This window comes from Mustela nivalis (assembly GCF_964662115.1).
Source record: "Mustela nivalis genome assembly, chromosome: X".
Lineage (NCBI taxonomy): Eukaryota > Metazoa > Chordata > Mammalia > Carnivora > Mustelidae > Mustela > Mustela nivalis.
Window position 1 is genome coordinate 32,552,835 of NC_139040.1, and position 144,179 is coordinate 32,697,013.

A 144,179-nucleotide genomic window follows, 5' to 3' on the forward strand; every position below is an offset into this window, starting at 1 on the left:
AGTGGATAAATAATACATTAAAAAGAACTAAGAGTATTGGGGCTCCTAGGTGGCTCAGTCAGTTAAGCATCTGACTCTTGGTTTCGGCTCAGGTCATGATCTCAGGGTCCTGGGATGGAGCCCCAGGTCGGGCTCCGCACTTGGTGGGGAATCTGCCTGAGTTACTCTCCCTCAGCCCCTCTCCCAGCTCACACACACACTCTCTCTCTCTAAAATAAATAAATAAATCTTTTTTTAAAAAAAAGAACTAATAGGAAAGCAAGACAAATAAAGGGGAGGGTACAGGGAGAAGAATAATAGATATGGCAAATACAGTAAAAAAAAAAAATGTGAGAACATTACAGAGATTCTCCAGTGGTACTTCTGATAGAATACTTTTATTCTAAGGGATTTGAAAAGAATATTTATTCAGTGCTTGGTACATGCCAAGCATTTTATCTTATTCATTTATATTACAGTCTTGAGGTCTGCCATTATTATCTCCATTTTACAGATGAAGAAACAGAGGAATGGAAAAGTCACTTACCTGAGCCCTACAACTTGTCTCCCTGACTTTTTTTTAAAGAGATTTTATTTTTTTAAAGACATCTCTACGCCCAGTGTGGGACTCAAACACACAACGCGGAGATCAAACTCACAACCCGGACATCAAGAGTCACATGATCTACAGACAGAGCCAGCCCGGGGTCTCCTTGATTTCAAAGCCAGTCCCCCTTGCACCTTATCAAACCATCTCCCAGCTGATGGAGAGACTTCATATAAAAGTATTCTTGGGACGCCTGGGTGGCTCAGTTGGTTAGGCGGCTGCCTTTGGCTCAGGTCATGATCCCAGCGTCCTGGGATCGAGTCCCTGCATCAGGCTCCCTGCTCAGTGGGGAGCCTGCTTCTCCCTCTGCCTCTGCCTGCCACTCTGTCTGCCTGTGCTCACTCTCTCTGACAAATAATAAATAAAATCTTTTAAAAAAAGTATTCTTTTAAGAAAGTTATTTTTCAAATCCATATTGATTAAAACATTTCTAAATTATAATTTACAATTACAAACTAGAACAGTATGCTTGCAGGTGTGTCCAGAAGCTAAGTATGTTGACTAAAATCCACGCAAAAATTTGAAAGATGAATGGGAACTCTAAATACGAGTGAAAAATGTTCATCTGAATTAATGCATTTCTTTGAGCATCAAAACCCACTAGTATTTTACTTCTGTTTTTGTACATTCTGCTTTTCCCACATCCATTTCATCTGCGTGGAACCTTTAATTTAATTTTATTTTCTATGTGGCCTTCTCCTCAGATATTAACATAGCATTGGCTGCTGCTCTGGGGTAGGCTAGGTAGTACACAGCACAGAGAACCTCACGCTCTCTTCTCCCAACTCAGCACATCACTTGTGACCCCCAGCTTGTTTTTCCTAACTGTTGAAGTTTACTAATACGGTCCAAGAGTCAGCCTTTGGATTACATTGACTACTACATTATGCCATGTGAATAATATTTTAAAATAAAAAATGAGTGATACCAAAAATATGAATAGAAAAGTTCACCATCATTTTAAAGCACTTTATTTTTTAAAGATTTTATTTATTTGAGAGAGAGAGAGCGAGAGAGAGAGAGAGAGCATGAAATCAGTGGAGTGGCAGAGGGAGAAGCAGACTCCCTGCTGAACAGGGAGCCTGACATGGGGCTCAATCCCAGGACTTCGGCATCGCGACCTGAAGGGAAGGCAGACACTTAACCAAATGAGCCACCCAGGGGCCCCTAATGCACTCCAGATGAATGCTGATTTCAGAAATCTATACAAAAGTAACATTGTTCTACGTGTAGCAAGTCTACCTTCTATGGATTTTGGCCAAACTTTTGCCCTCCTCCTTACAGAAGGGAAATTGGGTCTTGAAGATGTAGGAGACAAATCATTCTTTTATTTTTGTAGGGCAAATGATTCTAAGCTCTACAGATGAGATGGAATTTTATGTCCCTGGTCAGATTGCTGCAAATCAGGTCACCCTGATCCGCATCTCAACCATAGGAATCAGAGCATAAATGTGTTTTGTCTGAGTCAAGTACAACAGAAGAAGAAAAGATGATAAAGAAAAAAAAGAAGGGCTTCCAAATTTATCACTTCAGCCCTATGTGACATATCCACATAGTTTGACTTCACACAAGGGTCCGTGAAAGCAAATTGCCTGGCATTTGTTGCCTGAATTTCCTGATAAAAACTGGGGCAAGATGTACAGCTTCATGATTGCTTCTGTTACAGACAATGCAGAAGAAAGCACTAGAGCATTTAAGCCAAGCAATAAACTACTCACTAATATGTTAAAAAGGTCAAAGCAACTTCTTCAAAGCAATGTACTAGAAAAATAAGGACCTCAATGTTCCTAACTTACTTTAGGAACGACAAAACAAACCCCAATGTTATCTACAACTTATCAGTAATAAATATTAACATGTTCACTTAGTGTTCCAAAACATGGAAAGAGAAGAATCATTTTATCTCCCTATCATTCTTTGGATAAACACTAAAGGGTCTGTTGTGTTTTTATCACATAAGCATACTCGGTATTCCAAATAACCAAGAAAGTACTGTAGAAAAAGGGCCCATACACAGAATGCCTTCAGGATGGGGGTATAAATCCTTCTCTGACTTCCTTAAACATAAGGAATATAAAGGCCTTATGTAAATGAGAAAAGTTTAAAAACTGGATTTTTTTTTTTTTTTTAAGAGAGGACCAGGGAGAGGGAAAGGGACAAAGAGAGCGAGCGAGAATCTCAAGCAGGCCCCACACTGAGCGGGGCTCGATCTCACCATCCTGAGATCATGACCTGAGGTGAAGTCAGGAGTGTGAAGCTTAACTGACTGAGCCACCCAGGCCCCCCTAAAACTGGAATCTTTACATCTTAGTTCAGGCTTCCATAACAAAATACCATAGACTTGGTTTAAGCCACAGGAATTTATTTCTCACGGTTCTCTAAGTACACCATCAAGGTACTGACAAGATAGGTTTTGTTCTGAGGTCATATCTTAGTCTGCAGATGGTTACTGTCTAGCCTTGTCCTCACAGGTCGTCTTTGTGTTAGAGTGGGGTGGGGGAAGGGAGAGCACACTCTCAGGTGTCACCTCTAGTAAGGTACTAATCCCCTCAGACCAGGCCCCTACCCTTATGACCTCATTGAACCCTAATTACCTCCCCATGGCCCCATCTCTACATACCATTAGAGTGGGGATCAAGGCTTCAATATATATAAATTTTGAGGGGACACAAACATTCAGTCTGTAACACTTTGCAGACATATATGACTGACTTTTAAAAAACATTTGTAGTTTTTATTTATTTACTTATGTATTTTTAAGTAATCTCCACACTCAACATGGGCCTCGAGCTCACAACCTCGAGATCCAAGTCACATGTTCCACCAACTGAGCTAGCCGGGTGTCCCAGCATTTGCAGTTTTTACTGCAAAAACTGACATTTTTAATTGTGGGAAAAACATATAGCCTGAAATTTATTATCTAATCATTTTAAGCATACAGCTAATGGATTTAAGTACATTCATATTGTTGAGCCATCATAACTGGCTTTTAAAACCAGTGCCCATGAAGCTATTTATTTTCCCCCGGGTAGTAGGTGCGTAAATCAAATGCAGTCAAGGGGATGTGACAGAGCCTTTGTTATGTCTTCATTGTTTGCTCAGCTAAGCTTCCTATTACCTTAGTGTATTAGTTAGAATTCTCCCAAGAAACAGAACCAATAGGAGATAACTATCTACCTATATCTAACTATCTATCTATCTATCAATCTATCTATCCTCTGTCTATAGAGAGAGATTGGTTCACATGATTATGGAGGCTGGGAAGTCCCATGATCTGCCCTGTGCCCACCAAATACCCAAGAAAGCCACTGGCATAGGTCAGCCCAAGTCTGAAAGCTTGAGAACCAGTGGAGCTAATGGTTTAATTCCTAATCTGAAGGTAGAAGTGTATCTGAGCTCATGTAATCAGGTACACAAGAGGCAAACTCTCCTTTCCTCTGCCATTTGTTCTATTCAGGCCTTTAACAGATTGAATGATTAGGGAGGGCAATCAACTTTACTCAGGCTTCCAATTCAAATACTAATCTCATCTGGAAATACTCTCACAGACACACCCAGGAACAACGCTGAACCAGATAGATGGGCACCCCACGACCCTATCGGGTTGACATATCAAATTAACCATCACATTGGTGATTAGAGATATAGCAAGTAAAGACATTCGCCCACTGGTAGTTGATAGCTGGCATCATATCTGATTGGTCAGTGTCTATGCTGTACAAGTTGTTAAATATTTTGAGTATTGCTACTGATTATACATATTCTGTATTAAGTAAAATGGTTTTTTGTTTTTTTTTTTTTAAGATTTATTTATTTATTTATTTGGCAGACAGAGATCACAAGTAGGTAGAGAGGCAGGCAGTGTGTGTGGCGGGGGAAGCAGGCTTCCTGCTGAGCAGAGATCCCGATGCAGGGCTCAATCCCAGGACCCTGGGATCATGGCCTGAGTCAAAGGCCACTGAGCCACCCAGGCGCCCCAAGTAAAATGTTTTTTTTTCCACTAAAGTAGAAAAGTAAATAAAAGTTTATAGAAGTAGAGAAGTTTAAAAATAATTAGCTAGAATGGATAAATGAATTCAGTAAGGTCACAGGATATAAAATCAATATACAGAAATCCATTGCATTCCTATACACTAATAATGAAGCAGCAGAGAAAAAAATTAAGAAACCAATCCCATTTATAGTTGTATCAAATTCAATAGCTAAGAATAAATTTAATCAAGGAGGCAAAGATCTGTACTCTGAAAACTATAAAACTGTCACGAAAGAAATTGAAGACGACACGAACCAATGGAAAGTTATTCCATGCTCATGGACTGAAAGAACAAATATTATTTAAATGTCCATACACTCAAATCACTCTAAAGATTTAATGCAATCCCTATCAAACACCAACAGAATTTTTCACAGAACTAGAGCAAATTATCCTAAAATTTGCATGAAACCGAAAAGACCCCAGTCTAAGCAATCTTGAAAAAGAACAAAATGGGTAGTGTCATCCCAGATTTCAAGATATACTACAAAGTTGTAGTAATCAAAACAGGTATGCTACTGGCACAAAAATAGACACATAGATCAATAGAACAGAATAGAAAGCCCAGAACTAAGCCCCCTTTTTATGGCCAATTAAAGGAGGCAAGAATACATGTGATGGGAAAAAGACAGTCTCTTCAACAAATGGTGTTGGGAAACCTGGACGGCTACATACAAAAGAATGAAACCGCACCATTTTCTTACATCATACACAAAAATGAAATCAAAATGGATTAAAGACTTAAATGTGAGGCCTGAAATCATAAAAATCCTAGAAGAGAGCACAGGCAGTAATTTCTCTGACATCGGCCATAACAACATTTTTCTAAATACGTCTCCTGAGGCAAGGGAAACGAAAGCAAAAATAAACATTAGGACTGCATTAAGATAAAAAGTTCCTCCACTGCAAAGGAAACAACAAAACTAAAAGACAGCCTACTGAATGGGAGAAGATATTTGCAAGTGACATGTAAACGGTTAGTTTCCAAAATGTATAAAGAACTTAATACAACTCAACACCGAACACGCAAATAACCCATTTAAAAATGCACAGAAAACATTAACAGACATCTCTGCAACAAAGACATCCAGATGGCCAGCAGACACATGAAAGATCTCAACATCCCTCCTCATCCCTCCTCAACAGGGAAATGCAGGTCAAAGTCCCAGTGAGGTTGCAGGGGCTGTGGTGGCCACAGGTGGGTAGCTGACATGCAGCTCCTTGTCCACGCCCAGGAGCTACATACTCTCAAGGTGACTGGCCAGGAGATGGTCACCCAGATCAAGGCTCCTGTAGCCTCACCCGAGGGCATCGCTCCAGAAGCTCAAGTTGTGCTCTTGGCAGGCACACCCTTAGTAGCCAGCCACATGCTTGGAGGTGAAGTCCATGGTTCCCTGTCCCACGCCGGGAGAGTAAGAGGGCAGACTCCCAAGGCGGCCAAACAGGACAAACAGAAGGAGACAAACCAAGCCAGGTGGTGGATGTGTACAACCGGCGCCTTGTCAATGTTGTTGCCCACCTTTGGCGAGAAGAAGGGCCCCAGTGCCAATTCTAAAATCCATTGTAGTCCTGGCTTTCCCCCAGTAAGGCCACTTAGTCCAGTCAAAACACATACACACACACACACACACACACACACAAATGACACAATGAGATATCATCTCACACCTGTTAGAATGTTTATGGTGAAAATAAACAACACAAGAAACAAGAAGTGTTGACGAGGAGATGGAGAAAAAAGAACCATTGTGCCCTTTTGATAGGAATGCAAACTGGTGCAACCATTGTGGGAAACAGCATGCAGGTTCCTCAAAAAAATGAAGAATAGAATTACCATATGATCCAATAATTCTACTACTGGGTATTCACCCAATGAATACGAAAACACTAACTCACAAATATATATATGTTCCCCTATGTTGATTGCAGCATTATTTACAATAGTCAAGACATGGAAGCAGCCTGAGTGTCCATTGATAGGTGAATGGATAAGGAAGATGTGAAATATATATCTATTGCACGTGCAATAGAATATTACTGAGCCATTAGAAAGAATGAAATCTTGCCATTTGTAACAAGGTGGATGCAGTTAGAGAGCATAATGATAAGTGAAGTGAATCAGTCAGAGAAAGACGAATACCGTATGATTTCCCTTACAAGTAGAATTTTTGAAACAATGAATGATCAGAGGGGAAAAAAAGAGACAAACCAAAAAAACAGACTTAACTACAGAGAACAAATTGGTGGTGACCAGAGGGGAGGTGGGTAGGGGAATGGATGAAACAGGTGAAAGGGATTGAGTATACTTACCATAATTAGCACTGAGACATGTATGGAATTGTTGAATCACTGTATTGTATACCTAAAACTAATATAACATTGTATGTTCACTATACTAGATTTAAAGTTTTTTAAAAATAAATAAAAACAATTATCTATGGTTCTCATTAACCCTTCAATATTATTTTCTGACTTTGATGTAAGGCCAGCTTAAAAAGAACTATCTAAACTTCAATATTGAATGTTAGAGTTAGAGCCCCCTGTAATTTGAGGAAAGCTTAAATAGTTTTTCTATGGAGAGGAAATTTACATAAAATTAACCATTTGAGAGTAAACAATTAAGTGGTTTACAATACTGTATACCCACTGGCACTATGTAGTTCCAAAATGTTTCATCAGCGCAAATGGAAACCCCATTCCCATTAAATAGTTGCTCCCAAATTCCCATCCCCTACCCCCGGCAACTGCTAATCTGGTTTCTGTTTGCTTGGATTTGCCTATTCTAGACATTTCACAAAAGCGGAAGCCAGCAACCTGTGACCTTTTGTGTCTGGCTGTTTCCCTGAACAATGTTATCAAGTTCATCCATGTTGTAGCATGTATCTCTCCGTATTTTATTCCTTTTGTGCGGCCGAATCAGATTTCGCAGCAAGTGTACACCATACTTCGCTGATTCATTCATCTATTGATGAGTTTTGGGGGCTGTTTCTACCTTTCCAGCTGTTGAGTTAGACTTGTAACAGTTCAGTCAAGCGGCAAAACCCCTGTCTATCTCCCTCCCTTCCACGCAATGAGCTTAGCTACCCTCGAGAAAGGACTGTGACTGCTTTAAGCATCTTGTGGCACTTGGCTGTCTTTCCCAGAACCGTCTTTTTTTATCTGCAAGCCAAGGACAAATCCGTCTCACCCCCCCCAAGCCTCTGCAACAGAAAAATTAATCCATCCCCACAGCATAAACCACTCCTTTCCTTCCTCTGCCTCCCTGCTGACCAGCCCTTCCCTGAATAGGGAGCTTTTCAACCTCTGCTTTTGCTTTCCCAAAATTTTCCATCTGTAATTTGCCGTCCGTGCATTTGGTCCTGTGCAAGCGATCTGACACATGCAAGAGTATTTTTTTTTCTGATCTAAACCCTCCCTTAAAAATAGTTTGATATTATATAACTCAGCTACTCCTTAGCATCACTTGAATAACACATTTAAACAGAACTCATATGAACCACGTTTCAGCTTTTCCCTCCTCCTGCCAACCTCCCCGCTCCATCACGGTTGACCAGCCTTACGTCTGGCTTTAGGACGTAAGCTTAAAGTAAGCTTAAGTCTGGCTTTACTCAAAGAGTATATTTTAGTTAAGTAAACAAATTCCTACAGATGTTATGTTTCTAACATAGCAGGATGCGTGAATCCAGGTAAGCTGCTCATTTCTTCTTTTGAAGTGCCATGAAGATTGAGTATATGGTGAGAAGTACAGGTCAGGAGGGTCAGACTTCTGCAGTGGCCCTCAAATCACACTGTGGCAACAGATATCTTCTCTGGACATCAGCATAAGAGCAATATCCTTCATACTTCTACTCAAGACAACCTTATTTTTGGACATTCCTCAGCCCTGTATTGCACTAAAGAAATAATTATAGGGGCGCCTGGGTGGCTCAGTGGGTTAAGCCTCTGCCTTTAGCTCAGGTCATGATCCCAGGGTCCTGGGTCGAGCACCGCATGGGACTCCTTGCTCAGTGGGGAGCCTGCTTCTCCCTCTGCCTGCGGTTCCCTCTCTCTGACAAATACACAAATAAAATCTTTAAAAAAAAAAAAGAAAAGAAATAATTGTCATTAGGATTCTAAAATCGGAGGGAACAGTGTGGATCTCTCCTTACATAGTGCTGGTTTACCCAATAGACGGTCTAAGCACATGCTTGCAAACCTGGGGCACCAACTTTTTGGGGGGTGGTGGGAGAATTTGGTCCTCCTTATTTTATATAAGGCATCAAGATAGTCATTGTGGGAAAAATAGAATATGTCTTTGAGTCCTGTATACTTCGTTGATGGTATATTGTTATTTTATTTTTAAAGTTATCATAGAGTAAAACTGATACTTTGGTGTGCTACATGTTTTAGCAATGAAATTTCTGACCAGATCTTTGGACTCATTTACTTACTTTTTTTTCCTCTTTGATGTGAGGTTGTACTTGAGGGAATGAATAGACTTATAGTTTACTGTATGTAGTTTACTATGATAGATATATGAAAAGAAAAACCTATAATACAAGGGAGGGAGCAATAGGACCAAATGTATTAAGGCAGGAAAACACAGGGAATGGTCAGTAAAGGGGAGTAGTCCAATTTTTAAAAAAGTATTTTATTTACTTATTTGACAGAGGAGAGAGAGCACAAGCAGGGGAGCAGCAGGCAGAGAGAGAAGCAGGCTCCCCACTGAGCAGAGAGCTCAACGTGGGGCTCGATTCCAGGTACCTGGGATCACGACCTGAGCTTAACCACAGACGCTTAACCGACTGAGTCACCCAGGTGCCCCGGGAGTGGTCCAGTTCCATCAAAGTAGAGCATGGGATGCCCAAAGAGAGTAACATAAGATACTTCAGGAAGCATTTGTTCACTTGGGTACACAGCAGAGCTAATAATGGTGTCACTGTCAATACTTCGCTGAGCTGGTGAGTTTTATTGATAGAGATAAAAGTCTTTGCTCCACAGGCCCACGGAGCAGCTGGAACCTGCCAGCTTTCTCTCCAAGGTGCTCCAGAGGAAGCCTTTGGTCGTTCAGGGCATCACAGCGTTTCCATAAACAAATGAGGCTCTCCTACCGATTAAGGGGCACAAGCTACTTCAGATACAAGCGTGTGCAGTTGAAGAGTACTAGGTGCTGATTTAGTAAGTTGGGGCTTGAGTCTGTTTAAATAGACCGACAATCTCCGTGGGTCTAATTTTCCAAAAGAGTGATCCTGTCTGGTATTTCTGGGATTCTTTGGAACAAGACACATTTCAATAGCTTTATCTCCAGCCTTGCCAAAGTAAGAGTGTTTAGAGATTCTGACACCAGTAACAGACATTCTATCCACCCCATGTCTTTTTTTAAAACGATTTTATTTACTTATTTGACAGAGAGAGACATAGTGAGAGAGGGAACACAAGCAGGGGGAGAGGGAGAGAGGGAAGCAGTCTTCCCACGGAGCAGGGAGCCCGATGCAGGGCTCGATCCCAGGACCCTGGGATCATGACCTGAGCCAAAGGCAGAGGCTTAACAACTTAGGCACCCAGGTATCCTCCAACCCTATGTCTTGCTACTGAAGAGAGACCAAGCTTAAATGACCACATGGAGGGTGAAGTGGAAATGTGGGATCAATTGTGAAATGGCAAAGATTATTTACGGCATTTAATTTTTCAGAAGTGTCAAAAATTTTGATTTTGGAGGCCCCTGGGTGGCTCAGTCGGTTAAGCAACTGACCCTTGAGCTCAGCTCAGGTCTTGATCTTGGGGTGGTGAGTTCAAGTCCCATGCTGGGCTCCATGCTGGGCCTGTAACCTTCTTAAAAAAAAAAAAAACTTTTGATTTTCCTATGTGTAACTGTTTTTGCTATTTTAAGGCTCGCCCAGTTTAGAAACGAAATTTCTACAAAAGTTGATTCATTTGAATATCTGTTTTAATTCATTTATTCAGTCAACAAATATTAGCTGAATACCCAGTATGTGCCAGGCCCTATTCTAAGTCTTGGGTAAGGCATGAGCAAAACCAAGTCTCTGCCCTCATGGAACTTGTGGTCTGGTGAGGCACAGATAATAAATTAGTCAACACATAGGTATCCTATCATCACATGGTGATAATTACTAGAAGGAAAATAAAGGCAGCATGAGGGGATAAAGCGAATTTTATGTCAAATCAGGGGCAGCCTCTCTTAGCTGGTGATGTGTGACGAGAGATATCAATGTAGTAAAAAGGTAAACTTTGCAAAGGTCCAAGTCAAGAACGTTCCAGACCATGAGAGCAGCAAATCTGAAGGTCCTGAGGCAAGAATGCGTTTGGCACGTTCTGACAAGGACAAGAGCATGCCCAGAGCAGGATGTTCAAAGAAGTGAGACATGAACTCTGAGAAGTAGCCAGGATAACAAACATATTGGCCCATGATTCAGATTTTGGATTTGGTTCCGAAAGTGATTGGAACCCATTGAAAAAGGTTCACATGATGTGATTCACAGTCTAAAAAGCCCTCTGCTTGCTCCATCTGTGTATAAGTTAATACACCACCCGATTCCTGATGACCAGTTGACATGGCCTCCTGAAAATCCCAAGTTGTCTTATTTTAGACAAGATGAACTTGGCCTTAAGTGCAGACACTGGGAGAACTCGGTACAATTCCAGTTCTCTGCCTATAGTGTTCTCTTTGTGTCTTCCTTCCTGGGAGACATGGTCCAAGTCCCCTCATCCACAGCTGCCTGAAAGGGCCCTACTCAGCTTTAAGGACACGTACGCCTTGTGCAACTCCGGTGGTTCTTGTCCCTAAGCCTGTCGGGTGGATGGCTATTGTCCCTACATCATTGTTAAAACCTGGTGGCATTTCATTACTTGGGTTCTCCAAAAGAATTACTGACCCAATCAGTGGTGACGTTCCTGATGCTCGGAGACTCGTCCTATTGCCTTGCTCTGATATGTCTGGTGTCAAAATTCCCCCAGTGATTGCGGTAAAAGCCCCTTTTTCTTTTCCTCCAAAAGGATAAGCACATACCTGGATAGGCTTATAACATAACTTAGAACCTAGAGTCCTAAAATTGCCACATTGTTCCAGGAATAGCTTTCATTCTGGTTTTTCTTTCTTTCCCTGTCTCAGAGAAAAACCGAGAAATGAAGTTTCTTACCAACCAAATGGTAGAACCAGATTTAGAATTGAGAAAGAGCTATTTGTGAAAAGTATGAATCTATGTCATTATATGTGGCTTTGTGGCTAAAGATATACTAATTTGCCATTTAAAATTTCCCCTTCCTCAGTGTCGAGACTCTCAACTTTGCTGACATTTATTCAGATCCTATTTTTGCTTATCATTTTTTAAGTAAACTCTACACCCATTGTGGGGCTTGAACTCACAACCCCAAGATCAAAAGTCACGTGTTCTACCGACTGAGCCAGCCAGGTGCCCCTTAGATCCTATTTTTAAAAAGAAGCTTTCCCCTACCGCTTTTAATTGAAAATATATTTTAAACCTGCAACTCCTTGGGAAAAATATGGAGAGGGCTTTACTTTTGTTGCAGGCATTAGATAACTAAATAACCAAGACTAGCATTAGCTTGAACTTTACCTTGGAATGTGTCCACGAGGAGGAAAGAAAGCCAGACTAATCTTGACTTTCTCTCCTCCAGCTTTTTGTGTTAAAGACCCTCCGACACAAGTAAGTGAAAGCTTTTCCATACTTATAGCAGCGATGGTCCATCTCTAACTTCTGCGCACTCAGAATGGAGATTTTGCCCCGATCCCTGACTTGTCTTCCTCCATTTTTTTTCAGTCACTGTTTTACTTCATTTGGATTCCTTATCATTCAAACCACATTATTTGGGAGGATGAACTACGGGTTGAATCCGACTGATTGTCAGTTCTGATTTGGGAGGAAGGTTTATGAGACTCAACAGGGCTCTAGCTCATTGTTCAGTATTCCAAGAAATATCATTGCTGTGATTCTCAAGGTTTTCAAAATCTGACAAAGAATGTTGAACAGCTAATACATTTCAGCCATGTTATTTCAGAGCAGGTCTCTTTAGAGATTGGTGGATGCCCCCCACCACTCCCCAAAGCTGACTTTGGCTATAATAAGGTTTATTTAAGTAAAATAAAGTCAGCTAACTGAAGATTAGCCTCCACATGCCTTTGCTATAATGCAAAGTCTACAGTCACCCCGAAGTCAAAATTTGGCAAACTTTGCAACATACGGTGTCACACCACTGACTTTTATTATTTTGGAAAGGGAATAAGCATGAGCCAGGTGCACAAAGAGAATTCTTTCTCTCTCTCGGCTCAGAAATTTTCTCCCAGGCAATCTACAGATGGAGTTAATATGGTCATCTTAAAATGAAAATATCCCATGGATAGGTTAAATATATTGCCTTTGATTTTAGGGAGCAAGCGGGTTGTTAGGGGTTAGAGCTGAGATTAGCACAATTTTTCTGCAACGATCCAGATAGTAAATATTTTAGTCTTTGTGGGCCAGATGGTCTCTGCTACAACTACTTAATTCTGCTTGTTGTGGTATGAAAGCAGTCATAACACATAGCTGAATGGGCATGGCTGTGTTCCAATAAAACTTTATTTACAAAAACAAAGTGGTCTGAGTTTGGCCCCTGTTCCAAAGTTTGTTGACCCCTAGATGATAAGGCTTAATTAGAGTAGAGCATAGGTTCCTTGGCAGAATTATTTCAGCACAGCTAAGGACATCATGAAATTATTGGACAACTAAGAGAATGCCTTGAGGTCAGGTAGCTACTTTATAATTTTGCCATCGATCTACTCAGAGTCACCTCATCTGCTCCTTTTAGGCTGGAGGCTAAAACAGTAGAAACTGTGGATATTTCTTTTCATTGATCTTGTTCTCATAATTCCCTTAAAAATAACAAGACCCGACATTTTTGTACATTAGAATTTCTAGATGTCTTGCTGACAGCACATTTCATAAAGCACCCATTGACCCTAAAAAAGATTTTTATAACAGCAATTTAAAGTCAAATAAATAGAATTCATTTCAATGCATCTCACTCCAGTGTATAATTTTGCACTTGGCTAAACATCACGTTCCATTGTCAAGGCTTTTCGAACTCATGTAAATAGTTTGGCACATGTACTAAGACATGTATTTGTTTATTACTTTATATTATAATAACCATGTATAACTATTCTCTTTTTCCACTGGGGCCTAGGGGGAACTATCCTTCAATGAGCACTTTCACATCTGTTTTCTCATTTAATAAAATTTAATTATATTTGCAGATGAATCATAGGGAAGATAAAGTTACTTGCCCAAGGTCACCCAGCTAGTTAAGAGTGCAGCCAAGCTTCCAAAACAGGTCTGTTTGACTACAGAGGTTATGCCTTTTCCACTACATCACAATTGCCTACAGGAAGCTACTTGTAGTTCTTGGCGGGCTTTATCTTTTTTTTTTTTTTTTAAATCCAAGCTATTTTCAAGTAAATCAAAGGAGAACTGAGTAACACAGTATTTAGTTCTTCTCATATATTTTGGAAGTACATATTTTCAAAAGGAGATATGGTGGATGCTTTTGTTTAAACAACCATGGTTCTATGACTAGAATATTTCCAAATAAGGGTGACTTCCAAAAATTATTTGCTTTCTTGGCAGTCTTCATACATTCTTTGTGAATGCAACTAGATTTCCCATCTTCCCTTGTTTAGGAAAGAATCATATGTTAATAACATTTTTTGAAAGGTGTGGCTTGGTGATATTCTTTTCAGATTTGAAATAGCTGAACTTTCTGGCATCATAAGTTCAAATCGTGGAGAAGCCAGCTCATACGTTCGACATTCCAAAATTGATTTTTGTTTGGGTATAGCTTTGTGTAGCCCTGAATGTGCATATGAGTTAGGGGTAGAAGTTACTGCCCAAATCTTAAGATACAGTTATTTAAGCCTTTTCATCAGATATGGAATAAATTCCCTTCTGTTGGAATTTTCTCTTTTTTTCTCTCTCTCTTGGGCAGAGCAAAAATCACTACAGTGAATCATTGCATGATTAAAAAACAAAAAAGGTGGGGCTGGGAGAATTGACCCATAAAATGGCTATAGCCTATATGGCTCTCAGACCTCAGTCAAAATACTGTTGTGCAAAAATATAACTACTTCCCCTCACATCTGTATTTCAGACATTGAGCATCAAGGGCTCAATGATAGGGGAGTTTGGGGGGAAAAAAACCCCACTAACTTCAATCCTCCTTAGGATCTTCTCAAGGTTGTCAGTATCACACCGTCAACCTCTTAAATGGTGCCAAGGTGTTGGCGGGGTGGGGGGGCGGATCAGGGAGATAGCAGTCATGAGATGAAAGGACGGGCATGTAGTTATTCATCAGAGGTCCATATAGGTTACTGCTAAGATGTCCACTCTCCTGGCCCGCGTGGTTTCTTTGAGTCAGAGGTCTTTGGCTTCCTTCCTACTGTCCTTGGGGCCCAGAAAACTTTGCCATCTTCATATGTAGACCTGTATGGAGAGAACAGCTCACAGCCATTGTTTTCTAGGGTCTGGATGCTTCCTTGCTACAAGTGCTATGAAATGAAGTAAAAGATCCTTGGTTGTCTTGAAGAATCTCTTATGTTTCGACTTCATTCCTCTCCCCTAGCTTGGAAGAATCCATTTTGAGTGTGAAGAAAAACCTTGTCCTTTTCTCGGTTTTAAAGGACTTCTATCCCTGTGGGATTTCTTCCTCTATGAGCTTAGACTTTTTGAATCCCCGAACTTGCAAGCTCCTTCTGTTTTTTGCTAAGGTGCCCTCCCTCTTTCCCTTCAGGCGATGAGAACAGAGCCAGCCATCTGCTTGGATGGAGGGAAGAGGAAGGGGCCAATATACTGACAACAGAGAGTTGAGGTCTCAAAATACCTGTTCACCTTATTCATCACAACCAATAAATCGTTTTTCTGTGAAGTTTTTCCAGGACTTGACACATTTTGGTTTGGGGTACACAAAGAACAGTGATGTGGTGACTTTCATAAAGTCCTTAAAAGCCTCCCACTGTTCTCAGGTGTGGCCACGGTGCTGAACAAAGAGATGCTCTTGTGCGTTTTGACTTCTTTTAAGAAAAAAAATCAAAACAAAACTGTATGGTGACTAACATAATAAAAACAATTTAAAAAATACTTTGAGTATTTGAGTGAGAGAAAGAGAGAGAGAGAGAGCACAAACAGAGGGGGAGGGGCAGAGGAAGAAAGGAAGCAGACTGTCCACTGAGCAGGGAGCCCGATGTGGGGCTCGATCCCAAGACCCTGACATCATGACATGAGCTGAAGGCAGATGCTCATTGACTGAATCACCCAGGCACTCCTTAACTTTTCCTTCTCAGCGTAGAAGAGCTTTCTGGAAGCTGTCTTTGCTTGCCAACCTCAGCAGCTGGGCTGTCCTCCCTCCGGGCTCTCCTCAAGCTCCCCCTTCCTATTGCTCCCTCCTGGCAGGTCCACAGCTCTAGGGAGCAACCAGCTCTCTCTGAGGTCTGCCGTGCGACTAAGGGCCATGTCAACATGAGCTACAGAATCAATCATTTTCAGATGGATTTGGGGTTTTCTAATTATCATTGATACTGATTACAGAACTGCTGATTGGGCCACAACAAAGTAAATAATTTTCAGGCATAAGACCACCAAAACAGCCAGGCATGTTGTACTGAAAGAAATGCAGCTCGGAAACCAAGACTCAGGAAAGTTAAAGGGCTGGTCTAGGTTCAAACAGCAGGTTCATGAATGTGATTAAAAGCCACCCTTGAGAACCCTGTTAAGGGCAGAGTTGTGATCACATTCAAATACATTGCAAAAGACTCTCCCGCTGTTTGATGACTCTAATAAAACTGCAGCAGTGGCTGATTAAACAACACCATATAACAATGGTCCACATGGGTTCTAGACCCTGACCACTGAGTTCCTAAGCTAGTGTCACCACTTAGGAACTATGAAATTGGGCCTTGTTACTTTTCCTCTCTGTGCCTCAGGGTCCTCATTTGTAAGGTGGGAATAATAATAGCACCTGCTTCATGGCTTGTTAGGAAGTTTGAATGAATTAATACATATAAAAACACTGAGGATAACATTTGCCTCATTGTGGGCATTTATATTATTTGTTATTATCAAATTACCATTACTTCCGAATAATATCCCAGTGATGCATCCAGAGAAGATAAATGTGCATGTGAAGATTGAAGGACATCAGAACAAAGTCTGTAATCACCGCGGAACTGGAGTAATCACTTACTCACTTGTTAAACATCCAGGGAAATCACGGGTTCATTAGATGCTGTAATAATTTTAATAACAGTGTGTCTGAAAGCTGTAATGTGACTTGGAGACTTTGTTTTTAATAATATATGATTACAATGTGTTTGAAAATGCTTCTCTATTATAATGTGTTAAGAGAGTAAAATGATGGAAGGTACAAAAATACTAATAACTAGCAACTGAAAATGAAAAATCAAAGCAATAAAAAAATTAAAAAATGAAAATATTAAAATGAAAGCAATAATAAAATACCATGATTCCTCTACCATCAATAACCAAAGACGTTTTTAAGAGTTGTTGAATATGTTTTGAAATGCTATACTAGGGGTGCGTGGGTGACACAATCGTTTGGGCAACTTGATTTTGGCTCAGGTCGTGATCTCATGGGTCATGAGATCGAGCTCCACAATGGGCTCCACGCTTAGCACAGAGTCTGCTTGAATTACTCTTTCCCTTTCCCTCTGTTTCTTCCCCCTGCCCCATGCACTCTCTCTCAAAAATAAATAAATAAAATCTTTTTAAAAAATAAAATAAGTAAATAAATCTTAAATAAAAAGAATGCTATTCTAATACTTGGCTGCAGTTTGGAGAGTTAACTTGAAAAAAAGTATTCCAGGAAACAATATTTCTTAAAATGTTGGAAATTGTCTCTTTGACATCATAATCCCAATTCTAAAGTTTATCTTAAGAAAACAAATATGTAACCAAAATTAATATTTATCTATATAAATTGTTATAAGTTTAAATTAGGAATTAATTAGAGGTAACCTAAAAGCTCAACAATTGAATGGCAATAAATGATGATACACCCATAAAAAAGACATATACAGGTTTAGAAGTCACGCTTTTAAGAATGTTTAATGGCACAGAGGAGAGTGCTCATGGTGTAATGCCAAGTGACTGAAGTAGGAGGAGGAGACCTGCTTATGCAGAATCTCAGAAATTATGTTTAGTTGTATCTAGTAGAACCCTGACTAGAGCAGGTTATTTAAATAGGGTTTTATTTTTTTCTCATCTAAAAAAATGTGGAGATAGAATGTCCAGAGCTTGTGCCTTGTCTCCACAACACCATCAATGTCCTAGGCTCCTTCTGTCTTTACATTTACCATCCTTGGCCTGTGGCTTTTGTCCTTATGCTTGTCACCTCAGGGTCACAAGATGGCTGTTCCATATCGAGCCCCACATGCTTGCTCCAGGTTAGGAGCAACTCTCCCTTACATCTTATTCATTTAGAACTATGACACACGATTACTCCTAACTTCAAAGAACACTGGAAAACACTAGTTTTTAGCTAAGAACATTGCTATATGGGACGGAATTGGATTTCTTCAGTAAGAAAGAGGGAGAGAATGCATATTAGACTACTAATAGGATTTCTTATATCTGGTGCTACTATAGTTTAAAAAAAAAAAAGTATAACACAAACAGCTATCCTTTTATTCTCTTGTCCAGATAAAAGACCACAACACTATATACCAAAATGTTAACAATGTTCATATTTTAGTGGTAGGATTCCATGCATGTGTTCTTAATCTTATTTACAATTTTCTGTACAATTTGACTTGAAATGGCTTGACTTATGGTTTCTCTACTTTACAGTGGTGCAAAAGCATTAAACATTCAGTAGAAACCATATTTGGAGTTTTGACTTTTAATCTTGTCTAGCAATAATGCGGTACAATCCTCTCTTGTGATGTGGGGCAGTGGTAGCTCCCAGTCAGTCGCTGATCTCAAGAGTAAACATCTGATATCCTTACACCCATTCTGTACAACCATCCTGCTTTTCACTTTTGGTACAGTATTCAATGATTTACATGAAATAGTCAACATTATTATATAATAAGCTTTACATTAGATGATTTTGCCTGACAGGCTGATGGAAGTGTTCTGAGCACATACAAGGTAGGTGTGGCTCAGCTACAACGTTGGGTAGGTTAGGTGCATTAAATGTGTTTTCGATACATTACATTACATTAAATGTGTTTTTGATACATTATATTACATTAAATGTGGTTTTGACTTATGATAGTTTCATCTTATGATGGGATTTTTGGAACATAACCCCACTGTAAGTCGCTAAAGACCCGTGTTCTGCAAGTCTTCTATAGTAAACATATCCTACTCTCATAATCAGATAAAAAGCAATTTTTAAACAAAAATTTACATATACTTCATTTCTGCTGTGTTTATAATAGCCAACATTCGACAAACAACTTATATATTAATCAGTTGAGGACTAGCTAAAGAATTATGGTATGTTCATACAATGTGACCTCATAAAAGCTGAAAAATGAAATACATCTAAGTATACTGATGCGGAAAAGGCTCATGACATGAGACTTTAAAAAGTAAATTTCAGAACACTACAATCCCATTTGTTTTTTTAAAATACAGAGAAATCTGGACAAGGCAGAGATACCTTATGAACACTGAAGAGGCTCTCCAAGGCTATTCCCCAGCTATTAAGTTTTCTTGGAGAACAGTATTGCGGGAGGAAAGTATTCTTTATTGTTTTCTAAATGAATACTTTTTGTATTTGAACTCCTTTTTACCAGAAGAACATAATGTTTTATTACTCAGTCTAAATATATGAAAAATAAAAAATATATATTTAAATTAGTCCACTGAAGTGTTGCGTTCTCTAAGGCTCCAAACTTCTGGCTTGGGGACAGGAACTTCTGTTCCTTTTGGGTTGAGTGAAGTATGAGATGTTGCCTTACACAGCTTCAGAACTGAGCTGTTGAATGATTGATTGGATACGTCACATGGCTATCAGTGAGGAAAGGGGTCCGAGAGCCCCCAGAACTGGAAGGGTGTTAGCAGACCAAAAGATGGATTGCATTCTAGAAGGCACCTCCAAGCTTTAAACACTAGTAAGGCAAGGCTTCAGGATGGAACAGTCAGATCCTTTCAGTTGGTGGTCTTGGATTTCACATGAGTATTTGCTTTAGTTCTCGATTGCCAAAATGCTCCTATTGTGGTTCTACGAGCTATTTACAGCCTTCTTATAAGCTCCTTTCCTGGGAGATAAAGATAAAGTTGGTGGCAGGTGACATCTTGGAGCACACCGCACATGGTTCCTGTTCTCTTTCTGCAACCGGAAGGGCCATGATTACCCCTTGGAATTACTTCAGCCTTAATGTACCCAGCATGCAAAGGGCTTATGGCAAGAGACAAATAGGACCATTCTTCCAAAATGAACTTATTTCCACTTGCGTTGTTTAACTATGCTGAAAACGCAGAAGAATGTGAGACAACATTTTATATATAAAAGCTCCTGTTGGGAGTGGTTGTAGAAAAAAGTGTTTCAACTCAAAACACTGAACTTTTAGCACTTCTGTCAAACCCGCCCCCCCCCACCCCGCTGCCTTTCATAAGGCAACAAAGTAAAAACAAGCAGCTTCTGCTCCCAAGACAGCACATTCTCCTTTTGGCAGCTCTGTGTGCACTTTTGATTTATATGGTTTGTTTAATTAAAAGTATGAAGAATTTTCTTTCTCAAATTCTTTCCCACATTCTTTGATTCCCAGTGTCTAGGCTTCAAGGATTTTTCCATCTGCTTCTTCTAATCACCCAGAGAAATAGGCTCGCCTAACTTCTCTCTTTTTCCTGTTGTGGAGCCCACAATGTGAGAGTGAGAAAAGTCTATTACTTGCTTCAGTTTCTGTTTTCTTCTCTGACCACCTTAGAATCAGATACGAAAATTAACGAATATATATGCGAAGTGCTTGAGAAGTCATTAAAGATGCGGGCAACGAAGTGTAAATGGTTCTTTTTTTTTTTAAGATTTTATTTATTTGAAAGAGAGACAGATCACAAGTAGGCAGAGAGGCAGGCAGAGAGAGAGAGGGAAGCAGGCTCCCTGCTGAGCAGAGAGCCTGATGCGGGGCTCGATCCCAGGACGCTGGGATCCCAACCTGAGCCGAAGGCAGAGGCTTTAACCCATGGAGCCACCCAGGCGCCCCAAAGGGTTCTAATATTACATTTGTACCCATTGTTTTGGATCTCATCTTGAGGGTTCTGGGGTTCTAGTTAATACTGAAATAGCTTGCCTTTAAAGATTGATCGATTGATTGATTTTAGAGAGAGCATGCGCATGGGGGAGGGGCAGAAGGAGAGGGAGAGGGAGTCTTAAGCAGACTCTGTGCCAAGTGCAGAGCCCGACATAGGGCTGGATCTCACGACCCTAAGATCACGACCTCATCCGAAACAAAGAGCAAACCAAGACAGACAACGGAATGTGGCACCCAGGCGTCCAAAAATGGCTTGCCTTTACATTCAATAGTAAGAACGAAAAATTCACAGCATGGGGGTGGGGGATACCAGCAATGGTTGGTTTTCTACTGCTATCATCCCACATGGCCACACACTCTGTCCTCAAGGCCATCGTCTAGACCCACAAGGTCCACTTTCTGGAAGTGGGTAGTGACTGGGGACATCATGAGGCATCTGCAGGGGGCAGGGACTTCCTTGACAGACCCACTGCCTCTGTTCCCAGTCCAGGATGTGGATACTGCTCAGTGGTGACCCTCATCTCCCCACCGCCTGAGCAGGAGCTTTTTGAAACTTCCAGGCAGGATGCGTCCTTCCGCAACATTTACATATAAAGTACAGTAACCTCCCCCTTGTCTTCAGGGGAATACATTCCAAGACCCCCAGTGGATACCTGAAACCCAGGATATACCTAACCCTATATAGCCTTTTTTTTTTTTTTCAAACATATTTATCCTGAAGTCATTATCTTTCGTGACTCTCCTTAAGTCATTGTTTTATTCTCACAATTCTCTTAATTTATATTCTCTTAATTTATAAATTAGGCACAGAAGAGATTAAGAACCATGAATGGAACAATTAATATACTGTAGTAAAAGTTATGCAAATGTAGCCTGTCTCTCAAAATATCTTACTGGACTGTACTCACTCTTCTGGGGATGATGCAAGATGATAAAATGCCTACCTGATGCAATGAAGAGGTGGGAAGAATGTAGGTGTGATGATGTAGCGTTAGGCTACTAGTGTGACCTTCTGATGCTACAATGGAAGGAGCATCTGCTTCCAGATTACAGCTGATGGCGGGTGACTGAAGCCATGGAAAATGACACCAGGACTGAGGGGTGACTGCTTGAAGGGCTCCTGTTCCCTGGACCTGATGGACATCTTGATGTCAGGACCTCACTGTGGGCCAAAACTGACCCTGGACACAGGCCATCTAGTCATCTCAGACCTCAGATCCTGGTTGTGTGACCTCAGCTACTCAAGGGGACTCCATGCTAGTCCCTTTCATCTAAAATGGGAAACTTCTTCCTTCAGGAGGGAGGCACGTTTTAAGGCTTGAATGAAATAAAATTTAATTTATAAAGTTAAAAAATGTAATGTATCTTAGTAAAATTAGCCTCATAACCTTTTAAAAAATTGTTTCGTGAAACTTTTCACCCATTGAAAACTAGCAATCTGCATTTCACGCTTCCTGAAAGGACAGCTCTATGAATGCTTTCAGGGGTTGTCAAACAAATAGACTTAAGAGATGAATTTATGGCAGCATTCAGGAAACGGGACAAGCCAAGCCATGAAATTGCATCCTGTGTCATTTGGGATGCCAGGATGCCTGACTTGCTTACAACTGTTCTGGTAAGCTCTCTTCAGTACTAGTTGAATAACCATTGCTCTTCTTGCTCTCTGTTGATTTCTGACATCTTTGAACAATTATCATTTTTAGAGTTTTGGAACAAAGGGGAAAATGCCTTGGCTCCCATATCCATCCCTTTCAGAGCACTGAACATGTGATTGGAGAGTCCTGCTTCTCCTTTTTCTCCTGAGGACATAGGTATTGAAAAGAGAATTGGCTCAAGCTCACTGGTCTTACCCGTCTGATATACGGTTGCTAATATGATATGATTGGCCAGACAGTTGGGGTATAATGTTGTGGCGGTGTGGCCACAGAATTTTAATTTCTTCCACAGGCTCTTTTGCTATTTTATTACTTTCCCCACTTGGGTCCATTTTTTTTTTATTTGTAAGGAAAAAAGTTACAGTCAGATTGTAGCCCTATGGCAGTGCCACATCAGCCATTTTGTGTTCAATTTTCATTTTTGACTGTCATGAAGTCTAAGATTTAAAGCACTGATATGAATCATTCCAAGATGTTCTGCTCCTTAAGACAACATAATAGCCAGACCTTCAGGTTCCCAGTCCTGTTATTAACGTAATTCAACCAGCCAACCAGGCAGGCAGCGATCCAGTCCATTGCTCAGCCACTGAACCCCAACAGAAAGCTCATTTCTTCAGTTATAGCAATCTTGTTTAAAGCTTTATAATTTGCGTAATGCTCTTTTAACAGACTAGTTTTCCAGAGTGCATCTGGAAAGTGTGTCTGGAAAATGGAGATGCTGTGGAAAACAGAGAAATAAACCTAGGGAAAAGGGGGATCATCTTCAGATGTGTTCACCATGTTTCCCTCTCGGTCTGTTTTTAGCATTTGACTACAGTCCGTTCAAGTCTACAGGCCATCATTCCTTCCATTCATCTCAAAGCAATTCATCATCATCTCCAAAGTGTGTTTTGATTTATCCGGCTTATGGAAAGGATACACCCAGGGTTGGAGGTGAAATATCATCAGAGACCAGGGCTACAAAAATGAAACTCTTGGCTTTGTTTATGGATGCTCCCCAAGTTCGATCCAGGCTTCTGCCATATGCCATTCTGTTCCTTTTGTACAAAAACATGCCTTGATTCCCTTGCACAACTGATTCATTCTGCAAAGGCCTCTGAGATTCAAATCAAGTGTCACATCTCCTAGAATGTCTTTCTTGACCTCTACGCCTAGATTATAAATGATATAACAACTCCCATTTTTTAGTACTTCCTGTTAGCCAGAGAATGTCCTGTTTTGGGGGGAGGCTAGGGGGAGGGCAGATGGAGAGGAAGAAAGAATCTTAAGCAGGCTCCACGCCCAGCATGGAGCCTTACACAGGGCTCCATCTCGTAAGCCCGAGATGGCAACCTGAGCCGAAATCAAGAGTCGGATGCTTAACCAACTGAGCCACCCGGGCACCCCCAGAAAATGTACTGCTTTGAAGTCATTATCCTTTGTGACTCTCCTTAAGTCATTGTCTTATTCTCACAACTACATTATGAGACAAATATTAATGAAATCAACCCAAGAGGGAACTGCAGCTTAAAAATATTAAGCAACTTTCCTAAACTACACAGTTCATACATGGTAGAGGCAACCAAGTTCTGTGGTCTGTACTTTAAGCTTCTAAAGTATTGTTTTCCAAAGTGTGGCCCATGAAGCTCTGATGCTATGGGAGTTGATTTGAGATGGTGTAGGACCTTTTATATGAATACTTTTCTATGTATTCATTTTTGTGAAACATACAGAGAATAAGAAAACAGATCAATTCTCAGCATTTTGTCAAAGTTGCTTCATTTTTAAAATTTATTTTTAAAGATTAAAACAAAATTCTTAATCTCTGCACCCAACATGGGGCTTGAACAACTCCAAGATCAAGACTTGCATGCTTTACCGACTGAGCCAGCCAGGCACCCCACTTCATATTTCTATTTAAAGGAATAAAACATTACATATCCAGTTGAAGATCTCTTTGTCGATCTCCTCCAGATCGAATTCCTTTCCAACCCTCCTTAGAGGTAGCCACTGTCCTGAATTGAGTGGACATCATTCCTTTACAAGTTTTTAAACTACGGTCAGGTATGTATTTTTTTCTTAAGATTTTATTTATGTATTTGACAGACAGAGATCACAAGTAGGCAGAGAGGCAGGCAGAGAGAGAGGAAGGGAAGCAGACTCCCTGCCAAGCAGAGAGCCCAATGAGGGGCTCGATCCTAGGACCCTGGGATCATGACCCAAGCCGGAGGCAGAGGCTTTAACCCACTGAGCCACCCAGGCGCCCTGGCCAGGTGTGTTTTTAATATACAAGATGTAGCATTGTTTTGATTGTCTTCAGACTTTATATAAATAGCATACCATATGTGTTATTTTGCAACTTGTTTTGTTCACTCCCCATTTTGTTATTGATACTTATTTGATACACACGGGTTTTGTTCCTGTATTTCAAATGCTGTGGACCATTCCATGATATCAATATGTCAGATTTATTTAGACATTTTTCTCTTGACTCACATATAAATTGTTCCCATTGTTTGATATTACAAATGATACTACACTTAACATTCTTGGGCATGGATGTCTCCTTGTGTACATGTGGCAGATATTCTTTAGGATTAGAAGAAGCAGAATTCCCTGGGCATCTTCAAATTTACAAAACATTACCAAGTGGCTCTCCAGAATTTATCAATTTATACACACACCAGCAGTTTTTAAGAGTTTCCTTTTCTCAAAAATCATTTCTTAGTTTTTGCTAACCTTGTGAGTAGGAAATGTTATTTCATGGGGCTTTTTACTTGCATTTCCTGATTTTAGGTTGAAGGTTGAAGAAAGGCTGAAGGTTGAAGATCTTCTCATAAGCTTATTGTCCATTGGGATTTCTTCGGTTTTAAGTTGCCCATTTTTCCCTTTAAAAATTATTTTAAAAATTATATCCAGTACAGTCCATTCTTTCTGATGTACAGTTTTATGAGTTTTGACAAATGCATGAAATTGCATAATCCCCACCAAGAACAAGATACAGGACAGGATGCCCCTTTGTAGTCAATCTCTCTCTATCCGGGGTCCCTAGAAACTGATTTTCCATACCAAGAGTTTTGTCTTAGTCCAAATGTCCTATCAGTGGAACTACACAGTATGTATAGTTTCAACACTTAGGTTCTTTGGCTGAGCATAATTTGTTTAAGATTCCTCCATGGGATGCATTTCAATAGTTCATTTTTGGTGCCAAGTGACATTCCATTGTATGGATCTATGGCACTGTGTTTATTTACCAGTCAAAGGATTGTCTCTAAATTTCGGCAATTACAAATGAAGCTTCTATGAAAGATTGCATATAGGTTTTTGTGAAGCCTAGCTCTTTATTTCTTGTGGGGAAATACCCAGGAGGAGGATTGCTGGGTGACGTGGTGGGTATATGTTTAACTTTATAGGAAACTGTCAAGCTGTTTTCCAGAGTGGTGGTGTCATTTTGCATTCCCACCAGCAATGTTTGAAAGTTGTAGTGGCTCAACAGTCTTACCGGCACTTGGTATTATCAGAGATTATTTTTTTAGGTTGGTCATTAGTATACAGAAACAACTCATTGTGGTTTTAATTTGTATTTAACTAATTACTAATGTTCAGCATTTTTTCATGGGCATATTTGCCATCCATGCATCTTCTTGGGTGAAGTATCCATTCAGATCTTGTCCAATTGTTGAAAATTGGGTCATGTGTTTCCTTAATACTGATAACATAATAATTGTTAATACAAGTCCTTTATCAGAAATGTGATTTGCAAATATTTTCTCCAAGTCTGTGGCCTTTTCCCCCTCATTATCTTACTAGTCATTCGAAGGACAGAAGTCTTCAATTTTGATGACTTTCAATTTGTCAATATTTTCTTTTATGGATAGTACTTTTGGGGTCACATCTAAGCAAAATTTGCCTAACCCAAGGTTAAGAATATTTTCTCCAGGGGCGCCTGGGTGGCTCAGTGGGCTAAAGCCTCTGCTTTCGGCTCAGGTCATGATCCCAGAGTCCTGGGATCGAGCCCCACATCGGGCTCTCTGCTCCGTGGAGAGCCTGCTTCCTCCTCTCTCTTCCTGCCTGCCTCTCTGCCTACTTGTAATCTCTGTCTGTCAAATAAATAAATAAAACCTTAAAAAAAAAAAAAGAATATTTTCTCCAATCCTTTCTTCTAGAATTTTACTCTTAGGATTTATATTTAGGTCTGGGTTTCATTTGAGCTCATTTTTATATAGGATGAAATATTTTTTTAAAGATTTATTTATTTATTTGAGATAGAGAAACAGCAGAGTGATAGAAAGCATGAGTGGCGTGATGGGGGAGGGACACAGAGATAGAAGCAGGCAGAAGAGGGAGCCCAGGCAGGGCTGGACATAGTCAGCTGCTTAACCAACTGAGCCGCTCAGGTGGTCCTCTCCTATTCAATATTTTTCAAAGATTTTATTTACTTATTTGAGAGAGAAGGAGGGAGAGATAGAGAACATGCATACAAGTTGGGGGAGGAGCTGAGGGAGAGGGGCAAGCAGACTGCGCTGAGTGTAGACCCCATTACAGGGTTCAATGGGGGACCTGATGGAGGACCCAACCTCAAGACCCTGAGGTCATGACCCAAATCAAATTCAAGAATCCGACACTTAACCGACTGAGCCACCCAGATGCTCCATTCTCATATTCAATTCTTTAATGATTATCAGTGTACCTAGGTTTTCTATTTTCTTTTTGAACAATTTTGGTTGGTAATTAATTTCTTTTTATCCTCACAACCTACTCTTTGTCTCTCCACCTGATAAATAACAAATTAATAAACGTGTGTGTTTATGTTTTTTCATTTGTTTGTGTATTGTGAGATATGCAACATTTTTATATGCATGTATTTTAATCTAAGGAAATGGTATCCTATTATATATTGTATTTCATTCTGGTCCCTACTTTTCTACTGAGCAACATATTTCTGAGACCTATTTGAGTTGCCATGAGTGAATCTAGTTCATTGCTTTTAATTGCTGTATCAGAATCCCACAGTTTATATCTACCACATTTTACCTATCTGCTTCTGTAATGAAGAGCCCTATGGTTACATTTATCGTCTTATTTCCATAAACAGTTCTGAAGCAAATGTTTTGTTTCCTCTTCCACCAACAGATTGTTTGTTTTCCTATTACCACATGCCTACATTTGGTATTTTATATCTTTTAAAAATTTTGCCAGTCTAGTAAGTGTCAAGTGAGAGCTCTATTTTAATTTGCACATCTCTGATTATCAGTGATTTTTTTTAATTTTTAATTTTTAATTTTTTATAAAGATATATTTTTATCCCCAGGGGTACAGGTCTGTGAATCACCAGGTTTACACACTTCACAGCACTCACCTAAAGCACATACCCTCCTCAATGTCCATAATCCCACCCCCTTCTCCCAACCTCCCTCCCCCCAGCAACCCTCAGTTTGTTTTGTGAGATTAAGAGTCACTTATGGTTTGTCTCCCTCCCAATTCCATCTTGTTTCATTGATTATCAGTGATTTTAAACATCTTGTCCTATACTTGCTACTTTTTTGATATTTTTCTATAAATTGCCTGTTCGTGTTCTTTATGCATTTTCTTTTCGGTTTGGTGGTGTCGTCTTTGAGATCTGCAGAATGCCTTTTTGCATTCTAGATGTTAATTCTGTGTTTGTTTTTGAAAGTTTCTCCTCCCATAATTCCATTATCTAATAATTTTGCCAATGCTGTTCTTTGTTGAACAGAACTCCTTCATTGTGATGTATCAAACTAAGCAATGTTTTTCTTTAGAGTTTGTGCTTTTCAAGTTTTTAGAAGAAGTTCTTCCCTATTGTGAGGTCACAAACATATTCTCTTATATTTTCTTTTATTAACATCATTGTTTTACTCTTCCTATTTAGATCTTTAACACAATAAGTGTGTATTTGTGGAGTTAGATAGGGTCTCGATTGTATTTTTCTTCAAATAAATTTTTCTTCAAAAGCTGGTTTCCCCAATAATCTTTTTCCTTCATTGATTTGTTTTGCTACTCTATTCCATAGTTCTATTATTACTGAGGCAATCCTTCTCACTTCCTTTATAAAGTTGACTTAGCCATTCATAGGCATTTATTTGTCAATATAAGTGTCAGTTAAAGTTCTTGTTTTCAAACAATCCAGCTGGAATTTCGATTGGTATTGTGTTAAATAGATTAAACTGGGGAGAACTAACATCTTTTTTTTTTTTTTTTTGAGAACTAACATCTTTATAATAAGTTGTCCCATCGAAGAGCATGGACTATTTTTTTCATTTATTTAAATAATATTGTGTTCTTCTATGTCTTTTATGAGAGATTTTCTTCATAAAGGCATTAGTTACTCTCACCCTTATATTTACATATTTTTTGTCATTATGGATAGTCTCACATTTGATTATCTTTTGTAGTTGGTTATTATTTGTGCAGATAAATAATTTTTGTAGGTTGATATTTTATCTGGCAACCATGCTGATTTCTCTTATTAACTGTAATACTTCGGTTTGTTTGTTGAATCTGTTGCCGTTGTTTTTCAGATAATTATATTCTCACCATATAATAAAGGTTTTTTTAAAAAGATTTTATTTATTTATTCGACAGACAGAGATCACAGGTAGGCAGAGAGGCAGGCAGAGAGGGGCGGGGGAGGCAGGCTCCCTGCTGAGCAGAGAGCCCAAAGAGGGCCTCTATCCCAGGATGCTGGGATAATGACCTGAGCTGAAGGCAGAGGCTTTAACCCACTGAGCCCCCAAATAATAACAGTTTTATCTCCTTTCCAATCCTTCCCTTTTTCATTAACTTATTTTTTTTTCTTTATACCACTGATCACAGCTGATAATAAAATGTTAATGGTAGCAATGATAGATTGGAGAATTACGATCTTTTGTCTGATCTTAAAGAGAATGAATCTAACGTTTCTCCATTGGGGCACCTGACTGCTTCAGGTGGAGCTTCAGGGGAGCATGTGATCCTTGATCTCAGGGTTGTGAGTTTGAGACCCATGCTGGGTGCGGACATAACTTAATAAAATCTTTCAGGAAAAAAAATTTAAAAAATAATTCTCCAATAGTTGTAATACTGGCTTTAAAAAACATATAACTTTTAACAGGTCAAAAATTTTTCCTTCTATTTCTGGTTTGCTAAAGATTTTTTTTTCTTTTTTTTTTCTTTCTTCTTTCTTTTCTTTCTTCCTTTCTTTTTAGAGAAAACAGAAAGGGTAATATCTTTTTGTGTACTTATGCTCCAGGAACTATGCTATGTACTTAAATGCATTGCTCCTTTTTATTCTCACAGGCACTTTAGGAAATATATAATATTAATCTCCATTTTACCCATGAGGAAATAGAGCCTCAGAGAGGTTCAATTTTAATACATTATCCAAAGAATGATGGGAAGATAGTACTCAAACCTTGGTTAGGCTGCCTTCAAAGGCAGAATTTTAATGAAATGCCAACATCAATGCATTATTTACGACCTTCTGTATTAAGCCTTAATAATTTGCACTTACCTCTTTAGTCCCGTATTTACTTCTTTCTCTTAACTCTGAGTATGATCAAACTTATTAGCATCCTCTCAGGGATGACCATGTCTTCTGATTTACTTGATCAGCTGTATTTCTACTGCTCCCTGAACTCCCCTTTCAACCTCTGACCTTTCCATCATTGAAGAAACTCTACCTGCACATTAATCGGAGAAGCGGTATTAAATCACCCTATCAGTTAAATTTTTCTCACATGAGGCAGGATCCAACTTTTATGTTAAACACTGAGGAATGTCAACAAGTCAGGATGTTTTTGCTTAAAAATCTCTATTTTAGTATTTTTTAAAGTTTTTATTTTAGAATAATTATACTTTGACAAGAAGTTGTGTTTTTTTTTGTTTTTTGTTTTTTTAAAAAAAAAAAAAAAAGCATGTCCAGGGATGCCTGGGTGGCTCAGTTGGTTAAGCCTCTGCCTTTGGCTCAGGTCATGATCCCAGGGTCCTGGGATCAAGTCCCGCATCGGGCTCCTTGCTCAACGGGGAGCCTGATTCTCTGCCTCTGCCAGCTTCTCTTCCTGCTTGTGCTCTCTTTCTCTCTGATAACTAACTAACTAAATAAATAAATAAAATCTTAAAAAAAAAAAACCTTGTACAAAGAGGTCTTCTCTACACTTTATCCAGTCTCCCCCAATGGTATTATTGTGTAGAACTGTAGTACATATCAAACTAAGAAATTGTGTAAAGGTCACAGAGATTACTCAGATTTCACCAGTTTCCCATGCAGTCATGTGTGTGTATGCGTGCGTGCACGTGTGTGTCTGTGAGCATGTGTGTGTGTAGCTCTATGCAGCTACATGACGTGTAGATCTGCGTGATCACCACCACAGTCAAGATAGAGAATTGTTCCCAGAGCCCCTCATGATACCACCTATAGCCACATCCACCCCCTTCACTCCTCATCACTATTCTGATCACTAATCTGCTCTTCATTTCTAATTTTGTTATCTCAATAACATCATTTAAATGGGATCATACAGTATGTGACCTTTTGAATTGACATTTTTCACTCATAATGATTCCCTAGAGACTCATCCAGGCTGTTGCTTGTAACAATAATTCTTTCCTCCTGCCCTCCCTCCCTCCCTTCCTTTTTTAGAGGGAAAGAGTGGAGAAAGGCGCAGGGAGGGGGAGAGAGAATCTTAAGTAGGCTCCATGTGGGTCTTGATCCCATGACCCTGATATCATGACCTGAGCGAAAATCAAGAGTTAAACCGTTAACCAACTGTGCCACCCAGGCACCCCAATGGTTCATTGTTTTTTATTGTTGAGTTTCATTTCATGGTATGGATGTACCACAGTTGGTTTAATTATTCGCCTACTGAAATGTGTCTGGATGGTTGCAAGTGTTTAGCTATCACAAAGAAAGCTGCTAAAACTATTAGCACATGTTTTTGTGTGAATGTAAATTTTTATTTCTCTGGGAAAAAAGACTGAGTTCAATTTTGGATGTTTTTTGTCTGTGGACAAGGTAGCTGTGTTGCACGACTCCAAGAGGTAATATTTATATAGTTGTCTATAAAAATGGCTACCCTCACTTTGGAGTTGTATAGTACACAGTCGTCACAACCATATACAATAGTTTCATCTCTGGAATCCAGGTAGAAGTGTCCAAAAGACAACTGGATATAAGCTTGATATTTGGGAAGAAGGATGCCTGGGTAGCGTTGGCATAGATTTACATGGTTAGAGGTGGAGAATACAAAGAAATGTACATTGAGAAAGAAACACATGCTGTGAATAGAACCAACACTCAGTTGTAATCAAATGTATGATTCAGTTGGATTCTTTCCATAAACCTATACTCAAGTACTACAAATATCTGTTTTATAGTAGCTAGGCTCTTCTTTATCTCATTCTGTACATAATGCTGCATACAATAGCATCTGTAGTGAATCTTTTATAACTTAATTACAGATTCCTCACTTCCCTAAAAATGAGATAATTCTAAAATTAGCAAAAATTAATGTGTCCACAGGTCAATTTGGTTGAAAAATGCCCCCCCAAAAAATGTATTGCCCAACAAACGCATCCAAAAGCTTTACAAGAAGAGATTAGTTTGTAAAAATGGGCAAAGATTCAGAAGTCTTCATCTTCTTTAGTTAAAATGCGGAACTCCTCCTAAGTTGTGTTTATTCTTATGCACTCATTCTGCATATTACTGTCATGAATCTTTCTGGTTGATGGCTAGTCTCTTTAAAAAAAACATTTAATCTCTCGAAAGGATATCAGATTGAGACTGAATTACGATAAAAAATTGAACCTTACTCTGAAGAGGGACCACCTCTGTTACTTTTGAATAAATCCCACTGATTTTTGTGAACTCTTGCTAGAGGGTACATAATGTGACTAAATAACTTGACAATTTGAACAAAACAGATATGTCTGAACCCATATTTTTTAAGGAGTGTTGACCTTCAACGTCAACGTGTGATTCTCTTGGAATATCTGTTTACCCATCTACTCCTTAATTCATGAAATCTTTAGGTGCTGAGCCAGTGTATAAATCAGGCATTTATAACATAACTTGTTATGTTATAAACATAACTTACTTCTGCTCAAATTGTATTACTCAGTTTAATCACATTTACTTATATTTGTTTTTGTTTTTGTTTGTTTGTTTGTTTTTGGTTTTGGTGTTTTTTTTTTTTTTTTTTTTTTTTTTTTTGAGAGAGAGAGAGCGAGAGAAAGAGATTATGTGTGAGCTGGAGTAGGGGGCAGAGGGAGAGAATCTTAAGCTGATTCCATGCTCAGCGCGGAGCGGGATGCAGAGCTTCATCCCACAACCCTGAGATCACGACCTGAGCCAAAATCAGAAGTCAGATGCTTAAACTACTGCGCCACCCAGGCACCCCCAGTTTAATCACATTTAAATCCATAAAATGATTGCGCTAGTTTTCCCTCAAAGAACTACAATTTACCACCATTGAGAAGACTCAAGCTAATGACCTATAGACTGTGAGGATATTCTTTTTTTCTTTTAAAGATTTTATTTATTTTATTTGACAGACAGAGATCACAAGGAGGCAGAGAGGCAGGCAGAGAGAGAGAGAGAGAGAGAGAGAGAGAGAGAGAGAGAGGAGGAAGCAGGCTCCCTGTTGAGCAGAGAGCTTGACACGGGGCTCGATCTCAGGGTCCTGAACCAAAGGCAGAGGCTTTAACCCACTGAGCCATCCAGGCGCTCCTATTTAAATTTTTTTTTAAGATTTTATTTATTTATTTGACAGACAGAGATCACAAGTAGGCAGAGAGGCAGGCAGAGAGAGAGGGGAAAGCAGACTCCCTGCTGAGCAGAGAGCCTAACGTGAGGCTGGATCCCAGACCCTGGGATCACAATCTGAGCAGAAGGCAGAGGCTTTAACCCACTAAGCCACCCAGGTGCCCCTGTGAGGATATTCTTGAAGACAAGTCCCACAAAGTTTTGAAATGAATATAATAGAGTTGGTCAAGATGGCTTCTTTGAAGGATTGTTATGTGTATAAATCAATTTAGTTACATTATTTGATTGAAATATTGTATGCTTTTTGTGGAAAGAACATGGATTTTGTATCAGGCATACCTGATTTCAGTTTCTGATTTTACCTCTTAAATAGATTTAGGACAATGGGCCATTTGTTTATTTTTCTCTTTTTAGGTTTTTCCCCAATTTTTTATTCTAGTGAAATACTCATGACATAAAATTTACTATTTTAATCATTTATAAGTGTACCATCAGTCATATTACATACATTCATATTGTGCATAACCACACCACCATCCATCTCTAGAAGTCTTTTCATCTTGCAAAACTGAAATCCATATGCATTAAACAACGGCTCCCCAAGACTCCCTCCCCCAAGCTTCTGGTAACCTCCATTCTACTCTCTTTTGCGATGAGTTTGACTCCCCCCCCCCTCCAGATTCCACATATAAGTTAGTCTTTCTGTGTATGGCTTATTTCTCTTAGCATAATGTCCTCCAGATTCATCCATGTTGTCACAAATGGCAGGATTTTCTCCCTTTTAAGGGCTGAATAATATCCCATTTTACACACACGCGCCTTCGCGCAAGCGCACACACACACACACACACACATTTTCTTTATCTGCTTGTCCGTTGGTGGACATTTAGGTTGTTTCTATACCTTGCCTATTGTGAATAATGTTACAGTGGACATGGGAGTAAAGATCATTTCTTTGAGATAGTGGTTTTATTTCTTTTGGATAAAAACTCAGACTGGGAATTACTGGATTATATGGTAGCTCTATCTTTAATTTTTGAGGAATCTTCATACTGTTTTTCATAGTGGCTGCCCCAGTTAATGGCTGCACTAATTTAGAATCCTACCACTGGTATATTTCACTGATTCCCACCATCAGTGTATTTCATTCTATGTTTATTGGGCCACTTGTTTATCATCTCTAAGATTGTTTCATCACCGATAAAATGTATATGATAATAATACCTACATCAGAAATGTTTTGTGAGAATCAAATGAATGAAAAGTATTTATTTATTTATTTTTAAAATATCTTATTTATTTATTTGAGAGAGAGAGAGCAAATGATAGAACACAAGCAGGGGTGGGGAGGGGCAGAGGGAGAGGGAGAAGTAGGTGCCCTGCTGAGCAGGGAGCCCAACACACAGGGCTTGATCCCAGGACCCTGAGATCATGACCTGAGCTGAAGGCAGACGCTTAACTGACTGAGCCACCCAGAAGGCCCCAAAACTATTTAGTATAGTCTAAATATGCACCATATGAACACCAGATTATTATGAAGCACTCCTATCTGAGAGTTAGTCTGCTCATGGAGACTTCACTGATGTCAAGAACAGTTTCCTTTAAGAGAGAAGCCCAGGCAAGGTGAGAGTTATTACATGGTGACTCGGGCCTCATGAATGGTTCTTGGGAATCATGAAGTCTAAGTGTTACCCGCACAACCAGGTAAAATCCAATCCTTCATAATTTGGCAAAGGAAGAAACTTAACCTTATTTTGTATTTAATTCCAAAATATCATCTTGAAGAAATATTTATGTCGCTAGTGAAGACAGATACTATCTAAATCTTGTTCACCGAATTATCATGGGATGGGGTCACTGCTTAGAATTCTGATTACCCCACCAGCTCAGTCAGTTTCTTCTGGCTGATTTATAATGATAAGTACCCCATGAAATGTTTCTCCTGGCAATGGCCTTCCTCATTTACAATGTCTTCTACAATCAAAGAGGAAATACCTCATTGTGTATATGAATTTGATATTAATTTTGTGGTCAGCTCAAGCTTTTCTGTCCATGGTCTTTCTATTTAAACCATCTTCCTCCTGCATGGCAGGTCAGGAGTCAAGTGCGCAGGAGACTTGGGAGACCTTATTTCAGAAGGGTTATTAATCTCTGCAGAATCACCTGTTGGATGGCATTCTTCCACACTTCTTTGTCAAAGGGAGAGACAGAGATAGACAAAGAGGGAGAGAAGTGAAGGGGGGGGGGGAAGAGAGAGAAAGGATTATATGAGGATGGGAAAATGGGAGTAGACATAGGAAAGAACCTGAATCACTATCATTGCCAGAGGTATAAGTGAATGGTTTATAACTTTTGGGGGTCAAGTTCTTTCTCTAAGATTCCATGGAAGCTATAGCTCTTCTCAGCAAAAATTTGGTGGGTACACATCCACGGGAAATGTCACTTCCCATTTCAAAGTGTTCTTATACAACATGAAGTACATCCTTAAGCCCCAGGTCAGTCCTTAATTGATAATAATGACCTCCACATCTTGAATTTCCATCACACTCTCTGCAATTCATGTGACAAGGATTTGAGCATCATTTTGTAAAGACGTCTACACCTTAGAGTTGACTGATTTCCTAGTGTCCGTCATGGGAACTTCTTCTGTCCCCACTTTCTCTGGATGGGGCTCAGTCATTTCCCAAGCTTCACCTGAGCCCTCTATGAAAGGCTAACTTTATTTCCTCTCCATTTAGAAAACTCATGAAAGTTACAAAACCTCTATCCAAAAACACACACATATATGTATATCTTATCAATTTTGCACTTGATGTTAAAGGTACTCATGTGCTATTTATAGTCCATCCATAGACCCAAGATTCTACATCCCTGTCTTGGAGGGAATCTGGTCTTCCTGTCGAAGTGGTTTCAGGCATCTGGCATTTATACTTGGTTCTTAAATTGATTATAATGGCTAATAGAATCAAAGTTTGAGGTTTTTAAATAACTGTATAATCTGGCCTTAGATCTTGCTGATTTTAGCTTCATTTTGGAAATAGTGCTCAAATCCCCTATGCCAAAGACCTTGGTAGCTCACACAGAGCCCTGCAGGGCCCAATCTGGGAATGTGCAAGCCAAGTGTAGGCCTTGGTCTACTGTGGTCAGCTGGGGACAAAGTCAGTGTGTTTTATTACTATACTAAACTATGAAGGAAACTTAGTCTCCTTCCACTAACAATAGTATCTTCTGGGTTAATCAGTCCTTCGGGATAATTCGCAGTGTTTCAGAGTTTCAGCCCTAGCATCACTAACTAGTTCCTTCCTCCTCAAGATATGACAGAGAAGGGGGAGCCATTTGGCATGGGCATCTCTGTGTGGCTCGTCATTGGCCTCCACACGAACATACTCAGTAATGCTCCCACTCCTTCAACACTGGGCACCCTGTAAATCAGAAATCCAGGGCTTGTGAAAAATAGGGTCTATGCTATCAGTCCATTTAAACCCAGAGTTGTTCACCACCTTGATGTCATGACCTCACCTTGACCCCTACCTGCCTCTCAGATCTTCTGGATGTCAGCCACATTCTCCATCTAGCCCCTGAATGAGGCTATCCTCCTCCAGTCTCTGCCATGGGGTCACTTTGCTCCTCAGTCGTGGCCCCATGGCATGTCTGTTGGTTCTCCATTCAGCTAGTTTCCATGTCTTCCACTGGCAACATGTGGAAACTTCTAGATCAGTCTATGCCAAGTAGGAGCTGAGGAAGTCATGGTCGCCTCTCTCTGCCTAGATACACCTGGTATCCATCTCTCTTCTGTTATGATCACCCCTTGTTAGTGAGGGGGAATTCAGGAAGGTGATGCCTCAGAGCTCCATAGACCAAAGTGGGCAAAATTCCACCTTGTTTTCAATCTTCCCCCCAACACTTGGTTGTAAAATGTTTGTCAAACCTTCACAACCCCTCAGGTTTCATCCTTATGATGGTGGGATGGATGGAGGAGGGAGGAAAACTGCTATCTAGCCTCTCATTTTTCTTTCTTTCTCTCTTTCATCTCTCAGAATGGTTCATTTTTTTTTAGAGTTTTTATTTAATTCCCATTAGTTAACATACAGCCTAATATTAATTTCAGGTGTACAATATAGTGATTAGAATATTCTACTTTTTTCCCTGGAAAGTGTACCCTCCACTTGTATCTTGTCCTGAGTTTTCCCAATCTAATAGAGCTCGAGAATGCCAGTCAGCCAGGCCTGCCTCTTAAAAAAAGGAGGTGGGTGGAAGACTGGGTGTGCTACTCTTGATTTCCGCTCAGGTCCTGACCTCAGGCCATGGGATCAAGCCCTGCATCAGTGCGGAGTATGCTTCTTTCTCTCTTTTTGCTCCTTCCCTTGCTTGTGCTCTCTCTGTCTCTTGCTCTAAAATAAATAGGTAAAATCTTTATTAAAAAAAAAAAAAGAAAAACAACACAACCAAAAAACCCAGCTTCATTGAGATGTAATTTACATGCCATGAAATTTATCAATTTTAAATGCAGAGTCCATTGACTTTTTAGTAAATTTATAGAGCTGTATAACTGTCACCATATTTTCAGCTTTGGAACCCTTTTATTATCCCAATACAATTGTTCGTGCTCATTTACAGTTAATCTGCTTTCTCATCCCAAGTCCCAGATAACCAATCTGCTTCCTGTCTCTATGGATATGTCCATTCTGGACATTTCATATCAACTTAATCATACAACATGTGGCATTTGGTGTATGGATGCTTTTATTTAGCATGTTGTTTTGGGGGTTCACCTGTGTTTCATGTATCATGACTTCATTTCTCTTCAAGGCTGAATAATATTCCATTGTATGAATATACCACATTTAATTTATCTGTTGGTAGAAACTGGGCATATTTCCACTTTTGGTTATTGTGAATAGTACTGCTTTGAACATTCATGTACAGGTTTTTGTTTGAATATCTGTTTTCAATTCTTTGGGATCTAAGCCTAGAAATGGAATGGCTGAGTCATATGGTAATTTTATTTAACTTTTTCAGGAACCACCAAACTTTTCCATAGCAGTCATAGCAATTTACATTCCCACTACCAGTGTAGGAAGGTTTCAATTTTTCCACATCTTTACTGACACTTGTTATAGCCATTCCAGTGGGAGTGGCAGGCTTGTTTCTTGCTTCTGTGTGGCTCAGTCAGTTAAGCGACCGACTCTTGATTGCTGTTCAGGTCATGATCTCAGGGTCATGGGATCGAGCCCAGCATCAGGCTCCACGCTCAAGGTGGAGTATGCTTCAGATTCTCTTTCCCTCTCCCTCAGGTTCGCCTCAAAAAATATTTCTTGAAATAATAACTGATTTTATTCAATATGAGTGTAGTCACAGGCAAGGAAATTAGATGACTTGGCCAGAGAAATTAGAATCAAGAGGGTAGGGAAAGGAACTAAACGTGAAGGGAGGAGTGAGGTAAAGTCTCCCACAGAGTTCCTTCCTTCCTGGGTTATCCTACAGACCTGCTGCTAAGATCTACAGAACAGTGGAAATACAAAAAGGAACAATGGCCCACACTAGAGGTCATTTTCCCTTGGCTTACTCTCAAAGGAGATCAGCAGCCCAAAGGATCCAAAAGAGATAAAGACACCAGGGTCAACTTGGCTGTCCACAGCCTCCCATTCATCTCTCAGAGATATGCTGTAAGTTCTGCAGACTCGTCATCCCACACAGAAGGAAATACCCATCAGGTCTGGGGAGGTGTGAACTTTGGGCTTGCTATATTTTATATCCTTTCTGCCCCCATATTCAGCACCCAGAGGCAGCTCATACTGTGAGAGCCGGCGATAATTCCCCTATTCAGGTAGTCCTATAACCCACGACCAATTTCTCTGCTGAAGCCTTGGACTTCAATGGACCAATGCTAGGGCAGTCTCTAAATTGCTGTGCCTGTACTCCAGGGTCTGGCAGTTTTCATTTTGATCCTCACTGGGGTCTCCTTGGATCATGTCCAGCCATGGCCAGTCACACCAGGCACAGCTGCTACGTGATAGCAGATTGGCAAGAGCAACAAAAGACAGGCAACATGGGCTCAAAGCATATAAAGCATATAAAGAATAGCATTAGCAGGCCAACATTGGTGAAACAGCATAAGGCTGTAAACATGGTGGTCGAATAAGAAATCGCCCTGTGCAAGATGAGAAAGTAGAAAAAGAGCGAGTCAGAGTTCTTGACTGTTGTTTCTGGGGGAAGATGATGCCAAAAATGATACTAAAAAGTGGTTTGTGAGAACAAGGACATCAGAAAATTAGAGGACCATCTGGAGTTTGGAGAGTTTTTTTTTTTTAAAGATTTTATTTATTTATTTGAAAGAGAGTACACACACATGTGCATGCACGAGAGAGAGAGAGAGAGAGAGAATGCACGAGCAGGGAGAAAGACAAGCAGATGCCCCCGCTAAGCATAGATCCTGATGTGGGACTCGATCTCAGGACCCTGGGATCATGACCTGAGCTGAAGGCAGACATTTAACTGACTAAGCCACCCAGCGCCCCTGTGTGATAATCTTTCTAACAAACTCTCCTTAGCTGTTTATATCGCAGTCACTTTTTAAGAATTTGGAATAAATATTTTGCTTTCATCAGAATATCCCCTTAAACACATATGGTCAGTTCTTTCTTTTGATTTATCTACCTCATTTTGCAGCATGCAATATTCAAGAACATTCCAATATCTGGCATGAGCATGAATGGCAGACCTTGGAATAACCTTTCCGTGCCTGAGAGATTGGGTCAAAGAGTACAGGCTTGTTTCTTCTTTCTATTCTCCCTGCCTCCTGCTTAGTTGGGGAGGAGGCTCTCACCACATTCACTTGAGCTTTTTATTTTTTTTTTAAGATTTTATCTATTTATTTGACAGACAGAGATCACAGGTAGGCAGAGAGGCAGGCAGAGAGAGGAGGAAACAGGCTCCCCACTGAGCAGAGAGCCCGATGTGGGGCTCGAACCCAGGACCCTGGGATCATGACCTGAGCCAAAGGCAGAGGCCTTAACCCACTGAGCCACCCAGGCGCCCCTCACCTGAGCTTTTAATAATCTCCAAATTTCAGCTCTGATCATGATACTTGCCCCTCACCCTCACTCACTGTGGCTTTATAGTGGAGATATTTGATAAATAAGAGTTGAAAAGAAAGAATGTTTGATATAAAATTAAACAGAAGAATAATCCTCCACTGTCATGTGAATAATTCTAGTTTCCAAATCAATGAAAGAATAAATCATTTGAAGGCATACTTTACCTATTTCGTTGTTTTCAAAAAATACTGGGCCACCCAGGCGCTCCCTGGAGACTTTTTCATTAAGAACTTATAAGACCGGGAACCTGGGTGGCTCAGTTGGTTAAGCGGCTGCCTTTGGCTCAGGTCATGATCCCAGTGTCCTGGGATCGAGTCCCACATTAGGCATCTTGCTCGGCAGGGAGCCTGCTTCTCCCTCTCCCTCTGCCTCTGTCTGCCACTCTGCCTGCCTGTGCGCTCTCTCTCTCTGACAAATAAATAAAAATAAAATCTTAAAAAAAAAGAATTTATAAGACTGATCAAGAAAGTTCTGGTATCAGTTCTCTGTTCACTGCATGGCTCCCTTTTACAGTGTCAGGCCTGTCGGTGGTGACCTTTGGCGTGACCCTCAGAAATTACAGTCAGAAGGCAGACTGCCACAGAGACAAAGTTGGGCATCATCAATACAGAATTATTTGAGACTTTTGAGGTTTAGCGCTTTAATTTTAAGTAGAGGATAATGACTAGAGGCTAGCTTTCAACCCACCAGTCCATGTAGCAACACAGGCTCAGAAAATGTCACACAAGAACCTTTCAGCCAATATTATGGGAGAAAAAAATGCAGAGCAAGTTAATGGCCATAAAGAATTTATAGGGTCCTATTAAACAGAGTGAAGTTATGAGGATCTAGAACAACAACAACAAAAAAATCACAATTTGAGGGATGAAAGAATTGAGCACCTGAATGGGTAACTCACATTCTAGGAAAGTGGTAAATAAAATAGTCAAAGGATAAAAGTGAATACTGGAGAGTACTGACTTCATAAGGAATTTATAAATCGTCCCTATGGGCTTGTAATTGACTTTGCTGATGGGAAATTTATAAATAGAAATGTGTATAATAAAGGAAAAGCTGCCTATTCTTTAGTCATAGTTCTAAGTAGTGAACAAAAAACTGCAGAAATGATTTTAAGCCAATGGTCCCATGAAAATGGGATCCCGGGACGCCTGGGTGGCTCAGTGGGTTAAGCCGCTGCCTTCGGCTCAGGTCATGATCTCGGGGTCCTGGGATCGAGTCCCGCATCGGGCTCTCTGCTCAGCAGGGAGCCTGCTTCCCTCTCTCTCTCTCTGCCTGCCTCTCCATCTACTTGTGATTTCTCTCTGTCAAATAAATAAATAAAATCTTTAAAAAAAAAAAAAAAAGAAAATGGGATCCCAATGGTCCCCAAGTTGGGAGGTGAAGGGGCACCTGGGTGACTGAGTCGGTTAAGCATCCAACTCTTTGATTTGGGCTCAGGTTATGATCCCAGAGTCCTGGGTTCGAGCCCCAGCATCGGCATCAGGCTCCCTGCTCAGTGGGGAGCCTGCTTCTCTTTCTCCCCATGCCCCTGCCCCTGCCCCTGCTTGTGCTCTCTCACTCTCTCTCAAGTAAATAAACAAAATCCTTTTTAAAAAAACATTGTGAGTTGAAGCAGGTTATATTAACATTACCAGTTTCATCCCTAATTTTCTATGAGATATTGGTGCTGAAAGAGACATGAGGAGGCAGTGGGAGAAAGGGGGCTCCTCTAGACACCTAAGCAGGGACGATCCTGTTCCTCAGATTAATTTCATATGCAGAACCGGCTCCAAATCAAACGGTTAGACAGAATGTACTGAAATGCAGAGAAAATTCTTAAGCAGCAATCAAAAAAATAATGAGAGTAATTTTTTGAAATGACATTGGATTCAACCACAACAATATGGTGTGTGGGAAGAACATTGGCCTAGGATTGGTGCCAGTTCTATTCCTCAATCTGCCTCTGTCATGCACAGCAGACAATCAACATGTGACACTCCCTCCTAAGCCTAAATGGCCGTGACAAGATCAAAATATGGAAAAACTTACGTTCCCACAGAATTCAGGGAAGGGAGCTATCCACGTGATAAAGCCATTGCATGATTCCTGTTCCCATATCCTGCTTGTTGCCTCATGAAATCACAGGTGAAGTGACCCTATTCCCACTTTATCAGAAATCTTCTGGGGCGCCTGGGTGGCTCAGTGCCTTCTGCTCAGGTGTCCTGGGATCGAGCCGTGCATCGTGCATCGTGCATCGGGCTGTGTGCTCAGCAGGGAGCCTGCTTCCCTCTCTCTCTGCCTGCCTCTCTGCCTACTTGTGATATGTCTGTCAAATAAATAAATAGAATCTTTTAAAAAAAAGAAATCTTCTACTATTATCCCTTTTTCTCTTCTTTTTTCAATTTCCTGTGATCTTCTGACTCATTCCCATCATCACTTCAAGTCCAGTTTCTCATATCTTTAATAAGCACTGCTGGGACCCTCCATATCACTGTATTGTTCCTTATGGGAAAAAGAAGTTATAGATGTAAGATAAATCAAAGATAGGGGTGCCTGGGTGGCTCAGTGGGTTAAAAGCTCTGCCTTCGGCTCAGGTCATGATCTTAGGGTCCTGGGATTGAGCCCTGCATCAGGCTCTCTGCTCAGCAGGGCGCCTGCTTTCCCCGCTTTCTCTGCCCGCCTCTCTGCCTACTTGTGATCTCTCTCTCTCTGTGTGTCAAATAAATAAATAAAATCTTTTTAAAAAATCTTTAAAAATAAATAATTAAATATAGAATTTACTACAGAGGGGTGCCTGGGTGGCTCAGTGGGTTAGGCCTCTGCCTTCTTTTTTTTTTAAAAAAGATAAATCAAAGAAAGATGAAGTTAAGCAAAAACCTTGTAGTCCAGAGTTTGAATATTAGACTAAGAATTCTTATTATTCCAACGGAAGAACGGAATAAAACAAAGACTTCTTATTGCTTTGTTATAGTTCCAAGCTCCAGTGAACAGAGAATCATGAGTATGGTTTGAAACTAATCAAAGCAGTGTCAAAGGTGTAAGGTGAAACTGCTCAGATTAGCACCATTCTTCATTTCTTCTGTATTTTTCTCATGTTTCTTTTGCTGCCCAAGGTATCTTTCTCTTGCCTGTGATTAAGAATTGTGTGATTCACGGCAAACATCATCCTCAATGGAGAAAACCTGAGAGATTGCCCCGAAGGTCAGGAGCAAGACAAGGATGTCTACTGTCACCACTTTTATTCAACATAGTGCTGGAAGTCCTAGCCTCAGCAATCACACAAAAGGAAATAAAAGGCATCCAAGTGGGTAAGGAAAAAGTAAAACTTTCACTATTTGCAGATGACACGATACTCTATGCAGAAAACCCCAAAGACTCCACCAGCAAAGTACTAGAACTGATAAATGAATTCAGTAAAGTCACAGGACACAAAATCAGTATACATAAGAATTGCATTTCTATACACTAATAATGAAACTGGAGAAAGAGAAATTAAGAAAACAATTCCATTTACAGTTGCATCAAAAATAATAACATACCTAGGAATAAACCTAACTGAAGAGGTGAGAGACCTATACCTCAAAAATTATAAAACACAGGTGAAGGAAATTGAAGATGACACAAAGAAATAAAAAGACTTTCATGCTCATGGACTGGAAGAACAAATATTGTTAAAATGTCTATAATACCTAAAGCAATCTACGTATTTAATGCAATTCCTGTTAAAATACCAATAGCATTTTTCACAGAATTGGAACAAACAATCCTGAAATTTGCATGAAATCACAAAAGACCCTGAATAGCCAAAGCAATTCTGGAAAAGAAGAACAAAACCGCAGGTTGTCATAATTCTGGATTTCAAGTTATATCATAAAGTTGCAGTAATCAACACAGTATGGTCTGGCATAAAAGAGACATACAGATCAATCAAACAGAATAGAAAACCCAGAAATGAACCTATAATTATATGATCAATTAATCTTCAAAAAAGTAGGAAAAAATATGCAATGGGAAAAGGACAGTCTCTTCAACAGATGGTATTAGGAAAACTGGACAGTGACATGTAAAAGAATGAAACTGTACCACTTTTTTCCACTATACACAAAAATAAATTCAAAATGGATTAAAGACCTCAATGTGCAACCTGAAACCATAAAAATCCTAGAAGGCAGTAATTTCTCTGACATCAGCCAAGGCAACATTTTTCTAGATATGTCTCCTGAGGCAAAGGAAACAAAAGCAAAAATGAACTATTGGGACTTTATCAAAATAAAAAAGCATCTTCACAGTGAAGGAAACAATCAACAAAATTAAAAGACACCTCACTGAATGGGAGAAGATATTTGCAAACTACAATTTCCATAACAGGTTAGTAGCTAAAATATGTAAAGAACTGATACAACTCAATACTTAAAAAATAAATAATCCAATTTAAAAATGGGCAGAAGACATGAACAGACATTTTGCCAAAGAAGACATACAGATCGGGTGCCTGGGTGGCTCAGTGGGTTGAATGTCTGCCTTCAGCCCAAGTCAGGATCCCAAGGTACTGGAATCGAGTTCCGCATCAGGCTCCCTGCTCAGCCAGGAGTCTGCTTCTCCCTCTCCCTCAGCAGCTCCCCCCTGTTCATGCTCTCTCTCTCTCTCTCTAATAAATGAGTAAAATCTTAAAAGAAAAGAAAAAGATATATAGATGGCCAACAGACACATGAAAAGACACTCAACAAAACTCATCATCAGGGGAATGAAAATCCAAACTATAATGAGATATCATCTCACACCTGTCAGAATGGCTACAATCAGCAACACAAGAAACAATAAGTGTTGGTAAGGATGTGGAGAAAAAGAAACCCTCTTCTACTGTTGATGGGAATGCAAATTAGTGCAACCACTATGGAAAACATTATGGACTTTCCTCAACAAGTTAAAAATAGAGCTATCCTATGATCTAGCAATCACACTACTAGGAAACACACACTACTATTTACCCAAAGAATACAAAACTTCTAGTTCAAAGGGATAGATGCACCTCCATGTTTATTGCAGCATTATCTACAATAGCTAAGATATGGAAACAGACCAAGTATCCATTGACTGCTAAGTGGATAAAGATGTGGTATATATACATAATAGAATATTATTCAACCATAAGAGGGAATGAAATCTTGCCATTTGCAATGACATGGATGCAGCTAGAGAGTATAACACTAAGCAATATAAGACAGACAGAGAAAGACAAATACCATCTGATTTCATTCATATGTGGAATTTAAGAAACCAAAAACCAGGGGTGCCTGGGTGGCTCAGTGGGTTAAGCCTCTGCCTTCGGCTCAGGTCATGATCTCAGGGTCCTGGGATCAAGTTCTACATCAGGCTCTCTGCTCAGTGGGAAGCCTGCTTCCCCCTCTCTTTCTGCCTGCCTCTCTGCCTACTTGTGATTTCTCTCTCTGTGTCAAATAAATAAATAAAATATTTTTTAAAAACCCAAAGACAATAACAACAACAACAAAAATGACCCAAAGAAAGAGAGAGGAAAGAGAGAGAAATCAAGAAACAGACTCTTAACTGTAGAGAGCAAACTGATGATTACCAGAGGGGAGGGGTGATGGAGGTTGGGTGAAATAGGTGTTGGAGATTAAGGAGGCCACTTGTGATGAGTACAGGGTGATGTATGGAATTGTTGCATCACTATATTGTACGCCTGAAAACTAATATAACACTCTATGTTAACTCTACTGGAATTTACAATTAAATTAAATTAAAAAAATAATCGCATGGGTCATAGTACTGTAAAATAATTAGACCCATTTTCCCATGTGACAAATATATTCACTAAGGCATTTTTGCATTTTGCTCGGGGGTCATATTTGAACAACAAAAATCTAGAATGGTTCCCAAAGTATCAATCTGTTAGTCTGTGCCAAGTAAGAGAGTGGAATAAACATAACCAAAGTAGTCAAAGAAAGTCAATCTGATGGTAGCATATAGGCCTGTCCTGGTTGTGGAGACTAACAGTTATCTGTAAATCTGTACTTCTACTTGGAAATCAAAACTATGGGCTGTGTTTAGATATTTGGTTTTTGGGATTATATCCAAATTAGATCTTTAATAAGAGACACTCTAAATCTTTAGGTCATGCTATCTCCACCCTCAAGTATCACTGAATTTCAGGCAATGCATATTTTTTGTAACTGACCACATTTGAAAATCCTGGCACAGAGCAGATAACTTATTTTCCTGTTGATGAATGCCCAGGTATAATACTTAGGTTGGAAATACACACTCCCAGACTTCATCCCAGAAAATACAAGACCTCAAAATGGGAGTTGTCAAACCAGTTTTTTCCTATTGCCTTTGCCAAGGATGAGCAATACGTTAACAAAAAGTTGAAATGCATCCCCTATGTTATAACATAGAGTTTCATCTTGAAGAAGTAGTTTATATTTTGGCAGCTGGAGAAATTGATCTATGATAGCATAGAATTCAAGACATACAAGAGAGAATTATTAAAAATAGTAAATTACATGACTGAATCACTTTCCATATTCCATAAAATTTTGGAACAGGCTTAATTAATCAATAATGAGCTGAAACCATGAAAAATGAACTCAGAGACTTGACAGGACTGCAAAGACCAAAAGTGAATACTTTTTATTGTGCCTTGATGTAGTTACTGAGAGTTTTACTGAGTATATATAATTTTTACCTCATTGTTGAGCAGCCATTGTGGCAGGAAAAAAGAATTTGGTTATCAATACTTGTGCTTCTTCTTCTTCTTTTTTTTTTTTTAAGGATTTTATATATTTATTGGAGGGAGAGAGAGAGCAAGCAGAGGGGCAGAGAGAGGGACAGGCACACTGTGCGCTGAGCACAGAACCTGATTCAGGGCTCCATCTCATGGCCCTGAGATCATGACATGCGCTGAAACCAAGAGTCAGATGCTCAACCAACTGAGCCACCCAGGCACCCCAGTACTTGGGTTTTTTAAAGGATAGAGTGAGACAAAGAGATTGCTCCATTTGGCTTTCGGTTATAACAAAAGTTATTGAAAGACAGCCTTTGAATGTATATTATTATTATTATATAATTTCTTTTCTTACATGTCTCTCTGCTCATATGATGCTATATGCCTCATTTGAGCTTGGTGAAATTGGTCAGGTTAGCTAGACCTAGAACTGGACCAACCACAAATGTATCATTCAGGCCAGTAGAGAGTTGACCATCAGGGAGATCCCAGGAACCAGGCCATTGGCCACAGGAACTGAAGTCAATACACAACACTCCCACTGATTTAAGTGCTTATGGATGGATGAATGGATAAAGAAAATGTGTGACACACACACAAACACACACACAGATACAACCTGGAATACTATTAGTCATTAAAAAGTAGGAAATCCCACCAACCACAACAAAATGGCTGGACCTTGAGGGCATTATGCTCAATGAAATAACTCAGACAAAGACAGATAATATATGTTCTCACTTACATGTGGAATCTTAAAAAACCTCATAGATACAGAGAGTAGACTGGAGGTCACCAGAGTCAGAGGTTGGAAGGTGGGCAAAATGAGTGAAGGGGGTCAAAAGGCACAAACTTCCAATAATTAAATAAGTCACGGGGTTGTAATATACAGTGTGGTGACTATGGTTAATAATCCTGTATTATGTATTTGGAAGTGGCTAAGAGAGTAGGTCTTAAAAGCTTTCATCGCAAGAAAAAATTTTGCAACTATGTGTGGTGATGGATGTAAACTAGACTCACTGCTGTGATCATTTCACAACATATACAAATAGCGAATCACACTGTACATCTGAGACTAATATAATGTTACATATCAGCTATATATCAACTTTTTAATGTCAAACGTTTAAAAGAAAGCACAACTCTCAGGGTGCCTGGGTGGCTCAGTCATTAAATGTCTCCCTTCGGCTCAGGTCATGATCCCAGGATCCTGGGGTCAAGCCCCACATCTGGTTTCCTGCTCAGTGGGAAGCCTGCTTTTCCCTCTCTCACTCCCCCTGCTGTGTTCCTTCTCTTTCTGTGTGTCTCTCTCTCTGTCAAATAAATAAACAAAATCTTTAAAACAAACAAAGAAATGAACAAACAAATGAATGAACAAAACCACAACTCTCCCATCTCCAGGAGCACTTTGGGTTGGGAGTCATGATGAGACTCTAGTTCTATAGGAACTGGGTGCCAAGCCAAACTCAGACATACAAGAAAGTGTATTTATCGGAACTGGTGTGCAACTCAAGTGGTTTTATCAATTACAACTGTATCAGAGCCCTATTACTAGATCAAAGTGTAGAAATAGAGCAGAACCATCAGACTGATTTTATGAGTGGATCAGAGGTAGAGTTTATTATAGTGTTCCGTCTATGGCCTGATTGTCACAGGAGCCTGGAGCAAGGTTAATCCTATCAGTAGGATACCCGTGGCCCTACTCACAGTATTGGAGACCAAAATTAGTTGAATCACTGCCCACTATGGCCCACTGCCTGTTTTTGCATGATTCACAAGCTAGAAAAGATTTTGACGTTTTTAAGCCGAAACAAATCAAAAGAAGAATAATATTTTCATGACACATGAACATTTATGAAATTCAAATTCCAAAGTCCATAAATAAAGATTTATTGGAGCAGAGCCACACCCATCTGTTTATATACTCTCTGTGGCTGCTTTCATGTTACAAGGACAGAGCTGAGTACTTATGACAGATTCTACATGGCCTGCAAAGCCTCAAATATTTATTATCTGGACCTTTGCAGAAAAAGTTGCCAACCCTGGTTTAGTGTCTGAACTCCACTGATACACAGAAGAAACCTCATAGCTCAATCATTAGGGCCCAATCATATTTAATTCCCTAAGAGGTTGCATTCAATTCTGATGGAAGTAGTGGAGAGAGAGGTTAGCAATCAACAAGAACGATGTGTTTGTGACTACTGAATCATTGTCAAATGCAGTTGGATGAAACAAAGTCCACAAGGTAGCCTTCTACTAGTCTCTGCCTTGCCTTGCCCTGCTCTGACAGAGGCTAGGAGGATTCTACTTTTGCATCTAGTGAGCCAAACACTGCCTGCAAAAGCAGGATATTAGGCATTCCATCTCGCTAGTATGAGACACAGAATAGACATGACTGTCCACGTTCCTCTCTGTCTGGTGTGTGTTCGCGGAACTGTGTCCTCTTCTCTGCCCGGACAGTGTTGGGTGAACTTCTCTGATTGGCTTTTCACCTTGGTTTTCTGATTAGGGCTATAATTCTCTCCTTGAGGTGGGATCTTCCTCTGAGTTCCAGCCTGATGGGTGGGTGCTCTGATTCTCCAAGAAATCCTTTCTACTGTCCTGGTCCCTGGGAGCCGGATTCTGCTCTATATGGCTTCCTCTTCTAGCTAGCATCTCGCTCTAATCCCAGGAGACCATCTGATACTAGGTCTTTCCCTCAAATATTTAGTCCTGCTGCTGTCCCTTACCCCAATACCAGGACCTGATCGTCCTTTGAATATGGTTCAGATTTGCCTCATTCTTCAAACTCTGATTTCATGTGCTACCCAGTGTCTTAAAAGTATAGTCCTACAACTGAGTTAGCTCGCAGAATTTCAATCAGGCCCTTTCCAAGATTCTTACCTATACCTTCCCTCTTCTTCCTTTTGCTAAGGTCCCAGCATGCATCATGGTACAGTCTGTATTAATTATAATTGCCAACAGATCATAGACAGTCAGACCTGGAAGGAATCTTACAAGTTACTTATAAATGAGAAGACCCATTCTCAGACATGAAAGGGGAATATGCATATCAATTCGGTCTAAGAACTAAGGAAGAAGTTGCCCCATATCTTCCAGGGAATGCCTTGGAAATAAAAGCTAAATTAAATATGGTAAATTGTCTTTAATGAGTTAATTCTGAATTTATTTTTGATCCACCATTTTTTAAAAAGATTTTATTTGGGGTACCTGGCTGGCTTAGTGGGTTAAGCCTCTGCCTTCAGCTCAGGTCATGATCTCAGGGTCCTGGGGTCGAGCCCCACATCGGGCTCTCTGCTCAGCAGGGAGCCTGCTTCCCCCCCCCCCACCTACTCGTGATATTTCTCTGTCAAATAAATAAATTAAATTAAAAAAATATTTTATTTCTTATTTGTGAGAGAGTGGGAGTGAGCACCCACAAGTAGGGTGGGGAAGGACAGAGAAAGAGGGAGAAGCAGGCTCCCCACTGAGTAGGGAGATGGATGCAGGGCTCGATCCCAGGACCCTAAGATCATGACCTGAGCCCAAGGCAGATGCTTAACCAACAGTGCCACCCTGATGCTTCAATCCACCATTTTTTTTCTAAAAGCCAAATAAATAAAAGTAAGGAGAAATCAAAATGACTAAATAAATCCCTCCCCCCAAAGGAGGAGGAAGTGGAGGAAACCCATAATTTGAAGCCATATGCAAGTAGGAGAAGTTTTGCTAAGGTATGCCATAACCTATCGCTTCAGTGCCCTTTTTCATTTATCAGTCATCTCGCAAACTAACTCCTTTAATGCCTAAATCTTTACAAGGAGAATCTCCAAGTCAAATCTCCCATGGTACTTGTTCAGTTACATTCCAATTTGGCAACCAGAATATTACAGGTACTGAGCAAATGAGAAAGGATTGCTTATCGCCACTTCTGTCTCTACCCGCAGAGGCTAAAGGAGAGGAGAACTGTGGTGCTTGCTGGCAACCGTCTATAGAAATCAGGCAAAAATCCTGTGCTATCACAGGAACGTGGCGGTGGAGTGGGAGTGGAGATTTGTGTAGAACCGAGCTCCCCTGGCTAATTATTCGGAACTATTTCCCTGTAGGGGCATCTTCCGTATCTTGTGTGTGATTGTTCAGCCGGACCACAGCAGAGCAGGTCCAAACAGTTAAGCAATCTTCAAGATCTAGCAATGCATTTTCCCTCTGGGTTCAAGCTGCTCTAAACAGTCAGAAGATGCTGAAGATGGCCAAACCGATTTGATTGTCATGCCTCAAGGTTCAACATAGCTCCCATACATAGCTAGGCATTGCTCACATTTATCGTAACCACTCGTCCCCTGCCCTAACACTTCCAATGTATAAAAAATTTGATAACTCTTGGTTATGGCCTAGCACATAGTAGACTGAATAAGTATTTGTTGACTGGCGTTTAATGACTGACTGTACAAGTTGCAAGAGAACAACACATTGTCTCAAAAGTGGAGGACGCCTAGTGGTCCTTAACAGGGGATGACTTTGCTACCCAGTCCCAGGGGGCATTTGGCAATGTCTGGAGACATTTTGGGCGGTCACAGCAGAGAGTGGCCTTCACCCAATAGATGCCACAGGAATGTCACCAAACATCCTACAATTTGTAATATGTCCCCTTAAAAAATGAAGTATCTGGTCCAAAATGTGAAGAGTCCAAGGTTGAGAAACCCCAGATTAGACTGATAAGAGATACGGAACAATTGGCTCTTTAAAAGTGGATAAGGACGAACAAATAAGTAAAGCACAGAGGACTTTTAGGGGAGTGAAACTGTTTTGCAGGACACACTAATGGTGGCTACACACCATGATACATTTGTTGAAGCCCATAGAATGTGCAGTATCAACACTGAATCTTTTTTTCTTTTAAGATTTATGTTTTGAGAGAAAGAGTGCACCTGCAAAGGGGGGGAGGGGCAGGGGGAGAAGGAGAGAAAGAATCTTCAAGCAGGCTCTCTGCTGAACACAGAGCCCTTCGCAGGGCTCGATCTTATGACCCTGAGATCGTGATCTGAGTTGAAATCAAGAGTCAGCCGCTTTACCGATTGAGACACCCAGGCGTTCTCAACAGTGAATCTATGGACTTTGGGTGATTCAGTTAAGTCTGTGTAAGTTCATCAACTACAACAAATGGCACAGGATGTTGGTAGTGGGGGAGGCCATGTGTGCACGCGGGCAAGGGGTATATGGGAACTCTCTGTACTTTCTATTCCATTTTGCTGTGAACCCCAAGATACTCTTCACAATGGTCTGTCTTTTAAAAAGTGGATGAGTAGCTGGAGATAAAATTTTGGCTTTCAAAGAATGGTCAGGTTGTCTTTATTCTGGTATTTTGGAGGAAACCGGATTTATAATGTAAGGATTACCTTGTGCTTCAAACAGACAAATTTGTCATGACTTTTTCTTTCCGTGTAGTTTTTGTTAAAAAAAAGACATCATTTCCATCAGCCACCTTAATTAAGAGCAATTTCCAACTGCAGTTGTGGCACTCTCAAATGTACGTTTTCTCCAGCTTGGAGCCTGGTTCCATGATAGGTTTCTGAAACTGAGGTTCCAAGGATATTCAGGAAAACTTACTTGGAATTTTCCTTCCTTATTACCAGCAGTGGAGAGCTGAAAGAAAGCTTCTGGTGAACTGGTTTTGCCCTGTACATGAGAGCAATCATAAATTCACTTAAATCTGATATCAAGATCTAGAAAATTCTGTGACACAGGAAGGGAAGAAAAGAGTACTAGTGAGAGAAACTTCAGTCTTCAATCTGCTAGACTTCCTGGCAAGGGTAGTTATGACTATCTGCTATATCCAAAATCCCATTCACAAAGCAAAAAGCAGTATGATCTTGTAGATCCAAGTTATTTCCAATAGACCAAAAATAGATTCAGCGCTATATTAAAAAAATCTCCCAGCTGATCCTTTTTTTTTTTTTTTAAAGCAGATACTCCTCAAATTACTGAAATCTAAACATTACTGAGGACTTTTAACCTTTGCTGGTGTTCTTATTTTTTTCTTTTTTCAAGCTTCAGAAATCAAATGTCAAGCACTGTAATAACAAAGTGCGAAGATTATAAACTGAAACTCATGAAAGGGCAGGTAATGTGCAGAACTCTGAGAGTGACAGGACATATACAATCTGTATGTCCAACTATTAAAATGATAAGAAATAGTTTATCCAAAAAACAACATTATTTACTGCCTAGCTTTTGGAATTTCATGCTATTATCATGGCCCACATATCATTGTGACTTTTATGAAAGGGAAGAGATTTAGTTTTTGCCAAGTCCAAATACCTAGCCAAATATTTCATTCCCAGGAATTTTCTTTTCAGTACCTAGAACCATAGTCTGTTATTATGGATGTAATTTATAAATCAGAAAGACCAGCTCCTTCCTCTGCTGGATTCCTCAAAGTCAAGGACCATCTCTTATTCATCTCATAGCACAATGTCTACACTGTGCACTTTCTGGCATCACCAGGGAGATCAATGAATGTGTATTAATTTTATTGACTATATGAACATTAACTACTAATCATTCACACGTGAAAATTGGATTTCAAGTAATTATACATCACTAACCCTATCCTGTGTTCCCTTAAGTTTCATAGGTTTAGTTTAGATTTTCAGGAAATAAGAAATGGTTTTCTCACATATGACTAAAACTTCCTAAACCATGCTCTGCGGATATCCTTTTTTACTTGAAAAAGAATTATGATCAAGAAGTGTCCTAACATTTTTTACCATGTGAATTATTATGTAGTTAAGGGCACAGGAACTCCATCAATGTGAAACATATATAGGATTTGTAGACTTGTGCTAGATTTACCGGTTTCCCTTCCCTAAGCTGGTTCCTGTCGGATCATTAAAATTAGTACACTGTCAGCCACCCATCAAATGTCTTTCAGTTTGTTGAATTACTTCTGATAATAAGATCACCAAGATCAGCCGGAATTGCTGACAGGAAAAGGATTTTTTCCATAATGATATTCAGAGGATTCATTCAGTCCTTACATTACAATAATATTTATTGATCCACTGCTTAGAATATTATACAGAATTCATTTTTTGAACAAGCATACTATGAGGGAGAACGTCAATTTCTAAAATGGCATAGGAAGAAGAGACTTTTCTTTATAGAGCTAGAATGTGGTATATGGTTATCATTACATATCTTTTAGGAAATCATTACCTCAGACCGATGGACAATTTTAAAAAACCTTGATGACAGCTGAGCAAAAGCCACTCGAGACAGAGAGTCCTAAGTTCTAACTTCACTGAGTTCTAACTTGCTATACAATGTGAATCTTGGTTCTCTCTCCTTAACTGTGAAAGGAGGAAAAAACTTGAATTATTTTTCCACTAATGCCTTCAGAAGGAAGTTTGACTTTAGTAGGGAACAAGGTATTAGTGGTTTCTGTGTTTTTACCATTTCTTTCACAAGAATAAGAGAAACTATTTGAAAATTGAAAATAAATACACAAAGAAAGATCCACCAAAACGTATACTTAAACTACGGCAGTAACAACAACAGAAAAAAACAAAGAAGGTGAGTATTATTCACTTGAGGTGGCTCCAACCTGTCCCTTAGTGCAGACACTTGCAGTTGTAGCCCATGAAGACAGTGAAGGTTTGTATCTTCTAATTTAGTGATCCTAATTTAGTGTACATAATAATCACCCCAAAATTTGTCACAATGTAGATTTCATGGGCACCTGGATGGCTCTATTGGTTAAATATCTGACTCTTGGTTTTGATTCAGGTCATGATCTCAGAATCGTGAGACTGAGCCCTGTGTTGGTCTCCATGCCGAGGGTAGAGCCTGCTTATCATTCTCTCTTCCTTAATCCCTACCTCCTCCTCTCTCTCTCTCTCTCTCTCTCTCAGAAAGAAAGAAAGAAAGAAAGAAAGAAAGAAAGAAAGAAAGAAAGAAAGAATAATATAGATTTCAGATTTTCTACGCAGGAGATTGTGATGCAAAACCCATATTTGAAATTTGGATCTCGTCCTGTCCTCAAGTGGGGTTTCTAAGTTTTTCTTAGATTGAGATCTAATTCACATATTGTTCAAATTCACCCATAAGTTTTTTAGTATATTTACAGAGTTGTGCAACCATCATCACAATCTAATCTGAATATCTTCATCACCCCAAAAGAATACCCATACCTATTAGTATCACTGTTTATTCACCCCTTCCCCCAGGCCCTGGCAAATACTCCTCTACTTTCTGTCTCCAGAGATTTGCCTATTCCAGACATTTCATATAAATGGGATCATATAATAATGTGTTCTTTCTGTCAGGCTTTTTTCACTTAGTGTTTTCAAGGTTCATCTGACTAGAAACATCTATCAGTATTTCATTCTTTTTTTTTTAATAAAGATTTTATTTATTTATTTGACAGAGATCACAAGTAGGCAGAGAGAGAGGAAGGGAAGCCGGCTCCCTCCTGAGCAGAGAGCCCAATTCGGGGCTCGATTCCAGGATCCTGAGATCATGACCTGAGCTGAAGGCAGAGGCTTAACCCACTGAGCCACCCAGGCACCCCTCAGTACTTCATTCTTTTCAGGGCCAAGTAATGCTGGTTGGGTGGCTATAACACATTTTGTTTATCCATTCTTCAGTTGATGGACACTTGGGTTGTCTCCGTTTCTTGACTATTAGACATCGTGCTGCTATAAATATTCATATTCAAGTTTCTGCATGGACATGCTTGCTAAGTGCTTTTTAAAAAAACTATAAAGCTTTATTAAATTGAGGGAACATTTCTATTTTTTTAAGGATTTTAAAAAATATTTTGACAGAGAGACAGCAAGAGAGGTGACACAAGCAGGGGGAGTGGGAGAGGAAAAGAAAAAAGCAGGTCTCCCACTGAACAAGGAGCCGGATGTGGGGATCAGTCCCAGGGTCCTGGGATCATGACCTGAGCCGAAGGCAGAACACTTAATGACTGAGCCACATTATAATTGAATACTTTTTATAGGTAGTCATTGGCGGTCCATACAAAATGATGACAGAGTGGTGGCCAGCGACTAGTAAGGGTTAAAGGCTTTCAGAGGAAATATGATGATAGACTAGTTCACATTCTGTGGCAGCTAGAAAAGACCAAACAGAGACCAAAAAAAGAATGCAACTTTTTATCCTTATTAATAAAAAAAATATAAAACTGAAGGACTGGAAGAAGCAAACCAGACATCCATCTCATCTGCCTTCTGACATGGTCAAGAGGATAGTTTATTATACTAGTTTTTTTATTACACTAATTTTAAGGCAAGAAGAGGAAAATTCAGGTGCAGTTAACCTAACCAGTTTATTGTGTTAGAAAAGTATCAAAATGCCCTAGAGGAAACAGATTCATTAGAATAAGAAATGAAACTCAAAATACAGAAAGAAGGGGAGAAAGGGTGTTATTCCCCCACCCTGCCGGCACATCACGCAAGGAGAGAGGAACTCACTTAACGCCTAAGCTGTACTGTGTCTTTTGTTTCTAAATCTACGGTAGGTGTCCCAATATCATCCATGAAGAGTTTAGGCCTAGAATAGCCTAATCATTAAAAACTTGGGTTTTGTGATCTCTCCTATAACTAAAAATATGATCATGAGTATAATTTATTGAGACTTTATTCAACCATGTTTCTCTAGTAGCCACAAAAATGAACCATTTTTTAAAGTTGTATTTATTCATTTGAGAGAGAGAGAGAGAGGAGGAGCAGGGGGGAGGGTCGTTGGGAGAGGGAGAAGCAGACTCCCAGCTGAGCAGGGAGCCTGATGTGGGGCTCGATCCCAGGACCCTGGGATCACGACCTGAGACAAAGCAGATGCTTAACTGACTGAGCCACCCAGGCACCCCCAAAATCAACCATTTACAATTCACTTTTTTCCTAGCTGTCTTAACCTCTCAGAAGACAGCCAGCTAGACTCTGAATAAACCAGATTTAGTTGCCAAAAAAAAATTGATTCTCAAAAATTTATCACTTTGGGTGCCTGGGTGGCTCAGTTGTTTAAGCGTCTGCTTTGTCTCAGGTCATGATCCCAGGATCCTGGGATTGAGTCCCACATCGAGCTCCCTGCTCAGCGGGGAGTCTACTTTTCCCTCTCCTTCTGCCTCTCCCCCTACCTGTACTCTCTCTCTCTCCCTCTCTTTCAAGTAAATAAATAAAATCTTTTAAAAATCTATCACTTTGAGTAATATTGACTGATCTTTAGGCCTTCTCACAAACCTGGTTCTATGGTTCTTCTGGAACCATAGATAGACTAGTTCACATTCTGTGGCAGCTAGAAAAGACCAAACAGGGACCAAAAAAAGTAGGCTATGGGGATCTCAGTTTTTTTCAAATTAGAAGAAATTAGTAGTAAGGATGAATATAGCTCCGTTGACTTATCAATTTAATAATCAGCAGCACTATTACAAAAGGAGATTAAGATATGATCGTTGCCCAGGAGAGCCAATACTCTTGCTGAAAATAGCAAGACACATGCATCACAAAGTTTGAGAACACCATAATATATTATCTCTGCCAAAGGAATTCAGACATGGGAAAGATAAACGTGGGCTCAAACAGTTAAAGATGACATTGTGGATAAAATAAGATTTAAGCTGGGTCTGAAGTTCAGGGAGGATTTGATCAGAGTAAGAGAAGAGTATTTCTGGAATGGGCAACAGTGTGAACGACAACAGAGCTGAAAGACTGTGCATAATGTGGAATGGAGGACAGTCTCAGGAACAAAAGAGAAGCAAGGCTCTAGAAACTGGAGAGCCAGATTATGATGAGCCTTGGAAATTAGGCAGACATCCAGAAGGTCCTCCTACTCAAACTGGGAGAGTCTCACCAGAGCCGGGTGTGTCCATCTGGATTTTACTCAAAGACAGCTGCCTGACTGTTAAAGAAGTCAGAACCCAAGCGTGGGGATGTAGGGAAGAGGGTGGATGAGGAACTTGCAGATGGGGCCAATCCCATTCAAAGAATAATTAACAAGTGCATTCCTGACATTGGTTTGGGTGCTGTCAGGGGTGATAAAGATGAACGAGAGTCCCCGATCTCATGGAGTTTACAGAGCAGACATGCATATTACTGACACCTGAAAGAAAGTCATGAATGTTTTAAGTACAAACAAGGAACAGATGAGGGGACAGAATTAAGCAGTAAGTCTATCATGGTAAGAGGAAAAAATGACCTTTTCTTTCAATACTAACAATATCAGATTTTAACCCTGGCAGGGGAGCGTGTTTGGTCAAGGTAGGGGAACCAACAAGTATGATGGAACGAAGTAGGATGTGTTTGGGGAAAGGCAAGAAGCTTAGCAAGTAGGATGCAGAGAGGAACAGTAGAGAGTTGGGTGAAAGCTGAAAAAGTTGAAAAAAAGAAAAAAAGTCAGAAAGAGGAATTTGGACTTAGCAGATGATTCGTAGTCACTGTAAGTTTTTGAGGGGGAGTGAATTGGCACTCTTATATTTATTGAATCTCTTCTATGAAAAGCCCCCAGCCACGAAGGATTGTGTATGAGTAATTAGCCTGGCAAAAGTATAGAGAACAGATCTGAAAGAGGGTGATACTGAGGTCAGGAAGGTCAACCAGGAAGATGTCTATTATAGTAATCTAAGGGTAAAGAGACCCCGAGAGCAGAAGAGTGGGAGGGAAAAGGAGAGAAAGGAATCAATACATGAGCCACGTTTCAAAGGGAATTGTGTTAAGACTTGCTGGCTAATAGCATGCATGCTATGAAGTAGATGAGGGAGTGGGTGATGCCTGATGTATAGAACCCCAGTGATTAGGAGACTCTCAGTTTCAACTGACAAACACAAATTATATTGCAGGAATTCACTGAGTTGGGGTGGTTGGGTGCTATGGTGTTCATTTATAGTTTATTTAAAGTGTCAGGCAACCAGTACTCCTTTGGATTCCTCTGACTAAAACATGGATCTGGGAGATATTTGAAGCCATGAGAGTAAATGAGTTCCTGAGGAATGAGGGAAGGAAGGAAACAAATTTTTTTGAATGTCTTTTATGTTCCAGACAACGAATGTGAAGAAGAAAGGTAGAAGGGTGAAGAGTGAAGTATTGGGCAAAAATCCAAAGTTAAGGGACAGGAAAGGGGTCAACGAACAAGAAGGACTAGAAATTGTCAAAAATGTAGAAAGAAGGGAGCGCCTGAGTGGCTCAGTTGGTTGGGCATCTGCCTTTAGCTCAGGTCATGATCCCAGGGTCTTTGAATTGCACCCCACATGGGGGGGGGGGGGTCCCTGCTCAGCAGGGAGTCTGCTTCTCCCTCTCTGTTGGTCCCTCCCCCGTTCATGCTTGCTCTCTCTGTCTCTCTCTCAAATAAATAATTTAAAAATCCTTGTGAAAAATTAGAAAGAGAATTTACATATGATGCTGTCTCTGAAAACAAAGAATAATTTAAAGAATACAGGGAAAGATCAAATAATTTGAGTGTTCAGAAAGATTAAAATTAAGTATAAAGGCTTCGCTTTTGGTAAGGATCCTTGGTGACACTGAATTCAATTCCATCTCACAAATACTTCTTGCACATCTCCTGTATACTTAGCATCAGAGGTCTAAAAACACCCTCATGGAGAATACAGTACAGAAAAAAAGATAAGTAAACTGTCAATTACAAGATCATCTGTAAGTTTAACATGGGGAGACATAGGGTACTAATGTAGCACATAAGAAGGGCCTTCTATCCCAGACTGCAAGAATCTGGAAGGCTTTCAGAGGAAGTCATGTTTAAACCAGGACCTATGGGATGAGTTGAAATTAGCTAAAGGAAAGGCAAGGGGTGACAAAGGCAGGAAATATCCAATGCGGTGATCCAGCGAGTAAAGGAAATATGACCACTCAAACAACTGCAAGAAAGAGTGGTCTGTGTGAGTGATTTTGTAGAGAGATTGTTGAAGAGGTCATCAGGGAGCCGCTGATGAAGAATGATATCGAGCCATATCAAAGACTTTGAATTTAATCCAGATTGGTATTGGGAAGCTGCGGAAGGGTTGAAACAGGAGAACAATTTAATCGAATTTGCTTCAGAAAGATCCCTCTGACTGCTTGAGCACTGGGGCAGGTCGACCAATGATGAGACTATTTCAGCAGTTGTGGGGAGAGATGATGGAGTTAGTAGAAATGGAGAGGAGTGGGTGGACTCAATAAATATGTAGAAGGTAGCACTGACAGTGCTTGGTAACACATTAGTGTGGGAGATTTGGGGAGAGAGAAGAGCTTAGAATGATGTCAGTATTTTTGACAGAATGGATGCGGATACAGGAGCCACTGGCTGAGCAGTTTTGAGAATACAATATGATGAATTCAGTTTTGAACATGTTGACTTGAAGATACCCACTGGACATCCTAGGGCTGGTTATATGGTAGGCAGTTGGCTAACCGCATCTCAAGTTCAGGAGAGAGATTTAATTCAGAGTTGAGATTTGGGGGACAATGGCAAATAGTTGGTATTTGAATGCTTGAGAGAAAATGATATCCCTGGGTGGGGGTAGAGTAGGTTGGTGTTGAATGAGAAGATGAGATGTCCGAGGACAGAACACTGAGCCATACAAACATGTAAGGGCTGGGCAAAAATGAGGAGTCAACAAAAAACCTGGGAAGGATGTGTGTGTGTGGCTCAGCAAAGAAATAAGGTGGCAATTTGAGAAGTCAGTACCATAGGGCTTTTCTAATGGAGGAAGCCTAACTCCCTGGATGACAGAAGGGGGTGGGGGGTGGGTAGAATCCAATGCAGGGGAAAACAGTGCAGATGTGGCTAAGGAAGGGATAAATACTACAGCAAGGTCCTTCCAGAAATAGGGTAGCTGAGGAGTGAAGACTCACCGAGGAGACTCTTCTTCCTTTAATAAGGACAAGAATGATAGGAGAATGAGTATGGAGAAAGGAGCTTGGCTGTTGGTAGCAAAGGAATCTCACACTGGATGGCCAAGACTTACTAGTGAAGTAAGATTCAAAGTTTCCACAATGCACACGTGTCAGGAGATGGAAAATAAATTAGATGGAAGAAAAGGTTGTGCCTTAAGTGGCTTAAAGTTGCAAATTTCACCATTCCTGACAAATATTCACTTATAAGTTAGCTACTTTTAAGTAATGTTTATGGATATTTTAGTGGTTGCCTAAAATGTCAGGAAATCTAAAACATCTTAGATTTTCGGGACCAGAAGGGGCTGGAGATATGAGGCAGAAAGTAATATTTTCTGATATTCTTCTTAGTAGAATAAGCCTGGTTTACACAGTCTAAAAGAATATGTCTGGGGTGCCTGGGTGGCTCAGTCGGTTAAGCGATCGGCTCTTGGTTTGGGCTCAGGTCATGATCTTAGGGTCCTGGGATTAAACCCCACGTTGGCTTCTGAACTCAGCAGGGAGTCTGTTTGAAGCTTCCCTCCCTCTGCCCCTTCCCTCACTCTCACTTACTTTCAAAATAAATAAGTAAATCTTTTAAAACTTTTAATAAAAAAGAACTTTTAATAATAAAAGTTCTAATTTTGATATAGTACCAACAGTTATAATAGTTCCCACTTCATGAGTACCTACTATATTCTAGGTCTGACACTCGCCACTTTACACTCCGTGATTCTCAAGCAGGGCATCTATTCCCACTATGACCATGACCAACCCCCCCAACCCTGGGGACTTCTGGCATTGTCAGAGGATATTTCGGATGGTCACAATTTGGAAGGGTAGTCATGGGTAGAGGTCCTGGAGGCTGTTACATAATCCTACAATGCACAAGACAGTCTCCCACAAAAAAGCAATATGCTACCCGAAATGTCAGCGGTGCCAAGGTGGGGAAACCCATTGACATTAGAAAGAACTATACCTTCCTTGCTGTACTGTTGCAAGGATGACACAAAATGGTAAGCATAAATCTCTCTACTATAATTCAATGGAAAATTGGGGAGCTTAAATAACTTGCTCAAGGTCACAACACAAGGTCTGAAGAAGAACCAGATTTTGAATCCTAGCTGCCTGATTCCAAAGTCAAATTTTAAACTGCTAAATGCATTGCCACGTCGTATTCAAGACATACAGACTACCATAAAACCCAAATATCTCTGTGAATAATTTTTCCTAAAAATATATTGGTTGCTACGCTGAAATCTGCATTTCCCTTAAGCTTACCTAGAACCCATCCCTCAACTCTAAACCTTTTCTATCTGAGAATATCACAGCAGCGTTTTCCTATAGAAAACAGACTTGAGTCAGGCACATCAGATGCAGACATGCCAACATGACATGATTTACCACTCAAGGAGGTCTTCCAATTGAAACAATTCCATGGAATGGCCAATGGCAAATCCATTCTCAAATTCTATCCAATGTCGCCATGACGAGATGGATTCTTTCTGGACTTTGGATTACAATTGGACTTCTGCACCAACACCATCCATCATGCAAACTACTCAAGTGCCTCTCGACAATCACGAGGCAGGACCCAAACTCCAACTGAAGTACACAAATATAGGTTAAAAAGTCCTCAGTGACTATGGAGCTTTGGTGGGTTTTCTTTCTTTGTTTTGTTTTTGTGACTTTTGAGTTTTTGCTACTTTTGTACAAATGGTAACAGCGAACTTCTCCTTTGGGTGACTGTACCATGGGTAAAGGGAAGTAGAATAACTTCAATTCTCCCTAGAAAGGAGTCATTTTCTGCAAAACGCCTGGCCTCCATGTTGAACATCCTCCCAATTTGTTTCCCTCAGGGTATGAGTGCAAATAATTTTATGGTTCATACCTTCTTCTCATGTGTATTTCAGGTGACCTGCTCATCCCAGTTTTTCCACAACTGTTCTGACTTCAAACTGAAATCGCACTTCCTGGGAATCTCTTCAGTCCCAGGTAATAGCAGTATTGGTTGCCCTAGATATATCTGGGGATTAATAACTAACACTAGAGATCAAAAGCTGATATTACTGCTATTTCTTGAGGTTCAATCAGAAGAAGGTTTTGTATCAGAATTCAGCTCGAGGAACATTGATCGTCATTTTTGGCCCTCACCTGTTTTTGGCAAAGATGACTTTTGAAAGAGGAAAATCCAGTGAAACCCTGATATTACAAAAGTAGGTTGTTGGTGGGATCTCTCACAGGATGCCATCTGGCAGCAAGCAAAGGATTTCACGCTGTAACTGGGTAGGTGTCAATTCTAACTGCGTATAAAATCACCTGGGAGGGGTGCCTGGGTGGCTCAGTGGGTTAAACCTCTGCCTTCGGCTCAGGTCATGATCTCAGGGTCCTGGGATCGAGCCCCGCATCGGGCTCTTTGCTCAGTGGAGAGCCTGCTTCCCTTCCTCTCTCTCTGCCTGCCTCTTCTGTCTACTTGTGGTCTATGTCTGTCAAATAAATAAATAAAATCTTTTTTTAAAAAAATCACCTGGGAGGGAGGACTTCCAAAAAGTCTGGCTGCCCAGGCTGCTAGAATCTCTTGAGGTGGAACTCAGGCAGCAGTGCTTTTAAAGTACCTTCAACCGTTAAGACAGACAGGCAGGGTGAGAATCATTGTGGTGGCGATGAAGCTTCCTTCTTCTTCACTGTGCACATGGCTTGTGAGGAGATGATGTTGTTAGCGACTTATGTTGTATGACTGAAGGATCCTAAGAAGGTCTCTGCTGCTCCTCCCTCCCCAACAAATGTTGCATTATCCAAACAGTACTATTTTTAAAATATTTTTTAAATATGAGAGAGAAAGAGCAAGAGTATACAAGCAGGGGATGGGAGGGGGAACAGAGGGAGAAACAGACTCCCCCTGAGCAGGGAACCCAACTCGGGGCTCGATCCTAGGACCCCAGAATCATGATCTGAGCCAAAGGCAGACCCTCAACCAACTAGGCCACGCACATGACCTTAAAATGGGACTATTGGGGATCAACAATCTTCCTCTGGAGATACATTAGCAAAGGCAGGCAGGAGCAGAAAACAGTAACTATTAAGTTTTAGAAGGATTTTCTGCCTTCAGGAGGCCCCACTTCAACTGCTTGGAAAGGCTCACCCAACCTTTTTATTTGGTTCTGACCCAGAAGATGAAAGACTACACAAGGGAAAACATTGTCTACCATAAAATGTTACCGTGAACAGGTCTGATATCAAAGCAGAGGTAATATTAACCCCTGTGTGTATTGCAGTGTTATTTACAACAGCCGAGATGGGGAAGCCACCCCAGTGTATGTCTAGTAATGAATGGATAAAGAAATTGTCACACACACACACACACACACACACACTGAAATATTACTGGTCCATGGAAAAGAAGGCAATTGTATGCCATTTGTGACAACACGATGGACTCGGGGGGTATTATCCTAAGTTGAAATAAATCAGAGAAAGGTAAATATCATCTGATCTCTTTTCTACATGAAATCTAAAAAACAAAATAAACAGCAGAGTCTTAAATACAGAAGACAAACTGTTGGTTGCCAGAGGAGAGTGGGGTGGGAAGAGGGGTGACACCAATAAAGAGGGTTAAGAGGTATAAACTTGTAATTATACTTGTAACTTGTAATGTGACTTGTAGTAAGTCACAGAGGTGAAAAGTACAGTATAGGGATTACAGTCAATAATATTGTAATAAACAATATTGTAATAACATTGCTGTATGGCAACAGATGGCAACTACACTTAGGGGGAGCACTGAATAACGTATAGAATGTTCAGATCAATATGACAGATGCCTGAAGTGGATATAACATGCTATGTTAATTATACTTCAATAAAAAATAAAAGTAAAGGTCCTTTTCAGTGGGTTGGGTCAGAACAAGGCCCAGAGAGAGTTAGCAGCAAGGGGTTGAGCAGACAAGAGGGGAGCAACCCAAAACGTCATCCAAGTCACAGGCATGATTAAAAAGTGAGATCTGGACATGAGGTCAGGCCACAGACATAATCTAAAAGACCCAACTGCTTTCCCAGAGGAATCTGTAGAGCCAATTATTCCTTGGTGGCCTAGGAATAACCTTGAGAATATAGAACTAAGTCTGTTCTCCCCTTAACTTCTCCTTGTTCAATAACATTAGGGTACCTTGGTACTACAAGAGAAAGGAGGACCGCTCCAAAAAATTCAACCTTCGAAGCAAACTGAGTTCATAGGGACTTGTGTGGATTGTAAGATATCACAAGAAAGTTTCCCACTCTCAGCCTCTCTGATTCACTAAGGTCCGAGGAGTGACTGGCGCCAGGGATTCTGTGTAGCACCTGGCCAATGACAACCCTGGGATGGTCACTCTGTGGTCACTCTGCCTTGAAGATTTTTCTTATTAGTATTCATTTGAGAGAGAGAGAGACTAGGAGAGAAAGTGAGAGCCCAAGCAGCGGGGAGGGTCAGAGAGAGAAGCAGACTCCCTGCTGAGCAGGGAGCCCGATGATGCAGGACTCGATCCCAGGACTCCAGGATCACAACCTGAGCTGAAGGCAGTTGCTTACCCAGCTGAGCCACCCAGGCGCCCCAGTCACTCTACCTTATAAGGCTGACCCCATACTACCTTCCCTAAACGGCTGTCAAGGTGCCCGAAATCCTGCCCTGAGAAACACATTCCTTCAATACTTGAAAACTGGTTAGTATTAAAGAAGCTCTTCCTGACCGAAAAAGCTAATATCTTACACTAGAAACTCTTAGCAAGAAAACAGCACCCTAGCCTCATTTTCTAGATCTCTAAAATGGTAGCCCCAGTCCAGCCCCACCATTTTCCACTTTCTAGGTTCTCACTTCCCTTCCCCTGCTCTCCTTCCCCATTCCCTCTCTGCCTCTTTCTGTCTCTCTCTCACACACACTTACACACATACATGCACAAAACTGTTGAAAACCACCCCCACCCCCTGGCCTGTTTAAACCTTATCAGCCAAGACCCTGCCTGTGATGATTTGACAGCTAGCTGAGAGCAAGATGGGTCTTAGGGAGGAAGGAGGCAGATTCTATGAAAGCAAAACTATGTAGGGGATGAAACTGAAAAATGTTCACTGTTGTATCCTGGGCCATTGATTTTTTTTTCCAACGGAAGCGTCAGGTTAGGAATGAAGGGTTATATATACAAATAAAGATCAGCCAGACAGCCACGTACAACCTTTGGTTTCAAGAACCAAGTCTTTTCATTGAATTGCATGGGTCTCCTTAAATGGATGATGTCATTGAGCTGTTCCATACCTCTTTACCCGAGGGGCAATAATCAGATCTCAGGAATACCGTGGAGTTTTCTGGGCTATTAAAGAGAAATTCCACTTTTATCATCTCTGAATGATAAAGCTCCACATTCCTAAAATAGTTAGCTTAAAGCAGCAAAAGGCTGAATCTTTCTCAAATTGAGAAGACAAATAAAATTGGAAACACATACTGTGTCAGTTAGGCATTTGGATAGATTTGCAGCTGGGCAAGACATAATTCAGGGAGAGTTAAATAACAAAAGTTGGATTTCAAAAGGTTTCACCCTCATGGGAATCTTACTGATAACATTACCACAGGTAATGTCATAAAATATGGTGCGTTCATCTTTGACATAGAACAGGGAAAAAAAAAAAGTACGGAATCTGAGTGAATAGGGAAACTTCTGGAATACTAGCAGATTTAAGAAAGGGAAAGTCATTGCACTAATGGTTTTGGTGCTGGAACAAGGAAGGGGGAGCAGACTAACTTCGTATCTAGCCCCGTTTGGTTTCATTGGTTTTATCAGGAATGTTGGTCAGGGAGCATGCTGAGAGTGAAGATTTAGAGAAAAAAAATGTGCTGTGTCTAAAGAGAGTAAAATGCTGAGTGGGTTTGATTCCAAATTCACCACAGGCCAGGAAAAAGATTGTGCAAATCTCTGGCCCCTTGTTGCTCACACATGGCCTAGGCCTCAGATTCAGTAGCTGCATTTGCTTTTCAAAGAACGGGGTCCTTTTCTCAGCCCACACTTTTCATTAAGTTCCAAACACTTCCCTAAGATATGAAACCTCCTCTTTCTCTTTCACCATTCCTAGCAAGGCTGGCTTGTTCACACAATATTGAAAGGGGCTGCTCTTTGTGCCGAGACAGGATGTTCCATTGATCAGTCTTGCTGGGACAGCCCATAAGCATTCGTCTGTTGGTGTCTCACACAAACGTCAACTGTTTCTGCCAGACTGAATGAAATGATCTCTCTGAAAACTGTGTGATGTTTGTGGCATTCCCTCAAGAAGAATTTACTGGATATTTAGTCTGTGCAAGGTACAGGGGAGGAGGAGACACTACAGGAAATGTTGGAGAGATACAGAGATGAACGGGCAGTAGCTTCTGCCTTTAATAGTAAGAGCTAATGTTGAGTCAGTAGTGAATTTGTGCCAGTTACTGTGCTAATGGCTTTACACAGATTTGATACTTTACACTTTATAAAACTACTATACCCTCTTTTATAGGTGAGTTGAGACTCAGAGAGTTAAGACCCAAGTCACACAGCAAGTGATAGGCTCAAGGTTTGAGCTTGGTCTCTTTGATCCAAAGCTGGAGTATATAACCACTGTGAGCTAGTGCCCTCAGAGATGCGGTGTCTGGTTAGGGGAAGAAACACACGCAATGACCTCTCATAAAAGGCACGATATGGGAAGAGTTACAAAAGATGGAGCCAACTGCTGTGGGACTGCAGACTCAGGAGCAATTAGTTTCCGGGAAGACTCTTTGGATGGAGCAGTCATTGAGCTGGACCTTAAGTGAAAAGTAGGATTTGGCTAGATGGAGGTGAGGAAAAGAGTATTTCAGGTAAAGGAGTTAAGTCACAGAATGACAAGTACAATCGAATGGGAACATTGTGTGTATCACAGAATATAGGGTCACAATGAAAAGGCTATAAAGATTGGCACTCCAGGATGCCTGGGAGGCTCAGTCACTTAAGTGTCTGACTCTGGATTTTGGCTCAGGTCATGATCTTAGGGTCGTGAGATTGAGTCCCATGTGGTGGCGGGGTTGGGGCGGGGGCTAGTTTGGGCTCAGCAGGGAGTCTGCATGATATTTTTCTCTCTCCCTCTCCATCTGCCCCCTCCCCCTCTCTCTAAATAAAATAATAAAATATTTGGAAAAAAAAAAGGTTGGCATTCCATTGTCACGTAGCTTGAGTGCCAAGTCAAGAAGTCGGGATTTTATTCTTTCTGAAGTCCATAATGGTTTGGGCACGGATAAGTGAGATGACTAGTTATGTGATTTAGAAAGAGAATTTCAGTGGCACCTTCAGTCATGGAAGGAGCGTCAGATGGATTAGAGGCTAAAGACCCATTGTGTGACTAGAGATATTCTCTAGACGAGGGCTGGGTGGGAGCCTGAACCAGGGTGTTTTCATGGTCAATGGGGTAGAAGCAACTAGTAATCAAGGCAGTTGGTAACTGACTGTGAGGGAAAAGGATGATTTGAAGGGGATGCCGACATTTCTAGCCTGACTGACTAGGCAGCTTATTGTGCCCCTGAGACAGGGGACACAAAACAGAGTAAGTTTGGAGGTGGGAGGTGACCATGAATCAGGTGATTTGTTGGCAGTTGTTGGTCATACCTGAAGCTCAGGGAAAAGGCAAGAAGGTAGATTTAAGAGTCACCCCGGGAGAGGATATGGTCTAAACAGAAGTGAGATTTCTCAGGGGGAATATTGTTAAATAAGAAAATGATCTTCACAACTAACACCAAAGAAATACAAACTATTATAAGAACATACTATGAGCAACTCTACGGCAATAAATTTGACAATCTGGAAGAAATGGATGCATTCCTAGAAACATATAAACTACCACAACTGAACCAGGAAGAAATAGAAAGCCTGAACAGACCCATAACCAGTAAGGAGATTGAAACAGTCATTAAAAATCTCCAAACAAACAAAAGCCCAGGGCCAGACGGCTTCCCGGGGGAATTCTACCAAACATTTAAAGAAGAACTAATTCCTATTCTCCTGAAACTGTTCCAAAAAATAGCAATGGAAGGAAAACTTCCAAACTCATTTTATGAGGCCAGCATCACCTTGATCCCAAAACCAGACAAGGATCCCACCAAAAAAGAGAGCTATAGACCGATATCCTTGATGAACACAGATGCGAAAATACTCAACAAAATACTAGCCAATAGGATTCAACAGTACATTAAAAAGATTATTCACCACGACCAAGTGGGATTTATTCCAGGGCTGCAAGGTTGGTTCAACATTCGCAAATCAGTCAATGTGATACAACACATCAATAAAAGAAAGAACAGGAATCATATGATACTCTCAATAGATGCTGAAAAAGCATTTGACAAAGTACGGCATCCCTTCCTGATCAAAACTCTTCAAAGTGTAGGGATAGAGGGCACATACCTCAATATCATCAAAGCCATCTATGAAAAACCCACCGCAAATATCATTCTCAATGGAGAAAAACTGAAAGCTTTTCCGCTAAGGTCAGGAACACGGCAGGGATGTCCATTATCACCACTGCTATTCAACATAGTACTAGAGGTCCTAGCCTCAGCAATCAGACAACAAAAGGAAATTAAAGGCATCCAAATCGGCAAAGAAGAAGTCAAATTATCACTCTTCGCAGATGATATGATACTATATGTGGAAAACCCAAAAGACTCCACTCCAAAACTGCTAGAACTTATACAGGAATTCAGTAAAGTGTCAGGATATAAAATCAATGCACAGAAATCAGTTGCATTTCTCTACACCAACAGCAAGACAGAAGAAAGAGATATTAAGGAGTCAATCCCATTTACAATTGCATCCAAAACCATAAGATACCTGGGAATAAACCTAACCAAAGAGACACAGAATCTATACTCAGAAAACTATAAAGTACTCATGAAAGAAATTGAGGAAGACACAAAGAAATGGAAAAAATGTTCCATGCTCCTGGATTGGAAGAATAAATATTGTGAAAATGTCTATGCTACCTAAAGCAATCTACACATTTAATGCAATTCCTATCAAAGTACCATCCATCTTTTTCAAAGAAATGGAACAAATAATGCTAAAATTTATATGGAACCAGAAAAGACCTCGAATAGCCAAAGGGATATTGAAAAAGAAAGCCAACGTTGGTGGCATCACAATTCCGGACTTCAAGCTCTATTACAAAGCTGTCATCATCAAGACAGCATGGTACTGGCACAAAAACAGACACATAGATCAATGGAACAGAATAGAGAGCCCAGAAATAGACCCTCAACACTATGGTCAACTAATCTTCGACAAAGCAGGAAAGAATGTCCAATGGAAAAAAGACAGCCTCTTCAATAAATGGTGCTGGGAAAATTGGACAGCCACATGCAGAAAAATGAAATTGGACCATTTCCTTACACCACACACAAAAATAGACTCAAAATGGATGAAGGACCTCAATGTGAGAAAGGAATCCATCAAAATCCTTGAGGAGAACACGGGCAGCAACCTCTTCGACCTCTGCCGCAGCAACATCTTCCTAGAAACAACGCAAAAGGCAAGGGAAGCAAGGGCAAAAATGAACTATTGGGATTTCATCAAAATCAAAAGCTTTTGCACAGCAAAGGAAACAGTTAACAAAATCAAAAGACAACTGACAGAATGGGAGAAGATATTTGCAAACGACATATCAGATAAAGGACTAGTGTCCAGAATCTATAAAGAACTTAGCAAACTCAACACCCAAAGAACAAATAATCCAATCAAGAAATGGGCAGAGGACATGAACAGACATTTATGCAAAGAAGGCATCCAGATGGCCAACAGACACATGAAAAAGTGCTCCATATCACTCGGCATCAGGGAAATACAAATCAAAACCACAATGAGATATCACCTCACACCAGTCAGAATGGCTAAAATCAACAAGTCAGGCAATGACAGATGCTGGCGAGGATGCGGAGAAAGGGGAACCCTCCTACACTGTTGGTGGGAATGCAAGCTGGTGCAGCCACTCTGGAAAACAGCATGGAGGTTCCTCAAAATGTTGAAAATAGAACTGCCCTATGACCCAGCAATTGCACTATTGGGTATTTACCCTAAAGATACAAATGTAGTGATCCAAAGGGGCACATGCACCCGAATGTTTATAGCAGCAATGTCCACAATAGCCAAACTATGGAAAGAACCTAGATGTCCATCAACAGATGAATGGATCAAGAAGATGTGGTATATATACACAATGGAATACTATGCAGCCATCAAAAGAAATGAAATCTTGCCATTTGCGACAACATCGATGGAACTAGAGCATATCATGCTTAGCGAAATAAGTCAAGCAGAGAAAGACAACTATCATATGATCTCCATGATATGAGGAAGTGGTGATGCAACATGGAGGCTTAAGTGGGTAGGAGAAGAATCAATGAAACAAGATGGGATTGGGAGGGAGACAAACCATAAGTGACTCTTAATCTCACAAAACAAACTGAGGGTTGCTGGGGGGAGGGGGTTTGGGAGAAGGGGGTGGGATTATGGACATTGGGGAGGGTATGTGCTTTGGTGAGTGCTGTGAAGTGTGCAAACCTGGTGATTCACAGACCTGTACCCCTGGGGATAAAAATATATGTTTATAAAAAATAAAAAATTTAAAAAAAAAAAAAAGAAAAAGAAAATGATCTTTGTTTCTGGCAATAGGATGAGTGTATGGAGAACATGTTCTCAAAAAAGAATGCCTACTTATAACAGACCCTGACACGGCAAGTGTAATGTGGGGGAAAACAAGAGTGCCTAAAAGTCTAGATAAAATACTTTCCACGTTGGGACACCTGGGTGGCTCAGTCCGTTAAGCATCTGCCTTCAGCTCAGGTCATGATCCCGGGGTCCCAGCATGGAGCCCTGTGTTAGACTCCCTGCTCAGCAGGGAGTTTGCTTCTCCCTCTCCCTCTGCTGCTCCTCCCACTCATGTGCACGTGCTCTCTCTCTCTCTCTCTCTCAAATAAATAAATAAAATCTTAAAAAAAAATACCTTCCATGTTGTTTTTATTTATATGTTTAAGACTTTTTAAAATTTTTGTCATTTGAAAGAGAGCCATAGAGTGAGTGAGAACACAAGCAGGGGTGAGGAAGAGGGAGAAGCAGACTCCTCACTGGGCTCTACCCCAGGACCCTGGGATCATGACCTGAGCTGAAGGCAGATACTTCACCAACTGAGCCACCCAGGCGGCCCCTCCATGTTGTTTTTAAAGTGAAGCTGAGCTGAAGTGAAGCACAGGAAACAGATAACAACAGGGCCTGATTTTCTAGAAGTAATCAAGCTAAAATTTGCCCTGGGCCAAATCTGCTTCTCTTTGGTGGCCACAGTTGATACTAAAAGACCATGTGGTAGGGCCAGGGACAGGGGATAAAGTGTGAGACCCAAGCAAGGTGGTTGAGCTGACTGGAGACCCTGCCAAAAAGCGAAGATTCTGTAGGGGTGACTCCTTCAGTGAGTGACTTGGAAAATACCCACTCTCCACATAAAGATATTTATCTACCTAGGGATCAGACACAGGGTTTGGAGAAAAAGTTCTTTCCTCTGAGAATTCCTAACCACATGCTCGCACTCAACCACTTTTGGGAGCAGAATACTATGTGTCTTCAAAACCACCAAACAGAAACATTAATTCAGAGTGGTCCTTGGTTGATAATGTCACTGGGCACATTGCAATAGTAAATGAAAATTTTCTCTGGAAGAGTTTTACATGGCCTCAAAGGATTCCCACAGATAAAATTCCAAAGAGCATGAGCTCACAATGAAAAGAAGTCATTAAACCTACAAAGAAGCAAGGCATGATGAGTGCGAGTCTGCAGAAACAGACTTGTAAAAACTGCAGATCCAAAAATGATCAGCTATTGGATACAAAATAAGTACATTTGATATGCTAAGTGAGAGAATTCAGAAACTGAGAAAGTACAACATCCACTCATGATAAACACCCTCAACAAAGTAGGTTTAGAGGGAATATACCTCAACATAATAAAAGCCATCTATGAAAAACCCACAGAGAACATCAGCCTCAATGGGGGAAAACTGAGAGCTTTCCCCTGAAGGTCGGGAACAAGACAAGGATGTCCATTCTCACCACTGTTATTGAACATAGTACTGGAAGTCCTAGCCTCAGCGATCAGACAATGAAAAGATATAAAAGACATCTGAATCAGCAAGGAAGATGTAAACCTTTCACTATTTGCAGGTGAGGTGATGACTATATAGAAAACCATAAACACACCACCAAAAAACTGCTAGAACTGATGAAAAAAAATTTGCTGAAGTCACAGAATACAACATACAGAAATCTGTAGCATTCCTATACACCAATCAGTAATGAAGTAGCAGAACGTGAAATTAAGAAAACAATCCCATTTATAGTTTCACCCCAAATAGTAGGATGCCTAGAAATAAACCTAACCAAAGAGGTGAAATATCTGAAAACTGTAAAATGCTGATGAAGGAGATCGAAGATGACACAAAGAAATGGAAAGACATCCCATGCTCATGGACTGGAAGAGCAAATATTGTTAAAGTGTTTCTACTACCCAAAGCATTCTACACATTTAATGTAATCCTTATCAAAATACCAACAGTATTTTTCACAAAACTGCAACAAACAATTCTAAAATTCATATGGGACTACAAAAGACCCCGAATAGCCAAAGCAATCCTGAAAAAGGAAAGCAAAGTTGGAGGCATCACAATTCTGGACTTCAAGTTATATTACAAAGCTGTAGTGATCAAAACAGTATGGTGCTGGCACAAAAATAGACACAGAAATCCATGCAACAGAATAGCAAACCCAGAAATGAACACACAGCTCTATGGTCAATTAATCTTTGACAAATCAGGAAAGAACATCCAATGGGAAAAAGACAGTTTCTTCAATAAATGGTTGAGTTGGGAAAACTGGACAGCAAGATGCAAAAGAAAGAAACTGAACCACTTTCTTTCACCATACACAAAATAAATTCAGAGTAATGGATTGAAGACCTAAATGTGAGCCCGAGTTCATAAAAATCCTAGAAGAAAACACAGGCAGTAACTAACTTCTTTAACACTGGCCCTAGCAACTTTTTTCTAGGTATGTCTCCTGAGGCAAGGGAAAGAAAAAAAAAAAGTGGACTATTGGGACTTCATCAAAATGAAAATCTTCTGCACAGCAAAGGAAACAATCAACAAAACTAAAAGGCGACCTATGGGTCTGGGTTATGGACATTGGGGAGGGTATGTGCTATGATGAGTGCTGTGAATTGTGTAAGACTGATGATTCACAGACCTGTACCCCTGAAGAAAATAGTACATTATATGTTAATTTTAAAAAGGCAACCTACAGGGTGAAAAAAGATATTTTCAAATGGCATATCTGATAAAGGGTTAGTACATAAAATATATAAAGAACTTAAAAACTCAATACCCACAACATGAATAATCCAATTAAAAAATGGGCATGGGGCACCTGGGTGGTTCAGTCAGTTGAGTGTCTGACTCTTGATTTTGGCTCAGGTCATGGTCTCAGTGTCCTGGGATTGAGCCCTATGTCAGGCTCTGTGCTCATGGGGAGTCTGCTTTTCTCCCTCTGCCCCTCCTCACACTCACAGTCTCCCTTTCTCTCTAAAATAAATAAACAAATCTTTTAAAAAGTGGGCAGAACACTTAAATAGATATTTCTCCAAAAAAGACATAGAAATGGCCAATAGACACATGAAAAGGTGTTCGTCATCACTTACCTTCAGGGAAATGCAAGTCAATACTACAATGAGATACGACATCACACCTGTCAGAATGGCTAAAATCAACAACACAAGAAACAACAGGTCATTGGCAAGGATGTGCAGAAAGGGGAAGCCTCATGCCCTGTTGGTGGGAAGGCAAACTGGTACAGCCACTCTGGAAAAACAGTACGGAGGTTCCTCAAGAAGTTAAAAAATAGAGCTACCCTGTGACCCAGCAATTGCAGTACTAGGTACTTACCCAAAGAATACAGGAATGCTAATTCAAAGGAATATGTGTATCTCTATATTTATAGCAGCATTATTTTCAATAGCCAAGATATGGAAGCAGCCCAAGCATCCATTGATTGATGAAATTGATGAATGGATAAAGAAGAGGTGGCATATGTGTGTGTGTGTGTGTGTGTGTGTGTATGGCATATATAATATTCTAATATATATTTGAATATAATTCAGCCATAAAAAATAATGAAATCTTGCTGGTTGCAAGGACATAGACAGAACTTAATGCTAAGCAAAACAAGTCAATCAGAGAAAGACAAATACCATATGATTTGACTCACGTGGAATTTAAGAAACAAAACAAATGAGCAAAGGGGCAAAAACAGAGAGAGAGAGACAAATCAAGAAACAGACTCTTAACTATAGAGCACAAACTGATGGTCCCCAGAGGAGTAGGGGATGGGGGAGGGGGGAAATAGGTGATGGGGATTTAAGCGTGTGCTGGTTGTGATGAGTACTAGGTGACATACGGTACTATTGACACCTGAAACTAATAGGATGCTATATGTTAACTAAGTGGAATTAAAATTAAAAATTTTTTTTTAAAAAATCAACTATGAAAACTGAGTAACAGGTTTGAAAAAAATGAACTAAATAGAACTCTGAGAAATAAAAAATATGATAATTTAAGTAGAAAACTAGAACCTCCCTTGACGGATTAAACAGAGCCAAAGAGAATCTGTGGCATGGAAAACAGGTCAGATGATTTTACGTAGTCAAAAACACGAGGAGGCAAAGATATGGGGGGGGGAAAATGTCTGAATGAGCTTAAGATGGCAAAATGTCTGAAATACATCTTAACTAAGTTTAAAAAGGCAAGCGTAGAAAGAATGTTAAAGGAATGATCTATTCAAGGAGATAAGGTGGTGATAACTTTCTGAGATTTAATAAAAATGAAACGAGACGGAAAAAAAATCTCAGTGTCTTGAAGAACTGGAAGGGCTGTTGGAAGGAAGAGGAACCGGCCAAGAAAACTGAAAATGACTTATGAGGAAGGAGGAAGAACAAAGAAGATTCAGTGTCTGGAAAGCGAAGAGGGAGTATGTTTCAGCAAGGCCATGGTCAATAACTCTAAATGTTGCAGACACATCAAGTAAGGTGACGATCAGTAATCACTGAGTATCTGCTATACGTCAGACAACGGTGCTGGGTGGATCCAAAGATGTTTAATGCATAACTCTTGGACTTAAAATTAGGGAAGAAATGTAAATAAAAGGTTGCAATCCAATGTGACTAAGGCTGTAATAAACATGAGCCAAATGGGCCATGAACAGAGGGAAGGAGGTTTCTTTTGTGTGATGATGATTTCTCTAATGAGCTCTCCTCAGCTATTTGTCTCATGGTCACTTTTGAAAAATTTGGAATAAATATTTAGCTTTCATCAGAATATCCCCTTAAACACATATGGTCAGCTCTTTCTTCTGATTTATCTACATCATTTTGAGGCATGCAATATTCAAGAACATTCCAATATCTGGTATGAGCATGAATGGCAGACCTTCAAATAACCTTTTTGTGCCTGAGAGATTGGGTCAAAGAGTACAGGCTTGTTTCTTCTTCCTATTCTCCCTGACCCCGCTTGGTTGGGCGTCTCACCACAATCACCTGGGCTTTTAATAATCTCCAGGTTTCAGCTCTGATCATGTTATTCCCCCTCAAACGTTCACACACCGTGGCTTTATAGTGGAGACATTCAATAAATAAGAGTTGAAATGAAAGAATGTCAATATATAATGAAATAGAAGTATATCCTCCATTGTCATGTGAATAATTCCATATTCCAAATCAATGATAGAATATTATCATTTGAAGGCATATTTTATCTATGTAGTTGCTTCCAAAAAATACTGTTGTCAACAGTTAAATGTGTGTATTTAAAAAGATTTTTTTAAAAGATTTATTTATTTAGAGAGAGAGAGAGAGAACACACAACCAGGGGGAGGGGCAGAGAGAATCCCAAGCAGACTCTATGCTGGGTGCACAGTTTGACACGGGTCTCAAACTCACATCTCCAAAATCATGACCAGAGCTGAAATCAAGTGTCAGACACTTAACTGACTGAGCCACCCAGGCACCCCAGAGAAGTTATGTTTTCTTTTTTTAAGATTTTATTTATTTATCTGAAAGAGAGCAAGACAGATTGCAGAGGGAGAGGACAGGGAGAAGTGGATTTGCCGCTACGCAGAGAGCCTGATGTGGGACTTCATCTCATGACCCTGGAATCATGACCTGAACTGAAGGCAGATGCTTAAATGCCTGAGTCACCCAGGTGCCCCCAAAAGTTATGTTTTTATTGCAAGTTTATATTTAATTCAACAAAGATTTACTAAATATCTACTATGTGTCTGTGCTATTTGTTGCAGAAAAATGTAAAGAAATATACAACACAAATAAGATCATTAATACTTATTACACAGACAGAATTATGTATGTATATGAATGTGAATATATATTATTCATTCATTCATTCATTCATATATATGAATGTGATATGAGTATATCATAAACTTCCCTAATTTTAAATGAATATATATATAGACATATATATATATATTCATTTCACAAAAGAGGTTCAGATGTCCAGATAAAAATGAGTCAAAAAGAAGGAAATAGCACACCTAGATTTGGAGGGGATAAAATTAAATCCTATAAAGCAGCTGTTGTTTGAACTGAGTCTTCAGTGATGGAGAACATTTGGTAGGCAGAGGGACGCCTAGGTGACTCAGTCAGGTAAGCATCTGCCTTCAGCTCAGGTCTTGGCCTTGAGCCCTACACTGGGCTCCCTGCTTGGCAGGAAGTCTGCCTCTCCCTTTACCCCTCCCCCAGCTCATGCTCTCTCTCTCTCTCTCTCTCTCTCTCTCAAGTAAATAAATAAAATCTTCAAAAAAAAAGAATAGAAAAGAAAAAGAAAAAGATTTGGTAGGCAGAGATTGAGGGGAAAGGATAGTAGGAGGCATGAATACAGCTAGGGAGAAAAGAACAGAATTTGTTGAGGTAGATTGGTTCAGAATTGCATTAATCCGTGGGTTAAAAAAAAAAAAAAAGAAAAGAAAAGAAAGAAAGAAAGAGAAAAAAGAAAATTTGATCACAGTGGCTGAAGCACACGAGCGTTTATTTGTTTCATGTAATGAGAAGTCCAAAGGTAGGCGGTTGCTGGTGTTGGTTTAGCATCTCAAGAATGTCAGGGCTGTTTGTAATTCTCTTGACCTTTCCCCCATGGTCCCAAGATGTCTGCTGGAACTTTAAGCATCACATTCAAATACCAGACAGTGGGTAGAAAGGAGGATCAAAGGCAAAAAGGGCTTCCCAGAAACCCTACCCTGAGACTTCTGCTCATGTGTCACTGTCCACCTCTATCTGCAAGAGACTACAAAATAGAGATATTTTTAGCCAGGCTCATTATAGCAAAGAGGCAGGGAAGAACAGGTAGTGGGGAGGCAGTTAGCAGTCTCGGCAACAAAACAGAAGTCAAGTTTAGCTTGAGCATAAAGAGTGGAGATACCATTTCTTAAATATGAGCCAACTGATTTGGAAAACAAGAATGCCTATTTCTTGTCCCTGGCATCTTCCTTTTCTGCTGTTTTCTACTTACTTGCCTGGAACAAAATCAATGACAAGGGTACAGGGTGCTATAGGAGTACAGAGGAGGAGCACCTTCAGTTGCTCAGAGAGGACTGTGCCAAGCTTGGTGGATGGATGTGGATGTGGTCGAAGGCTGGTGGGTGAGGGTTATCTTGGGCAAAAGCCTAGACATAAGAAGATGGAGAGCTCTGGGGAATGCAATTATTTCATGCTAGCTGATGCAGAGTGCAATACGGACCTGGTGAGAAAGGAGGATGGAGAGATGGGTAGGAGCCAGATTATGAAAACTTGTTGGCCATGGTAAAGGGTTTGGGCTACGTCCCTAGATTTATTTTTTAAAAAGCAACAAAAATATTTTCTTGATTACTTACTGAATCTCTGCTGTCTTTCCGGAAAAATTTCATAAGGGCATCTTGTTTGTTAATCTTGTTCATTTACTGTCTTCCTAGAGCCTAGCACTGTGCCTGAGCCCTGAGATTTACCCAATGAATCTACGTTCTTCCTGAAATGGACTGTGAAAACATTAGGCCAACTGTCCAATGTACTCTCTGTCACTGAAACTCTCCTTTTCAGTTGAGGTCCCGTAAACCACACCTATGTTGGTCCAGGAGCTTCAAGAAGCAGGCAAAAAGATAGGATTAAAAGCCTAAGAAATCTGGGGTGCCTGGGTAGCTCAGTTGGTTGAGCGACTGACTCTTGATTTCAGCTCAGGATGTGATCTCCAGGCTCAGTACAGAGTTTCTTGGGATTCTCTCTCTCCCTCTCCTCTGCCCCTCCCCTCACTTGTACTATTTCTCTAAATAAATAAATAAATAAATAAATAAAATCTTTTAAATAAGCATAAGAAATTTATTAGGGGCAACTTCCGTGATAGAAAATGGAAGGCAGGGGAGAGTCTGGGAGCGTACCAGTATGTACTGCAATGCAAAGCAGGTCTGACCTTGAGTGAAGGAGAGAGGGAAGGAAAGATGGAAGGAAGGAAGGAAGGAAGGAAGGAAGGAAGGAAGGAAGGAAGGAAGGAAAGAAGGGAAGGAGGGAGGGGGGAGGGAAGGGAGGGAGATAAGTCAGAGGGAAGTGTCTTTGAGACATGGCATCTCATCATGGCGTCTTTGAGACAAAGTCAACAGTCAAAGGAGCCCAGTGTCTCCCAAGAACAGACCTGTCTAATATCCCTACTGTGCCCATTCCCTGCCCAGGTGCAGTCTGTAGGAAGTGTGGCCTCAATGCAAAGGCAGTGAAGATCTCAGAAGACAGCAGCAGCTTGGTCCCTCTGCCAGCAGCGAGATATCTGAGAAGGACATTCTTATGGCTGCCATGCCTGCCAGCTCCGCTACTGTGAGCATGGCTCCCATCCTGCTTTGTGTCTTCCCCCATATTCTAGTTACTATCTAGCATATTGTTTTTACCTCCATCCCTGTCTTCAAGTCCTCCTTAATACCCTTCCTCCACAAACTCAGCCACAGATATCCTCTGGGACCGAGGTCTCCTTTGTTCTCTAGGTCCCTTTATGGATTAGGAATTTGAACCCTGAACCAGAGCGCTCATGGCCAGCTCCTCTAGTCCCAAGGGGAAACCCTCACCATCCACCTGCTGGCCACCTGCCTTCACCATAGGATACTCTGAAGGATAAAATTTTATCTTATTAACTAATCCCAACATCCTGGCTTGCTGGAACCCCAGTAGTCAGATACAGATGTTCTGCTGACCATCCATGCGGGTCTGGTGCCTTGTACTTATGTACATCCATTATCCTTATGCTCTAGAAGAAACATAGGCGATTTTGTGACATAGCCTAAGAAATAAGTGGCAAGGCTGGGGTTTCAACCAGGACTGTTGATTTTAAAATGTACGTTCTCAACCACTGACACTGCCTCTCCTTCGCAGAATGGGCCATCCTGTATTATGACCCTCTGTTTACTTGTCTGTCCACCCCATCCCTCAAGATGAGAGTTTCCTATGACTCCATAGGTCTCCACAAGACAGCATGTAGCCCAACACCCAAGCTGCTCGCTGACCCGATAAAGAACTTGCATAGCCAAATCTCTGGAAATGCGAGAAATAGGACGCTTTCTGCCCACTAAGGAAGAACAAGCCAAACAAGGGGAAATTCTAAGAGATGTTTCATCTGGGTGAGTTGGGGGTTGCACAAGGGGCCCCAGCGTGGTCATACCGCCCAAAGGCAGCTCCCAGTGTCTCCAGACAGAAAAGGAAATGACAACAGCTTTTGACGAGAATAGAAGGACAAATAAAGATCTTATTGAAAAGCAGGTAAATTGGCTGGGCTCAGAAGCCTGCGATGACTCAGAGCTGGCAAGGGGCCTGTCTGGCAGCCCACCTCTCCCTCACAGCCGAACTCAATGGATTCCATGTTGCTCTCTCACCCTGGACCCCCTCGTGTGCAGCTCGGGCGGGGGGGTGGGGAGCCTGCACATGAAGTGCCTCTTTGTTCTGCAACTTTCTCCTTTACGTAGGCCACGTGGCCTTGGGAAGCAGGGATGACCCAACAGCAAAAGAAGGTTCTGTGCTTCTTTCAAGTTCATGGAAACCCAATGGAAATCAATGCAGGACCCTGCCCATCTGAAAGTGCCTTTCCCTCTGTGCATCGCGGCTTTCCCAACATAAATAAACCGTGCTGGGAAGGAATCTTTGATATATTAATGAAGCTCAGAGAGAGAAACAAAAATATCACCTAGAACCTTCTGTGCCTACTCCTTATTCAGGTAACGGATATGAAGTTAAAGACTTAGAAGTCAAGGACATAGTTTCTGTATTCTTATTTTAATACAAGTTGTATGTACTTCATGTATGCAACATGGTGTGTTGCATACATGATACACATAAATAGTGAAAGGATTACTAGGGTCAAGCTAATCAAGGGAACATGGTTTCTGCATCTGATAACTCTGATCTGAGTAACAGCTTTGGGGGCACCTGGGTGGCTCAATTTGTTAAGCATCTGCCTTCGGCTCAGGTCATGATCTCAGGGTCCTGGAATCAAGTCCTGCATCAGAGTCCTGCACTGCAGGGAGTCTTCTTCTCCCTCTCCCTCTGCTTGCTACTCCCCCTGCTTGTGCTGTCCCTGTCAAATAAATAAATAAAATCTTGGGGAAAAAAAAACACACACACACACACACAGAATAACAGCTTTGTCACCTGCTAGCTGTGGAACTCTGGGCAAGCCACTTCATCTCTCTAATTCCTCTATCTCCTCATGTCTAAGATGAGGTCAGGGACACCTGAATGGCTCAGTTGGTTAAGCAGCTGCCTTTGGCTCAAGTCATGATCCTGGAGTCCCAGGATCAAGTCCTGCATTGGGCTCCCTGCTCAGCGGGGAGTCTGCTTCTCCCTCTGACCCTCCCCCATCTCACGTTCTCTCTCTCCCTCTCTCAAATAAATAAATTAAATTAAATTAAATAGGGTTGGGCCAGATATTGAGATCTTACATGTTACATGTCTCACAGTATTCCAACACACAGTAAGCATCTGGTACATTTTTGTTAGAAGAATTAACGTACTATTACAGAGTATCGTATTCCCACATGAAACACGAAGGCTGTGCCCAGGATGGACTCCTAGCCGGCTGCAAGGACAAACCAGGCTTTCTCTCATCTGTATTCCGCATAACTCTGGGCAGTATGGGCGGGATGGAGAGGGGGAAACAGGTAGAAATAAATGTCAGGCACTGTGTGTTCTCAGAGAGGCTTTTAAAGGCTGAGTGCTGCCATGCAAGACTTTCTTATTTCTTAGAACCAATTGCCTGATTCTTTGCCATTATTTCCATTTGGGCTGCTACCAGACATGCTCCCCATCTGGAAAACAGCAGTAGACATCTCGTGTATTGCAAAATTCTTCTACTTCAGTGGCAAGAGTTTCTTAGGGTGTAAATTCTCTCAGGACCTGCAATTATAGGTTCAGAAAACTAGACAAAATGAATGGCTATAAGAGGATCTACTATTTATTGATTGTTTACTATGTGCTAGGCTCCTGCTCAATTCTTGACATATATTATTTCATCCAGACTTCACGTTTGCATTGCCTTCCCGATGAGGACAGTTAGGGTCATTCTCTAAGGACATCACATGGCTAGGAAGTGGACCCAAGGTTTGCATTCATGGAGGCCTGACATCAATCACCTCATGGTCTCATCTAAAAAGTCTTTGTTATTATTACAGTGTTGAGACATAAACAAAAGTAGATAAGGTAGCATTAATCCCATGTGTCTATCACCCAGCCTCAACAACTAACAAATCATGGACAGTCTTGTTTCATCCATACCCCATCCAGTTACCACCCAACACACACACACACACACACACACAATTTCATATTTTCATTTGTAAATATTTCAGTATATGTCTTCAAAAGACTTAGACTCTCTTGAAACACATAACACCTATAATAATCATTTCTTAGTCTCATCAAATATCCAGTCCATGTTCATATTTCCCCAACTGTCTTGTATTTTTTGCCTTTTCTCTTTTTTTCACAGCAGTTTCATGATTCAAACAAGGTCTAGCTCATATAATAGCATTTGGTTAATAGGTCTCTGAAGTCTCTTTTCATCTATAGAGTTCTTTTCTCTCTCTCTTTTTTTTTTTCTTGCCACTTGTAAAAAGAAATTGAAAGCCTATGCTCTTAACCACATGATACGGAATCTTATTTCCATTTTAAAAATTATGCCTGGGGAGGGAATGCCCTCCTCCCCAACATATTTCTTGTATTAAATATGACTCTCTATTTTCCTGGGGAATAGGAGGTAATCACACATTAAAAGTGGATCTTAGGAACGTTTCAGTGCTCATTGGAAACACCGAACAATCAAAAAGCCACTTTGTTTTGTAGGCGTTTATTACATGACATAACTTGAGGGCAGAGAAAAACAACTGTTGAAAACTAACTCTTCTCCCACCTCCCATACCTGGTGTCTTTAAGTATCATAGGTAACCCTCGCCAGTCACTTCCAAAAGTCAGACTCTGACAGCTTAGGTAGGGAGTTAGGATACAAGCAAGAGAGGAAGTGCCTGAGAAGCTCTAGCCCGCAGTTGACCCTGAAGTGTAGTGACCTGAAGCCAACTATGGGGGAGGGGCGGGGAAACGAGAGGAACCAGACACCTCTTTGGGGGTGCTCTGCTCTCAGACACAGGGATCTACTTCAGAGTTCTGCTGTTGGCTCTGGATCAGAAATCTGAATGATATCAAAAATATTTCAGGGGGCGCCTGGGTGGCTCAGTCGGTGAGTGTCTGACTCTTGATTTCGGCTCAGGTCATGATCCCAAGGTCCTGGGATGGAGGCCCATTATTGGGCTCTGATCTCAGCGTAGAGTCTGCTTCTCTCTCTGTCTCTCCCCCTGCTTGCATGCGCTGTATCAAATAAATAGATAAATAACATTTCAGGAGTGGTATGCTGTATTGGGGAGGCTGACTTTCCCATCAGTGGCTTAGTGGGGGCACTCGAGGGGCGTGCTGGCAGATAATGGAGAACCACCTCTCTAACCCTAACCCTATGTGCACCCTGGTGAGCCAGCGTTCCTGCTGGGGGGTGGGGGGCGGTTCTCCTGTAGGTGATGTTTGTCTCCTCTGGTCACTTGGATGCATATGGATGGGAGCCTGCATGAGGGAGCTGGCTGGCACCAGTGGGACTCCCCCTTGCTGGGACCATCTGGACAACCACTGGAAGGGCTCAGGGCAGCCACACTGCAACAACCAGTGCATAAGTATTTTGCCGTTTGAATGACTACTCCTGCCTCCAGGCCGAACTGTAAGCCCCGTGGTAGGTAACGTCTCTGCTTTCCTGAGAAAAGGTAGGCAGCGCCACATTCTGCGACATGTCTTAAGCCTTAGCTTAACCGCCACCCTGGGCAAGTCACTTAACTTCTTTTGGCCTTATTTTCACTACTGGTAAAGTGGGGAGAAAACTCTTACTCTGCTTGTTGGGTGAAACAGAAATGCGTAGGTGCAAGTAGTGTAGAACCAATCGTGCCTTGGGCCTGCACGACAGGCTTAATATGTCATTCTTAATAATTTGTATTTTTTTAATTTTAATTAATTAACAGGGGCACCTGGGTGGCTCAGTGGGTTAAGCCTCTGCCTTTGGCTCAGGTCATGATCTCAGGGTCCTGGGATCGAGTCCCGCATCGGGCTCTCTGCTCAGCGGGGAGCCTGCTTCCTCCTCTCTCTCTCTCTGCCTGCCTCTCTGCCTACTTGTGATCTCTCTCTCTCTCTGCCAAATAAATAAAAATAAAATCTTTTTAAAAATTCAATGAACTAACATATGGTGTATTATTAGTTTCAGAAGTAGAGTTCAGGGCGCCTGGGTGGCTCAGTGGGTTAAGCCGCTGCGTTCGGCTCAGGTCATGATCTCAGGGTCCTGGGATCGAGTCCCGCATCGGGCTCTCTGCTCAGCAGGGGCCTGCTTCCTTCCCTTCCCCTCTCTCTGCCTGCCTCTCTGCCTACTGTGCTCTCTCTCTGTCAAATAAATAAATAAAATCTTTAAAAAAAAAAAAAAAAGAAGTAGAGTTCAGTGATTCATTGATTGTATATCATACCCAGTGCCCATTCCATCAAGCACCTTCCTTAATGCTCATCACAAATTTACCCCATCCTCTACTCCCCTCCAGTAACCCTGTTTGTCTCCTAGAGTTAAGAGTCTCTTATGGTTTGTCTGTTTTCATCTTATTTTTCTTTCCCTTCCTCTACAATCCTCTGTTTTGTTTCTTGGATTCCACATATGCGTGCAATTGTTTTTCTCCAATTGACTTATTTCATTTAGCATAATGTCCTCTAGTTCCAGCCATGTTGTTGCAAATGGCAAGATATCATTTTTGATGGCTGCCTAGTATTCCTGTGTGTGTGTGTGTGTGTGTGTGTGTGTGTGTGTGTCTACACACCACACCTTCTTTATCCATTCATCTGTCAATGGGCATCTGGGCTCTTTCCATAGTGTGGACATTGCTGCTATAAACGTTGGGAAGCAGGTGCCCCTTCAGATCACTACATTTGTATCTTTGTGGCAAATACCCAGTAGTGCAATTGCTGGGTCATAGGGTAGCTCTATTTTCAACTTTATGAGGAACCTCCATACTGTTTTCCAGAGTGGCTGCACCAGCTTGCATTCCCACCAACAGTGTGAGAGGGTTCCCCTTTCTCCACATCCTCTCCAACATTTGGCATTTCCTGACCTAAGATTTTTATTTTTATTATTAAGATTCCTGTGTAACATGTTAATGAACGGCACCAAGCTAGTCAATGAGTTTTTAGCTTCCTTTCTCTGGGACAAAACATCGTGGCAATGAAATCACCCCAGGAACATTTCTGAGCAAACCTGAGGTTCACAGGACAGCCGGCCCCAGCAGTATATAAAAGCAAGCCACAGGGAAAGGCATTTCCTTTGAAAAGCCTAACCTAGTCTCACAGTCTCCACGCTCGCTTGATCGCTCGTGATTTCCCACTTCAGGGCGTTGAACTTGAGCAGTGTGGCTGAACTTTTCCATTCTGACTGGAGCTTCCTCAGGCCAGAAACGAAGGCAAGCCAGTTCTGAGTGAAAGATTCAAATAAACACACCACGGGACCACTACAAACGGCAAAGCAAATGAGACAGCTACCGGACTATGATTCACCAAAGCCCTCTCCCAGAACGCCCTAGAGGCCAAGAGCGAGGCAGCTTCTTCCTTTCTGGAACACAGTGCCTGGTGAACAACTGGCAGGAGGAAGCTCTATGAGTCCCTTTGAACGCCTGCTTTTCCCTGCACAGCCACGGATGAGGGAGGAGAGGAAGTCTTTAAAAAGCTAAAGCAATGTGGCTCTCATTTTGGACAAGGCTGTCACACCAAAGGGTAATTTTTCAAAGTGAACACCAAGACTTAAATTCTTCCTATAAACAAAACCCAGTCCCCAACCATTCTTGTTAAAGAACTGGAAGAAACATCAGAGATTTTTAGTGGGAGTAGGTTGCTGCTGTGGGACTGACAGACACATTAACAATGGCCCCCAATTCCCTTCCTTGTCTGCGCGATTTCCTCAAGTTCCCAGGGGAAAGGGAACTTGAGGTATCAAGAGGAGGCCCAGCTGTGGAAATGGAGTTAGTTGGGACTCCATAGACTCTAATTAGTTTTTTACCCCTACTTAACTAGAGTAAACAAAAAAATGTCAACTCCATAGGAGACACGGAGGGTCTCTGGTCTTGAAAGCTGTTCAAATGAAGGGATAAAGACATTGGCACGGTACCAGCTTGGTCAGATAGTGTCTTGTGGTTTTTAAGGCTAGGAGGGGTGCCAGGGATGTTGTCCAACCCTCCCCCTTTCAATGGGAAGGCAAAGGGGCACTGACTAGCCTAGGTTGACACAGGGAATGAATGGCTGAACTCCTGCTCAAGTGAACTACATCATCCTGGGGTAAGGTGAGCAATGGACTGTCAATGGCCACACACAGTCTTCTTCCTCCAGGCAGGCCCTCAAATTCCTCAGCATTTATGCATCCTCCTCCCACCACTATCCAGTCTCCACTTCATGGCTCCCATTCCAACTCTGCTAGTCTTCCTGCCATTGTATCCATTGTCAGGTGTTCAAAGAAGAAAGGGTTCTTTTGCCCACTGCCACAGGTATTCCATTACGTTCTCCAAAGCTGTGTGATTCTTTCAATTTAGAGCTCCCTTGGGCATGGAACCTGGGAGAACTTTCCTGAGGCTGGGCCACAGAGAAAGGGTTGACAAATTATAACTTGTGTACCAAGTCTGGCCTGTTGTCTGTTTTTGTATGGCATGTGATCTAAAAATGTTTTCTTTTTTGTGGTTAAAAACATGTGACACAAAATTTACCATCCTAACCATTTTAAAGTGTAGTTCAGTAGTAGTAAGTATATTTACGCTGTTGTGCTACAGATCTCCAGAACACTTTCATCTTGAAAAATTAAACTCTATACCCGTTAAACAACAACCCTCCATTTCCCCTTTCCCTCAACTCCTGGTAACCACCATTCTACTTTCTATTTGGATGAATTTGACTACTTTACGTACCTGAGATGGACTCATACACTGTCTTTTTGTGACTCATTTGTTTTCAACCGCAATAACGCCTTCAAGGTTTACCCATGTTGTAGAGTGTGACAGGATTCTCTTCCTTTCAAAGGTTCAATAATATTCCATTGGGGGGGGGGGGGCTGTGGGCCGCCAGGGTCAGTGAAGCTCTCAAGATGGTCTAAGAACTTGCTCTAAAAGTCATTGACTGGGTAGCTTTTGTGGCAATCATAAGGCCCCAAACCAGAAGGCCATTGCTAACTCCCCGAAATCCTAGAATGAACACCTTACCTCCATGTTGGCTACTCTCCCTGAGAATCCACCTCCTAACAACTGGGCTTACTACAAAGCCAATGTGGCAAAAAGTGGCTTGGTAGAGAACTTTGAGAAGAAGTTCAATGCCCTTAAATTTTCTGTGCCAGAGGATAAATATACTGTTCAGGTGGATGCCAAAGAAAAAGATGTGAAAAGCTGTGCTGAGTTTTTGTCTCTCTCAAAGGCCAGGATTGAGGAATGTGAAATAGAGCTGGAGAAGGTGAAGAACATAATTCCATTTGATCAGATGACCATTGAGCACTTGAATGAAGACTTTCCAGAAACCAAATCAGATGAGAGAAGTATCTCTATTGGTCTCATAAGCCAATCAAAAATGTATAAACTTGAGTTGGGGAGGAAGTGCTGGCCCTCATATTATAAATGCTGGTCGTTAAAAATAATATTGTAAAAAATATTCCATTGTAGGCATACACCATGTGTTAATTATCCATTCATCCATCCATGGACGTTTGGGCTGCTCCCATGTCTTGGCTGTTATGAATAATGCTATGAATGTGGGTATACAGCTGTCATATTTTGAAATTTTGGCGGAACCACATACTGTTTTCCAGAGTGGTTGTACCATCTTATAGTCTCATCAACCGTGCACAAGGGTTCCAGTTTCTCCATATCCTTGTCAACTTTTGTCATTTTCTAGTTTTTCTTTTAATAGTACCCATCCTGAGAAGTATGAGATGACATCTCACTGTGGCTTTGATTTGCATTTATCTAACAGTTAGTAAGGTTATGCATCTTTTTACTTGCTTAGTGGCCATTTGTACATCATTTTGGGAGAAATGTCTGCTCAAGGACTTTGACCAATTTTGAAATCAAGTTATTTTGTTTTTGTTGTCGTTTCCTCATTGGAGTTCTTTACCTATTCTGGATATTGGCCCCTTAACAGATATAGTGATTTAGACATTTTTTTCCCATTTCATAGACTACTTTTTCACTTTGTGCCCTTTGATGTACAGAAATTGTTTAGTTTGTTATAGTCCCATATACCATATTTTCTTTTGTTGCCTATGCTTTTGGGGCCATATCCAAGAAATCATTGTCAACTCTAACACCATGAAGTTTTCCCCCTGTTTCCTGTGAGTAAGATTTTTAATATTTTAAAATGATTGGGGGGAAAAAAATCAAGGCAAGAAAAATATTTCCTGACATGTGAAAATCATATGGATTTAAATTTCAATGCCCATAAATAAAGTTTTATTAGAACAGAGTCAAATACATTCATTATACATCGTCTATGGTTGCTTTTGAGCTGTAACCGCAGAGCTGAGGACTTGCAACAGAGAGCAAACATGGCTTGCTCATCTCTTTGTACTACTGCTTAATGTACTATAAATCACAGCAACATATTTATAACTCCACAGCATTTAAAGTGTCATGTGTAACTCCACACTGCACCTCTTTTTTTTTTTTTTTTTAATTACCAGGACATACCCATTATGTCAAAACAAGAAAAGTGAAGTGGATTTTGGTTGTACTTTTAAGGCACACCAGTGAGGGGATTACTTAGTTATCCAACTAGATGGCGTATTAGCTCAAGCTGTCATAACAAAAAAACCATAGGCTGCGTGGCCTAAACAACAGAAATTAATTTCACAGTTCTGAGGGCTGGAAAGTCCAAGATCAAGGCACAGGCAGAGCCAATCTCTGGTGTGAGTTCTCTCCTTGAGTTGTAGATGACCTTTCTTCTGTGTGTACATGTGGGGGAGAGAGAGAACTCTCACTCTCCTTACAAGGCCATCTTAGAATCCTATAGAATTAGGACCTCACATTTATGACCTTATTTAACTTTCAGTGCCTCCTAAAAGCCCTATCTCCAAATACAATCACGTGAGGGTTTAGAACTACAACATATGAATTTGGGGGAAGCATGATAGAGTCCAGAGCAGATAGCAAAATACCGTGTCTATTATGCACTGACACGATAGCTGTGTTAAAAGAATACCACATATGTCAGCATTACCAGACTAAACACTCATCACAGTAATCCCAACCCACACGAAAGCAACGGTCAGAGAAATTGGAACCTTTAAAATGGAATATCTCATCACAGCAGAATTTCTTCAGAAAACTAAACAATATAAATGAGCCTGTCACCAAAGGAAGTTTCCAAGTGGCTCATTTCTTAGCCAAGCAAAGAAAGGCATTTACTGATGGTGGGTTAATTAAACCATGTTTGATTGCAACAGTTAAAGAAAAGTATCCAGAGAAAATAAATTTGTTTCAAGCTATTAGCCTTTTGGTGAGAACAGTTGTTCGAAGAGTTGAGGCTCGTGAAAGCAACATCAGTGGTCAATTAAAAACAAGCGAATGATTGTGAATGCTTTTCCTTGGGTCCCAATGAGTTGACAGATGTTATCAATGCTGCTTAATTGTTTATTTGAGGAGGGAGTGCTAAGTTTGAAGTGATCGAAGGCCTAGCCTTTATGAATGGTCTGTGTGGAACAATTACGGGAGAGAGTGTTTCAACATTGAGAAAACACTCATTCAGTACCACTTGAAGTAGAAATACGGGAAGATGTGTTACAACTGATGGTGAAAATCTGTGTGGAACAGAAAAAGGCCTAGGGGAACAAATTCACAAAACGTGTGAAAATGTAAGCTGTCTACAGTCTATGGTTTATTCATCGCATTATTCATCAGTAGGTACTTTGCAGAAAATAATTGAGTCCATCGTGTGTTATTGAACCACTAGTATGCTCTCCTGGGCTTAGCCACTGATGGCTCTGTGAGTTGTAGTTCAAGAATAGAAACTGAGGGGCATGTGGGTGGCTCAGTCAGTTAAGCATTTGCCTTCAGCTCAGGTCATGATCCGGGGGTCCTGGGATCGAGCCCCGCTTTGGGCTCCCTGCTAAGCGGGGAGCCTGCTTCTCTGCCTGCTGCTCACCCTGCTCGTGTTCTCTCTCTCTCTCTCTGACCAATAAATAAAATCTTAAAAAAAAAAAAGAATAGAAATTGAATATCCTGATTTGCCGGATGCAGCTGAAGTTTGTTGGCTTAGCAGTGCTAAAGTTTTATAGAGATTTTTTTGGAGCTCCCAAAAATCCAAGACTGGATTTTGTTCTGAATGAGGAGATCTGCCCTTAATCGCTATTATTGAACATTAAATGTGTGGAAACATTTGTTTCCACATTTGTTCTCTTTTGTTATATGAACACCTACAGAATATCCTCAATTTGACCTCCTGGTACCCAAAGCGCTCAGCATTTACTAGCTGCCCATTTATGGAAAAAGCTCGCAGACCCTTCCATAGGCATCTGAGTGATAGCCACCTGGGTTTTACTGGGAAATAGTCTGATCGAAACCTATGTCTGCGACAAGGCTTCTTAACCCTATTCTCCTTTGGGGTGCCCAGGTCATTCTTAGCACTACTCACCATGTCCCCTCAGATGGGAGCAACGAATGCCCCATTCCTTTCTTTGTGGGTCTTACTGTCTGTGGCACAGGATCCTACTGTCCGCCAAAAAGTCCTCTTCGGTTTTACTCCTAAGAGGCCCAACAGGTACTAATTTGACTAGGGTTCCTGGTTATCAACACCGATCCAGATTTTCTGAGGCTAGGTCTGTGGTTCAGGGGTCCTCGCTAGGGAAACAGAGACCTTGTTACTATACTACCTTCTGCCACCATCACCTTTTCGTTCCTATATCATGTTTCATGATATAAAGAATCCCCACACAAAATATCACCCACCCAGGGATGAACTGGGACTAGACAAGGGCCTAGAGAGCTATTAGACTGTAGCCTCCAGTTATCTCTGCCTTTGTTTATAAGAGCAGTAATTTAGAAATTGCAGATGTGCTGAGTTACTAAATACTCTTTGGGGGAGTATAAACTTACTAATTCAGCAGTATCTAATTCAGTAACTATGCTACTCTAAGACCACTTTGGTGAAAGTGAGTTTCAGCGGATGTAGAAAGGGCAAATAATTTGCTTTTATAAGCATAAGACACTTGTCGCAACGGAACCATCGGGTATGTATGTACAAACTGCTTTACGTCCTTCCTGCTTATGGAAGAGCTACATGTCCTTATTCTAGTATCTGTATTCATGGTGAAAAGATAGGAAGCTAGGCTACAAGATGGATATTAAAACAAAGATGAATCTGTGACCAGGAAATGGAAGGCCAAGAATTAGTCTCCAGGGCACATATTATTGTTGTTGAAGAAAACCAAAACAAAAAACTTCCCAAATAAAAATCCACAGATATCTTTTTCTTCTTTTTGCAAAACATAGCCTCACTGGTTGAGAATTTATGGCTTGGTACTCATAGGGATAGTTGTTTATTTTTATTAGCCTTCTATAGTGGCCATTAAACTGACCCTTAGTGGGGTCAGTCATTTTCAAATTATCCAAGCTTTTTGAAAAGTCGTTTCACTCCCCAGCCCAACCCCCACAACGCTTCCCAAGAGAACACCTGTTTCATTAAGAGATGTTTTATTTTTGTCTTCTTCATTTGGACTCCCCCTGTTTTAATTACTAATGACCCTCCAACATCCATGTTGACTTCCAGAAAATTTAAGCAAGCCAAATACATGAGGAGCATGTCAATCTGTTGCTACCAAGATGTGAGTTCGCTCTTGTAGCTTGTTTATAGAGGGCCTTTAGTGGGGGGAAAAAACAACAACAAATTCCTCAGGCAATAGTAAATCTGATGACTTTCTGAGTCATTGAGTATCAGTAGACTATCTGATCCATAAATACATTTAGAAGCAAAGAACTAGTCAAAGATAAACTGAGACATATTAAGAATTTTAGGAGTTTGGGGATACTTGGGTAGCTCAGTTGGATAAGCATCTGCCTTCGGCTCAGGTCATGATCCCAGGGGCCTGGGACTGAGTCCATCAGGCTCCCTGTTCAGCGGGGAGCCTGGTTCTCCCTCTGCTTGCCACTTCCCCTGGTTTTATTCACTCTCTCGCTCGCTCTCTCTTTCTCTCTCTCTCTGACAAATAAATAAATAAAATCATTAAAAAAAAGAACTTTAGGAGTTTTATGTAAGCAAAAATGGATTCAAATTAGGCAATGTGAAGCTGAAAGTGGTTCGGAGTGCCCCCCAGACAGAAGCCAGGTCAAAGACTTCCACAGAGTAAAAGTGGAAGCAAAGAAGGAAATGATTTGATTGGCTATAGCTTAAGCATGGGCCTTGGTTGGAGACCCCTAGGTGGTTGTCTTTAGAGGTTGATTTCTTTATCTTGAGGCATTCACATGCTTAGGTTCTGTTTTGCTTATATCAGCCTGGAAGGGATTAGAACCACCTTGGTCTAATGGTTTTGTCGTAGTTTAATTCCATACAACTGATCATCCATAGCTCACGTATTGCCTTCTAATCTTTTACAAAGAATTTCCAGTTGAAATTTAACTACCATGTAAGGATTTTAGTAATTTTTCCCAAAACATCCTTTTAAAAAACACACTTCCTGATGTAAACCACACAGATGGAGTTGGTTTGGCCCATCGCAGACTGAGTGGACACAATCCAAAAATAGAGCCAAATTTCTTCAAAGACTGTTCAATTAAAGGAGTTTCTACATTAGCAATAAGCCCAGTTTTCCATTGCATACCACATCAATTTAGAAAAAAAAGGCAATAGGTTCAGTCAATATTTCCTTGGTTTTGAAGTATCCCTCCTTTTTTTTTTTTTTTTTAATGTGTGTAGTAATGGCCTATACCTAAAATCATGACCTTCAGTTTTGCTAACAATATCTAAGCAGGGAACAACTCTGTATTAATTTCCTATGGCAGCTGTAACAAATTATCACAAACTTGGTGGCTTAAAACAATGCACGTTTATTCTTCTACAGTTTCGAAAGCCAGAAATCCAAAATCAGTTTCACTGGGCTCAAATCAAGGCACCAGTGGGGCCATGTTCCCTGGAAACTCAAGGCAGGGATGGGGGGGAAGAATGTTTTCTTGCTTTTTCCAGCTTCTAGAGCTGCATTCCCTGGTTTGCGTCCCTTTCTTTCCTCCATCTACAATGACCGTAGCATAGCATTTTCATCTCCCTGTCTCCCTTCCTCCCTCCTTCTCTCTCTTTCTTTCCCCTCCCCCCATTCTCTGCTGAGATGGTCACACAGCCTTTTCTTTTTTTAATTTTTTAAAGATTTTATTTATTTATGAGAGAGAGAGAGAACAAGCTGTGGGGGGGAGCAGAGGGAAAGGGAGAAGCAGACTCCCCACCAAGCAGGGAGCCCAACGCTGGGCTTGATCCCAGAACCCCGAGATCATGACCGGAACCAAGGCAGACACTTAACCGACTGAACCATCCAGGCGCCCCATCACTCTGCCTTTTCTTTCTGTGTCCAATCTCTTTTTGCTTCCTTCTATAAGGATATATGTTATTTCACCTAGGGCCCACCTGAATCATCCCCATGAATCTCCCCAACTCAAGAGCCTTAATTTAATCACACTGGCACAGGCTCTTATGCCCTGTGAGGTAACATTCACAGGTTCCAGAGATTAGGACCTGGATAATTCGGGGGGGGGGGGAACGCAATTATTCAACCTACCACAGACTCCAAATTTGCAGGTCCACATTTAGTTTTCAACCCGTAGGCCTCCGATTACTAACCAAGTATGGAGTCAGTCCCAGGGCTTCAAAGGTTGTATATAAATACATAATAACTTACCTGTATAACTAGTACCACTTACAAATTCATGTCCATGCCATTGTTATTAATAAAATAGAAAATGCTTTCCAAATGAGATCTAAGGGCCTCCTTTGGACTAGTTATTTCTAAATAAAATACTTTTTGCATAGCCTTCATCCCTTTTGACAAGAACTATCCTTACAGAATAATCTATACCTTTATAATCTGTAAACTATGTAAATTATAAAGCATGGATTTAAAGCAGAGCATCTGCCTTGAACTAAGAGTTTCATAAATGTCAGCAAGTATTAATGTATTGGGTGTTCTGCAGCCTGAACGGAAGTGTTCTAAGACCAGAAGTCTAGTCACAGTCAGCTTGTCTCACTTTGTAGGAAAAAGAAAGAGAAAATGATGGAATTTAATCACTTCCGGGGGGGGGGGCTCCTAAGTTTTGTTTAACACTTCAATACCTGTTCCTGATAGACTGTTAGCGAATGTTAACAGATGACGAAAGAAACAGTCAAAGAATATTAGGGGGGAAACTGGGAATCGGCCAATCATGATTAGTTCAAAAGCCTGTTTTGGTTAAATGCGCTCAGGGTTATGCCTTTGTATTTTATACCCAAACCACAGTAGATTCTTTGCCGCTAAAATTGTTCCTCGTTTATATGAATCAATTAAATACATCAATATTTTATAGCGGTCTTCAAAGAGCACCAGAACTTGCAGGTACACTAGCATCAGAACAAGTTCAAGGGCCGCTAATGGAAAACATTCTCTATTATAAAGGAGCTCACCTTCACAAGGGACAAAAATTGTGGTTCTCAACCCCGGCTGTATGTTAATATCTCCCGGGGAGCTTTTAAAAATCCCAATCTAGGGGCGCCTGGGTGGCTCAGTGGGTTAAAGCCTCTGCCTTCGGCTCAGGTCATGATCTCAGGGTCCTGGGATCGAGTCCCACATCGGGCTCTCTGCTCAGCAGGGAGCCTGCTTCCTCCTCCTCTCTCTCTCTCTCTCTCTCTGCCTGCCTCTCTGCCTACTTGTAATCTCTGTCTGTCTGTCAAATAAATAAATAAATAGCTCTTTAAAAAATACATAAATAAATAAATAAAATAAATAAATAAAAATCCCAATCTAAACCCAGCTTAATGTGAATATCTAGGGTGCTGCTGGGGTGTCTGTATTTTCAAAGCTCCCCAGGTCAGCAGCTGTGGTTGAGAATTCTGGACTAAAAGAATATAGGACACAAACCAAATAATGAGATCTGAAGTTCCATGGCTATGATCAGGAATGGGACAGGATGGGAATTCAGACAAGAGAGGGTGTCTATGATTAAAGGAAGGAAGAGATGGAAAATGAATTGAGCCTGAAAAGTGGGCAGCAAGGAGAGGAAGGGCCTAGGAGAGGGTGACAGGCATGTGAAGAGTCAAAAAATTACCAGGGTAAGGGCAAATGGAAAAATCTGAAAATCTGCATTATGGGAATAGAAAAAAACTGGTGGCGAAGGGAAGATGTTCTCCGGCCCATTTTCCCCCTTGGATTTTCCCCCTTGCCACACCCAGGCCTTAAACACTGCTACATAATTAAACACCAGAATGCATTATTGAGGGAGACACACACTTAACAAAAGGATCAAGATAAGCAGAATACAGAAATACCTAGTAGAAATGTGTCCAGACATTGCCCTTTGAATCAAAGGGCAAATTTACCACCTGAATATATATGTGTTTAAATCACACTATCTGTTTTTACAAAAACCAGTTTCTATCCACAGACGCCATCCACGCACCTCTCCAACAAGAGAAAACAAACCAAAATAGTACCTTTAAGCAATGCAGGGAACTCTTGAGAAACCCCTGATTTACCTTCCTATAATCATTGCAATCTTAAATTCTGGCAGTTGAAGCAAATTGGTCATTGATAACATGTGAGTTCTTTCAACTATGGGCATATCATAGTGACCCTATAGCAACTTGTCATGTAATGGTTGTGCAATGATTATAAATATTGCGTATTTATATATGTAGCTAATGCTTATTTAGCCCTTACAATGTGCTAGGCACTCTTTTAAGTGTTTTATATATACTATCTTTTTTTTTAAAAAAAGAATTTATTTATTTGAGAGAGAGAATGAGTGCAGGTAGGAGCAGAGGGAGAGGGAGAGGGAATCTCAAGCAGACTCAGCACTGAGTACAGAGCCTGACACGGGCTCGATCTCATGACCCAGAGATCACGACCTGAGCCAAAACCAAGAGTCAGATGCTTAACCAACTGTGCCACCCAGGTGTGCCTCTGTATACCATTTTATTTACTCCTCACAAGAACCTAATGAGGTGCTTACTGTTTTTATTCCCATGTTACAGATGAGGTCATTGGGGTATAGAGAGTTTCAGCCACCAGCTAACCATTACAGTCAGGCCGTAGACCTGGAATTGGAATTGGCTCCAGAGCCCACACTTCTTAAAACATTTTGCTGTCATGATTCTTAATTATAACCACATCAATGAATTTTCTTCATTCAAGTATTTTCTGGAGAGAACACCATTAAAGCCCTTCTATTACTTTTATCAATTCTTCTATGCACTGAAGTTGAAAAAGGCAAAATGTTTCCATTTTCACTTTTAATTTGCTTATTTTTGTCAAAACGAATTAATCTTTATAAAGGTTATAGTGAAATTCATGTGTGTATATATAGTTTTACTTTTGTGACCATCTACACAGTCCAATTTGCCTGGCTCATATTTTATAGATATTTTGCAAGATTCCCTATTCAGTTTTCTTAATGACAGATTTTTCCTAGTGTGTTTTTATCCATTTTCCATTTTGTTTCCTTCGCCTTGATAACGTCTACCAAGTCTAATTAATCAGGTCAATTTTCGCAGTTTTCTCAGTGGAAAGATGCAGTTCTTAGTTTTTCCTCTATAATAATTTTCCTTTAGAAAAATTTTTAACAATTATCTTTTTTCCCCAGGCTTATTTTGTGATCATTTTTTATCAGTAATAGTTATGAATTGGATAAAGCAGGAAAGTTTTCTATTTATTTGTTATTTAATCCAGGAGAAATTATGAAATGAGATATTCCAGGAGTACTCTAAGGAGAAGTCTTTATTTTGGGCTTCATCATTCTTAGGGTCAAATGACAAATTCACAATGTTCTGAATGGGCAATAGTGGGAACTGTTATTTCAGTTTTATAGATGGACCTTAAAAACATCAAATAGCTCAGGGCGTTCTGGGTGGCTCAGCCAGTTAATCCTCCGACTCTTGACTTTGGCTCCGGTCATGATCTCAGGGTCCTAGGACTGAGCCCCATGCTCAGCAGGGAGTCTGCTTGACAGTCTCCCACTCCCCCCCCCGACCCCTCCCTTCCAGCTCACACACTCTTTCTCTCAAATAAATAAATCTAAAAAAAAAAAATTATATAGCTTGCCTGGGATACATGGTAATGCCAAATTGGAGGTAGAGGCTTGAACTAGAATGGTCTCTGGAATCACCAACCTGGACTGAATCTATAGTCCGCTGTTGATAGCTGTGTGACCTAAGGCAAGTGACCTAACCTTTAAGCCCCGATGCCTCCATCTGTAACAGAGGTATAGCACTAGTACCTCGTTTGTCAGTTTATCGGATGAATTTATCAGGTCAGCAGAATTGAATGAGCTAAAGCATGTACATGCACTTCAGTTTATTGCCTGGCTTGTGGGAACCCATCGGTTCATATTAGTTCAAAATCATCATCCACAGGATGTTCTTAGGGAGATAAACAAATACGTAAGAAAGTAGTTCTAGAAAGAGATTGTGCTTGCAACTATGTTAACAAAAGGTAGTGCTGAGCAAATGTCAGCTGTTAGTATCTTCGTTACTTCCAGCAACCTTTCCCTGGATGAAAGTAGAAGGTATCTTGTGACACTTTGGTGGGAGTACCCTATCTCTATGAAGCACGCTGTTACCAAAATCTATGCCACCAGTAGTCCCCTAATTCCTTCAGCCTCCTTGAGTGGGTTTAGTGGACGATAAGTTTGGGGCGCCACTGGAATGTGATTTCCAAAAATCCTGAGGGCACTGGGTCTCTCAAATTCTTTTGCCACTTTACTTCCTGGCTGGGGTCCAAAAGGACTCCCCAAGACTCCCCAAGATAATGTATGTTGAAAATATAAAGTCAGCCTGGGGTGGGAGTAACAAAACTTGTAGCTTATGGAACACCCTCCATTTGCCATATATATATCTATATATTTTCTCATTTAATCTCATAATAAATGGGGATTATTAACCCCATTTTCAAATGAGAAAATAGAAGGGGCATAAGCATCTTATCCACATTCAGATCTTATGACCTTAAAGCCCTTTCTCTTTCTGTTACATCAACTTCCCTCCCGCCACCCCCACCATGCCACCCCCAAAAACTTTCTTGGTTTTTTGCATATTGATTTTCAGCAGAAGTAAGTGTGACCTGTAGGCCATGCAAGAGCTACAGAATATCAGTGAGAATGTTTGGGGCATCTGGGTGGCTTGGTCGGCTAAGAGTCTGCTTTCAGCTCAGGTCATGATCCCAGGGTCCTGGGATCGAGCCCCACTCAGGCTCCCTGCTTCTCCCTCTCCCTCTGCTGGTCCCACTGCTTGTGCTCTCTCTCTCTGTCAAGTAAATGTATACAACCTTTAAAAACAAAACAAAACCAATGATAATCCTTGCTATGCCACTTTTATCCAAGCTTACTGCTTGGCAGGCTGACTGCAAGTTCCTCATGGGTTCAAGGTCAGACTTCAGCTTTGCAGACTGAGAAACTCAGTTGATTTGGTGCACCCAAGGCAGTGAAGTCCTGGGGGCTGCTTTATACTAACTATGCTTGAAAAAGATGGATAACTAGACAAAGGAGTCATTTATTTATTTACAGCTGGATCTAGTAGAATAAGACACATTTGTCCGCTCAGGCATCCCCTCTGGCGTGTCACTCTGAGAACCTATTACAGATGAGAAGATTGCTTGGAAAGCACAGAACTTGAATGGGGCAGGGAGAGGGGGAGGTTGTTTTGAGTTCTATAGTTTTATTTTCATCAAATAAACATAGCTAGATGGACCTCCTTCTCTACTATAGGGCTATTCCTCTCAGTAACTCATAGCAAGGGTCAGAGCCCACTCTGCTCTGAAAACTGGCAAATTATTCCCATATTCTAATTTCCACCTTTTTTCTTAGATAAACTTTATTTTTTAGAACCGTTTTAGATTCATAGAAGAGTTGTGAAGATGGTGCAGAGTTTCCATATACCCTACCCTTAATTGTCCCTGTTAACATCTCACGTTAGTGTCGTGCATTTGTTATAATTTGTGAATCAATATTGGTATGTCATTATTAAAGTCCATGCATTGTTCCGATTTCTTTAGTTTTTATCTAATGTCTGTTCCTCAGACTTCCCTTTTTAAAAACTGAAATTCAATTACCATATATTGTATTATCAGTTTCAGAGGTAGAATTCAGTAGTTTGTCAGTTGCATGTAACACCCAGTGCTTATCACATCACGTGCCCTCCTTAGTGCCATCACCCAGTTACCCCATCTCCCACTACCCTCCCTTCCAGCACCTGTTTGTTTCCTAGAGTTAAGAGTCTCTTATGGTTTGTCTCCCTCTCTGATTTCATCCTATTTTTACCCCTCCCTTCCCCTAGGATTTCCTTTTTTTTTTTTTTTAAAGTAAGCTCTATTCCCAGCATGGGGCTTGAACTCACAACCCCAAGATCAAGAGTCACATGCTCTACCCACTGAGCCAGCCAAGAACCTTCTACATTTTAATTGCCATTCCTCCCCCCCACTTTGTCCATTCCATTTTTTTATTCCCATTTCCCTTTTATATTTTTCATCATGACCTTATGTCATGCCAGGCAAGTTCCAAGGTAGGTGAAGAGATCACAGTTTTTTGACCGCTCTCCCATTCCCGTCACTCTTGTTTCTTTGCTGAACTTGAAGAAGACTCAAGTCTTTCCTCACAGGATTCTAGTGACCACTTTTCTGTCTATGACACATTTCCAGGACTTCTCCCTAAGAAAATCCCTTCTAAGGAGACCGGGGTCACCTATTAAGAATCAATTCTACCAAGTTTCAATTCTCAAAGTTTATTTTTGTTTCTATTGATTTGGCAGAGGCAAGTATATTAATGTTGTTCCTTATGCGTTAAAGGGAGGGGGCAGCATAAGACTAAAACTAAATAATCAAGGGAGGTCTATGTATCTGGTCTGAGCTGCAACTTTTTTTTTTTTTTCCCAGTCCAGAATCCTGATTGGCAGACATAACCATTTCTAGGAATGAATCCTGATTCTTTCCAAACCTTTCATATGCCAGCCAGAGAGAAGAAGGTTGGTTCTTTCTTTCTTTCTTTCTTTCTTTCTTTCTTTCTTTCTTTCTTTCTTTCCTTTCTTTCGGAGAGAGAAGAGAGTGCAAGGGGAGATGGGGGACAGCAGAAGGAGAGGGAGAGAGGGTTTCTTAAGCAGGTTCCACACTCAGCACGGAACCTGACCCAGGGCTCTATCTCGTGACCCTGAGATCATGACCTGAGCCAAAATCAAGAGTTGGATACTTAACTGACTGAGCCACCCAGGCACCCCGATGAAGACATTTTCCGATCATCTGCCTTCTTAACTGATAAAATTAGCTAATAGAAGGTTGATTTAAATGACAATTGAGCATCTCCTTTTGAGACGCTATGAAGTGCTCAATAAACACTAGCTGGATTGTCTTGTACTATGAGTTCTCTGGACATAAGGAAGGGAGACATAATTCTGATTCACTTGCCTCAGAGAATCATCAGCTTTAAAAAATTGTGCTGTGTAGGGGTGCCTAGGTGGCTCAGTCAGTTAAGCAGTTGCCTTCAGCTGAGGTCATGATGTCAGGGTCCTGGGATCAAGTCCCGCATAGGGCTCCTTGCTCAGCGGGGAATCTGCTTCTCCCTCTCCTTCTGCCCCAACCCTACTCATGCTCTCTCTCTCTCTCTCAAATAAATAAATAAATAAATAAAATCTTTTAAAAATTATGCTATGTAGCTATCCCCATCTACCCTCTAAACAGAGGCAGAAAATGAATAAATGAACTGTTTCTTATATTTATATCCCATTCATTCCCATTTTAAGTCAGACCAGGTCTTAGCAAACTAAACCCAAAAGTGCAGACAGGTCCCAGAAAATAATGAAGCCCTGGATCTAATAAGGGCCAAGTATTTGGCTTCCTAACTGATGGAATTTCTAAGGGAAATAAAGGATTTATAGGTCTGAGTAAATGGTAATATTGCACAGCAAGGTTAAGGGCATGCAAAGTCGTTGACTTTAAAATAGTAACCTGTGGTGCTCAGTTATTTCTACCAGATGACAGGGACTGGTCAGTATCCCATCGCCTACCAGACTGCTTTTAGGGTTTATCTTGGGATCTTTCCAAGGGTATTCGACAACCTTTAAATTCTGAACTCCCCCTTTTTCTTACTCTCAACAAGCTTATTCCTGCATTCTTTTGTGCACATATGTGTGCATGAAGGTCTGTATACACATACATGTGAATGTGGAGGGGGCGGTTTGGGAATGTGGTGGGATAGAGGAGGCAAAGAAAGGGATCGAACTAAGTCAAGCGGTTGTCACTGATTTTTATTCCAAAGAGAAAAATCGTGCAATTTCAATGAGCCTATACTAATCTTCCACCTCCAGTTCCTGACACATTTTTCCTGTGGTATTTCTTGTGACCACCTTGCCCTTGGCTCACCCATTTACGGATTCCAATATATCCCACATCAGAGGTCAAGAGGTTAACCTAAAGCATTTCCCAGAAATACCTAGGCACTTGATGAAATCTTAATTTGATCAAATGTGACAAGCTTTGCCCCAAAGCCAGATGGAGGCAGAGAGGGCCCCTCATCACTGAAGAAGGCAGACGGAGAGGCAGCAGTGACACCGTGCTTGTCCCAGGTGCTGACAGAATCGTTGGCTATTGCTTGGGAGACTGCAAGGACAGGAACATCCCAGGGTCCTGGGATCGAGCCCCGCATCGTGCCTCTGCTCAGCAGGGAGGCTGCTTCTCCTTCTGCCTCTGCCCCTCTCCCCTGCTTCTGGTTTCACGCACGCACTCTCTGACAAATAAATAAATCTTAAAAATAAATAAAAAATAAATAAAACGGTCCTGTTTTTCTTTTTAAACTGGTAAACAGACTCTAAATTTTATTGGGAAGTGTTAGTACCCAAGAATATTCAGATTTTCTTTCTTTTTCCCCCGAGGTTTGTTGACAGATCACACTGCATAAACTTAAGGTGTACAATGTATGGATTTGCTGTCCTTATAGCCTTAAAATAATTACCACCATGACATTAGCTAATACCTTTATCATGTCACATAATTACCATTTCTTTTTTGCGGTGAGAACACTGAATACCTACTCTCTTAGAAACTTTTTGTATTACTAACTCTAATCACCAAGCTGTACATTGGATTCCCAGAATGTATTCATCTTCTGACTTAGAAGTTTGTTTCCTTTGACCAGCAGTTTCCCATTGCTCCATCTCTCAACCCCTCATAACCATCATTCTATTCTCTATGAGTTCAGCTTTTTGGGTGTTTTTTTTTTTTTAATTCCAAAAACTACCCTGGTTTTAACAAAACACCCAAGGATGGTCACCTAGGGGAGTGGACCCAGTATGTGCAGTGTAGCTGAATAAAATATTTTTGAACTTACTTTCCACAGTCTTCTGCCAGCCGCTCCCAACTTCTTGGCCCTGGCCCTTGCACTTTATATAGTCTTTCTTGAAATGTCATCCAGCTTCCTTTTTATTAATTAATTTCTAAAAAAGAATTAGGACTCACAGAGCAAACTCTTTGGGATACAGAAAACCTACATTCTAATCCCAGGTCTACCGCTTAATTAGATATGTGACCTTGGCAAAAATCACCTACGGTTGGCAAAATTCTAAAGATGCTTCCCCAAGTTTCCCATCCCCTCGTTATTGAACCAAATGCTAGTCTCAGTACAGCTGCGTAGGGACTTTTCAACTGTAACTAAATTTGCTAATCGGCGGACCTTATAATAGGGAGATCTGAAGGAAACTTTGGGAGGTGATGGGTATGTTTACAGCCTTGCTGGTGGTGATGGTTTCACAGGTATGTCCTTATCCTCAAACTCATCAAGTTGTATACATTCGATACGTACCTCCTTTTGTTTTTTTTTTAAGATTTTAATTTATTTATTTACAGACAGAGATCACAAGTAGGCAAAGAGGCAGGCGGGGGGTGGGGGGGGGGAGCAGGCTGCCTGCTGAGCAGACAGACCGATATGGGGCTCAATCCCAGGACCCTGAGATCATGACCTGAGCCGAAGGCAGAGGCTTTAACCCACTGAGCCACCCAGGCGCCCCACGTACCTCCTTTTATATGTGGATCATACCTCTGTTGAGTGGTTGGAAGGAAGAAAAAAGAGAAGAGGAGGCGGAGGGGAGGTCCGAGAGATCTGAAGTGTGAGAAAAACCCCACCCACTACTGCTGCCTTTGAAGACGGAAGAAGGGCAGCCTCTAGAAATTGAGAACAGCCCTCAGCTGACAGCCAGCAAAGAAAATGGAACCTTGGTCTTACAATTGGAAGGAATGGAATTCTGCCAACATTCTCAATGAGCTTGGAAGCAGATTCCTGCCCGCGGCCTCCAGAGAGGAATGCAACCCAGCCAACTCCTTGATTTCAGTCCCGTGGGACTCTTGGGCAGAGAACCAGATAAGCCATGCTGTGCCTGGACTTCCAACCTATAGAACTGTGAGCCAATACGCGTGTGATGTTTTTGACCACTAAACACATAGGAATTTTTACTAGTGGCATTAGAGGGTTAACACACCACCAGTTTTTTTTTCTGAATTTCAGTTTCCTCATTCGCAAATGGAGAAGATACAGATTCAAAAGACTTTTCTGAGGATTAGAGGGAAGGTATTTAATGTTATTTTAACACAGCATCTGACACACCGTAAGTTGTCGATAAATGGCGGGCAGTATTGCTTCCAAATGCCTCTGCTACAATTTTGGGCTGACGGCTCCCAGATTGATCGCTCCAGCTCAGTCATTTGAAATCTTTCTCAGGGATCTGAAGGGATGTCAAGTCAGGGAAATTATAGGAACTGTTTATGAGAGCCTTGGCAAGAGGACAGTGGCTTGGATCTTGGTTTTGACACTGTACTGACCCTGCTGCATTACAGGCTCTCTCCATAGGAAAAAATGGAAGGATATGTACTGAGATGTTCATACTTGGTATATCTGGGTGGCTCAGTCGGTTAAGCATCAGATTCTTGATTTTGGCTCAGGCCCCTTCTCAGGTTCATGAGATCAAGTCCTACTTCAGGCTCCATGCTAGGCATGGAACCTGCTTAAGATTCTCTCTCTCCCTCTGTCCCTCCCCTCCACAGCTCTTGCTCTCACTCTCCCTCTCATTCTCTCTCTCTCTCTCCCCCTACCTCTCTAAAAAAAAAAAAAAAAAAAAAAAAAGTGATTATCTCTGGGAGGTAGGACTTTTGTTTTCTTTCTCACATTTTAAAATATGTTTCCAGATCATCTATAGGAACATACATTATTTTTATAATAAAAATAAACTATTCTTGAATTCTAAAAAGTACCATCTACAGACTGAGAACTACCTCTTTCAAGGATATAAATAGACAGTTCATGGTCCTAGAACCTTCCACTGTCTTCTGGAGCTGCTGGTAATACTCTTGTGACAAATTTAGCTTACCTGCAATTGAAACCAGAGATTGGTTTTGGGTGATCAGAAATGACAGTAATAATTGTGTCTTATTCATGAAGGGTGATTGATGCCAGGCAGTCAACTTTCCCCCCACTTGACCCCACGAGATAATGAATGAATTGCTGAGAATAGAAAGCCATTCCTGGTGAACCTCAGAACCCAAGCCTCAACATGCCTGGGGATTTATACAAACTTCCTTTACTTTTCTTAGAAACCCGTACTTATTCTTGTCTGAGCTCTTCATGTGTAGCTGTGGAGACCATCCTCCTTTCCTGAGGCCCTGAAATACTGCAAAACTATTTCTGTTAAGTCCTCGGGGCCCCTGGGTCAATCTTGACCATTTAACAGTGCAGCCAAGTCAGGAGCCAGTAAATTCCTAATTCCAAGCCCAGTTCCCCTTGTCAGAACCCTCACTGATCTAGTTTTAATTCAAGTTCCTGACTCACCGAACCTGTGGAACTCGGGAAGTGGACTCTCTTGGCCAGACAAAGGCCTAGTGTGTCACCTTCTGAGAACTAATGGGAGCAGTCAGCCTCCTTGCCTACCTCAGAAGCCCAAGAGATGCTTTGTACTGAAGCAAAGCTTTCCAAACAGCTTCTCATTGAGAACACTCTAAGACTGAGCGAGACGAGAACACTTCCTTCCTCGTTGGGTTTATAGTCTCATAAAAGAGAAATAAATGTCCTGAGGTCAATGCGCCTAAGTAATACAATGTGCCATTAGTCAGTCTTCTTCGATGTTTCATGAGATCAAGGCCCGGGTCCATTCAGCTCAGGGCCTAGCACAGCACCTGGTTCACAGTAGATGAACAATAAATATATGGCAAATGAAGGAAACTATAGGTTACTGAAATGATAACCCACATACTTAATTACAATTTTGATAAAACTTCAGGGTGTGGCGAGAACACGTAAGAAGGGACTTAGCCTGTTTTCGAGGGTAAAAATGGCCTGAAAGCGGACATGGGCCTTAGTGAAGGGAAGATATTTCCGTTCAGATGTTTCCTTGAAACTTGGAGCCATTCAGGGGAAGTGCACACAACAGCAGGACACTAAATGCCCCGGAAAGAGTATGATACCTGAGGGGACACAAGCAGCATCCTCAAGGCAATGGTCACATCGTGTATTACATGGTCCTGCCCTGGGGCCCCTTGAAGACTCACCAGCCATCACTATACTCCACAGGGAAGTGTAGTGTCCTAATCTTGGACCCTGGCATTTGCACTTTTTCTTCTACTCTCAGCATCCACTTTCATGCCTGGCTGCATCCCTTCCAATCTGCTTTTTACTTTCCACACCATCACCTGGCCATGGGTGGCTTAAGGTAACACACTTTTTAGTCCCAAGAGAAATGACACACCTTTCTGTACACGACTATATGCTTGGTGATTGGATAAGTGGGATATGATTGGTTTCTGTTTTTCCCTAAACAGGGAACATTTCCCTAAATGTGCTTTTCCGCATTTTCATTCCTGGAAACTTTGAACTCATATTGAGTATTATGCATTTTCCATGGTTGTTTGTTGTTCAGGTTGATCCCAACTCTCACTCTTAACTTGGGGGAAATGGCAAAACTAGTAAGTTTGGCTTCAAGCAAAATCTATCGTAGCGGTGGCCAACTAGGCATTTTCAATGTGCAGTACAACTCAGGGGAACTCCCAGTTGTCACCTTCAGCCTCTCCTACCATCTATTTTTCTTTTCTTTTTGATTTTCCCAGTCTTTTTCTCAGGTATACGTGTATGGGAGATAGAAGCGTAAGAAATAGAGGCAAAACTCATTGCGAAATAAGTATTTTCAATTCACCTCTAAATATCTAACAGGACTTGGAATTATCTGTTTCCAGGAATGATCCCTAAAATGAATGGGCTAAATTATAGCTAAGGCACAGATACAGTAGAGAATCCAACCTAAACTTGACATTATAGTTTTTGGTTTCATTTTTGTTTTTTCTTCAGTAAAGAGGGAGGAACTTTGACTCTGCCCATTAAACTTTCACTTGGGACAATGTTGCCTATCATGGAAAGGATGAGCCCTTGTGGGACCGGAGGGCATAAGTGGTTCAGGCCAGTAGCTGACTGGCTGAACTCTCTATATGGTACCTTCCAGCTCTAACTTCCTCTGATTTTCCTCTAGAATATTAAATATGGGCTTTTCCAGGATAAACCTGAAATGCCAGAGTGTCCAATGGGGGGCTATGAAAGGAAAATGGTGTGTGGCCGGTCCCTTATGTTTGGAGACAAAATGAGAGCAAGGGGGTGGTGATGCCCGAAGGTGTGTTTATGTACTCTCTACACTGGGAATTGCTCATATTTCCAGAAAGGGCCAGAGCTCTATTGGCCAGACTCCCACTAAAGTCCAAGGTAAATGGCTCTCTTATTTAATATGTACAGATTTTTTTGTCCCTAGAGAACAAAGTGTGCACATGGCCTCATGGTAGGAGAGAAAGCTTGTGCCCACTTTCTTGCTTGAACAATTACCAAGCACCATATTCATCTGAACAATTCTTGCGAATAACAAGTATTCCTGGCTGGCCTTTCTTTTCTCTAAAACCCAAAGCCTGGTGATTTGATTTTTATTTAATCTGCATGTGATGCTTTACAAAACATAAAAGGTCAGGATTAATAGAATTCGAAGGGAAAAGCATTTGCGTGAAAAGATTTTCATTTCCTCTTTCTGCAAGGCTACCTTGCTCACCTAGGGAGACCTTTACATTCTTTTATTTCTGTGTGCTCTGCTTTCCAAATTTGCACAATATTTTTTTATTGTTAAAACCAATATAAGTTGAAATTAGAGTCTTCTAGGGAATTAACTGTGGCTCTTTGTTTGACTTTATAGAATTCTAATTCTCGACGACAAGGCATTCATCAGTAAAATGGCAATTATGATTTTTTTTTTTTTACTTTTTTTGCTGTATACCAATTTTAAGTAACTTTTCCCCCCTCCACTTTCTCTGATTTTAAGTAACTTTCCTTCTCCTCTGCTTTCTCTTGCTTAGGATTACTGGTTACTATACCTTTGTGCAGCTTGTCCCTTTATTGGACTCTTGGCCCTGTCTCTCTCCTCTCCCCCCGCCTCGCCATCTCTGTTTTCCCTTCTTTTAGCCCCAAAAGGCAACCTGGCTAAGAAATTGAGTTCCAAGATGAAGGGTAGCAATGCATGGAAGTGAACTGCTGAACCTTTGCTGTGTTCAGTCTTGATTTATGTGTTTAAAAAAAAAACTCTGGATTTTTAAAAAGGCAAATCTGGAAATGCTGTTGAGGATAGCCTTTGGCACCAACACACTCCTCTAAGACTGCGTTTGCGATGACTTCATCCCTTTAAAATGTGGCTCTTATGATAGCAGTCATACATGCCTGAGGTCGCTTGAAGGAAACGTTCTCTGATATTCAATAAACAATACAAGCTTTCTCCATCATCCCATCTCCAGACACTTCTTGGTCAACATAGTGTTTACGAAAACGGGCTTCCAGAAGAAGGGCTGAGTAGTTGGATTGTTGGAAGGAAAAAGACAATTAGTGTGTGGGTTTTTTTTTTTTCTAATTTTTATTTTAGGAACAGGCAGTAGCAAACGAGACAGCTGTGTGGAGGCGCATACAGTCCCTTCTTTAACTCGGCAGTATTATCAGAGTGTGTGAAAGTTCGTTTGCCAGTTGTTGGAAAGGGTGCCAAACAATTTTGAGCGTCTGCTTGGAGAACTTACTTTCCCATGTATTTCTGGTTGTCTAAGTGCTATTTGGGCAGTTCTGCCAAGCAGGATGAAAAAAAAAAAAAAGAATCAACAAATTAAAATGCAGCAATAATTCTGTGCAAATCTTATTAAGTCAGCCACAAACGAATCCATCTTGTGTGAGTCAATTTTTGCAAAAAATTTTGCCTGGGATCTGGCATAGCCACAGCTGCCTAACGAAGCAAAAATGGTGAAATAATAGGAAACTACGACTGCTAATAAATACATATAAACATGTTGATTTTTCAGATTTGAAAAAGTCCTGGCTGTGCAGAGATGAATTTTAAATAATTCTTCTCAAGGGAAAGGCAAAGGACACTGATAAAATACTGAGTTCTTGCTATCTGCCAAATACAGGAGTCGGTGTCTTATGTATTTGAAAGCCAGTGGAGACCCAAAGCAACGGTATGGGGGTAGGTAGGATTGCCTCACTTGATTTATCTATTTATTTTTAAGTCTGTTTGTTTGGTTTTTGTTTATATATTTTTGGTAATCTCTACACCCAACCTGGGGCGCAAACTCACAACCCTAAGATCAAAGTCACGTGCTCCTCTGACTAAGCCAGCCAACCGCCCCGATTGTCTCATTTTAAAGGCAAAGAGACAAAGGCTCAGAGAATCAAGAACCTTGACCAGGATCACACAGCTACGAAGTTGCGGAGTTGGGATCCCAGTTGATATCTGTCCATCTGTATATACGTCTATCTCTTGCACTTTTTAAAAAACATTTTATTTATTTGACAGAGAGAAAGAGAGAGAACACAAGTAGGGGGAGCAGCAAGCAGAGGGAGAGGGAGAAGCAGGTCCCTCACTGAGCAGGGAGCCTAAGGCAGGGCTCCATCCTAGGACTCTGGGATCATGACCTGAGCTGAAGGCAGACACCCAACTGACTGAGACACCCAGGCATATCTCTTGGGTGTTTTGACAACAGAGCTCATGTGTCATTACATAGCAATTCATCACATCATCATTTTAATCTTTTCATAGCAATTCATCACATCATCATTTTAATCTTTTCATCTATAGAATTTCCAAATCCAAAGCAAGACAAAAGATTATATATGTCGGGGCTCAAGTTCATGCACTGGCTAATATCACCACAGCTGACAAACTGATAAACTGTGCCCCAGCTGACACTTCGGTTCTTAACCTTACTGATTTATTTAATGGCTTCCGTCTTCACTAGGAGCTTCTTAACATATCAAAAATGCCCCCCCCACACACACACAACTGGTCAGCAACGTTGAGAACAAAAGAGTAATGTTTCTCGTGGGCCTTGAGTTTTTGATATGTGATTTTGTGCATATACATGCCAACTCAAGTTATTGCTGCAAAGGGAGTCTTATTTTAAAATTTCAGTTTAGGTAACACATAACTGTAGTATTAGTTCCTGGGGTAGAATTTAGTGCTTCATCTAACTCCCCCCTTGTTAGCTGTGTGAGCTAACTCCCCTTGTTAGCTGTGTGACTTAAGTCCCTTAACATTATTTTTTATGCTTTTTTTGAAAGATTTTATTTATTTATTTATTTGAGACAGAGAGCATGAGCAAGGGGAGGGGCAGAGGAAGAAGCAGACTCCCCGCTGAGCAGGGAGTCTGATGCGGGGCTCCATCCCAGGACTCCAGGATCATTATCTGAGCCGAAGGCAGACACTTAACAGACTGAGCCACCCAGGGACCCCATCACCTGACATTATTAGTCTCAGTTTCCTCATCTAGAAATTGGAGCTAATATTGGTACCCACTTCATAGGTTTTAAAAATTAAAGGGATAAGAAAAGCAAAGTCCTTAGCACATTGGTTGGCAGATAATAAACTCTCAAGATGAGCTAGTGGTATCAATTTAGCTTCAGCTACTGGAAAGTCTGCACAGTTGTTAAAAACTCGGACGTTGGGGTCCGACTCCAGTGGTTTGTGTCCTGGTTTTATCATTTGATATCTTTGGGCTCTTGGTCCTGTTATTTAACATCTCCAAAAGTCAATTTCTTAAGTGTGAAGTGGAACAATAGTATCATTTTCCTGCTTTGGTATTAAGAACATTAAACAAGATAATGAATGTAAAATAATCAGCATGTAATCAATATTCAATTAGTTCTTTTTCCCTCTTCTTTCCAAATGTACAAGCAATCCCATTTACAAACTCAACAAAAATAATGGCGTGCTAACCTTCAGTGAAGACAAAGACCACATATTGGATTTTCAAATATTAGATTCAAGAAATTCCAGCACAGACTTAATATACTAATGCTTTGACATATACTAATTTCCCTATGAAGATCAAAGAACAAGGACATTGTTCATACCAAGACCTCTAAGGCCAAAGGGGAATAATAAAATTGTTCAGGATATTTCATAATGATTAAGAAATTGTAAACACGGTGTCCAACAGTATAGAACTATGTGGCTAGAACAAGATAAAAAGATTCCCAGGTCCCAGTTCTGTCTTTTTTGGGGGGGGGGTCATATCACCACTTTGATCCTTATAAACTCTGTTCTTTCTTTCTCACCAAATTAGGAAATTAAAATATGTCTTGCCTACTTCATAGGGTATTGCGATGATCAAATAAAAGCATGGGAAAGCATTTGGTAAAGTACGAATATGAGACCAAGGCTTGTGTTCTTTGTCACCCATGATTCTGGTCATTTCTGTGGCATCCTCTTTTGCTCATAGCACAGCAACCCAGTTTTTTTTTTTTTTAAGTGCAGTATTCAAAGGAAGATGCCATTAATAGAAAAATTTATCCTTGAGACATTTTAAGACAAAAACTTCACTCTCTTTGACGGATTGATGGTTTCTGACTGGCTGCACGGAGAGTTTGTATGAAAGGTCCTTATTCTTTGGATGAGAGTAGGGTTTTAATTCCCCTCAAACCAGCTGTCCAGGACCATAGGCTATGATTATCCCTTTCTCTTGCTCTTGGCTGAAACCAAAACATCCTTTGTGTGAAGGGTTAGAAGCAAGAACTATTTCTGCTTCAACTCAAATGAGGACTTTATAAATTGAGAAGGATCTCAAGGGATCTAGGGGAAATGGTTATGAAACATATCCCCTCACTAGCCAGGTAGCTGGGGATTCATGCAGGAGAGAACTACTTTTCTATAGTTGCTGTCTTCTTTGGAGGGTAATAGGGGTTCCAGCATTAGATCTGCCACTTGATAGGTATTTGACCTTGGGTAAACCGCTCCAACCTTCCTAAACCCCTGGCATCCTCATCTGTGAAATGGAGGATAATATCAGGCCCATTGGAGTGATTGGGTGATTCTGTAACTCACATGAATAAGTTAGCTCCTTGCGAGACGCAGAGCAAGTGTTCAGAAAAATCTTGACTGATCCTAATCACTCTAATTATCCTCCTCCTCCTCATGATCACTATTATTATGTAATTAGGAGGTGCTCAGTTTTGAATTTGGGTTGCTATCTGATTCTCACAGAAACAAAGATGTTATTAAATATGCCTTTTCCCTGCATCTACCTTTTAGCATTCATCTCTTTAAAGACCTTTTGGAGGTGTTCCGTCTCTGACCCTCACAAATCACCCTGTTTATTTCACTAACTCTTACTTATTTGGGGCATGAAGTAATTCACCATGCCAAGGCACCGCCTGGAGTCAACTAATAAGGGGTTGGATTGGACGACCTCTCGGCTTCCTTCCATCCCTGAGAATCTATGATTCTATGAGTCAGTGTTCAGGAAAAAAATGAAGGGCTGTTTAGTGATGAGTGACAGTTCTGTCCTCAAAGAACAAAGAACTTACTCACTATGCCAGAAGCCATGTTGAAGATCACAGGATCATGAATTATAACTCTACTACCCTCTGGCAGGACAGGAAAGGAATCTCATAGACAAATTGTACTGGGAGAGATTATGGATTAAAGGCTCCAATATTCACGACTTCCAACCAGCCAGGATATAAGACCATAACAAGTGCCAAAGTCCGCCCCTGTATTTGGGGGGGGGGGGAGCAGAAATATCCCTGAAAGAGAAGCAGGAGAATAAATTCTGGCCAACACAGTGTTTCTGAATCTCTCTCCTTTTCTGGCTACAGCTATGATAAAGAGCTCAAGAGACAATAGAGGCCATCATCTGTAAAGTTGTGGCTTTCAAGAAAAAAAAAAAAAAAAAGGCCATAATGATAGAATTTAAATGCTACCCTGTCTTATTCCATTTACCATCAACTGGGGGTTGCCCAGCAGGGGAAATGAGATCATTTCCCTCTGAGTGGCTAGCCGAGCTTGCCCACATTCATTCTTCTTCCCACATCATGTTTCAGCAGGCATCAACACGTCAGCTCTTCTGAAATGTGCCAGATCTCGGGAAGCAGGGCATTGTCACTCCCGCGAAAAAGAACTCCCCACCTCTGCAGTGGACTCACACCAGCCCCATTTTCACTTGTTTGCTTGTCAGTTGGTAGGAGGAGGTGAAAGGGGCCCTTCTGGTTTTCTGCCTGACATGCTGCTTGGCTAACCTTTAGGGACTGTGGCCCACCAGCCATCCTTCCAGAGGATCCACTTGAAACGCTGCATTTCCTCTTCTTCTTCTTCTTTTTAAAGATTTTACTTACTTATTTGACACACAGAGAGAGCGAGAGAGAGAGAGCACAAGCAGGCTGAATGGCAGGCAAAGGGAGAGGGAAAAGCAGGTTCTCTGCTGAGAGGAGAAAGGGAGAAGCAGACTCCCCACTGAGCAGAGAGCCTGATGTGGGGCTCGATCCCAGGACCCCAAGATCACGACCTGAGCCATTGGCAGAGGCTTTAACCCACTGAGTTACCCAGGCGCCCCAACAATTGTCCTGTTTTAAATGAAGATCATTTTGATGGGGTGCCTTGGTGGCTCTGGTGATGAAGCGTTTGCCTTCGGCTCAGGTCATGATCCTAGGGTCCTGGGATGGAGCCCAGCATCAGGCTCTCTGTTCAGTGGGGAGTCTGCTTCTCCCTTTCTCCTCTCATTCTCTCTCTGTCTCTCTCAAATAAATAAATAAAATCTTTAAAAAAAATAAAATAGTAAAATAAATAAATGAAAGTCATTTTGATTGTTTTGTGTATTACACAAGTAATGCAGGAATACATTCTCATTGTGAAAGTTCACACTCTGAATGATCTTGTGTGAAATGTGTCTCCCTTTACTCTCATTCTGATCTTATTCTGGTCCCCAGAGGGAATTGCTGCTAATTATTCCATCTCTAACCCTCCAGGCCTTTTTACACTTATTGGCAGGTTCGCCCAAGAATGAGATATAACAGATAACTCTGGGTTTTCCCTATGAGAAGTCTATTTAACTCAACTGCTTGCCTGTTCATCTGCACCTTCCCCAGCCCCAGCAGTGACCCGTCCACCTGAGTTCAGGAGAGGGTGAATGAGTGGTTGTACTAGAAGGCATGTGTTTGGACATCTATATCAGACTGCCTTTCAAGACCAGAGACTATTATTTTGGGATTGTTCAGTAAACATATTATCTATTGCTTTCTTTCCAGCAAGATGCACTAAGCTGTGTGCTATCTTTTCCACCTTAGGTTGAATGGAGAATCTGGAAACGGGTTCATGGCACTGAGCCAGGGAACAGAGGCAATGTTCAGTACAAGCAGGCTGGACACATGTTGATTTTTTTTTTCTTTTTTGAGCTTTAGGGACCAATTGGGCCCTTCTGGGATTCAGGAGGAATGGTAGTGTTCAGATAAGAACCCAGGTTTCTCAACTACTAGTTTATGTTATTGCTGCATGACCACTAAGATTAGTTTTGCCTTCATCATAATATTAATTGGAAAGCAAGTGGAAGGAGATAAGAGTATCAGAGACCTAAGTGGTATGGAAGCAGCCACCTTCAAAAGAAAAGGACAGGGGCTTCTGGCTGGCTCAGTTGGTAGACCATGCAATTCTTGATCTTGAGGTCATGAGTTCAAGCCCCATGTGGGGCATAGAACATACTTAAACAAAACAAAACAAAACAACAACAGTAAAACACTGCAACAGAAGAAAAGAAAAGGATAGCCAAGAGTGGGAGGGCAGCCAGAGGCTTCTGAATGTCAGGTCCTTCACGGTTTCACACGGAGCCAACCCTACCTACTAGACCACATTCGAATTTTCACCCTACCATCCAAAGCCCTGAATTAACACTTTGTGTAAACTATTTAACCCTTCTGGCTAATGACTTTAAAATTAGTATTTCCAGGCACCTGGGTGGTTCAGTCAGTTAAGCACTGGGCTCTTGGTTTCAGCTCAGGTCATGATCTCAGGGTCATGAGACTGAACCCCACGTCAGGCTCCATGCTCAGGGTGGAGCCTGCTTGAGATTCTCTCTGTCTCCCGCTGCCCCTCCCCCTGCTCACTCTCTCACTCTCTAATATAAATAAATAAAATCTTTTTTAAAAATTAGTATCTCTTACCCAGATATCTCTTGCCAGTCACTGATCTCTACTTACTAGAGATCTCTTTGGCTTATCTAATTGTCAGCTCAAACCCAAACTCATCATCTTTCCACCCTCCAAAGGCATCCTACATCCCAAACAAACATACAAAACTAAAAAAAAAAAAAAAAAGGACCAAACAACCCAACAACTTAGCTCTTCTCAGTAGCTAGACTGGAAAACTTAGAACCATCAATGCAATTTTATTTATTGCCCTTAACCCCATACCTGGCCAAGGTCCAAGCCCTGTCAAATTTCCCATGAAATTTTCCCTTTCCTTTGTCTGTGCTGCTTCTCCATCCTCACTGCCATGGCTCTTGTCCTGGTCTGTGTGATCCAGATCCCTGCCACTCCTCACTGGTCCCCCGTCTCCATTCTCACCACTCTCCAACCCAGCTTTGCTTATCCTTATCAGACACATCTTCCTTAGACGTGCCTTCCCTTTATGTTGCTCTCCAGTTCAAAAATCTTAAATGATTTTCTTCTTCTTCCCGTATGTAATCTCTCCTGTCAAATGGAAAAGGGTGTCAGCTTATTCTGTGTTATTCCCAGTGGCAGAACTAGGGCCAGTAGGCAAAAGTTATAGGAAGGTTTGTTTCAGCCAATCAAGGGAAATCCCTCTAAACAATAAGAGCTAGTGCCCAATGAAGCAGCTTACTTGAGTCCTGGGCTTCTTGCCCCTGGGGAGATGTATAGTCAGGAGCTAGGAGCTATCCGTCAAAGATGTTGTAAAAAGGGTTTAATGCATGAAGATGTAGGGAAACACTGCTGACATTAAAGTTGATGACAGCGGGCCATTTTTGAACATTGGCTCCATGCCAATCACTCTCTTTGTCGTTTTCGTGTGGTAACTCATTTATTCTCCTAACAACTCTGTGGTTGACAACCTTTCTATCCCTACTTTACAGGTGGCTATAGTGACTGAATGCAGAGACTCTAGAGTAAGGCCATGATTGACTTCTTGGCCCTGTCACTTACGGGATGAATGATTTTGCACGAGATGCGTAAATCTTTTGAACTCAGTCTCCTCAACTATGCATTGTAGACAATAAGAGTACCCACCTCACTGGGAGGTTTGTGAGGATAACGTTGTAAGAGAACATATATAAAGCACTATTTGGCACATGGTACATACTCAATCGTCACCGTTAATCTTGTCTCCAATAGATGATATATTCTTTGAGGAAAGTGGCTACATTTCTTCTCTATGCCCCATCTCAACTAGCTCAAACTCACCATATTGTAAGTCTTCATTCAACATGGACTTGGGGCCAATGATGTCATGGTGTCGTGGTCCCCAAAGTTTCTCCATGACACTTAATACCTTCTTCGTCAGGAACTGTACTCCTATTGACCATCATTCTCAGTCTATCTAAGGTCAGTCTTCCACCCCTTTTCCCTTCTGGGAACTCCACTTTCTTTGGTTTCTCTGAAACAGTAAGTAACGATCATGATGAACCAGAGTCTGCTGGTGCTTGTGCTTCCCTTCTCTGACCCAGGTACCAATGAAAATGTCCTCACTGATGACCTCACCAGGTTGCGAGCCAGACTTCCGTTATACCGTTACTCCGTTATACTGACAGTTTTTCACCCTGTACGCCTCCCTTCCCTACTGAGCTTCACCGGTTTGGCTCGCAGCTTGTAGATCTCAAAACATTTCCCTGGTAAAACTTATTGTTCACTTTGTTTGAGAAAGTTGGGTAAAGTAACCTGACAAAGAGATAACTGTCTTTTGGGAAGCCTTTATTTTTTTTCTTAGAGCTCTTTGATATCATTCTCATTTTGGTTTATAAGCTTTACATGAAAGGGGTGGGGAGGGGAAGCCTTTCCTTTTCAGGATGAATAAATTGGTAGCTGTCCTAGAGATCACGCTTCTGAAGCCAGGTGTCGCCACTTAGCTTCGTGTTTCATGGTGTGTCATCCGGCAAATTATGAGTTGTTTGAATTGATTTCCTCCAAACAGCTGAGCTACAGCTTTTGTTCTATTGATGTTTGTCTCAATTCCTGACTGTGTGTTGCTTCCAGACAGAAAAAAAAAATCACATGTCTTATAAAGAAATGTCATTAACTCACAGAGCCCAGGCTATAATTAGAAGGTTTGAGGGTATGCTTTTTTCATCCACTGGAACTGCTCTTGATGGTTTAAACTCTTTTGCTAGTTCTTAACTCTTTTCTACCTCTGAATAGACTATGCCATGCCATGATCCTCACATCTATAAAACCAGGTTATATTGAGTTTCAAAAATAAAGATTTATTATTATTATTATATTTTAAGTAAGCTCTACACTCAACGTGGGGCGTGAACTCATGATCCCAAGATCAAGAGTCTCGTGCTCTATTGACCGAGCCAGCCAGGCGCCCCAAGATTTGTTTTTACATTAAATCACACACCTATTGACTGAGCACTTAGTATGTGTCTCAGTTCAGCCCTTTAGAAAATAGAAATGGTGTAGCTTTTGGCCTGGCTTTCAGTGAATGAGTTTTGAATCTTTCTGGGGATTTCAAGGCAAACATTTATAAAACAATGAAAGACCACCCTAGGTTCTAATATGTGCATTACATTGAATATACTCAAATGCCCCCAAAATAATTATAGCCTTTAGCGGTTGCTCACTCTGCTGTGATTAGAGTAAGTGAATAAGGGTGTCTCTTTCCCTTCCCCAAGAGCCTAAGGACTGCTCTGAGCAAGCTGTGCTGTCTTACCACGCTGCATTCAGTCGCAGGTGGCTAGGTAAGCCAATCGCCCCCGCCCCCACACCCCCATCTAGGCACTGGATCTACCCAGTAGGAGTTTTTCTTCCATTATTTCAACTGCTTGTTGGGCATTTCCTCAACTGAAGTGCTAAGATTTGCAGTGGGTTTTGGGATGGAAAGAGAACAACAATGGTTTCCCTTTCCCCTTTTTTGATTGCTTTGTTATTTCATAGAAAGGCAAGTATACTTCAAAGCAACCTCAAAAGTAAGAGTCATTAGCACCACAATACAAGCCAGTAGAAAAGAATAAGCGCGCATGCATATTTGATAAGGCTATCAGCAGGAGTCCCATCAATTACTATTACTCCTTTCACTCTCTGCTCAGTCCTTTCCTAGTTTAAAAAGCAGACTTGAAATGCTTGTATCTGTTTAACTCAAACATACACCAAGTTCAAGAAAGGGGGCATCTGGTGGCAACTGTTTTAGGGGATTAGCTACATTATGAACATAAACTTCATTAATCGGACAGTTAATTTAGTAGCTTTCTTCAGGTTTTTTCTTGTTTTGTTTTGGTTTTTGGTTTTTGGGAGAGAGAGAGAGTGGGAGAGGAGCAGAGGGAGAGAGGGAGAATCTTAGGCAGGCTCCATGCTAAGTGTAGAGCCCAACGTGGGGCTTGATCTCAAGATCCTGAGACCAAGGACCTGAGCGGAATTCAAGGACCTGAGCCAAAATCAAGTGTGCCATGCTTAACCGAGACAACCAGGCACTCCTCTTTCTTCACATTTTTAAATAGGCTGTAGAAGTTTCTCCTGTTGAAGGTAACGGAGATACAAAAGCCCTGCCTCCAGGACTTAGGAGATATACTTTCAATTATTATTTACAACTGTCACAGGGAGGGATCGCCCCCTGCCCCCGTTTTCAGAAGCCCAGGCAGGGTGTGGGAATTCTGGGCAGCATATACTGGTACTGGGTGCAATGGGCAGCCAGGTGCTTGTTTTCTAAGTCTACGTTACTCCGCACAAGAGCTGCTAGACAGTCTGCAGATGGACTTGTGCCTTGCCCTGAAACCTCTCTTGCAGCAATGCCATTGTCAACTTCACGTGGCCTCATGGTTTAAGCATTGTGGGGTCCTCTCCCCAAATGCCAGCCCCCACCACATTAATCAATGCCAAATCCCTCAGCAGACATGAGTCTTAGTTGATGTCGGAAAGAACTATCAGTGAAGGTTGGAATGAGTCAGCAAAGATGACTTGAAAGAGAAGAGGAGGTCTTAAAACATCAGTGGGGTTTGGATAGAGAGAAGGGGTGGGCAGGGCAGTGGGCAAATGGGTGGGAATGGGTTGATGCATTCACTAACATCATTGCTTACAGTTGCTTACTGCTAGGACACTACAGAGCCTTGGGGCTCCTGTCCCTGTTGATACTGAAGTCAAGCTAAGGAAACTCAAGACTGTGTGTTGTCCACAGTTGAATTTTAACTTATTACTAAGGAAAGATGCTGACAGGAGTGATAGCGTTTGGAATAAGGACAGTGCCCAGGGTCTCTGCTTGAGGTTGTGTAGGCTGCACACTGCACAACAGTGTTGGGTGGATGGGCAGGAAGTAGGGAAATCCCACTGGCACAGGAGCTTCCAGAAGCTTGTGCTGAGAGGGGACTCTTTGTTCTTTTCTTTTTCAATTCATCTGCTTACAGGAAGTGCCACTTTAGAAAAGATTAATTGGGGGGCACCTGGTTGATTCAGTCAGTGGACTGAACAGTGGACTGTGTGATCTCTGGGTTGTGAGTTCAAGGCCCACTTTGGGTGTAGAGTTACTTACAAAAAGAAAGAAAGAAAGAAAGAAAGAAAGAAAGAAAGAAAGAAAGAAAGAAAGAAAGAGTTAGTTTTGTTTGCAGAAAAGTAAATAATCAGTAATTTTTTTCCCTATTAAAACTTTTCTGTACAAGGTTTTCTGACTTTGTTGGGCAACACATTTTAGTCTTTTAATATTTTTCTCTTCCTTTCTTCTGTGGGGACTAATCATAACAACCATAATAATCAATAACTTATGCCATACGGGTATAAAATTTAAAGCCAAAATGAAAACTAAAGAACATCCAACTAAAGTCAATTATGGCTTCAGCAACTAGTTTCACATTTAGTAGTTGGACCTCTTATGGAAAGAAGGAAAACTTAAATTGGTACTACTTCTAGGAACTTGTCATTTCATATGATGTCAAATCGAAGCAATGAAATAGTCATTGCTATAAAAAGATTCAGAATATTAGATTTCTCATCTCAATGTTTACTAAGTGGTGTTCTTGGGCAACTCACTTCCTTTTCCTGTGCCTCAGTTTACTTGCCTGGGCTTAGTTCTAATACAGATTTTCAAGCTCCCAAACTCACTGTTTTATTATTTTATTATACTGAATACAGATGATGCCATAAAATGGAACAGGAATTATAATCACCAGGTCTAACTATTCTTCAATATGCAAAATAAATGCATCCTTAGATTTTTTTTTTTTTTTTTTTGGTAGAGCATGGCACCGCATTTTTTTTTTTTTTTTTTTTTTTTTTTTAGATGCATGGCACCGCATTTTTAAGTCACATTTCCAGACTCAAAAAAAAGTTTGCCCCAAAAGAGCACCTTGGTTTATAGTCTAGTTGCTTAAAAACCTCAGATATTCTGGCAATCCTTTTGGTTTCCCATTCTGAAACTTTGATTCTGCTACTGGAGGTGTCAATGATGGGACTTTCCCCCTTCCTCTCACCTATAGAACTCTGGTCAGTGGTGTCATCACTGCGGATGTCCCCGGTTCAGGCAACATTCAGCGATTCCCGTTCCTTTTCCAATAGAACCACAGAAGGAAGAACTAGAAAAAAGGAAGGGAAGGAGGGAGAAAAACAATACATCTTTGTCCTGGTTTTCTCCTTTTCTCCCCATCACTGCCCCTCAGACCTCACCAAAGGACAGCTATGCTGTTGATGGTACCATAGGCAGTGGGGCTTAGAAGTATCTTGAATGAGCCATTCTTCAATGAATGCATTTTACATTTATTCCCTACTTTATAAATTATGCTATGGAAAAAATGTGGCATTGGAGTTGTCTCATAATGAGGCCTAATTGCACCATCTGAGGTGGAGTTATAGTAAATGACTTGCTCAAGGTCAAGAAAGGTATGGTATGTCCAAAGAGAGGCCAGAAATAGAACTGAAGTCTGCTGGCTTTCAGTTCAGTTTAGCATCCAATAAACCACATTCTCTTTCCTCTGCACATTTGATCTCCAGTGGTTTGCCATGGGCACAGATATTAGACAGCTTACAAACCTAAACAGTCATAAAATGGTCAGAAGTAGTAAAACAGGCTCCACTGGGAACAAAATGTATGTGTCATTGTCAGTAACAGAACACAAAGCTCAAGTTCCTATTAACAGCAGAGACAGTCTACCTTTCCCCTTCCTGGGGCATCTCTTGCCAATGGAGAGTGTGATTTTTTGTTTGTTTCAGTCCAAAACAGATTGCCTTTATATTTGTGCCTGCAGCTGAGGTAATGAAGTATGGAGTTCATTTGTGAATGTTTTGAATGGCAGTGTCTCCTTAAACTTATTTTTGCTGGGAACTCAAATGAACATTCTTTCAAAATAGTCACACTGTTGTAATTGGCAAACCTCTGAGACGGTATCTGGGGAGGGAAACAACATGCAGTTGGAAAGGGATATAAAATTCATTGATGTGCAACCTGAATTATCCATTTCATTTACCATGTTTTTATGTTAAAACCATCTCCAGATGGAAAGACAACATTGTAAAATCTTTAATTGTGAAAAATGTCTATTAATATTAGACACTGGAAGGATATTACAATTTTATTATATCTTTTGTGTGCCTGCATCTTATTACCTGTTTATTCAAAATATGTCCCATTATTTTTATTATAAGACACACTTGACAATTTTAAAAATTTCTGTAAAAGTCTTTTGGAGGAAATAATGGGCTTGTCCCCCACAGGAACATGACATACTTCCTGGTTGTGGCTCAACCTTCAAGTTTATTTAAGGATACTTGCATCACTAACTCCTAAAACTGCTGCCTGACTCCTGATCAACCTGAGAGATTTTAAGTAATTGATTTTAATAATGAGACATACGCCTCATCTTCTAACAATAAATGCACCTCTCTGGGGGTGATCTCTCTAAATGACAGAAGTCTTTCAGTTATGGAGAATTGAGGAGGTGATGTTTACTTCTCAGAAGTACTGACTGTATACGGAAAGATGAACTCTCTGAAAAGAACTTCATTTTAAAGCGTTCAGTCTTAATGTTTACAGGTGAGAAGGTAGAGGGAGGAGCAAGATGGTGGAGGAGTAGGAGTCCTAAATTTCATCTGGTCCCAGGAATTCAGCTAGATAGTTATCAAACCATTCAGAACACCTACAAACTCCACAGGAGGTCGAAGAGAAGAAGAGCAGCAATTCTATAAAGGAAAATACGACCACTTTCTGGAAGGTAGGATGTGTGGAGAAGTGAATCCAAGGTGATGGGAAGATAGACTGAGGGGAGGGGTGGGGGGCAGGGGAGGGATGGCTCCTGGCAAGTGAGAGAGCAGTGGAGCACAAAATCAGAACTTTCAGAAGTCTGGTCCACTGAGGGATGTCACTCCAGAGGCTAAGCAGTTGGGGGGGGTGGACCCCCCCATGGAGACAGTGTGGTCTGAGGACCTGTGGGGTCACAGAAAGACCAGGGGTGTCTGAATGTGGCGGAGCTCACAGGTATCGGAGCCGGGGAAGCTGGCTGCAGAGATGGAGCCAAGGAGGGGCTCTCAGCTTGGAATTACCTTAGACTGTGATCCAAGGCACAGTCGGATCACTGCTCTTCAAGCAGAGACCCCACAAAGAGCAGATCTGGGGAGACTCACCTTCCTCCTCCGGGAAGAGAGGTGCGGGAGTGTGTGGCAGGAATCTGCTGGGTTTGGAGACTCCAAATGGGGCCGTGCACCAGAGATAGAAATGCTTGGTCACAGCCTGGGTGTGCATGGAGTATGGCCAGAGACCAGGGAGATGGGAGGGACTGACTGCTTTTCTCTGAGGGTGCACTGAGGAGTGGGGCCTGAGCTCTTAGCTCCTATAGGGCTGAAGATTGGGAGGCCGCCATTTTCATTCCCATCCTCCAGAGCTCTACGGAAAGTGTATAGGGAGCAAAAGTTACCAAGAGCAAAACCAAGCATATTACTTAGCCTGGCCCCTGGCAAGGGTGGTGCAATTCCGCCTCGGGCAAAGACATTTAGGAATCACTATAACAGGCCCCTCCCCTGGACTATCAACAAGAATATCCAGTCAAAAAAATTGACAAAGCAAGAAACAACAAATGTTGGAGAGGCTGTGGGGAAAGGGGAACCTTCTTACACTGTCGGTGGGAATGAAAGCTGGTACAGCCACTTTGGAAAACACTGTGGAGGTTCCTCAAAAAATTAAAAATAGAGCTACCATACGACCCAGCAATTGCACTACTAGATATTTACCCCCAAAGATACAGATGGAGTGAAAAGAAGAGCCATATGCATTCCAGTGTTTATAGCAGCAATGTCCACAATAGCCAAATTGTGGAAAGAGCTGAGATGCCCTTCAACAAATGAATGGATAAAGAAGATGTGGTTCATATACACAATGGAATATTACTCAGCCACCAGAAAGAGTGAACACCCAACTTTTCATCAATATGGATGGGACTGGAGGAGATTATGCTAAGTGAAATAAGTCAAGCAGAGAAAGTCAATTATCATATGGTTTCACTTATTTATGGAACATAAGGAATAGCATGGAGGATATTAGTAGAAGGAAGGGAAAAATGAAGCAGGGGAAATCAGAGGGAGAGATGAACCATGAGAGACTATTGACTCTGAGAAACAAACTGTGGGTTTTAGAGGGGAGGGTGGGTAGAGGATGGGTTAGCCCTGTGATGAATATTAAGGACAGCATGTATTGCATGGAGCACTGAGTGTTATATGCAAACAATGACTCATGGAACACTCCATCAAAAACTAATGATGTATTTATTGTATGGTGACTAACATAATTTAAAAAAAAAAAAGAACATCCAGCCAAGACCAAGTTTACCAGTCAATGAGAACTGCAAAAACTCCAGTGCTAGGGGAATACAGCACATAGATTTCATGGCGTTTATTTTTTTTTTTTAATGATTCCTTATTCCAAAGTTAATTTTTAAAAGTTTCCTTATTTTTTCTTTTCTATGTCTTTAAATTTTTCTTCTTTTTTTAACCAACATCTTATCAATTTCTTTTTTAAGTCTTTTTTAATTTTCATGTTTACAGTCTTAATCCATCCCATCATTGTATTTAAGCTTTATTTTTTGTATATATATGTTTTTCTCTAACAGACCAAAATATACCCTAAATCTAGTGTATGGCTTTGTTCTAGTGTCCAGCCTGATCACATTCTCTCCTTTTTTTTTTTTTTAATTTTTTCCTTTCTTTTTTCAACCAACTTCTTATCTTATCAATTCCTTTTTGAAAATATTTTTTTTTAAGATTTTATTTATTTATTTGACAGAGAGAGATCACAGTAGGAGAGAGGAAGGGAAGAGATCACAGAGAGAGGAAGGGAAGCAGGCCCCCTGCTGAGCAGAGAGCCCGATGTGGGACTCGATCCCAGGACCTTGAGATCATGACCTGAGCCGAAGGCAGCGGCTTAACCCACTGAGCCACCCAGGCGCCCTGAAAATCTTTTTTTAATTTTCATTTTTACAGTCATATTCTATCCCATCATTATATTTAACCTTATTTTTGTATACATATAAGTTTTTCTTTAAAATTTTGGGAGGCAGTTTCTTTTAACAGACCAAAATACACCCAAAATCTAATTTATGGCTCTGTTCTGTTTACCAGCGTGATCATATTCTTTTTTTTTTTTTTCCTTTTCTTCCCAGTTTTGGGTCTCTTCCCACTTGTTTAGTGTATATTTTTCTGGGGTCATTGTTACTTTTTAACATTTTGTTCTCTCATTCTTCTATTCTTCTCTGGATAACATGACAAAATGGAAAAACTCACCTCAAAAAAAAAAAAAAAAAAAAGAACAAGAAGCAGTACTGACTGCTAGGGACTTAATCAATATAGATATTAGTAAGAAGTTGGAAATAGAATCCAGAATGATGATTATAAAGATACTAGCTGGGCTTAAAAAAGCATAAAAGATACTAAAGAATTCCTTTCTAGAGAAATAAAAGAACTAAAATGTAACCAAGTCAAAAAAGGCTCTTAATGAGGTGCAATAAAAAATGGAGGCTCTAACTGCTAGGATAAATGAGACAGGAGAGAGAATTAATGATATAGAAGACCAAATGATGGATAATAAAGAAGCTGAGAAAAAGAGAGATAAACAACTACTGGATCATGAGGGGAGAATTCAAGAGATAAGTGATACCATAAGATAAAACAATATTAGAATAATTGGGATCCCAAAAGAAGAAGAAAGAGAGAGGGGGGCAGAAGGTGTATTGGAGCAAATTGTGGTGGAGAACTTCCTTAATTTGGGAAAGGAAACAGGCATCAAAATTCAGGAGGCATAGAGAATGCCCCTCAAAATCAATAAAATAGGTCAACACCCATCACCTAATAGTAAAACTTACAAGTCTCAGAGACAAAAAGAAAATCTGAAGGCAGCTTGGGGCAAGAGATCTGTAACGTACAATGATAGAAACATTAGATTGGCAGAAGGTCTATCCACAGAGACCTGGCAGGCCAGAAAGGACTGGCATGATATATTCAGAGCACTAAATGAGAAAAATATGCAGCCAAGAATACTATATCCAGGGCGCCTGGGTGGCTCAGTGGGTTAAGCCGCTGCCTTCGGCTCAGGTCATGATCTCAGGGTCCTGGGATCGAGTCCCGCATCGGGCTCTCTGCTCAGCAGGGAGCCTGTTTCCTCCTCTCTCTCTCTCTGACTGCCTCTCTGCCTACTTGTGATCTCTCTCTGTCAAATAAATAAATAAAATCTTTTTTAAAAAAAGAATACTATATCCAGCTAGTCTGTCATTGAAAATAGTAGGAGGATTAGAAAGCTTCCAGGACAAACAAAAACTAAAAGAATTTGCAAAACCCAAACAAGACCTACAGGAAATATTGAAAGGGGTTCTCTAACCAAAAAGAAAGCCTAAAGATAACAAAGACCAGAAAGGAACAGAGACAATATACAGTAACAGTCACCTTACAGAAAATGCAATGGCACTAAATTCATATCTTTCAATAGTTACCCTGAATGTAAATGGACTAAATGCCCCAATCAAAAGACACAGGGTATCAGAATGGATAAAAAAACCCAAAACCCATCAATATGTTGTCTATAAGAAATTCATTTTAGACCCAAAGACACCTCCAGATTTAAAGTGAGGAGGTAGAAACCCATTTACCATGCTAATGGACATCAAAAGAAAGCTGGGGTAGCAATTTTTATATCAGATAAATTAGATTTTAAGCCAAAGGCTATAATAAGAGATGACGAAGGACACTATATCATACTCAAAGGGTCTGTCCAACAAGAAGATCTAACAATTTTAAATATCTATGCCCCTAACATGGGAGCAGCCAACTATATAAACCAATTAATAATAAAATCAAAGAAATACATCCACAGTAACACAATAATAGTAGGGGACTTTAACACCCTCCCTCACTGAAATGGACAGATCATCCAAGCAAAAGAACAACAAAGAAATAAAGGCCTTAAATGGCACACTGGACCAGATGGGCATCACAGATATATTCAGAACATTCTATCCCAAAGCAACAGAATACACATTCTTCTCTAGTGCACATGGAACATTCTCCAGAATAGATCACATCCTGGGTCATAAGTCAGGTCTCAACTGGTACCAAAAGATTGGGATCATTCCCTGCATATTTTCAGAGCACAATGCTCTGAAGCTAGAACTCAATCACAAGAGGAAAGCTGAAAAGAACCCAAATACACGGAGGCTAAAGAGCATCCTACTAAAGAATGAATGGGTCAATCAGAAAATTAAAGAATTGGAAAAAACCATGGAAACAAATGATAATGAAAACACAACTGTTCAAAATCTGTGGGACACAACAAAGACGTCCTGAGAGGAAAATATATAGCAATACAAGACTTTCTCAAGAAACAAGAAAGGTCTCAAATACACAACCTAACCCTACACTTAAAGGAGCTGGAGAAAGAACAGCAAAGAAAGCCTAAACACAGAAGGAGGAGAGAAATCATAAAGATCAAGCATAAATCAATGAAACAGAAACCAAAAGAACAGTAGAACTCACCAACAAAACTAGGAGCTGGTTCTTTGAAAGAATTAATAAGATTGACAAACCCCTGTCCAGACTTATCAAAAAAAAAAGAGAAAGGACCCAAATAAATAAAACCATGAATGAAAGAGGAGAGATCACAATCAACACCAATGAAATACAATTGTAAGAACATATAAGCAACTATATGCCAGCAAATTAGATGATCTGGAAGAAACGGATGCATTCCTAGAGATGTATAAAGTACCAAAACTGATCCAGGAAGAAATAGAAAACCTGAACAGACCCATAACAAGTAAAGAAATTGAAGCAGTCATCAAAAATCTCCCAACAAACAAGAGTCCAGGGCCAGATGGCTTTCCAGGGGAATTCTACCAAACACTTAAAGAATTAATACCTATTCTTCTGCAACTGTTCCAAAATATAGAAATGGAAGGAAACTCATTTTATAAAGCCAGCATTACCTTGATCCCCAAAACAAACAAAGACCCCACCAAAAAGGAGAATTACAGATCAATATCCCTGATGAAATTCTCACCAAAATACTAGTCAATAGGATCCAACAGTATATGAAAAGGATTATTCACCATGATCAAGTGGGATTTATTCCTGGGCTGTAAGGTTGTTCTACATCTGCAAATCAATCAATGTGATACAGTGCAACAGTGTAAGAAATACAAGAACCATATGATATTCTCAACACATGCAGAAAAAGCATTTGACAAAGTACAGCATGCTTTCTTGAACAAAACTTTTCACAGTGTAGGGAAAGAGGGTACATACCTTGATATCATAAAAACCATCTATGAAAAACTCACAGTGAATATCATTCTAAATGAGGAAAAACAGAGCTTTTCCCCTAAGTTCAAGAATGCAGTTGGGATGTCCACTATCACCACTGCTGTTCAACATAGTACTAGAAGTTCTAGCCTCAGCAATCAAACAACGTAAAGAAATAAAAGGCATCCAAATCAGCAAGGAAGTCAAACTCTCACTCTTTGCAGATGATATGACACTTTATGTGGAAAACCCAAAAGACTCCTCCTCCAAACTGCTAGAACTCATACAGGAATTCAGTAAAGTGTCAGGATATAAAATCAATGCACATAAATCAGTAACATTTCTATACACCAACAAGACAGAAGAAAGAGAAATTAAGGAGTTGATCCCATTTACAATTGTACACAAAACCATAAGATACCTAGGAATAAACCTAATCAAAGAGGAAAAGAATTTGTACTCAGAAAACTATAGAATTCTCATGAAAGAAATTGAGGAAGACACAAAGAAATGGAAAAACATTCCACGTTCATGGATGGGAAGAACAAATATTGAGAAAATGTCTATGTTACCTAAAGCAATCTACACATTTGATGCAATCCCTATCAAGATACCATCAACTTTTTTCAAAGAAATGGAACAAATATCCTGAAATTTATATGGAACCAGAAAAAAACCCCAAATAGCTAGAGGAATGTTGAAAAAGAAAACCACAGTTGGTGGCATCACAGTTCCAGACTTCAAGCTCTATTACAAAGTTTTCATCATCAGGACAGTATGGTACTGGCACAAAAACAGACACATAGATCAATGGAACAGAATAGAGAGCCCAGAAATAGACCCTCAACTCTATGGTCAACTAATCTTTGACAAAACAGGAAAGAATGTCCAATGGAAAAAAGACAGTCTCTTCAATAAATGGTATTGGGAAAACTGGACAGCCACATGCAGAAAAATGAAATTGGACCATTTCCTTACACCACACACAAAAACAGACTCAAAATGGATGAAAGACCTCAATGTGAGAAAGGAATCCATCAAAATCCTTGATCAGAACACAGGCAGCAATCTCTTTGACCTCAACCACAACAACTTCTTCCTAGAAACATCACCGAAGGCAAGGGAAGCCAGGCTAAAAATACACTATTCGGACTTCATCAAGATCAAAAGCTTTTGCACAGCAAAGAAAATAGTCAATGAAACCAAAAGACAACCAACAGAATGGGAGAAGATATTTGCAAATGACACATCAGATAAAGGGCTAGTATCCAAAATCTATAAAGAACTTATTCAACTCAACACCCAAAGAACAAATAATCCAATCAAGCAATGGGCAGAGGACATGAACAGACATTACTGCAAAGAAGACATCCAGATGGCCAGCAGACACATGAAAAAGTGCTCCACATCACTTGACATCAGAGAAACACAGATCAAAACCTCAGTGAGATACCACCTCACACCAGTCAGAATGGCTAAAATTAACAAGTCAGGAAAAAACAGATGCTGGCGAGGATGCAGAGAAAGGGGAACCCTCCTACACTGTTGGTGGGAATGCAAGCTGGTGCAGCCATTCTGGAAAACAGTATGAAAATTCCTCAAAAAGTTGAAAATAGAACTTCCCCATGACCCAGCAATTGCACTAGTGGGTATTTACCCCAAAGATACAAATGTAGTGATTCAAAAGGGCACATGTACCCCAATGTTTACAGCAACAATGTAAATAATAGCTAAACTATGGAAAGAGCATAGATGTCCATCGACAGATGAATGGATAAAGAAGATGTGGTATATATCTACAATGGAATATTATGCAGCCATCAAAAATGAAATCTTGCCATTTGCAACAATGTGGCTGGAACTAGAGGGTATTATGCTAAGCGAAATAAGTCATTCAGAGAAAGACAATTATCATATGATCTCACTGATATGAGAAATTTGAGAAACAAGACAGAGGGCCATAGGGGAATAGAAGGAAAAATGAAACAAGATGAAACCAGAGAGGGAGACAAAGTGCAAGAGAATCTTAATCTCAGGAAACAAACTGAAGGTTGTTGGAAGGGAGGGGATTGGAAGAGATGGAGTAGCTGGGTGGTGGACATTGGGGAGGATATGTTCTGTGGGGAGTGCTGTGAAGCATGTAAGAGTGATGAATCATCACAGACCTGTACCCCTGAAACAAATAATACATTACATGTTAATTTTTTAAAAAATAGAGGTGAGAGGCTAAGTAAATAGGGTAAGTAAATAAATAAAGTGTTTAGTCTTGGGGCACCTGGGTGGCTCAGTCAGTTAAGCATCCAACTTTGGCTCAGAATTCAATCTCAGCATTCCTGGGATCAAGCCCCATGTCAGGCTCCCAGCTCAGTAGAGAGTCTGCTTCGCCCTCTCCCTTTGCCGCTCACCCTGCTCGTATTCTTTCTCCATCTCTTTCTCAAATCAATAAATATAATCTTTAAAAAAAAAAAAAAAAGTTGTTCTGTCTTGGGGCACCTGGCTGGCTTAGTCCATAGAGCATGTGACTCTTGATTTCAGGGTTGTGGTTTCAGGTTCCACATTAGGTATAGAGATTCCTTAGAGATAAAATCTTTTAAAGATAAATAAATAAAATGTTCAGTCTTTGCAAATACTTGTATGAATTTTTTTCCTCTCTTCTAAAATGCCATCAATTCCTTAGAAGATGGCTTTCTTCTAACCTCTGGAAATATGTCTTACTGGGATCCCAGGGATGGTTGCTTGGGTCAGGCTAAGCTAATCTATAGCCTATGCTGCTGTGAGTTTTTTTACTCATGAGGGGCCATAGGAAGAGTATGGTTACCTCCATTCAAAGTCAAGTAATGGCAGAGCGCATGGGTAGCTCAGTTGTTGAGTGTCTGCCTTCAGCTCAGGTCATGATCTCAGGATCCTGGGATGGAGCCCCACACTGGGCTCCCTGTTCCATGGGGAGTCTGCTTCTCCTTCTCCCACTCCCTCTGCTGTGTTTCCTCTCTTGCTGTGTCTCTCTTTGTCAAAAAAATAAATAAAATCTTTAAAAAAAAAAAAAAGACAAAGTCAAGTAATGGGGACACACAAAAGGAATCCAATTTATTTGAAAAGTTAAATAAGAAGGAATTTTGTGGGGCACCTGGGTGGCTCAGTTGTTGGGCATCTGCCTTCAGCTCAGGTCATGATCCCAGGGTCCTGGGATCAAGCCCCGCATCCAGCTCCCTGCTCGGCAAGAAGCCTGCTTCTCCCTCTCCCACTCCCCTTACTTGTGTTCCCTCTTGCTGACTCTCTTTCTATCAAATAAATAAACAAAATCTTTTTAAAAAAGTAATTTGGCTTTTTCCAAATTAATTCTCTTGAAACAAAGTGGGATGTGATCTTTTCACAACAGTTCCAGTGTGTCAAAGACCACAAGACTGTGGTCTGCTCATGCTTCCAAGTAAATAGTGTCTGTAGTTCATATCAAACTCAGAAGACAACTTATTTTCAATAATGTGCTTGGTGTTCTTCCTTGGATCTGAATTCTGTAGATAAGCCTCTTTCTTCCAAATATTATCTTTGTTGATTTGTATCTTCTGTTTCCTGTAATACATTTCATCCCAAAGCACGGAGATATTTTTGGCCTGCCAGTCATCATAATATTACCTATGTGAAAAGAAAAAAAGGCTGTAAGAAAAAAGGTCAAATACTTCATCTGGTTTTGACAATTTTAGAAAGGTCAATGTAAGAAAGAGTTATGCTACTTGGAAATATTTCTCAAAGCTTTAGTCATTTGGGGCTGCTAGCAGATCAAAAGAAAATGTGTCAAACTGGTGTTTATTCTCATAATCGATAATCTCATAATCAAGGCAATGACACTTAGAGATCCACTGATGAGAGAGTTTAGTGTCTAAGTGGATAAGAGACATGCCAACCAGACCAGTACTAGATTGCTAATTATCATGAGCTATTAGCTGGCTTTTGCTGACCTTAATTTCTTGGTACATATATTGCAGAATTGTATAAGATAGGGTATAGTCTTCTCTTTTGATTTATTTTTGTCCTTACAGACCAAAATTGCAACCAGATTTCATTTATATATTTTCCTACTCCCTTTTCTCTGCCATGTTTAAATGCCCATCTTGGGTTTGAACTTCTTCCTCAGGTATTAACTGACCTTGATTGTCAAAATCAACAAATAATCATTAAGCCTCCCTGGGGGCCAGACACTGTGTTTGGCACTTAGCATGCATTAGCTCATTTAACCTTCCCAATGAAGCTGCGTGCAGGTCCTATAACTACCCTCATTGTACAGTGGGGGAAATTGAGTTAGAGTTAGAAGGAGGTTCAGCAGTGAGCCCAAGGTCGTATAACCAGTAAGTGGCGGAGAAGATTGTAAACCTGTTAAACCTAGGTCTAACAGATTCTCTCTCTAAAAAAAAAAAAAAAAAAAAAAAAAAAAAAAAAGATTTTATTTATTTGACAGAGAGAGCACACAAACAGGGGGAGAAGCAAGCAGAGGGAAAGGGAGAAGCAGGCTCCCTGCTGAGCAAGGAGGCCGACATGAAGCTCAAGCCCAGTAACCTGGGATATGGCCTGAGCCAAAGGCAGACGCTTACACTAACCAGCCAAGACACCCAGATACCCTAGTTCGACAGATTTCAAAGACAGATCTTTCTCTGTTATTGCAATCTTATACTGAACTGTTTAAAAATCATCCTCTGTTGGGACGCCTGGGTGGCTCAATCAGTTAAGTGTCCAACTCTTGGTTTGGGCTCAGGGCAAGATCTCTGGGTCCTGGGATCCAGCCCTGTATCAGGCTCCACACTCAGTGGGGAGTCTGCTTATCTCTCTCCCTCTGCCTCTCCCCCCCTGTCATGCACACGCTCCCTCTCCCTCTTTCTCTCTTTCTCTGGAATAGATAAATAAAATCTTTGGGAAAAAAAAAATCATCCTTTGTGTGTTTAGTCCTTATCTACCTACCTACATGCTAACTAGGTTGAGGGGAGGCACCAGATGTTGAAATTAATTTTTAACTCCTGCAAGTGTTTGAGGAGGGCTAGAAGTACAGCAGGAACTCAGTAATGCCTGACTAATTTTTGTGTGTGTGTGTGTTCGACATTTTTTTTTTTATAAAATAGTTACTTTAAAAAGTGTAACTCATTTTAAAAGTTCCTGTTGTTTTCTTTTGCTGACTTGTTATAGAGTATTAACTCTGCAACATGGCCTTTTTCCATTTCCCTGGGATTAAGGCCCAAAATCATTCAGTTGGACTTTCCTAACATTCTCGTTGATGTGGGAGGTAATGCTAATGAAGAAAGCACTTTAATAAATAAGGATAATATCTCAGTTTGGGGAAGAGAAGAGTTTTCTCCATGTAAAAGCAATTATACATCATAGAATGTTGAAGCTGAAGGGAACTGTGAGATCATTACATACTTTCTTGGTACCTATTTTGTGGTTCTGCCCACTTTGTATTTCAGTCCCTTGAGTGTGTACCTTCTGCCATGCAGACTTATAATCTTCTCAAGGACAAAAACTCATGTCTGGTCCATCTTTCCATTTCTTTAAAGTGTCTTGCCCCATGTCTTGCCTGTCATGTATTCAGCAAACATCAGAGATTTGTAAAACGAATGAATGAGATCCACCACCCCTTTGTTCGGCGGTTGCGGAAATAGATTCACAGCAAGTACTTATACAACTCTAAGATTATATTGCTAATTCCTGGCAAAACTAAGTCTGGATCCCTGTTACTCCGATTGCCAAGTCAATGATTTCTCCATGACATCTTGTTTCCCAGCTTGTTAAAAATGAGTATGGAATTTCTCCAAGTGAGCGTAATCTGTCATTTGCCTTCAGCTAAACTCTTGTTGACTCCCTGTGGATCCATTGGGAATATACCTACTGTGGGAACCAGTACAAAGAAAAAACACAAAGCACAAAAGGAAGGGAGAGTTCCTTGCCCCCTCCTGGCATTCTTGCCCAGAATGGGTTGTGTATTTAGTAGTGATAAGACAAAATTTAAGCCTAAACAATGGAAGGCAGTCAAATCCTAACAGTGTAGGTGTTTGGGATACATATGAAGGAATTAGACCAGTCTCTGCCAGAACCTGCCTTAAATCTACATGAATGTGAGCATGTGTGTAAAATAATACATAGTATGAAATGTTCTGAAAACTAATGGTAAAAGATTAAATCAAATAACTAGTAACATCAGCCTTTAGCAAATGCAGAAACGTCTTCTGTAAGTTGGATTATGGGACATTAAATGAAAATATTTTAATATTATATTGTAGGAAGTGATCATTGTCAGGAAGAAGCATTTACTGAGGGCCTAAATTGTGCTAGGATATGGGAATTGAAAGACAAGAAGCTAGAGTCTCTGCCCTTATGAATTTAGAATCTAGGGTCAGGAACAAGACATATCCATAAGCAGATGACTTCAAAGGAGAACAAAGGGGTGATTGTGAAGCCAGCATAAAAATTTGACCTTTCATCTCAGTCAACAAGGAGCACAAAATGCTTTTGGAAAGATTTGTGATTTATGTACCTAAAGGGATGTTTTAGGAATATTAATCTGTCACAGGTGTACATTGATTAGAGGACAAGAGACGATAGGTCTAGAGATAGGTCTAGAATCTCTAGTAGAGATTATTGTCGTAATCCACGTGAGAGGTGATGAGAATGGGGGCCAAGATGACAACGAATGCTATATAAGTAAAGAGGCAGACTTGGGAGAGATTATGAAGGCAGAAACTTGGTGACTACATGAGTCTGGAGTGAAAGATGTTGAATTTCACAACAAAGAAAGAAGTTAGTTCCTTATGATTGACTTTATTGTATTTGTTTCCTTGATCAATTTGAATCTACTTTGAGACAGAGACATTCATTTACTGTCTTTAAATTTGAATATCCCAGCACAAGTGAGGCAGTAGTCCTCAGGTATCATGGCCTTCACAATAGGAAGTCCTTATTACAAAAGGAACACGGAAGACTTCTTGATGATAAAAGGCCTGAATGGAACTTGAACTCCCAGCAGCGTGGGCAGTCCTGAGCAGAGAGTAGGTGCTTAACAGATACTTGAGCTGAATTTAATTGTTGATGTACTAAGTTTTTATTGCTAGCTCAACCAAGAAATAGTCATGTGACCTTGGGAAAGTTATTCAACCTTTCTGTCTCGCCACATCCTGTTGGCATTAAGAACATGTAGCCGTCCTTCTAACTCTCATAGTCTATGACTTGAGGATTATAAACTTTGCCTTTGTCATTCATCAAATTCTTTTCTGTACCTATATTTCACTTCTAGCCCCTACCTCACCCAGAACCTGGCACTGCCTTGAACCACCCTGCCTGGATTTTCCCTCCATTTTTGCATGCTCCAAAACACTCTTTCTGTCTCTCTTTCTTTTATTTATTTAAGGAAGAAGGAAGAGGGGTGTGCGGGGTTGGGGGAGGGCAAAGGTAGAGGGAGAAGGAGGAAGCAGGCTCCCTGATGAGCACGGAGCCTGATGTGGGGATCAACATGGGGCTCCACAAGGGCCTTGATCCCTCAAACCTGAGATCATGACCTGAGCTGAAATCAAGTGTCAATCGCTTGTTTATAGACATACCACCTCAAACACACCCAATCTCCTCTGATCTCAGAAGCTAAGCAGGGTCAGGCTTGGTTAGTACTTGGATGGGAAGAATCAGATGCTTAACCAGCTGAGCCTTCCAGACGCCTCCTCTCTCCCTCTCTCTCTTAATTGGGCACCCTCTCTCATCCTCCTACCTCTTTTGCCAAAATTTTTTTCTTTTAACATCAGTGCTAATGTCAGCTAGGTGTTAAAAGTAGAGCAACCCACTCCAACAGTTTTATACTAAGATATGAAGGATTGATCACTGGGAAGGCCCTCAAGGATTCTCAGATTTTATAAATGGGATGTCGTTCTCCTAAGATTGCAGGCAAAATGACAGAATAAAATAATGTTTAGTGAGATGGGCTTTTTAGTCATGTTATATAAACCCGGCTTTCGTGCAGATCCAGAAGTATACATTTTTACACAAATCAAGGAATTCAGAGTAGAAAGTGGGCCATATTTTTAATGTTCTTTTTAGGCCACTCCCTTGCCCAATTTTCACTTGTCCCCTGCCTGACTTCCTTCAAAAATTTAACAACTATTTATTTAGCACCTACTCTAGACCATGCAGATGTTGGTAGTTGTGTTTTAAATACAAGTAGAGCATGGTCTCTACCCTCAAGGATCTCACCACATGCTATGAATGACAGACATATAAACAGTTAAATACTTGGAAACATATTGACAGACATTTTACCCAACTCGGGGCAGGGTGGGGGGCGTTGTACAGATGAGAGAAGGCTTTCCAAAACTCAAGACTTGCCAGCTTTTTAAAAAGGTCTGTAAACCAGGGCCAAGGTATATCTTCATGACTGCCCTAAGATATGTGGTTGGGATTTTGACAATGTATGTCTGGAACACAGGACACAGATGATTTACTTTTCCAAACCATCCTGGTACATGTAACTTGCTGGAAATGATCTCAATGGTGTATATCACTAAAGCCACTTATTTAATTCTTTTTACACTGAAGTGTGAAATGATATGCTTCTATTCTCTGTTTCACTGGGTATTTTTTAAGAACCTGGCTCTGGATAAATAGCTCTGTCTGATTCAGTTTGTCTCCAAAAGACAAAACCATTAATTTCCATTAATTCTAGCCTTCTTTCCTGACCTCCTATAAACCCTGGCTTTAGTTCATCCAAACTATACATCTATGGAAGAATTAAAGAGATTTTATAGTCCAGTAGGAAAAAAAAATCCTGAAAGCCTTTTTATTTGGTGGTTGTCTCCCAGGTAGATGCAAAATAATCAGAATGAAAACATATTTCCTGATGTCCTTCTGTTTAATGGATTCAACTAAACTTTGTATATGAACTGGTGAACTGTGATGATCAGAAAAGACTTGGGATGTTAATTAATTGAACTGAAATACAATAAAATAAAATTAAAGAAAGAGAGAGAAAAAGAAAGATAGAAAGGAAAGAAGAAAGAGAAAGAAAGGCCAGCTTTAGGAGTTTTCGGAGACTGCAAAATACATGGGAAAGAGTCCTCCAATTTCAATGTACTCTACATGGGGCTATCCAATTCCAAGGGCAATATGTGGGGGCTGCTTGCACACAAAAAGCCCAGTAGCCAAAGCTGCTCCCAGAGCCCCCCAGCCTAGCGGGCTTTGGGTCCAGGCCAAACAGACACTCATCGGGGAATAAATGGTCTGATCTGCAAACAGTTTGCACTATGTAACTAAACCTGTTGACAGAGAAAGCCAGGAATGGACTACCCTTCTTACATCATTTTCATGAAAATTGCCAGTTACTGAAAGATTTCTATGTGCAAGTGTGTTCTTTAGATGCACACATGCACATAATCAAAGGCACAAGACTTTGGGCCTCCGTATTGATACCACTGCTTGAATTTTTAAGTGCTAACTGGCTGTAATTGGTACCAGACGCGTCTGCATGTAGGTATTTTATATTTGTCAATGTTTTCTTTGCACTCCCACCTAGGCTACCTCCTGGTACTCTGACACCTCACAGATGAATCTACCACGAAATGGCTTGGGGGTACCGGAACAGATGTGCCTGGACCTAAGTGACAGTACAGACAGCAGGGAGCAAAGCTGCTGGTAGGTGGGCTGAGTCAGGCTGGGATGAAACTCTGCTTTCCCTGTGAGACTTGATGTGCTCAGAAGCTTCTAGGAGATTCTAGACGCAGTGCTAGACCCCTCACTGTCTCCCACAATCCCTTTGCAAAAATTCTCTTGTTTTGCATCCTCAACCTCGTCTCTGTCTCTACTAACTTCTCTTTTTCTTTCCTCCAACTTCTGTCTCTCTAGTCTTCCCTCCCCCCATCTTACCCTCCCCTGCCACACACACCTGTATCCTAGGGTCTCCAGACCCTAATATGTTCCAAATAAATCTACCAAATTTGAAACCCTGCCAAAATCCCAAAGTGTCACCCGTGAGCAAATTCTGGGAAGCCAGTCCTTGAGTATACCTTCTATAACCAGCCACCATGCCACTGATGCAGTGCATTGAGCCTGTGTCCCCATAGGCCTTCCTGATACTCTTAAAGGAGCTGCAACCCCTGGTATCTCCATCCTCATCACCATCACCATCACCATCATCATCATCACCATGCTTCATCACGTATGGAGCAGTCTTGAGATGGAAAAGTTAAAAGAGGAATGATAGCATTGCACTATGGTATTTGCACTGGGTGTTTTGCTATACACCAAAACTGACCAGATTTTATATGAAATCCCACTGAATAATGTTTTTAAGACTTTTTAAAAATGTATTTATTTGACAGAGAGAGAGTGCAAGCAGGAGAAGCAACAGAGGGAGAGGGAAAAGCAGGCTCCCTGCTCAGCAAGGAGTTCAAGGTGGGCCTCGATCCCACGACCCTGGGATCATGAACTTGACGGAAGGCAGACGCTTACCCAACTGAGCCACCCAGGTGCCCCCACTAAATAATTTTTAAGAAGAGAGAAAAAGTATCGTGTTTGGTCGTCACATATCTCTTTGCCCCTTGGTGCTGCCACAGAAAACACCTGAAGCCATGTAGGCCATCACGATTCATCTTTCTAGCCTGGAGAAGGGACTTCCTGGAGTGCCATAAAGCCGCCATCCATGGCTCTTCAGAGCACCTTTGTTTCTTCGCTCACTAAGGCAGAGACACGAAAACCACAGAAATGCTTAATTCTAGGCACAAGCCATCCCTCATTGATTGCAGCTCAGCAATGACTCAGGGAAACTGTAATTAACGTCATACTATTACGGCTTGCTAATGGAGGAACGTTAGGTCATTTAATCCCTACAACGCCTCTTGGAAATATATAGTAATTTTATCTCCATTGTGCAGATAAGGAAACTAAGGCATGGAAAATTTCAGTGACTCCCCCAAGGTTATTCAGCCAATAATTGGCCAAGGGAGGATTCAAACCCTACCAACCAGGCTAAAAAAAGGTCCGAGTCTCAAGTATGTCTATCCTTACAAAACCACCCCTGAGCCAGGTTGGCAAACTCCCTTTCTTTGGCCATTGGCCACATATCTAGGGGCCGGTGTGCAAGATATCCTTATCTTCAAGGCTTTCTTTGATGCTCATTTGACTCCACCTTCGTGTGGAAATGGGGTTTTAGAGCAAGGGAGCTGGGAGAGCAAGTGTACGTTGCCAAAGACAACATCAGTTCTCCTCTACTCCCTCATCCCACAGTCTTCGTAGGAATAGCTCTCTCGGGATGCCTGGGGGGCTCAGGTGGTTAAGCATCTGCCTTCAGCCCAGGCCATGATCCTGGAGTCCCGGGATCGGGCCCCACGTGAGGCTCCCCCTCACTGGGGAGTCTGCTTCTCCTTCTTCCTCTGCCCAGCCCCCTGGCTCATTTTCTCTCTCAGATGAATAAAATCTTTAAAATAAAAGAGTGAAAAATGTAATTCTGGACCCCTAGCCCAGACCTACTTTGATTCTGAGGATAGAATCTATAATTCAGCAGTTGTGAAATACTTCCCAGTGATTCTGAGGTATTTGACAATTCGAGAATCAGCACTCCAAATAAACGTGGGTTGGTGTATAAAAAAAGGAATAGCATCAAGAGCTGACAACCCAGGGGCACCTGGGTGGCTCAGTGGGTTAAAGCCTCTGCCTGCGGCTCGGGTCATGATCCCAAGGTCATGGTATTGAGCCCCACATCGGGCTCTCTGCTCAGCAGGGAGCCTGCTTCCCCCTCTCTCTCTGTCTGCCTCTCTGCCTACTTGTGATCTCTCTCTCTCTCTCTCTGTCAAATAGATAATAAAATCTTTAAAAAAAGATTTAAAAAAAAAATAAAAAAGAACTGACGACCCAGGGGACCCGACCCTATAACTCATTACCTGGGTGACTTTGGGCAAGTCCCGTAACTTCTCTGGACCTTGGTCTTGTCACCTGAGAAAAGGGAAAGATCTCTTCCTTCCACTGCCTCAAAGTTATAAAGGCCAAATACAAACGTGTGTGAAAGTTATTTAGAGTTTCATAAAAATAACACACATTATTATTATTATGGGCGGGGTCAGGGAGAACAGACTGGAGGAGGAATGCTGCTGGCAAGGACTGAAGGGATGAGAATCCAGTTTCTCTCTCTTTCCCATCAGAGTCCAGACCATGGATTAGAGTTTGGTGGAATTTCAAGGTTCTTTCCAAGTCACAACCTCCCTCTCCCCCCACCCACCCCACCTTCATGCATTCACAGTTTACTGTTAACAGTGAAAAAGAAGGCGCCTCTCTTCCACTATATTCCTTTAGATGAGAACCCTGTCTGAGCAGGTTGTGATCAGTGCCCAAGATGGCACTGTGGTTACAAAGCCCTGAATCTTTCCCCTTACCTATTCCTGATTATACCTATCTATCTATGACTTACTTTCCTCTTACTTATTAGAGACTAATGTAATCACACAATACTTCTATGCACCGTCACAGAGATGGAGAAACCAAGCCCGTAATTTTTACAAGACAGAAAATATCGTGCATTCTTTATTCTTCATGCTTAATGAGGCCAAACATTTGTTTTGTTTCTGATCTAGATGGAGGGATCTACTTCTTTTCAAGGAGCATGACCCTACCTAGGTCGCCTTCCTTACCTTCCACACTCTGAAGCTTTAGTCAAAGGATTTCCTAAGGGATTTCAACACTTTGAAGGTTCTAGTGAAGTCTAGGGTTTTGTCCAAACATCTGGCTTGCAATTTTGGAATGCCTAGGTCATTCCTGCATCTTGGAAAAGACTGTCCAGTCCCCGAGTGCTCCATCTCAGTGACTTTCCGACCAGGAAATGGATTTTATTAGCCTCAGTTTGCAGAGCCCAGGCTGGACCTGGGGTGCCCCCCCCCCCAAAAGTCATTCAAATATTCCGCCCAAAGGCAGGCAAACGCTGGATGGGAAATCACAATGAGGAGGAAAATCGAGCGAGAGAGGAGATGAAACCTGGGCCGTGTCGTGCCGTGTGGGCCTGGCCAGCCCCCTGGAAGGGAGCCAGCGTTGGTAAAGCAGCAGCTTGGGGCAGGCGTCATAGTCTGTCTGGAATGCTCTGCAGTGCGGCCCAGCCCCCATGTCGTTAGAGGCCTGGCGTCTGATGATTCAGCTGCTTCCCGGCTGCCAGGAGAGATTTGGCCAACTGTTTGAAAAACACTGTCTGCCCCAGACCACACTTGTTTTTATTCTCTGCCTGTTGTCAGGGGCCTCTTCTGAAATGGAACACCTCAGGAAATCAGACCCAAACATTGAGGCGGCGTTTCTGCCACTTCTTTGGGCACCCCCTTCAAAGGCAATTATGCCCAAATGGGTACTGTTTGCTGCCGAATGCTTTCCTGGTGATGTGGAAAGCAGACTATGTGTTATCAGGAAATGATCTCTCATTAGATCTCCCTCAGATCCAGTGAAAAATATGGCGCCCTAGCAGACTCATCGGATGTGACAGGCACAGGCGAAAACTGCCGTTGCCTGCCCATCTCCCCATCTACCAGTTTGTTCGAAGACACGAGGTCAGGGGTGATGGGGACAAGCATTCAGGGAAGGAATTGAACAAGAGGCTCAGCTGTAGTTCTGCCTCTTGAACTCTACCGTTGGCTTCAGAGAAGTTAAGTTACAGGCCCAACCGTCTGACCAGAAAACTGATGCTCCAAGTGGACTAGGCGGGCTCCCGCAGAGATGAACATATCACCTTCATCAGGGCTCAGGGGTTAAGAGGATGGTCTTTGGGGATGCCTGGGTGGCTCAGTTGGTTGGACGACTGCCTTCGGCTCAGGTCATGATCCTGGAGTCCCGGGATCGAGTCCCACATTGGGCTCCCAGCTCCATGGGGAGTCTGCTTCTCTCTCTGACCTTCTCCTCGCTCATGCTCTCTCTCACTGTCTCTCTCTCAAATAAATAAATAAAAATCTTTAAAAAAAAAAAAAAAGAGGATGGTCTCTGGAGTCAGCCCACCTGAGCGGTAGCCCAGCACCACTTACCAGTTCCGAACGTCGGAAATTGTGTTCTCCGTACTCCCCTTTTGTCATCATACCATTTTCACGGGCTTGTGAGACATGAGTGGATACGTGTAGTGTTTAGAATGGGGCCTAGCGTGGGATAAGCCCTCATTAATAGTGTTAAGTATTGATGTTAGTAAGGCCCGGGAGGTAGTCCAGCCCACACCTGTCAGTGCTAGGATTGGGAACAGGACTTTTTTGGGCAGACAGTTTTGTCTACAAAACCTCACCTGTGGCCTGCCGTGGAAAGGGGGCTTGCCTTCCCAGAGAAAACAGTGTGACGCTGCAGAGAAAAGAAGCCAGTCCGAACAGTTACAATGATTCTGTGCTTCTCATAGGCTCCCGCATGTTCCTCCGCTGGGAAACATCATGCTTTATGAGCAGAAAACCCCATGCCTCCCTTCTCTTGCACTTGCCCCGTGGCCAGTGGCCAGGCAGAAGCTTCCATTATCTCCCCTCTTCTTCCAGCAGTAAATCCACTGAGTTTCAGGAGGACGCCATTGCTTTAGCTCCATCTTGGGGTATAAAAAGAAACTACATCCAAATCGACAGATTGTCCAAGAAGGATTTCACGTGTCACTGGAGAACTCATCTACGCAGGATTGTGACCTGACTTTTTGCCTGAATCTACGGAATTGCATACGTAAGTCCGGGCACGGAACACCCTTGCCTGTGGCTGTGGTTCAGCAACACCCAAAGTCGTTCTCTCCCTTCTCTTCCTTGATTCCTCGGGTGGTTTCAGAGCAGCTTCAAGAGAATTCCAGATGTCTGATAAATTTGCCCTCCTCGGGCCCTTTTCAGCTCTCTGCCCCACACCTCGTTCATCGTTAGCATCTTCACTAGGCCTAAAAAGATAGAGACACAGACAGTTAAGCCCTTTTGGAAGACTTGCCTCTTTCCTACAGGAACAGTTATTAAGAACCACTGTTGGGGTTTGTTTGGTTTTTTTAATTTTTCTTTTTATTTAAAAGATTTTATTTATTTATTAGAGAGAGAGAAAGAGAACAAGCACGAGCAGGGGGGAGGGGCAAAGAGAAGAACAAACAGACCCCCTGCTGACTGGGGAGACCAACAGGGTGGGGGAGGGACTCAATCCCAGGACCTCGCACTTAACTGACTGAGCCACCCAGGCGGCATGCTAATTCCTTTTTAAAACATATCCACCCCTGCCACACATTATTCGTCACTTTTTCTCATCACCCCTTTCCTCAGCTATTTTTTGACCATAGTATTAGGCGCTATTTTAGTTACTAATTTGTAAATCTTGAGGTCAATAAGCATCTTTTTCTTTACTATTTACAACTTTGTTTATATATTTTTTCTGAAGTTTATTTTTTTTAGTAATCTCCACACCCAACATGGGGCTTGAACCTATGACCCCAAGACCAAGAGTCCACGCTCCTCTGACTGAGCCAACCAGGTGCCCCTGTTTATATCTTTTAAAACCAGGCCTAGGTCTGAAGTGGGTTTTTTTTCTAAGAGACCTAATTCTTCTCAAATGACAGAGGAAGCTTTGCCTCTAAGAGGAGTCAAGCAAACTCATTGGTACTCTAGGATAGTACCCTTAGAATAGTTAGCATGGCCACCTCGAGGGTATGGAAATATGAATTTCAAATCATTGGAGTATAAACTTTTTTACAATGAACGGTCAAGACTTCAAAATGTGGGGGTGCTGGGTGGCTCAGTGGGTTAAAGCCTCTGCCTTCAACTCAGGTCATGATCCCAGGGTCCTGGATTTTATTTTAAATAAATAAAATCTTTTAAAAAAAAGATAAGGAACCCAAATAAAATTCTTAAATGAGGAAGACAAACATCACTTAGGTAATTCACATGAGGGGAAAAGCTAGATTCTTCTGCTCAAGTGGCCAGGTGTGAAGGAAAATTGACTAAAAGTAGGAGCAGGGAGGGAAAGAGACATAAACAACAACTCTGGCTGGGTACTGACAGTTCTGGCCTGTGGGAGTTGAGCATATTGAACTTCCAGGGCACTAAAGAACTTTCTGACTTCAGTGTCTATGGTGCCCAACATTGCTTCTGAGGGACTTTTCATTGTTTTGTACAAGAACCAAACTTTGA

General features: G+C 41.1%; 1 pseudogene across 1 annotated transcript; it reads left to right on the forward strand.

Annotated features, from left to right (window-relative positions):
- Positions 1 to 5,830: 5,830 nt before the first annotated feature.
- Positions 5,831 to 88,224, forward strand: LOC309856591 (ATP synthase subunit d, mitochondrial pseudogene; annotated as a pseudogene). The gene is made up of 3 exons: positions 5,831 to 6,202; positions 62,849 to 62,930; positions 87,754 to 88,224. The product of its transcript is annotated as an ATP synthase subunit d, mitochondrial pseudogene (transcript).
- The last annotated feature ends 55,955 nt before the right edge of the window (positions 88,225 to 144,179 follow it).